Source organism: Ovis aries, chromosome 2 (assembly GCF_016772045.2).
Source record: "Ovis aries strain OAR_USU_Benz2616 breed Rambouillet chromosome 2, ARS-UI_Ramb_v3.0, whole genome shotgun sequence".
Taxonomy (NCBI): domain Eukaryota; kingdom Metazoa; phylum Chordata; class Mammalia; order Artiodactyla; family Bovidae; genus Ovis; species Ovis aries.
The window spans coordinates 89,818,835-89,963,013 of NC_056055.1; the positions used below are offsets into that span (position 1 = coordinate 89,818,835).

At 42.6% G+C, this 144,179-nt stretch overlaps 8 protein-coding genes, 1 long non-coding RNA gene and 2 pseudogenes across 11 annotated transcripts; 5 read left to right on the plus strand and 6 right to left on the minus strand.

Annotated features, from left to right (window-relative positions):
- Positions 1 to 6,818: 6,818 nt before the first annotated feature.
- Positions 6,819 to 7,406, minus strand: LOC101103216 (interferon omega-1-like; annotated as a pseudogene).
- Positions 7,407 to 19,402: 11,996 nt separating this feature from the next.
- On the minus strand, positions 19,403 to 19,972 carry LOC101105135 (interferon alpha-H). The gene has a single exon (XM_004004404.5). It carries the CDS (start codon positions 19,970 to 19,972, stop codon positions 19,403 to 19,405), a length of 570 nt encoding a protein of 189 aa, XP_004004453.3.
- A 6,326-nt stretch (positions 19,973 to 26,298) lies between these two features.
- On the minus strand, positions 26,299 to 27,092 carry LOC101104886 (interferon omega-1-like; annotated as a pseudogene).
- A 10,890-nt stretch (positions 27,093 to 37,982) lies between these two features.
- LOC101102963 (interferon alpha-H-like) lies at positions 37,983 to 38,447 on the minus strand. Its single transcript, XM_012126994.4, has one exon. It carries the CDS (start codon positions 38,445 to 38,447, stop codon positions 37,983 to 37,985), a length of 465 nt encoding a protein of 154 aa, XP_011982384.3.
- Positions 38,448 to 41,484: 3,037 nt separating this feature from the next.
- KLHL9 (kelch like family member 9) lies at positions 41,485 to 76,441 on the minus strand. Of its 3 annotated transcripts, XM_060410996.1 has the most exons (5): positions 73,957 to 76,441; positions 69,123 to 71,398; positions 45,458 to 46,097; positions 42,876 to 43,021; positions 41,485 to 41,715 (listed from the first exon to the last, which is right to left on the minus strand). In XM_060410996.1, the coding sequence occupies exon 1, from the start codon at positions 75,909 to 75,911 to the stop codon at positions 74,058 to 74,060; it is 1,854 nt and encodes a 617-aa protein (XP_060266979.1). In that variant the 5' UTR covers positions 75,912 to 76,441; the 3' UTR covers positions 41,485 to 41,715; positions 42,876 to 43,021; positions 45,458 to 46,097; positions 69,123 to 71,398; positions 73,957 to 74,057. The 3 variants fall into 3 exon arrangements, with proteins under 3 accessions (XP_060266979.1, XP_060266980.1, XP_060266978.1); XM_060410997.1 differs by having other exon boundaries at positions 42,876 to 46,097; positions 69,123 to 71,364; XM_060410995.1 differs by having other exon boundaries at positions 42,876 to 46,097.
- A 534-nt stretch (positions 76,442 to 76,975) lies between these two features.
- Positions 76,976 to 106,582, minus strand: LOC105608311 (uncharacterized). Its single transcript, XR_001434053.4, has 3 exons — positions 106,480 to 106,582; positions 100,669 to 100,786; positions 76,976 to 78,508 (listed from the first exon to the last, which is right to left on the minus strand). It is a non-coding gene; the product is annotated as an uncharacterized LOC105608311 (long non-coding RNA).
- Positions 106,583 to 112,059: 5,477 nt separating this feature from the next.
- On the plus strand, positions 112,060 to 112,533 carry LOC105601956 (interferon omega-1). The gene has a single exon (XM_012155325.4). The coding sequence runs from the start codon at positions 112,060 to 112,062 to the stop codon at positions 112,531 to 112,533; it is 474 nt and encodes a 157-aa protein (XP_012010715.4).
- Positions 112,534 to 118,077: 5,544 nt separating this feature from the next.
- LOC101105632 (interferon alpha-H-like) lies at positions 118,078 to 118,674 on the plus strand. The gene has a single exon (XM_027963937.2). The coding sequence runs from the start codon at positions 118,078 to 118,080 to the stop codon at positions 118,672 to 118,674; it is 597 nt and encodes a 198-aa protein (XP_027819738.2).
- A 5,568-nt stretch (positions 118,675 to 124,242) lies between these two features.
- On the plus strand, positions 124,243 to 124,830 carry LOC114112837 (interferon omega-1-like). Its single transcript, XM_027963938.2, has one exon. It carries the CDS (start codon positions 124,243 to 124,245, stop codon positions 124,828 to 124,830), a length of 588 nt encoding a protein of 195 aa, XP_027819739.2.
- An 8,739-nt stretch (positions 124,831 to 133,569) lies between these two features.
- LOC105608320 (interferon omega-1-like) lies at positions 133,570 to 134,115 on the plus strand. The gene has a single exon (XM_012127077.4). It carries the CDS (start codon positions 133,570 to 133,572, stop codon positions 134,113 to 134,115), a length of 546 nt encoding a protein of 181 aa, XP_011982467.4.
- A 6,714-nt stretch (positions 134,116 to 140,829) lies between these two features.
- Positions 140,830 to 141,441, plus strand: LOC105601948 (interferon alpha-H-like). Its single transcript, XM_015092790.4, has one exon. It carries the CDS (start codon positions 140,867 to 140,869, stop codon positions 141,434 to 141,436), a length of 570 nt encoding a protein of 189 aa, XP_014948276.3. The 5' UTR covers positions 140,830 to 140,866; the 3' UTR covers positions 141,437 to 141,441.
- Positions 141,442 to 144,179: the final 2,738 nt, after the last annotated feature.

The window sequence follows — 144,179 nt, forward strand, 5'->3', positions numbered from 1 at the left end:
ACTAATATCATGGCATCTGGTCCCATCACTTCATGGCAAATAGGTGGGGAAACAGTGGAAAGAGTGGCTGACTTTATTTTCCTGGGCTCCAAAATCACTGCAGATGGTGATTGCAGCCATGAAATTAAAAGACACTTACTCCTTGGAAGGAAAATTATGACCAACCTAGACAGCATATTAAAAAGCAGAGACATTACTTTACCAACAAACGTCTGTCTAGTCAGTTGAGTTCAGTTCAGTCACTCAGTCATGTCCGACTCTTTGTGACCTCATGAATTGCAGCATGTCAGGCCTCCCTGTCCATCACCAACTCCCAGAGTTCACTCAAACTCACATCCATCGAGTCGGTAATGCCATCCATCCATCTCATCCTCTGTCATCTCCTCCTGCCCCCAATCCCTCCCAGCATCAGAGTCTTTTCCAATGAGTCAACTCTTCACATGAGGTGGCCAAAGTACTGGAGTTTCAGCTTTAGCATCATTCCTTCCAAAGAACACCCAGGACTGATCTCCTTTAGAAGGGACTGGTTGGATCTCCTTGCACAGCTATGGTTTCTCCAGTGGTCATGTATGGATGTGAGAGTTGGACTATAAAGAAAGCTGAGCACAGAAGAATTGATGCTTTTGAACTGTGGTGTTGTAGAAGTCTCTTGAGAGTCCCTTGGAGAGGGAGGCAGTAGACAGAGGTGGCCAGGAGGATAAAAGAGGGAAATGAAAAGGAGAGAGACAGATCCAGCCAGTCTATCCTAAAGGAGATCAGTCCTGGGTGTTCATTGGAGGGACTGATGTTGAAGCTGAAACTCCAATACTTTGCCACCTGAAGTGGAGAGAGCTGACTCATTTGAAAAGACTCTGATGCTGGGAAAGATTGAGGGCAGGAGGAGAAAGGGATGACAGAGGATGAGATGGCTGGATGGCATCACCGACACAATGGACATGGGTTTGGGTGGACTCTGGGAGTTGGTGATGGACAGGGAGGCCTGGCATGCTGGGGCTCATGGGGTCACAAAGAGTCAAACATGACTGAGCTACTGAACTGAACTGAACTGAACTGAATTGGTTATATTGGTATGAAAGACTGTTATCATTCACTAAGTTTCATATTCTCAGCCTAATTTGCAAACTGTATTATTTGAAGTAACGAATGTCCTCTGTGGCTGCTACTAAAGTTTTCGTCATCTTTTAGAAGAGGAAGTGAAAGTCTGGAACGGCTACACTCAGGAGCTCCAGGTTGTGTGAGAATAGAACTTCCTGCTGCTCCCTCCCTCTTCTTCATCAGCTCTGAGTACTGGCCCTCAGCTTCTCTGAGCACGTGCTGCCTCCTTCCTCCCCATCCTGCCTTGATGTCCTCTTCCCTGCTCCCAGGAGGGCAGTCACCATTCGTACCTGACTGTTCTGGAATGCACATCATCAAGCACATTGTCACATGTGTGTGCGGTCAGCACACTTTGGTGACAGAATAAAGAAACTTTGAATTAACCCATGTTCAGTATTCAGTTCAGTTCAGTTCAGTTCAGTCACTCAGTTGTGTCTGACTCTTTGCGACCCCATGAATTGCAGCACGCCAGGCCTCCCTGTTCATCACCAACTCCCGGAGTTCACTCAGACTCACGTCCATCGAGTCAGTGATGCCATCCAGCCATCTCATCCTCTGTTGTCCCCTTCTCCTCCTGCCCCCAATCCCTCCCAGCATCATAGTCTTTTCCAATGAGTCAACTTTTCACATGAGATGGCCAAAATACTGGAGTTTCAGCTTTAGCATCATTCCTTTCAAAGAAATCCCAGGGCTGATCTCCTTCAGAATGGACTGGTTGGATCTCCTTGCAGTCCAAGGGACTCTCAAGAGTCTTCTCCAACACCACAGTTCAAAAGCATCCATTCTTCGGCGCTCAGCCTTCTTCACAGTCCAAATCTCACACCGTTACATGACTACTGGAAAAACCATAGCCTTGACTAGACGGACTTTAGTCGGCAAAGTAATGTGTCTGCTTTTGAATATGCTATCTAGGTTGGTCATAACTTTTCTTCCAAGGAGTAAGCGTCTTTTAATTTCATGGCTGCAATCACCATCTGCAGTGATTCTGGAGCCCCAAAAAATAAAGTCTGACACTGTTTCCCCATCTATTTCCCATGATGTGATGGGACCGGATGCCATGATCTTCCTTTTCTGAATGTCGAGCTTTAAGCCAACTTTTTCACTCTCCTATTTCATTTTCGTGAAGAGGCTTTTTAGTTCCTCTTCACTTTCTGCCATAACAGTGGTGTCATCTGCATATCTGAGGTTATTGATATTTCTCCCGGCAGTCATGATGTACTCTGCATAGAAGTTAAATAAGCAGGGTGACAATATACAGCCTTGACGTACTCCTTTTCCTATTTGGAACCAGTCTGTTGTTCCATGTCCAGTTCTAACTGTTGCGTCCTGACCTGCGTACAGATTTCTCAAGAGGCAGGTCAGGTGGTCTGTATTCCCATCTCTCTCAGAATTTTCCACAGTTTACTGTGATCCACACAGTCAAAGGCTTTCGCATAGTCAATAAAGCAGAAATAGATGTTTTTCTGGAACTCTCTTGCTTTTCCATGATCCAGCGGATGTTGGCAATTTGATCTCTGGTTCCTCTGACTTTTCTAAAACCAGCTTCAACATTAGGAAGTTCATGGTTCACGTATTGCTGAAGCCTGGCTTGGAGAATTTTGACCATTACTTTACTAGCATGTGAGATGAGTGCAATTGTGCAGTAGTTTGAGCATTCTTTGGCATTGCCTTTCTTTGGGATTGTAATGAAAACTGACCTTTTCCAGTCCTGTGGCCACTGCTGAGTTTTCCAAATTTGCTGGCATATTGAGTGCAGCACTTTGACAGCATCATCTTTCAGGATTTGAAATAGCTCAACTGGAATTCTCTCACCTCCACTAGCTTTGTTCGTAGTGATGATTTCTAAGGCCCACTTGACTTCACATTCCAGGATGTCTGGCTCTAGATGAGTGATCACACCATTGTGATTATCTGGGTCATGAAGATCTTTTTTGTACAGTTCTTCTGTGTATTCTTGCCACCTCTTCTTAATATCTTCTGCTTCTGTTAGGTCCATACCATTTCTGTCCTTTATCGAGCCCATCTTTGCACGAAATGTTCCCTTGGTATCTCTAATTTTCTTGAAGAGATCTCTAGTCTTTCCCATTCTGTTCTTTTCCTCTATTTCTTTGCATTGATCACTGAAGAAGGCTTTCTTGTCTCTTCTTGCTATTCTTTGGAACTCTGCATTCAGATGCTTATATCTTTCCTTTTCTCCTTTGTTTTTTGCTTCTATTCTTTTCACAGCTATTTGTAAGGCCTCCCCAGATAGCCATTTTGCTTTTTTGCATTTCTCTTCCATGGGGATGGTCTTGATCCTTGTCTCTTGTACAATGTCACGAACCTCATTCCATAGTTCATCAGGCACTCTATCTATCAGACCATCTATCTGTGGACCATCAGAAAATGAGGACTATGGTCCTGTAAATTACTGTGAAAGAATTCAAACCTTATGTATTAGACCTTAAAAAGGAAATGCAGAAAGTTGTGCCTAAATTTATTTTGTGCAATTTAAACTATCAAAATAGACTGTGTAGTCACACCTCTGAGTTTTCTTTTAGACTAAAAAGAGAGTTAGATTGAGCCTCGGGTTTTTATTTCAAGCTGAGTTGACTCATATAGATGAATATCTCCTTTTTGATTGAGATGTTTCCATGAATATATTTCATTTCCAGTGTAATAACACAAAAGAATCATCGAAGCTGTGACATTCTCTGATGCCCAGAATACAAGGGAAAAGTTTCTCCATGAAAATAATATTGACAAAAGTGCAGAAAATGACAATTCTGCCCTATTTAAAGATCTTATTTGCAGGCAGGTGTTGGGAACAGCTGGATAAAGGCTGGCACAGCCCAACATCTGCAGCATCGCCAAGCTCACCAGATGCCAACCCCTTCCCTGATGACACAGAGGGTGATGTTCTCCAGCCCTGGAGAATGGTGATCATCACCATTGCCATCCTCCTAGAGACCAGGAATCGCCAAACTCAGCGCTTCAGTGAAACTGAGTCCCAGGACTACAGCTCTACAAGGAGCACAAAACTGCCTTCCCCATGCCTCTGTGGCTGGGGGCACATCTCCTGCAAGAGCACTGAATTCTCAAGGAGCTGTTAAAAACCATCCACAGGAGGACTCTGGAGCCCACCCAAAAAAGGTACCCCATGTCCAAAGACAAGAAATTATGAGATGGTAGGAGGTGCCCCATGTCCAAAGACAAAAAAGAAATTATAATGAGATGGTAGGAGGTGCTCAAGCACAATAAAAATAAATCCCATACCTGCCCATTGGGAAACCAACAAACTGGAAAACAATACAACCAAAAAAGTTCTTTCACTGCTGTGAAGGATCTAAGACTCACATCAGGCTTCCAGGTCTGCAAAGGGCCTGGGAATCCCCAGGAAATCTGACTCTAAAGGCCAGCAACATTTGATTACAAGTTTTCCACAAGACTGTGTGGAAGAGAGATTCCATTCTAAAGGGGACAAACAAAATCTTGCGAGCACCAAGATGCAGGGGAACTGAGCAGCAGTGACCCCACAGGAGACTGAAGCAGATCTACCTCCTAAAGTGGAGTCTCCTGTGGAGGTGGGTCAGCAGGGGCTTGCCGTGGGGACAAGGGCACTAGCAGCAGCAATCCTGGAAGGTGCCCCTTGGTGTGAGTCCCCTGGGGATTTCAGAAAACCACACTTCATTCATTAATAATGTTTCTCACATCTTTAGTATGAGAAGGGTAACAATTGGTTTCTGAACTCTTTGTTGGGTTTTGCCTTTCAGTAGCAATGCGGAGAGGGCAGTGGCACCCCACTCCAGTACTCTTGCCTGGAAAATCCCATGGACGGAGGAGCCTGGTAGGCCGCAGTCCATGGGGTTGCTAAGAGTCAAGCACAACCGAGCGACTTCACTTTCACTTTTTACTTTCATGCATTGGAGAAGAAAATGACAACCCACTCCAGTGTTCTTGCCTGGAGAACCCCAGGGGCAGAGGAGCCTAATGGACTGCCATCTATGGGTTCGCACAGAATCGGACATGACTGAAGTGACTTAGCAGCAGCAGCAGCAATGCAAAGGCTCCAAGAGGTGACATTGCCAGCAAGTATGGACAAGGGACTTTATTGAAAAGATAACTAGGATCCAACCTTTACAGCGTAGGACTGGAGGGCAGAAATACATTTCAGACTGCCTGCTCTTTCCTTCCTGCCTCTGCATGTGTTTGATTTTCTGGATTGTTATGATATCTCTAAGCATTTTCTACTAATTCATCTTTCTCAAAGAGCTCTTTATGAACTCATAGGAGTGCTTTTAGAGATATGAAACCCAGAAATTGGAATGCTCTTCAGCATACAGCAAAGGAAAGTTCTCACACTGAAAACACTATGAAACTAGCACCCAAGGTGAAAAGAAAATAACTTTGTCAGGGGCCAGCACCTTTCCATGCTGCCCTCCAGTCGCTGTCTCAGAGCAGCTGTCCTGTTTCCTCGCTGAGGGCAGCCACTCCGTGATTCTCACGGTCCTGATGATTTCTGCCAGGAGCACGTGATGCCTCTTGTGTGATATGGACTCACTGAATCCAAACAGTAATCCTGTGAAAACTACTCTTGTTGTCCCCATATTAAAGATGAGGAAACTGATCTGTTGTGTTTGTGAGATTTTTCAGAGTCACATTGTTGGTAAATAGCAGAGCTGGGATTCAGAGGTTTTGGAATTTCTGCTGCTGCTGCTAAGTCGCTTCAGTCATGTCCGACTCTGTGTGACCCCAAGACAGCAGCCCACCAGGCTCCCCCATCCCTGGGATTCTCCAGGCAAGAACTCTCCTCTCACTTGGGCTCTCTTCCTGTGGCTTCCACTCTGACTACACCACGCAGCTAGAAACCAGCACAGAACAGAGCTCCTGTGTTGGAGGCAATGAAGTTACTGTGGAAGGGAGTGAATTGCTCAGTAAGGCAGGCAGTACTGAGGAGAAGGTGGGAGGCCAAGTAATAGGAGTCAGGAGCAGCCAGTCAACACCATATGGCATCAGCTTCCTAGCAGGAGGTGACTGCTTCCCTCAGATATGTACATCAACCATTCTTTAATGAGTGGGTACAAATTAGTTACACCTGTGACATCAAGACTAACCATTTTCTACAATTTCACAATCTCCTTTCTAACTTTTTTTTTTTTTTGACACCCTCCACAGCTTATAGGATATTAGTTCCTCAACTGAGGCTCCCTGGAGGAAAAACTCAGAGTCCTAACAACTGCACCCACAGAAGATTCTCAAAATTCCACCTTTTGACAAACATTTCCTAGAAAATTATAGAAATGTTCCACAGTATAAAGTGAACAAATACTATTTTATGATAGGTATATGTAGACAGAATAGGATTTAGGTTTTCAAAATAAAAACTCAAGAAATTTATCTTGATAACTATTTAATAAATAACAATTTTAATGAAATAGGGAAATATATTTTCTAAATTTTGATACAGTGTAAACATACACATCTTTTATATGAAAATATAAATATGAGATAAAATATTACATTAATGAAATAAAGAATAAATAAATAACATCAGGGAAGTCATCATTTATGGATTGATATCCCCATACTTGATTATTTTTGTATCTACTTGCTTGTTACTACTGACATGTATTGGCTGAGTTAATTCAATAAATTTGGTGGCTAAAGCAGAATTCAGAGTCTTCTGAAATGATCCCAGGTGAGTATACAAGGATGATGTAGCATCTTAGTCAGTGAGAGTCATCTCAAGGTGAGCTCAGGTCTCCATCCATCATTCTTAACCTTTCTTGCAAGCTGATTAATGAAGAGAAGGATCTCATGATTTCCACTCTGACGGTTTCCCAGGCGCAGTCGCTGTATCCCTTCTCTTTCAGGTAGACATGGATGCCCTGGAAGTACCTCTTCAGAGCCAGGGTGGGGCCCGTCCTTCCCAGGGCAGAGTCTTCCTCTCCCATCACCTGCCCCAGGCAGGCGTCCAGGTTGTCCAGCTGCTGATGGAGTCCAGTGCGGAGCTGCTCCAGGAGGGTGGTGTCCCAGGCAGCAGAGGCGCGCTCTGTGTGGAAGAGGTTGAAGCTCTGCTGGAGCATCTCATGGAGCACAGAGATGGCCTGGGCCTCCTGGAGCTGGCCGCCCTCCACCATTTCCTAGGGTAAAGCGAAGTCTTTTCTGTCCTGCAGACAAAAGCGAGGGGAGAGTCTCCTCATTTGCTCCAGGAGCCTGAGGTTCTTCCTGCCAACCAGCACGTGGTTCTGAGACAGGTCACAGCCCAGGGATCCTCCTGGGCCGTAGCTGACCAGCACCAGGGCCATGAGTAGAGAGAGCACGAAGGCCATGGGGAAGATGCGGCTGCTGCTGGGCTGGCTGAGACGGCGTCTGGTGGAACCTTGAGGTAGGTTCTCTGATGCCAGGCTTTCTAAGCGAGGCCATTAAATAGGGAACATGATAGTTTTCATTTTCTAGTCATTTCTCTACACTTTTACTTCCTTTTTTTGATTTTCATTTATGTATTCACAGTATGATCAAGGAAAACAATCTAAACTATTATCTATTTCCCAATAACTTCAAATGTTCCCAGCCAAATGGAAATTTTTCAATGAACTGAGAAAAGTCTTTGTCTTAAGTCAGATGTACTTTTGTAATTACACACATTATTGCTCACTGTCTCTCATGCATAAATGTTGCTCTCCTCTTATCCAAGAACACATTTGTAGCCCTGATCTTAGGCTCCATTTTCCCCTTTTACTTTACATGGGAATCTAGTCTGTCTCAGCTCTGTGGTTTCCATATTTATTAGGAATTTACCAGATCACTCTGGCAATTAAGCTCTTTAAAACAAATGATGGGTTTTCTTCAGTGTTTGATTTACAGAAGAGGCTGATTATTATGAGTCCAAGATCTTCTTCCATGTATCCGTTCTTTCTAGAACAATTTCCTGCAGGTCCCTGTGGTTGTGGTCAGGGACTGTTACAGACAGTCCCTTTTTCCTTGAGGTCAGGACTGTTACAGACATCACCCTTTCTTTCCACCATTTTCTTACTGGAGACCTCTTTTCCTCCACAGACTGAGCCAATAATTCCACCAGAATCCTGGTTCTTCTCAGGGAACATGGGTGAGGAGACTCTAAATGTAGGACAATGGTATTTTCCCAGCAGCACCTCGTAAGGGAGAGATGACATGGAGACTCACCCTGTCCTCTAGAGTGATAGGGTCTGCTTCCAAACCTGATGGATTCCCTCCCTGAGAGCAGGCTCAATCCTCAGAATCCTGAGGACTTGAAAATCTCCTTTCTATGGAGGGCCTGTTTACTTGTTGAGAAAAAATTCATTGCCCAGAACCCCTTTCCTCTCCCCCGTAGTGTTTGTGTGAAGGACCCTGTTACTCTGAGGTGACTTCCTCTTCTCCTGATCCGTGTCCTCAGGTGTCCATAGTGTCAGCAGCCCTCAGACACTAAGAGCAAATGTGTATTTGTGCAAGTAAGTGGAGGAACTAATCCAACTGCACTCCCTTAATCTTAATAAAAATAAAAAGGACCCAGGTATTGAACCTGGGTGTCCTGCATCACAGAACAAGTCTTGGCCATCTGAGCTCCCAGGGAAGCCCTAGCCTTAGCAGACAAATAATTTTTATTTGACCAAGTATAGATTTAATTATTCAACCCTATTACTGGTGAGCACTTGTTGTACTGAAATTTTCTGAGCTTGAGGTAGGAGATTCAATGATGATGTTGTTTTTGATTAGAGGCTATTTCACAGAGCCAAGGGTTGAGCTTCATTTGTTCATTCAATTCAGTTCAGTTCAGTCGCTCAGTTGCATCTGACTCTTTGCAACCCCATGGACTGCAGCACGCCAGGCTTCCCTGTCCATCACCAGCTCCCGGAGCTTACTCAAACTCATGTCCATTGAGTCAGTGATGCCATCCAACCATCTCATCCTCTGTCGTCCCCCTCTCCTCCCACCTTCAATCTTTCCCAGCATCAGGGTCTTTTCCAATAAGTCAGTTCTTCACAGCAGGTGGCCAAAGTATTGGAGTTTCAGCTTCAGCATCAGTCCTTCCAATGAATATTCAGAACTGATTTCCTTAAGGATGGACTGGTTGGATCTCCTTGCTGTCCAAGGGACTCTCAAGAGTCTTCTCCAACATCACATTTCAAAAGCATCAATTCTTTGGTGCTCAACTTTCTTTATAGTCCAACTTTCACATCCATACATGACTACTGGAAAAACCATAGCTTTGACTAGGTGGACTTTTGTTGATAAAGTAATGTCTCCGCTTTTTAATATGCTGTCTAGATTGGTCATAACTTTTCTTCCAAGGAGCAAGTGTCTTTTAATTTCTTGGCTGCACTCACCATCTGCCATGATTTTGGAGCCCCCCAAAATAAAGTCTGACACTGTTTCCATTATTTCCCCATCTATGTGCCATGAAGTGGTGGGACCAGATGCCATGATCTTCGTTTTCTGAATGTTGAGCTTTAAGCCAACTTTTTCACTGTCCTCTTTCACTTTCATCAAGAGGCTCTTTAGTTCTTCTTCACTTTCTGCCATAAGGGTTGTGTCACCTGTATATCTGAGGTTATTGATATTTCTCCCGGCAATCTTGATTCCAGCTTATGCTTCATCCTCCCAGCATTTCTCATGATGTACTCTGTATATAAGTTAAATAAGCAGAGTGACAATATACAGCCTAGATGTACTCCTTTTCCTATTTGGAACCAGTCTGTTGTTCCATGTCCAGTTCCAACTGTTGCTTAAGCCAGCTGAATTCCATGGGCATCTCTGTTCCTCTGAGAATTCATGGCAGTGAGGACCAGGCTAGTAGGTCAGGAGAAATACCCTTTTTTCCTTTACTTGAATGTAATATTTCATTTAGTTTTTAATACCCTATATTCACTTAGTGACTTACTGGGCAAGATTTATCTCAGTGGTCCTGATCTAGTTCTAATTCATGATGAGATAAAGGAAAGTAAAGAAAGCCATAGGGGCTGCATCTCTATCACTTTCAAGACTTTAGATTTTGTTTCTCTTTGCCAGTTTCCTAGAAAGTGCAATTGGAGATGTGTTTTGTGGACAAAAACAAAGCAAGTTTAAGTCTTCAATGTCATGAATGTGGAAGAAGGGAAGTGGTTTTCCTGTGACACAGTGACATATTCTGAGTTAGCAAACTTTAGTGCAGCGCAGCTAGGGACAGGGCTGTGGCAGAGGGGAAGGATGAGGCCAATATGAACAAGGAAGGGCTGGGGCACAGCTGCTTCTGACAGAAGCTCAATAAAGGCCAAGCCCTGGCTCTATTGACTGCTTTCAGCTTTGTATAATAGTCATCTGATGTTTCTTTCATATAATCCACATGGGATCAGTAATAAGGAAAGAAGGAATAAGACACACCCACCAGCTCACAAGAGACTGACAAGCAGAACCCAGTTGTTAGAACAATAACCCTCTCTGGCAGGATCGTGGAATCTAGCTTTGCTGAGCATTTGTGTAGGTGATAAATACCCCTGGGCACTGAGAAGATGATTGGGAAAGCTGGAATTAAAAGGAAAGGAATTAGATGATTTTAAAGATTCTAATCTTATTCTAGATAATAGTAATTGTGATATTAAAAAATAATAACTGAATTTTATTGCTTGCTACTAATGGACTAGCCACTTCTCTAAGTTCTTTCAAATTTTAACTCAGTCCTCTCACTAACATTATTAGGTTATAGTCAGTCATGCAACTAGAGAGAAACGTAAATCTTGACAACTGAACTATTCCTAAGGTACCAAATATATAAGGGAACACCTTAGTGGGTCTGCAATGATTTTTTCTTAAAGAGTCCATTAGAAAAGTCAAGAGTTCAGTTGAAGATGATATTTAGGAATGAACAAAATAAGTAGATCCAGGAGAGTGAGATGACAGAGGACCCTAATCCACTACAAACGCCAAAGGGTGCTGTCTATGGTTTTGTGGGGTGATTCGGGTGTGGTCTGAGTGAACAGAACTAAGTTCTAATCAAAAACAGAAAATCACTATTGTGTAGTTAGAATAGAATAGATATGTCTGCCAAATGAAGAAGGAAAAGAAAGCATTTCCTAGAGTTTCCTAGAGGTCTAGTCATCAGGATCCTATATTTTCACTGCTGCAGGCCGGGTTCAATCCCTGATTGGGGAACTGAGATCCCACAAGCCACACAGCAAGAACTCTTAAGATTTTATGAATTATTTCATCAATGAAATTTAGTAAAATAATGTTATTAAACCTACAGGAGCTGACTAACTCCTGAAATCTTTGTCATTTTAACTCTTGACTTTTCCAGTGAGTTTGAGAACAAAGAAAAAGCACCTACCCATTTTAGCTCTGATGTTTCTTCTTCAGGATGACAACTAAAATGTCATTTGCCATCTTGTTCTACACGAATAAAGTCATTATACCCACTGCAGTCCCTGACCTCCAATACACCCTGATAGGAATTAAGGGTGGAGATCAGGAATGAGGCTGGGAAAATTGACACAACAGGCCAGCAGAGAGTTAGAAAATTCCCAGAGAAAATTTTTGAACCCAATTTTTGCAACTTCTCATACTTAGAAAAGCTGTTATAGAGACATCTGTTCCTCCTGACTCTCAGCCACCTTTTACCAAGATGTGAGCTTGATGCCATGTAACCCCTTCACTACAAACACGTATACACCGACCTCCCACCAAGTCCTTGAGCAGGTCCTCAAGGAGAGGCTGTCTTCCAGCCTGTAGTCCTCAGGAAGTCTTCCCCAAAACTGAACTCCTGGCTCTCACACTGTTGGATGTTTTTCAGTCGACAAGGACCTCTCCCAGGAGACCGCCTCAGGTCAGCCTGTTGCTCTCACTCTCATTCTCTTCCATTTCCCACCTCCAGTCCAGACGGGTCATCCTGTGGTCCACTGAGTCCAGTGAAGACCCTCTGCTCTTTATTTTTCCAGCTACTAGTTATGATGTGGGCACTGAAGAGACCTCATGCGTGACCAAGATGGAAGAGCATACAGGCTTCCTGGACAGAAGCAGGTTTAGTGTATGTGCTGCCCAGGTGAGCACAGCAGCACCAGTTTGCATGGGCTCCTTAGCAGGGAGGGTCAGGAATGAACTCCAGAGTCAGCCTTATGATCTTGCATGGTTGTGTTTATTTAAACTTCTAACCTCAGTCTTTTAAACATCAAAAATAATACTGTAGGGTTGAAATAAAAATATTACTTAAGAAATCATTTGTTAACAAAATGATATTTTTGGCAGTAATATAGGAATGGTTAGTTTTTTAATTTTTATTTTTACTTTATTTTGCTTTACAATACTGCATTGGTTTTGCCATTCATTGACATGAATCCGCCACAGCTGTACATGAGTTCCCAATCCTGAACCCCACCTCCTACCTCCCTACCCATATCATCTCTCTGGATCATCCCCATGCACCAGCCCCAAGCATCCTGTATCCTGTATCGAACACAGACTGGTGATTCATTTCTTACATGATAGTATCCATGTTTCAATGCCATTCTCCCAAATCATCCCACCCTCTCCCTCTCCCTCAGAGTCCAAAAGTCTGTTCTATACATCTGTGTCTCTTTTGCTGTCTTGCATACAGGGTTATCATTACCATCTTTCTAAATTCCATATATATGTGTTAGTATACTGTATTGGTGTTTTTCTTTCTGCCTTACTTCACTCTGTATAATCAGCTCCAGTTTCATCCACCTCATTAGAACTGATTCAAATGTATTCTTTTTAATGGCTGAGTAATACTCCATTGTGTATATGTACCACAGCTTTCTTATCCATTCATCTGCTGATGGACATCTAGGTTGTTTCCATGTCCTGGCTATTATAAACAGTGCTGCGATGAACATTGGGGTACACATGTCTCCCTCAATTCTGGTTTCCTCGGTGTGTACGCCCAGCAGTGGGATTGCTGGGTCATAAGGCAGTTCTGTTTGCAATTTTTTAAGGAATATCCACACTGTTCTCCATAGTGGCTGTACTAGTTTGCATTCCCACCAACAGTGTAAGAGGGTTCCCTTTTCTCCACACCCTCTCCAGCATTTATTTCTTGCAGACTTTTGTATCACTGCCATTCTGACTGGTGTGAAGTGGTACCTCATTGTGGTTTTGATTTGCATTTCTCTGATAATGAGTGATGTTGAGCATTTTTTCATGTGTTTGTTAGCCATCCGTATGTCTTCTTTGGAGAAATGTGTATTTAGTTCTTTGGCCCATTTTTTGATTGGGTCGTTTATTTTTCTGGAATTGAGCCACATAAGTTGCTTGTATATTTTTGAGATTAGTTGTTTGTCAGTTGCTTCATTTGCTATTGTTTTCTCCCATTCCGAAGGCTGTCTTTTCACCTTGCTTATAGTTTCCTTTGTTGTGCAGAAGCTTTTAATTTTAATTAAGGAAACAATTCCATTCACCATTGCAATGAAAAGAGTAAAATACTTAGGAATATATCTACCTAAAGAAACTAAAGACATATATACAGAAAACTATAAAACACCGATGAAAGAAATCAAAGAGGACACTAATAGATGGAGAAATATACCATGTTCATAGATCAGAAGAATCAATATAGTGAAAATGAGTATACTACCCAAAGCAATCTACAGATTCAATGCAATCCCTATCAAGCTACTGCTGCTAAGTCACTTCAGTCATGTCCAACTCTGTGTGACCCCATAGACAGCAGCCCACCAGGCTTCCCCGTCCCTGGGATTCTCCAGGCAACAATGGAGTGGGTTGCCATTTCCTCCTCCAATGCATGAAAGTGAAATGTGAAAGTGAAGTCCCTCAGTCGTGTCCGACTCTTCGCGCTACCAGCGGTATTTTTTCACAGAGCTAGAACAAATAATTTCACAATTTGTATGAAAATACAAAAAACCTTGAATAGTCAAAGCAATCTTGAGAAAGAAGAATGGAACTGGAGGAATCAACCTGCCTGACTTCAGGCCCTACTACAAAGCCACAGTCATCAAGACAGTATGGTACTGGCACAAAGACAGAAATATAGATCAATGGAATAAAATAGAAAGACCAGAGATAAATCCACACACCTATGGACACCTTCTCTTTGACAAAGGAGGCAAGAATATACAATGGATTAAAGGAATGGTTTTTGCTAGTGTTAGGGCCCTAATCCTCTGGAAGGGTTCCAAACCTAAACTGTACTTTAAATGTCTTCTATCTTTAAAAGTATCTACTCAGTGCTATATGTACCAACTGGAGAGAAGAGAGAGAATCAATCCATCAATGTCTTCTTTCTCAATTGCCCACACTAAATAAATGAATTTCTACGAAAATCGTTGCTACCTTAGAAAACGTGATCTTCCAGTGTGCATGTTACTGTCATATGTCCTGCGAGGAAGGCTCTGTCCCACTGTTGCTAAATGTATTAAAAGCCCTGCCTGTGCCCCTTCTATTCAATCTTGTTTGATTGCATTTGTCTTTCAGAGATGCAAAGACACCAGGATGGAATTTAAGAACTTCCTTGGATTGCATTGTCCCCAGGCACCTCTTGCCCTGCTCTGTGATAACTTGCTGGGTCCTAAGGAAGACACAAGTCTGCAGCTGTGATGGGAGTGGCCGTCGCCCCTTCCAGGACTCTGCAGACTGCTGTGCTGTGAGCATCTCCCATGCTGGGGACACAGCTGGTGGCCAGGCCTTCGTGCTCTGTCTCTGCTCTCAGCATCCGCTTCAGTCTTCTCCGTCTCTGAAAAGGAATGTTGTGGAGAAACACTTGCCTCAGTGCAGCTCATCTGTGTTGTTCCGTGTTGACCCGCTGCTGCTCCAGGGAACACTTTAAACATCTCTGTTCTCCTTCCAAGTTCTCAAGCTGCTGCTGACTTTCAACTCCAAGTTTCCGGTGCTTTGGGCTTTTTGAGCAAATGAGACTCCTGACCCAGGCAAGCTCCTCCTAGTGTAATCAGCACATGGCAGAGCCCAGGTAGAGGCACAGAGGAGCCCCTGGAGTCTCCACCATTGTTCACTGTGGTGCAGTTCCCTCTATTTACTGTGTTTCTCTGGGAGGCTGGACAGTCTGGACCTGCAGTGCCTTTCAGGCAGAGTGGGTAAAGTCATCGGAGAGTGTCTGACAGACCTAGAACATTAACTCAGGTTCTGCTTTTTGGTTGTTGGCTTTGCTGTCTAAAGGGTAAATTGACAACCAGAAAGCGTAATGGAGAAGGACACAGCTGTATGAATGGAGAGGACACCTTCATGCAGGGTGAATGAGGAGAGCACACTGGGGATTTTGACACTGGAAGGAAGTGAATGATTGTGATATTTGAGTGTAACAATGAGACCCAGGGGAGCAGAGATGAAGCAGAATGGTGCCATGTATCCGAATAAGCAGATAGGTATATGGTATGTTATATATGTAGTATGCTTTATTACTTTGTTTCCACACATGTATATATTATTATTTTATCATGTATATAATTACATACAATTGATGAAACACCTTCCCCCAATACTTTTATTTAGGTTGTTATTGTTTTGCAGTCAGTGAAAGAGGGAGGGTAGGAGAATTCATTATTCCTATTTAGATTTGTATAAAAGAAAAGAAAACAGGCACTACCTGTTTAGCCCTCACTCAGCAGGTGATACTTGGCTAAGTGCTCTTAAATGTTCTGCTTTGTCTGACACTCCAAACACTATGAACATTTTCACTTACTTCATATTTGAGGAGACTGAGGCTCAGGGAAGTTCAGTGATTTCCTTGATTACCCGTATGTCCTGACAGAGTCTAGACTCTATGCAGGACCTCATATCACATAGAAATCATTTTTTATTTTTTATTATTATTATTTTTTAATCTGGCACAGATGTGCTTTTTTGTGTGTGTGAATTTTAGACCAATTTATTTATTTATTTATTTTTAAATTTTAATATCTTTAATTCTTACATGCGTTCCCAAACATGAACCATTTTTTAACTTTAACCCGTGTGATTCTCAACCCTTTGTGTTCTTCTCTGGTGCTTTGGGGAGATCGTTTCTCCAGGTTGGCTCCCAAGTGCACTGGATGCTCCACCTCTGGGCCCTTTGCAGACTCTCCTTTACTTTCTCAGTCTTCAGAGTGGCAGGTCCTCATGAGCTTTAGGTCATCTTCTCATTCTATACTCTAATCCTAAAGCACAACATCCACATAAGCTTCTACCAATGGGAAATGGGAAATCTGTTTTTAGGTGTTTCTTGGCACTTTATAGACTAATCAGCTTTCTCCCCTTCTCGAGAGGCCTCAACCAGATTCTGGTGGGAGAATCCCCTTTTGTCTAGCTCTCATTGTAACAGGAAACTTAAATGATTAAGCATGATTATTGCTTAATTATTAATTATAACCTTTCTTTTCCAAATGAAACCCTCCAAAAGAAGAGGTTTCTCATCTGGTTTTTCCACCTCTGTGTTTTCAGAACTTAAAATATATCTGATATAGAAATAAACAATTTTAAATCATATATCTGATATAGAAATATGCAGTTTTAAGTTATAACCTGCTGAAAGAAGTAATGAGTAGAATTTTTCATCTATGTTTCAGCATGCATTGTGAATTTAAGCTATTTCTTTTTATAAGAATAACAATTCCAAGCTATCTTCTGGAGAAGAGTTTCATAAATTAAAGGAGAAAATAATTTGAAAAACAATAAAGGTAAGTATCTTTTCTTATATTTGAATACATTATAAATTTGAACATGATATTATATGAACAAAACTATTCTAAACACCATACATAGTATGGCTGAGGAAAAGTACAGGGCTAAGTAGGTGAATACATTAGAGCCCTTTGCACTTTAATCGCTGTTATTTTGACTCTGGATCTGATAATTCCTAAACCTCTAGTGTATCTGAGACTAGTTGGGATACTTGCTGTGTGTCCTCAAAGTGCGTTCTTCAGCTATTAGTACAATAAATGTCTGTTAAAAGTTGATGATGATGGACTGGACAAAAGGAACGGAGGTAAATTGGCCTTGACAGTGATCATTAGCATTCATTTGGGGAGGAGTTGGGCTGTGTTTACTTCTAGTTCTGCCTTTGTTTCTGCCCTCTTGATTTTTTATATCAACTACACTGGCTTACTGTACTGGATTGGTCTTCTTGAAAACAGATTTATTAGATGTGTTTGACAAGTCACCACCATAGGAGAAAGGTGTATGTCTTGTTCACCATTCTGTCATGAGCCTAGAGTTCATAATAACTACACCAAATTCACAGAGTATTCCTAGAGTTTCCATCAGACCTCCCATCCGAATCTTCTATTGAATCACTTATTGACCTTCTTAAGAGAAGTAGTTAATAAGCATCATTAGCTGACTGAGTACATTTCTACTGAGCCTCTTGGATCATCATTTTCATCTCACAGTGGAGCTGTAGGGTCTGTGATGCTAGGTAATCAGCCCTCATGCTTTCCTGATTTCAGAGTCTTTGTAATTTTATATGTTCTATTTCATTTAGTACTTTTCTGGGCAGTGGTTGTCTTGCTACTTCTGAATTACTTTCTGTATCATTTTGAGGTTGTAGCTTAATAAGAAAGTAAAAATGGAAACATAAAGGGAGGGCCTGTACCATGATTTTCCATAATGTTCAATACATCATTGATTTTCTTCTCCATTCAGCTTTCTTGGAAAGCTGTCACTGTGTTGGAAGCACTCAGGTAAAAGGAAAACAAATGCTATTCTAACTATGGTGAGAGTGAAAGAACTAAAGAGAATCCCCAAAGGAAACAGTGACATTGGGACTTTGTTTCTTATTAAATGCCACCTAACCCAATATAGTTCCTGGTGGTTAATTCCACCCCATCATCAGGTCAGTTCCATCTGTTTCCGTGCAGTGAATGCTTTCAACCACAGAGCATCTTCCTGACATTCAACACTCTATAATGCAATCAAAAGAATGATACTTTATCACTATGTGTTACTAAATTTCATAATTTAAAGTAAATCAGATCTTAAACAGTGATATGTGTTTTCAATGCATCAAATCCATGAACTCTCTTCATAAGCAAAGTATTCCAAAAAGGGAAAACACTGCAGAGCAGGGGAAAAAAAAAAAAAAAAAAACACCTTCCACTCTAAGTGCCACCCTATTCTCTCCTCAAATGAGACAGCAAATATCTCAAAACCATTTTCTATACATATTACTATTACCTTCTCTTCTCCATCTTTCCACTTTGTCCACTATGGTGTCTGTTGATTAATTCTACCAAGCAAGCTCTCATTAAGGTGGCCCATGCCATCTCTTTTCCAAGTAGAAAGCACTTTCCATCTACATGTTCGTGAATGCATTGAGTCTTAAGTGGTTGCCGCCTTTGCATCTCTGTCTTCTCACCATTCTCTCTTGTGTAGTTAACATAGGGCCATTCCATCTCTGCTTCCTTTGTGGCATTCCCTCCCTTTTAAGACTGAGGTCATGGCACTCAATTTTAACTCCTTTTCTCATTCTATACTATTTCTATACTTTTTCTCATTCTATACTCCTCCTATTTGATCAGTACTTCTGTTACACCTTATGCTTTATGAAATTGCTTGTAAATTGCCATCTCCAATATCCATTGAACATTTGCACTGAAATGAAAAGTAGTTAACTTTTATTTTTACATCCTCTCACAGCTTGATCCACCTTCTACTAGGGGAATTCCACTTTTCTCCCTCTCATTGTAGCATTCAAGCTAACTGATAGTCATTTCTACTATTAATTATACTATTTTCAAAATAGTTAACATTTTATTATAAATTAACTCATTATTGTTTTTAGGTTACTTTCCATTTAAAAAATCAAAGTTACAAAAATGATTGGATTAATGATGCTCATGTCTAGGTCCTGAGGGCAACACACCACCTGGCTAGAGAAAGTATGTTTTTACTTGTAATGCGCAAATCATAAAGATGGGTGAAGGAATTGTAAAATACATTCTTTAATCAAGTTGCATACTCAGTCTTGGTGTTTCTTTTTTAAAGAAAAACAAAGTTTTTTATAGTAAGGTTTAATGAATGAAGAAAACTCATACATTGACTAAATACAAAATATATTTTTCCCTTAAGTATACATACATAATTATGTGAACAAAATAATTTAATTCTTTATATATAGGTAAATAAATATTAAATTAGATAAATAAAAGTCCAAATAGATAAATAAGTAGATGGATCAGCTTGAGTATCTGCAATGGAGTAGTGCCTGTAGAGTAGATCATGATGTCACTTAATATACCTGAAATCATTTGACAAATTGATTCAATTCAGTGCATGATGACAGCAGAAATGAGTCTTCCACATGGCAGCGCAGGAGGAAGTGTGGTCTGTTGGTCCATGAGAATCATTTCCGTTTTGAACCAGGTGTGTATCAGTCCTTGCTCCTGAATCTCTCCTGCAAGTTTGTTGAGGAAGAGAAGGCTCTCATGACTTCTGCTCTGACAACCTCCCAGGCACAAGGGCTGTGTCCCTTCTCTTGCAGATAGAGAGTGACTCTGTGGAAGTATTTCCTCACAGCCAGGCTGGAGTCCTCCTTGAGCAGGGGAGCCCCTCGCAGCCCCTCCTCCTGCCTGAGACATGCTTGCAGGTCAGTGAGCTGCTGATCCAGTGCAGCGCGGAGCTTGTCCAGGAGGATCTCGTCCCACGCGGCGGCCGAGCCCTCTGTGCTGAAGAGCTGGAAGGTGTGCTGGGTCACTTCGTGGAGCACAGAGATGGCTTGAGCCTTCTGCAACTGACTGCCACCCAGCACCTCCTGGGGGAATGCGAAGTCTTTTCTGTCCTGCAGGCAGGAGGAAGGGGAGACCCTCCTCAGTTGCCGCAGGAGCGTCAGGACCCTCCTGTTGGCCAGGCTGTGGGTGTGAGGCAGGTGGCAGCCCCGAGAGCAGATGGCGTTGCAGCTGAGCAGCAGCAGGGCCAGGAGCAAGGACCAGGCTGCGGCCATCGGGACCTTGCAGATGCTTCAGGCCTGGGGCGGTGGGTGACTCTGTGAACCTGCTCTCTAGGTTCTCTGAAGACCTTCCTTCAGGCCTGGGGCTTAAATAGGAGCCAATGATTTCCATTTTCTGAAAGTTCCCTCTTACTTTCTACTTTTGTTTTTCCTTTTCAATTTGCACTCTCCAGTGGGTTAGGGCAGCATTTCGCAAACGTTGTTTTCACTCTTGCCCCCCCTTCCCCTATTGACAGAGTCTTCTGAGATTTTTTTTTCCTAATTACCCCCACCATGAAATTTTGACAACACAGTTATGCTGTGGATCCATCTTCACACTCCATGCATATCTTTATACATAGGAAAAGAAAGTGCAAAACTCCTTGTTGTATTCACCCTAGGGTTAACAATGCCATAAAATGAAAGTTGTACAATAAATGCAAAGCTGTTGAGTTTTATTTAACTTTATGAATGAGTTTGAAGAATGACTTTTAATGGAGGATATATACTTATATAAATAGTAATGTACCACATTGAATACTCATATGAAATTCATATAAAAATTATAATAATACAACAGTATAGATAGACTTAAAAATCTTTTAAAACTCAAAATCATTGAAAATCTTAGATTATTTTCCTCTTATTTATTTTGAGGCACTTTTAACTTTGTTTCATATCAGAAACCAATTTTTAATTTCCTGTCTGCTGAATATTCATCTCAATTTTATCAGCATTTTTTCTTGTTTAGCTCTTCACATACTTACGGATGTTCTTAACAACTTTGATAGGAATAAATAATAAAATACCATGATACCAATCCAATGGAGGAGAGTGAAGGGGAACTAAAGAGCCTCTTGATGAGGGTGAAAGAGGAGACTGAAAAAGCTGGCATAACACTCAACATTAAAACACCTAAGCTTCTGACATCTATGGCAAATAAATGGGGGAAAGAGAGAAAACAGTGACAGATTTTCTTTTCTTGGTCTCCAAAAACACTGTGGACATTGACTGCAGCTACAAAATTAAAAGACACTTGCTCCTTGGAAGAAAAGCTGTGACAGAAATAGACAGCGTGTGAAAAAGAGTAAACATCACTTTGACAACAAACGTCAGTATCGTCAAAGCTGTGGTATTTCCAATAGTCTTGTATGTATGTGAGGCTGAGTGCAGTAGAATCAATGCTTTCAAATTATGGTGCTGGAGAAGACTCTTGAGAGCCCCTTGGATAGCAAGGAGATCAAACCAGTCAAGAAATCAACCCTGAAAATCATTGGAAGGATTGATAATGAAGCTGAAGCTCCAATAAGTAAGTAAACATTAGTTGCTCAGTCATGTCTCATCTTTGTGACCCCATGGACCGTAGCCAGCCAGTTGCTCTTCTGTCCATGGAATTCTCTAGGCAAGAATACTGGAGTAGGTTGCCATTCCCTTTTCCGGCGATCTTCCTGACCCAGGGATCAAACCCAAGTCTCCCGCACTTGCAGGTACATTCTTTACCATCTGAGCTACCAGGGAAGCCCTGTACTTTGGCTATCTGATGTACAGGGCCAACTTACTGGAAAAGACCCTGATGCTGGGGAAGATTGAGGGCAGGAGGAGGAAATGGTTGGATGGCATTATCAACTCAATGGATATGAATTTGATCAAACTCCAGGAGATAGTGAAGGACAGGGAACCCTGGTATGCTACAATCCATCAGATCACAGAGTCAGACAGGATTGAGCACAGGATTTAGCAACTCAAAAATAGCAATAAATACCCTTCCCTTGAGGCCTGGACAGCGCACTTCTCCAGGCAGCTGTAGGAGGGCCAAAGAGCTCTTTTTCTCGGGTTCCTTTGGGATGCCCACTTTGGAGAGTTTGCAGGGCTCTACAAAACTCTTTGCAGAGTTTTGGGCTCTACAGACGGTCAGGGCACAGCATCCTAAGTGAGTTTTTTCATACTGATTTACTACTGGGGGAAAAACCTTTTGTTTTCACAGTGCTGAGAGCTGAAGAGAGAGCCTTGTAGCCCTGCCAGTGACAATGTTCTCTGGGAGCTCAGAACCTTGCATTTTCTGAGCCTTCCCTAGAGTTTTGTGCTTTATTTTCCAGGAACGATCCCATTTACTGAGGGACTTCAGGTGGGGAGTCAACGAGTTGGGGTCGATTTTACAGATTCAGGTCACTTCTGGCACCATCCAGCAACAGTTCAGAGACAGGGGAAGCTGGTGGTGATGGGACCTCTGGAAGGTGTCCAGGATGTCCTGGGGGTGTCAGAGCACAGCCACCACCAGCACCAAGGACCAAGGAGGTGTTATTTCCTGTCTTAAGAATATTTATCCCTGTACAGATTAAATTTAAAAAAATTTCCTATATTCATGGATAATAAGGAAATAAAATAAATTAATCTAGAACATGGAACCAGCAGATTGCTTCTTGATCAAGTTGGCAGGAAAACTCAGGAATTAAGGGGAAATATTTTAATTCTCAAGATACTGAATTTACTGACTTTCACAGAAACATGAAGTCAAGCAAATTGGTTAATTTCACTGCTCCCTCTCTGACTGGTTACTGATGAAAGGAATGGTTCATGCAAAGATTTGGATCAAGCAATGGATAGGGAACACTATTGGCTAAACAGTTAAATGATTTTTAAAATATCCAATTTTTTTCAAAATACATTAAAATAAAAATTCTTTTAGGTATATTTCTCCCATTATCCCTTGCGAAGAACCAGAAGGCAGAGCATTCTTCCCTGTTGCCTCATTTCTCTTGCTGTTTCCTTGCTTTCATTAGTACTCTTAATGTCCTTTAGATGTTCTTCAGGTGGGCCATCATCTCTCTCTCTGATTCAGACTCTATGGTTTTTGCTTGTGAGTGCAGATTATCAGTTTTCTTTCTGAAGAAGGGGATTGAGAATAATTGCACATGACAGTTTCTTCTCTGTCATGTATGCTTTGAACATGAAGTATTTACACACAACCTCAACTAGAGGACTGCAGGAGCTCAATGTGCCATGCCCTGTGTCTTGGTTCTGGCTGCTCTAACAGGTCCCAGAGACTGGTGGCTCATCAGTGGCAGAACTTCATTTATCACAATCCTGGGGGCTGCAAGTGTGAGATCAGGGTGCTAGCAGGATGGAGTTCTGGTGAGAACCCTCTTCTGGGTTTCAGACTGCCAGCGTCTCTCTATGTCCTCACATGGTGGAGAGCAGACACAAAGCAAAGAGTCTTGTGAGCCTCATGAAGACAGTAATCCTGTGCATGAGGAAATCCCCCTCATAACGTCCTCTAACCCTAATGATTTCTCTAATATCCCACCTCCTGATATGATCACATGGTGGGGGAAACACACACACATTCAACCTGTAACATGGTAACAAGAAGATAGCCAGGCATTGTGTTTATTGAAGATTCATTAGACTATGTTTCATTCTTGATATTTGTTTGAGGAGAACACATTCCTTGATGCTGTCATCCCTCATTATGGCTCATTCATCCTGAATTGATTACTAATTAAATGTTACAATGCTACTGTGCACATGATTACCAAGAACTTGCCAAACAAATTCCACAGACTTTCAGTCTTTATAAAAAATAACGTTGACAGCAACTACAAATTCCTTAGCCCTTCAAAGGGAAACTTAATCCTTCCAACATAGTTGAACCTGAGTTGTAAATATTCTCATTTCTAGGATCCAGCTGCTAAGACTTTATTTGAATAAAGCAATCTAATGAGAAAATGGCAAGTCCAGGTTTCAAAACCTATTATGTCAAATTCCAAACTCCACCTCCCTATCCATTCCATAAACACCTGTGCAAATTGTCTTTATTGAACCATCGCTTATTTTCCTATTTCACTAACACATGTTGTGCCTTTGTTTTCCATATGTTGCTGTTACAGTACTCTATATTTTCATTAGTTTATCATCTACCTCCAAATTTCTAGATGAATTGAGCAATTGACAAAGAATCCTGATTATTTTATGTAATAAGCAAAATGAAATTATCAACTGGTAATTCTTTCTGAGAGTCTAAATGTGATTGACAAAATTAATGATTCTAATAATTATAAAATAATCATATTTAACTGTCCAAGATTATTTATATACACTGCTCAATTAACCATCACCATAAACTTGAGATGCATGATAAATAAGACCCTTGAGAATTATAGCCATTGCAAGAGACTGGATTACAAACATTTCAGTGAGCCTCTGTAGAAAACAAGCTTCCCTTGTGGGAAAGAATTTTTCAGTGGCTTAAAAAATCTACGTGTCCATGCAGGAGAGGGGTGTTAGATCCCTGGATTGGGAAGGTCCTCTGGAGAAGGAAATGGCAAGGCACTCCAGTATTGTCTGGGAAATCCCATACAGAGAAGCCTGGCAGGCTACAGTCCACTGGGTCACAAAGAGTCGAATAAGACTTGGCAACTAAACAATGAGAACTGTAGAAAACACTAAGCTGACAGGGCTCTTGTGGATTTAGGTTAAAAACACTTAATGCTACCAAATACATGAATATGGGAAATGACTGGAAGAACAGAAGACGACATATGCTAAGGGGTGAAACGTTAGGGATGGAGCAGAGCATCCCGGTTGCCATCAGCAGGGAGACCAGAGTTTCAGAAATTCAGCACTTCATCTGGGTCTCAGTGAAACAGCTCAGGTCCTGCACTAAGCTAAGTCCTCCAAGCGCCCTTCGCTGCGCCCCAGCGGCCGGGATGTGCACCTGAACTCTCAGTAATGGACCGGACTCGCCTCCAGGTCCAGCGCCACGAACTCCTGCGCAGGATCCAGGGGAGAACCAAGGAGTCCCCGTCAAGAGCCTTGACCCCGGCGAGGCGCCTCTATAGCCCGGGGAGCCCGTGGTGCCGCGGAAACAGTAAGGAAGTTTCCTTTTCGGTCCCACTGCCCAGGGGAGCTTTAATGCTACTTTTCTCAGATTCTTAGATTTCTGCACCTGCCCTCATGTCCACCCTCCCCTTCCTAGGAGGAAATTTTGGCCAGAGCGGTTTACACCGGTGCCCGTTTATGCTGCGATTGATGGCTGGAACTCAGAGCATGTTGTGAAGTATTTTGAAATTCAGGATTGTTTCCGTGGAGAAAGACTAATTCTTTCAGGGATTCAGGGAATGGGAAAGGCACGTGAAGTCTGGACAGGAATCTAGGAGATATTCGGCCCCTCCAGTGGGAAGACTTGGGGACAAGACTGAAACTTAACGGGAAAAGTATTTCATTTAATATTAATATAAATGGCTAACTTCTCTTGCAATGTTAATTGGTTAAAAAATATTTCAGAATTTATAGTGAAAGTCGTTAAGTTATGTCTGACTCTTTGAGATCCCATGGATTATACACTGTTCATGGAATTCTCCAGGCCAGAATACTAGAGCCGGTAGGCATTCCCTTCTCCAGGGGATCTCCCCAACTCAGGGATCGAACCCAGGTCTCTCACATTGCAGGCAGATTCTTTGCCAGATGAGCCATTAGGGAAGCCCAAGAATACTGGAGTAGTTAGCCTGTCCCTTCTGCAAGGGATCTTCCTGACCCAGTAATCTAACTGGGGTCTCCTACATTACAGGCGGATTCTTATAATTTAAAAAAGTAATTATAAATAACTTAAAATGTATAAGTAAGTCTAAAATATCAATTTAAGATATTTTATGACCAAACAAAACTTTAGTTTAAGTTCTTGGCTTCAGTGGAAGCAAAATCATCAGTAATGTTTTGAAAATTGCTTCCTAGTTTATCTCACTTCATTGCACAAATGCCATATTTGACTAACCTATGAGCCAGTAACTATTCAGTTTACAAAATCCCTTTTTCTCTCATGTCTTTCAACCAAGGGCCTTCCCTAGTGGCTCAGACAGTAAAAAATCTGCCTGAAATGAAGATTCCAGATTCCATCCTTGGTTGGGGAAGATCCCCCGGAGAAGGAAATTGCAACATACTAGAGTAATCTTTTTCACTTTCATGCATTGGAGAAGGAAATGGCAGCCCACTCCAGTATTCTTGCCTGGAGAATCCCAGGGACAGGGAAGCCTGGTGGGCTGCCGTCTATGGGGTCGCACAGTGTCGGACACGACTGAAGCGATTTAGCAGCAGTAGCAGCAGAGTAATCTTGCCTGGAGAATCCTATGGCCAGAGGAGCCTGGGCTATAGTTTATGGGGTCACAAAAGAGTCGCACTTTACTTAGCAACTAAACAAAAAGCAACAAAAAACTCAAGAAGTTCACCTTGATAATATTTAATAAATAAAATGAATTACAAATTTAATGAAATAAATGTGAATGTGTTTGCTAAATTTTAATACAATGTAAACAAAAATATTTTATATGGAAAAATAAATGAGAAGATAAAAGAATAAATATAACAAAATAAATAAGCAAACAAACAATAACATCAGGACAATCTTCACTTCGGAACTGATGCACCGGCAGCCAAATTCAGTAAATTTGGTGGCTAAAGCAGAAATCAGAGCCTCTGAAATGACCAGTGTGAGGTGAGTGTGCAAAGATGATGCGGCATCTTAGTCAGTGAGAGTCATGTCAAGGTGAGTTCAGGTCTCCATCCATCATCTTAACCTTTCTTGCAAGTTGGTTAATGAAGAGAAGGATCTCAGGATTTCCAGTCTGGCGATTTCCCAGGCACAGTCGCTGTATCCCTTCTCTTGCAGGTAGATATGGATGCCCTGGAAGTAGCTCTTCACGGCCAGGGTGGGGCCCGTCCTTCCCAGGGCAGAGTCTTCCTCTCCCGTCACCTGCCCCAGGCAGGCGTCCAGGTCATCCAGCTGCTGATGGAGTCCAGTGCGGAGCTGCTCAGGAGGGTGGTGTCCCAGGCAGCAGAGGAGCGCTCTGTGTGGAAGAGGTTGAAGCTCTGCTGGAGCATCTCGTGGAGCACAGAGATGGCCTGGGCCTCCTGGAGCTGGCCCCCCTCCACCATCTCCTGGGGGAAAGGGAAGTCTTTTCTGTCCTGCAGACAGAAGCGAGGAGAGAGTCTCCTCATTTGGCCCAGGAGCCTGAGGTTCTTCCTGCCAACCAGCACGTGGTTCTGAGACAGGTCACAGCCCAGGGATCCTCCCGGGCCGTAGCTGACCAGCACCAGGGCCATGAGTAGAGAGAGCACAAAGGCCATGGGGAAGATGCGGCTGCTGCTGGGCTGGCTGAGACGGCGTCTGGTGGAATCTTGAGGTAGGTTCTCTGATGCCATGCTTTCTAAGCGAGGCCATTAAATAGGGAACATGATAGTTCTCATTTTCTAATCATTTCTATGCACTTTTACCTCCTTTTTTGGTTTTTGTTTATGTATTCTGAATATGGTCAAAGAAAATGTCATCAATCTAAACTATTATTTTATCTATCTCCCAACAGCTTCAAATGTACCCATCCAAGTGGATATTTATCAATCAAATGAGAAAGATCTTTGTCTTACGTCAGAATTGATGTGGGTTTCTAAGTTTCACTGGGCATCTCTGTCCCTCTGTCTCATCTCTGAGAATGCAGGGTCTGAGGATCAGGCGACTAGATTAGGAGAAACAGCCTTCTTTCTTTTACTTGAGTGTAATTTTTCGTTTAAACTTTATATATGCATTTTCATTTACTGACTCACTGCGCTAGATTTGTCCTGCTGCTCCTGCTCTAGTTCTAATTCATGATGAGACAAGAACAATAAAGGGAAGTAAAGACAGGCAGAGGGGCTGTATCTCTATCACCTTCAAGACTTTAGATTTCTTGTTTTCCCTTGCAGCTTTTCCTAGAAACTAAAATTTGAGATTTTTTTGGTGGGCAAAAAGTAAACAAGTGTAAGTCTCAATGTCATGGATATTATAGAAAGGAAGTAGTCTGACACAATGACATATCCTGAGTTAGCAAACTTCAGTGCAGCAAAGCTGGGGACAAGGCTGTGGCAGAGGGGAAGGATGAGGTTGGTATGATGAACAGAGAGACTGGGACATGGCTGCTTCTGACAGAAGTTCAGCTAAGGTCAAGTCCTGGGTCAGTTGACTGCTCTTTGCTTTTCAAGATCAGCTACATCATTTTTCTCTTTTAATCCATGTAGGATCAATTTCAGGAGAGAAGGAAGAAGTCACACCCACATGCTCACAAGAGGTGGGCAACTAGAACCCCAGTTGCTGCAACATTAACCCTCTCTGGCAGGATCATGGACACCAGCCTTGCTGAGCATCTGTCTCAGATGATAAATCCACTTAGACAATGAGAAGATGCTTTGCAAAAACTAGAGTTAAAAAGAAGGGAATCAAATGATTCCAAATATACTTATGTTAATCCCCAGGTAGTAGTAATCGTGATGTTAAAAAGTAACTGAATTTTATTGCTTGCTACTAGCACACTAGGCACTTTCTAAGGTCTTTAAAATATTAAATCAATCCTGTCATTAATCCTGCTGGGATCATACCCACTTATCCAGCTGGAAAGAAATATAAATCTGAACCACTGAACTATTCCTAGTATACCAAAGGTACAAAGGCACATTTTAGGAGCTTTGCAATGATTTGTCTGAACAAGCCCATTTGAAAAAGTAAAGAGTGCAGATGAACATGATATTTAGGAACCAATGAAACAGGTACATGGAGGAGTGAGGTGACGAAGGACCTGTAATCGATTTCAGATGCCAAAGGGTTACATTCTATGGTTTTGTAAGGCAATTCGGAATGGGATCTGAGTCAACAGAATTGACATTAAGTTTTAATCAAAAATAGACTAATAAATACTTAGAAGAGTATAGATTTTTCTGCCAAATGAAAGAAAAAAAAAAGCATTAGTTTTCTAATCTAGTGGTCTAGTGGTCAGGATCCAGCACTTTCACTTCTGAGGTCTGAGTTCAACTCCTGGTAGGAAACCAAGATCCCACAAACCTTGAGGCACAAAGTCTGAAATTTTATGAGTGATTTCTTCAGCAAAATATAGTAAATTAACTTTATTAACTGTATGAGAGGTGAACCCTATAATCTATGTATTTTACACCCTTTTCTCATGAGTTTATGAACAGAGAAAAAGTACCTAACAATTTCTTGCCACATGAGCTCCAACATTTCTCCTTCAGGATGATGTCTAAAATATCATTCACCATCTTGTTCTACGTGAATGAAGTCACTAGCCACTGCAGTCCCTGATCTCCAATTCGCCCTGATAGAGGTTCAGGTTGGAAATCAGGAATGAGACACTCTGTGCTCTGGGAAAATTAGCAGAATAGGCCTTAAGATACGTAGATCATTTCTGGAGAAAGTTTTACGAAGCTAACTTTTTTGCAACGTATACATAGAAAAGCACTAAACTCATTCATAGAGACATTTGTTATCCTGACTTAAATCCACCTTCTACCAAGAAGTGAGGTGTCTTCATGTAACCCCTTCACCGCAATGACATATATGGACTTCCCCTGACCTCCTTGGAGCAGTTCCTGAGAGCTGATGAGATGCTGTCCTCCTAGCTATAACCCGAAGCAAGTCCTCCCAAAAACTGAACTCGCAGCTCTCACAATGTTTTGTTTTGTTTTGTTTTCAGTTGAGGATGACTTCACTGATTTCCCAGGAGACCCCCTCAGGTCTGAAAGTAAAAGTGACTCAGTTGTGTCTGACTCTTTGTGACCCCATGGACTTTACAGTCCATGGAATTCTCCAGGCCAGAATACTGGAGTGGGTAGCCATTCCCTCCTCTAGGGGATGTTCCCAACCCAGGTCTCCTGCATTGAAGGCAGATTCTTTACCAACTGAGCTATCTGGAAGCCCCTTGGTCAGCCTGCTGCTCTCATTCTCATTCTCTTCCATTTCCCACGTCTAGTCCAGATGGCTCATCCTGTGGTCCACTGAGTCCAGTGAAGACCCTCTGCTCTTTATTTTTCCAGCTACTAGTTATGACGTGGGCACTGAAGAGGCCTTACGTGTGACCAAGATGGAAGAGCATACACAATTCCTGAACAGAGGCAGGGAAGGTTTTGATGGGCTCCCTAGCAGGGAGGGTCTGAAATGAACTCCAAAGTCAGCCTCATGGCCTTGCATGGTTGTGTTTATTTAAATTTCTAGCCTCAATCTATTAAACATCATAAAATAATACTGTAGGATTGAAATAAAAAATCTTATTTAAGAAGTCACTTGTAAGTGATATTTTTAGCTATGATATAGGAATGGTTTTTGCTTATTTTAAGGCCTTATTCCTCAGGGAGGTTTCCAAACCTCTAAATGTACTTTAAATGTCCTTCTGACTTTAAACATTCCTACTCAGTGCTGTTTGTACCAACTGGAAAGAAAGGAAGATGATTGATCCATCAATGTCCTCTTTCTAAACTGCCTACATTAAAAATAAATTTCCACAGAGATCTTTATTGCGTTTAGAAATTGAGGTCTTCCAGTGTGCATGATGGGTTTCCCCACTGGCTTAGTGGTAAATAATCTGCTTGCAATGCAGGAGACACAGGTTCGATCTCTTGTGTTGGGAGGATCCCCTGGAGGAGGGCATGGCAACCCACTCTAGCATTCTTGTTAGAGAACCCCATGGACAGAGGAGCCCGGCAGGCTACAGTCCACAGCGTCACAAGGAGTCGGACACGACTAAGTGAAAGAGCACGCACACAATGTGCACTTTACTGATATATGTCCTGCTTGGAAGGCTCTGTCCCAGTGGTTCATTTCACTTCAGTTCAGCCGCTCAGTCGTGTCTGACTTTGCGACCCCACAGACTGCAGCACGCCAGGCTTCCCTGTCCATCACCACCTCCCGGAGCCTACTCAAACTCATGTCCATCGAGTTGGTGATGCCATCCAAGAATCTCATCCTCTGTCGTCCCCTTCTCCTCCTGCCCTCAATCTTTCCCAGCATCAGAGTCTTTTCCAATAAGTCAGTTCTTTGCATCAGGTGGCCAAAGTATCGGAGTTTCAGCTTCAACATCAATCCTTTCAATGAATATTCAGGACTGATTTCCTTAAGGATGGACTGGTTGGATCTCCTTGCAGTCCAAGGGACTCTCAAGAGTCTTCTCCAACACCACATTTCAAAAGCATCAATTCTTTGGTGCTCAGCTTTCTTTATAGTCCAACTCTCACATCCATAAATAACTACTGGAAAAACCACAGCTTTGACCATACGGACCTTTGTTGGCAAAGAAATGTCTCTGCTTTTTAATATGCTGTCTAGGTTGGTCATAGCTTTTCTTCCAAGAAGCAAACATTTTTTAATTTCATGGTTACAATCACCATCTGCACTAAATGTATTAAAAGCCCAGTCCTTGTCTCTTCTATCGAACTTGCTTTATTTTTATTTTTGTCTTTCAAAGAGGCAAAGACATCATGATGGAATTTTAAGAACTTCCTTGGATTGCATTATCCCCAGGAACGCCTTGCTCTGCTCTGTGATAACTTGCTGGGTCCCGAGAGAGTCAATTCTTAGGCAGGTTGATAAGAAGTCTGGGGTCCCCAAGGAGGAGAAAGGTGTCTGGGGCTGTCAAGGAGGAGGTAGGGGTCTGGAATTCTCAAGGAGAAAAGGACAAGTTTTTTTCTATGTTCCTTAGTAAGGATTATATAACCATAATATATCCTACTTGAGGACATGTTTCTCCTTCCTGAAAACCTTCTGACTAATCCTGTTATCTTAAAATGTATATCGTTGGAGTGGGTCTAGTAAGATCTTTGCAACCTTGAGACATTCTTTTGATTTATTGTAATAACCAATTAAAAAACTATATAACTCCCTTGCTAACACTAGCAAGGGGGGCACTCTCCGTCCCCCTTCTGATGTCTATGTCAGAAGCTTTCCCTGTCTCTTTTTCATACTTTAGTAAAACTTTGCTATACAAAAGCTCGTGAGTGATCAAGCCTGGTCCCTGGTCCTGAAGCTAAATCTTCTTTTTTTGGAGATGATGAATCCAACATCATTCACTGTAAGCTATCATTCCTAAGGAAGACACAAGTCTGCAGCTGTGACGGGAGTGGCCGTCGCCCCTTCCAGGACTCTGCAGACTGCTGTGGTATGAGCGTCTCCCGTGCTGGGGACACAGCTGGTGGCCAGGCCTTCATGCTCTGTCTCTGCTCTCAGCATCCGCTTCAGTCTTCTCAGTCTCTGAAAAGGAATGTTCTGGAGAAATGCTTGCCTCAGTGCAGCTCATCTGTGTCATTCCATGTCCTGAGCACCCACTGCTGCTCCATGAAAACTTTAAACATCTCTGTTCTCCTTCCAAGTTCTCAAGCTGCTGCTGAGTTTCAGCTCATGTTTCCTGGGCTTTGGGCTTTTTGAGCAAATGAGACTCCTGACCCAGGTGAGCTCCTCCTAGTGCAGTCAGCACACAGAAGAGCTCAGGTAGATGCTCAGAGGAGCCCCTGGTGTCTCCACCATTGTTCACTGTGGGGTGGGGTTCCCTCTGTTTTCTGTGTTTCTCTGAGAGGCTGGACAGTCTGGACCCGTAGTGCTTGGCAGGCAGAGCGGGTGAAGTCATAGGAGAGTATCTGACAAACCTAGAACTTTCACTCAGCTTCTGCTTTGAGTTGGTGGTTTGCAGTCGTAAGGGGAAATTGACAACCAGAAAGCGTAATGGAGAAGGACACAGCTGTATGAATGGAGAGGACACCTTCATGCAGAGTGAGTGAGGAGAGCACGCTGGGGATTCTACACTGGGAGGAAGTGAATGATTGCGATATTTGATTGAAACAATGAGATTGAGGGTAATGCAAAGAGGAAGGCAAAACTATACCATGTATCAGAATCGGCAGGTGTGTAGTGTATTCTGTACGTAGTATACTTTAATCAATAACCTCAGATACTCAGGTGGCGCTACCCTTATGGGTAGTGAAGTGAAGAAGAACTAAAGAGACTCTTGATGAAACTGAAAGAGGAGAGTGAAAAAGTTGGCTTAAAACTCAGCATTCAGAAAACTAAGATTATGACATACCGTCCCATTGCTTCATGGCAAAGAGATGGGGAAACAATGGAAACAGTGAGAGACTTTATTTTGGGGGGCTCCAAAATCACTGCAGATGTTGAGTGCAGCCATTAAATTAAAAGACACTTGCTCCTTGGAAGAAAAGCTATGACCAACCTAGACAGCTTATTAAAAAGCAGAGACATTACTTTGCCAACAAAGATCTGTCTAGTCAAAGCTATGGTTTTTCCAGTAGTCATGTATGGATGTGAGAGTTGGACTATAGAGAAAGCTGAGCACTGAAGAACTGATGCTCTTGAACTGGTGTTGAAAACTCTTGAGAGTCCCTTGGACTGCAAGGAGATCCAACCAGTCCATCCTAAAGGAGATCAGTCCTGGGTGTTCATTGGAAGGACTGATGTTGAAGCTGAAACTCCAATACGTTGGCCACCTGATGTGAAGAACTGACTTACTGGAAAAGACCCTGATGCTGGGAAAGATTGAAAGCAGGAGAAGGGGACGGAGGATGAAATGGTTGGATGGCATCACCAACTTGATGGACATGAGTGTGAGCAAGCTCTGGGAGTTGGTGATGGACAGGGAAGCCTGGCGTGCTGCCATCCATGGGGCCGCAAAGAGTTGGACACGACTGAGAGACTGAACTGAACGGAGTATACTTTATAATATGTTTTCATATGGTGTATATGTATATTATTATGTATATAATTACATAATAATTGATGGGACACTTTCCTCCGATTCTTTTCTTAGATTTGTTTGCAGCCAGTTACAGAGAGATGGTAGGAGAGTTCATTATCGCCATTTAGATTTATATGTAAAAACACAATAAAATATGCACTACCTGTTTAGCCGTCACTCAGTGGGGCATACTCTGTTAAGTGTTCTTGAATGTTCTGGTTTATCTGGTACTCAGAACAACTCTAGAAACATTTTCACTTATCCTATATTTGAAGAGACTGATGCTCAGGGAAGTTCAATGATTTCCTGTGATTACCTGTATGTTCTGACAGAGTCTAGACTCGATGCAGGATCTTATATAACATAGAAATCATTCTTTAACTTTCAGCCTGTGTGATTCTCAATCCTTTGCTTTCTTCTTTGATGCTTTGGGAAGATCATTTCTCCTGGGTAGCTCCCAATTGCCCTGGTCGTTCCACCTCTGGGCCCTTTGCAGACTCTCCTTAACTTTCTCAGTCTTCTAAATGAAAGGTCCTTATAAGCTTTAGGTCATCTTCTCCTTCTATACTCTTCTCCTAAGGCACAACATCCGCATAAGCATCTACCAATGAGAAATCTGTTTTAAGGTGTTTCTTGGCCACTTTATAGACTACATCTGCTTTCTCCCCTTCTCGAGAGTTCTCAGCCAGATTCCCATGAGAGAATCTCCTTTTGTCTAGCTCTCATTGTAACAGGACGTTTAAATGAAATAATTAAGCATGATCACAGTTTTAAAATCTTTATTTTGCAAACAGAAGCTTCAGAAGAAGAGGTTTTACGTTTGCTTTTTTCACCTCTGTATTCTCAGAGCTATCATATATCTGATATAGAAATGTAGTCACTAAGTCGTGTCCGACTCTGACCCCATGGACTGTAGCCCACCAGGCTCCTCTGTCCATAGGGTTTTCCAGGCAAGAATACTGGAGTGGGTCACCATTTCACTCTCCAGGGGATCTTCCTGACCTAGGGATTCAACTCACATCTTCTGCATCTCTTGCATTAGCAGGAGGATTCTTTACCACTGAGCCACCAGAGAAGTAATATAGAAATATAAGGTTTTAAAACATAACCTACTAAAGAAGTGAATAATGAGTAGAAACTATCATCCATTTTTCATTTTGCTTTGCAAATTTAGGCTATTTCTTTTTGTAAGAGTAACAGTTCCAAGGTCTCTCCTGAGGAAGAATTTCATAAATTAAACCAGAAAATAATTGGAGAGATGATAAAGGTAAGCATCCTTTATTATATTTGAATACATTATAAAGTTGAACATGATATTATATGAACAAAAATGTTAAATACCATACACAATATGACTGAGATAAAGTGCAGGGATAAGTAGGTGAATACATTAGAGCCTTAGCACTTTAGTCACTGTTAATTGGCTGCTGGTCTGATAATTTCTAAATATCGACTGTATCTGAGTCTAGTTATGATATATTCTCTGTCTCTTCAAATTGTGTTTCTCCCCTTTTAGTATAGCGAGTTTCTGTCGTACATTGAATATGATGGACGGGATAAAGGAAAAGAAGTAAATTTAGGGTAAGGAGTTACATTTATCTTGCAAGGAGTTTGGCTGTGTTTACTTTGAGTCCTGTTTCTGTTTCTGCCTTGTTTATTATTTTATACTAGTCCCTCTGACTTATCCTTCAAATTGGTCTTCTTGAAAATAGATTATTTAGACACATTTAACAAGTAAACCAAAGGAGAAAGGTATATCTCTTGTTCACCATTCTATTGTTAGCACAGAGTTCATAATTAATCCAAAAGTTATTCACAATGAGTATTCTTAAATTTTTCCATCATACCTCCCATCATAAGCATCTATTCACCTTACATCAGAGCTGTAATAGAAGTAGTTATTAAGCATCATTAGCTGATTGAGTACATTTCTGTTGAGCCTCTTGGATCATCATTTTCATCTCACAGTGGAGCTGTAGTGTCTGTGATGCTAGGTAAAATCAGCCTCATGCTTTCCTGATTTCAGAGTCTATGTGATTTTATGTTCTTTTTCATTTCATATTTTCTGGGCAGGGGTTTTCTTGCTACTTCTGAATTACTTTCTGTATCACCTTGAGGATAGTAGCCTAGTAGGAAAGTAAAAATGGGAACATAAAGGGTCTGTACCATAACTTTCCATAATGTTCAACACATCGTTGATTTTCTTCTCCATTCAGCTTTCTTGGAAAGCCATCGTTGTATCAGATACACTGAAGCAAAAGAAAAACTAATGCAAATCTGACCTGGATGAGAGTAAAAGAGGTGAAGTGAATCCCCAGGTGAGTAACTGTCCAGGCGACTTCGTTTGTTATTGATCTTCCGCCTACTCCCGTATGGTTCCTGCTGATTGATTCCACCGCAGCTCTCACTAAGGTCAGTTCCGTCTATTTCCCAGGTAGTGAGTGCTTTCAACCACGGAGCAGCTTCCTAAATTCAGTTCAGTTCAGTTCAGTTGCTCAGTCATGTCCAACTCTTCGTGACCCCATGGTCTACAGGACACCAGGCTTCCCTGTGCATCACCAACTCCCGGAGCCTACTCAAACTCATATCCGTTGATTCGGTGATGCCATCCAACCATCTCATCCTCTGTCATCCCCTCCTCCTCCCGCCTTCAATCTTTCCCAGCATCAGGGACTTTCAACATCCAATTAATCAAAATAATGATACGTTACCATTGTATGTGACTGAATCTCATGATTTAAAGTAAATCCGATCTTGAACACTGATATGAGTTGTCTATATATCAAATCCATGAAATCCCTTCATAAGCAAATAATTTCAAAAAGGGATAACACTGCAAAGCAAAAAAAAAAAAAAAAAAGAAAAGAAGAAAAGCCACCTTCTACTTTAGGTCCCACCCTATTGTCTCCTCCAATTCAGACAGCAAATATCTGAAAGCCATGTTCTATATATCATCATTACCTTCTCTTCTTCATCCTTTCATCTTGTCCACTATGGTTTCTGCTGATTAATTCTACTAAGCAAGCTCTCACTGAAAGGTCAATGTCATCTCTTTTCCCAGGTAGGAGGCACTTTCCATCTACATGTTCATGAATGCATTGCCTCTTAAGTGGTTGCAGCCTTTGCATCTGTCTTCTCACCATTCTCTCTTGTCCTGTTAACTTACAGCTACTCTATCTCTGCTTCCTTTGTGACATTCCCTTCTTTTTAAGGTTAAGGTCATGGAACTCAATTTAAGTCCTTTTCTCATTCTGTACTCTCCTCCCATTTGATCATTCTTCTGTTCCATGCTTTACACTTCATAAATTTGCTTGTCAATTGCCATCTCCAAATCCAATGGACATTTGCACTGAAATGTCTCTTTGTCTAGTGCTATGCTGTGCTAACTCGCTTCAGTTGTGTCTGACTCTTTGAGACCCTGTGGACTATAGCCTACCAGGCTCCTCTGTCCATGGAATTCCCCAGGCAAGAATACTGGCATGGGTTGCCATTTCCTTCTCCAGGGATCTTCCGGACCAAGGGACTGAACCCATGCCTCCTGTGACTCCTGCATTGCAGGCAGAGTTTTACTGCTGAGCTGTGGGGGAAGCCCACTAGTCTAGTAGTTAACTTTTATTTTTATGTCCTCATATAGCTTGATCCATCTTCTACTGAAGGAATTCCATTTTTCTCCCTTTTGTTTTTGCATTCAACCTAACTGATATTTTCTACAACTAATTAATACTATTTTAAAAATAATTAACACATTATTATGAATTAACTGATTATTGTTTCTAGGTTATTTTCCTTTAAAAAAATCAGAATTACAAAAAAGACTGGATTAGTTATGTTCACCTCTATGTCCTGAAGGCAACAAACACCCTGGCTAAAGGAAGTGTATTTTTACTTTTAACGTGCAAGTTGTAAAAAAGGGTCAAGGAATTGTAAAATGTATTCTTTAATCAAATTACACATTCAGGCTTGGTGTTTCTTTTATAAAGCAACTGCAAATAAAGGAATTTTTTATAGGAAGAATTTAATGAGTGAAGAAAAATAATAAACTGCATACAGAGTATACATATTATTCTTTTAATGACAACATATATATACACATAATATTATATGGACAAAAATAATTTAAATCTTTATAAATAAGTAAATAAATAAATGTCCAAGTAGATAAATAAATGGATACGTCAGCTAGGGCATCTGTGAGGGACTAGTGCCTATAGAGTAGAACATGATATCCTTTAATATTCCTGAAATCATGTGACAAATTGATTCAATTCAGGGCGCAATGACAGCAGAAATGAGTCTTCCACATGGCAGCGCAGGAGGAAGTGTGGTCTGTTGGTCCATGAGAATCATTTCCGTGTTGAACCAGCTGTGTGTAAGTCCTTGCTCCTGAATCTCTCCTGCAAGTTTGTTGAGGAAGAGAAGGCTCTCATGACTTCTGCTCTGACAACCTCCCAGGCACAAGGGCTGTGTCCCTTCTCTTACAGATAGAGAGTGATTCTGTGGAAGTATTTCCTCACAGTCAGGCTGGAGTCCTCCTTGAGCAGGGGAGCCCCTCGCAGCTCCTCCTCCTGCCTGAGACATGCTTGCAGGTCAGTGAGCTGCTGATCCAGTGCAGCGCGGAGCTTGTCCAGGAGGCTCTGGTCCCACGCAGCGGCCGAGCTCTCGGTGCTAAAGAGCTGGAAGGTGTGCTGGGTCACCTCGTGGAGCACAGAGATGGCTTGAGCCTTCTGCAACTGGCTGCCACCCGGCGCCTCCTGGGGGAATGCGAAGTCTTTTCTGTCCTGCAGGCAGGAGGAAGGGGAGGCCCTCCTCAGTTGTTGCAGGAGCGTCAGGACCCTCCTGTTGGCCAGGCTGTGGGTGTGAGGCAGGTGGCAGCCCCGAGAGCAGATGGCGTTGCAGCTGAGCAGCAGCAGGGCCAGGAGTAAGGACCAGACTGCGGCCATAGGGACCTTGCAGATGCTACTGGCCTGGGGTGGTGGGTGACTCTGTGAACCTGCTCTCTAGGTTCTCTGAAGACCTTCCTTCAGGCCTGGGGCTTAAGTAGGAGCCCATGGTTTCCATTTTCTGAAAGTTCCCCCTTACTTTCTACTTTTGTTTTTGCTTTTCATTTTGCACTCTCCAAATGTGTTCTGACAGCATTTGTCAACCGTTAATTTTTTTTCTTCATTATTGCCTCCCTTTCCCCCCATCCAGAGTCTTTTGAGATATTTTTTCTAATTTGCCCGCACTATGAAGTTTTGATATCACAGACATACTGTGGATCCATTTTTATACTCCATGTGTGTCCTTATACATAGAGAATGGACGTGCTCTCCTTTCTCTTTGTGTTGAATACAAGGTTAGGTATGACATCGGCACTTCCCTGGTGGTCTAGTAGGACTCCAGGCTCCCAGTGCAAGGGGCCCAGGTTTGATCCCTAGTCAGGAAACTAGATCCCGCATGCTGCAGCTAACACCTGGCACAGCCTAATAAATTAATATTTTTCTTTTAAAAAAAAGAATGACATTGGCACTTCCCTGTTGGTCTAGTGGCTAAGAATCCACCTGCCAATGCAAGGGACCACAGGTTCGACCCATCATGCAGGAAGATCCCACATGCTGCAGGGCAACTAACCCCTACACACTCCTGAGCCCATAACTCCTGAGTCCTAGGGCCCATACTCTGCAACAGGAGAAGCCACTGCAATGAGAAGCCTGTGCACCACCCCTAGAGAGTAGCCCTGCCTTCTGCAGCTACAGAAAGCCTGAGTGCAGCAAAGGAGACCAAGCACAGCCAAAAATAAATAAACAACAACAATAATAATAAAAGATAGGAGTCCTGCGGCTTTATTTTGAGGCCACAGCTCTGCCATTTCCCTTTCTAACTGCAGGGAGAGGAAAGGAAGCAATTTGCCCTGGTACTCCAAGTGAAATTGCTGAAGGAATTTTTATAATCTGTTTGTGCTCCCTGTATTAGTTGACTCTGAGCATAGAGCACGTTATGGTAAATGTTGCTGCATTGCAAAAGTTTAGTAGCTTAAAACATTTTCTGCACACAATACAAACAATGTCCCTGTCACTATAGCTTTGAAATAACTTACTCTAAGATCAATCACACTAGATAATAATTGTCTCAGCTCACAGATTCTGTAAGTCAGGGATTTATTTCCACAGGGCACAGAAGGAATGGCTTGTCCCTGTTTCACAATTTTTTAGGACCTCAGATGCACAGATCACTGGGTAACTGGGGTGACCTGGCAGTTGGTGGGTACTTTCACTTATAGATCTGATGCTAATAAGCCTCAGCTGGGACCTCAACTGGCCCTGGGCAGCGACGCACCTCTCCATGACCTCTCCTGTGGCCTGGTTTTCCTGTGAGCATGGTGCACTCAGTGTAGTTGTACTTTTTACATGGGGAGCTTGAGCTCAAAAGTGAGTGGTCCAGTGAACAAGCTATTATGACATAATCCACTGATTCTTAGTGATGGGAATTTTGTCCCTGAGGGGATGTTGGCGATGTCTGGAGACATTTCCAGTCACTAAAACTGGTGATGAGGGCTGACACTGGCATCTAATGGATAGAGGTGAGGGATGCTCTTCAATACCCTACAGTCCACACAGGATAGACAGCACAACAAAGAGTGATCTGCCTTCAATGTCTGCAGTGCCAAGGTTGATAAACCCTAACCTACCATTGGAAGTCATAGAATATGTTTCCAACAAATTACTCTGTAAACAGTGCACACGCTGTATGCTTAGGCAATCCAACCTGGATGTTGTCTTCTTTCTACATCCCCTGCTAGACTGGTCCCTGCAGACTTAGACCCCACTCACAGGAACATGAGTGCCCCACCCAGTTTTGTGGGGGGCATTCTACTGCTTGGGCTAAAGCAGCTACACTTGCTACTTCACTAAAGGGTAATATCAGCCCTGGTGTTGGTCATTAACCCGAGGGGTTGTGACGGATGGCCAGGCTCCTGGTTTCCTTGGTAACTGATGAGCCAACCTGAGGTCAGTTCCCCCTGGAAAGGCAACCTCAGTCCTCCCCAGGTACTGAGTAGCAAGGATGACTGGTGCATCCTGCCTGCTCTTTGCTGTTCACAGTGCAGTGTTCTTTGAGGACCTTCTGCTAAGACCAGTAAGATCCCCAGTCCAATAAACCACTCATGTCTCTGCCACCAACTCCGGGCTCTTTCCTCAGTCTCCAGAGTGGGCAGCTCTTAGGCCTGAAGATGTGAGGGAATGCCGCTCAAACACTGGTGAGCCAGCCAAGAGGCCACGGAAACTCTGGTGAGTGCTGAGATGTAGGGAAATAAAAATGGGAAACAGACTGGAAGGGTGTTGCGGAGGGGTGCTAATCCCAAGGTGGCCAACCACTAGCAAGGGGGACCCTGAGGCCACTGTCCACTGTAAGGTTTGTCTTTCTAGATCCTTCTACTGCTGATATCCTCTTAACCTCAGGGCCTGTTTCCAGGTAACAAGCAGCAGCCCTGAGCTCATGGTCTATCTGACTGGACAGGGAAGGCTGGTGAATGCAGGCAAAATGCAAGGACCTGGGATTTTCCTATCAGATACTTTGGGAGTTAACCTGGTTGGGTAATCAAGCAGACCCCCAACCCAACACTGCTAAACAGTTAACAGTCACAAGATTTAGGGATATGTAACTGAGGACAGGGCGTAAATTGGGCATGGCCAGTTCCCCAGAAAGGTTTTATCCAGGCCTCTGGCGAAGGTAGTGTACTAAGGATACCCTGGAGCTTTGGGGCATTGGAAGGGGGCAGAGCAATGGTTAAGTGTGATGGAACAACAGCTCTCTTCCATCTGCAATGTCTTAGAAGCAATGGAAGCCATAACCACAGGCTTCAATGAGGCATAGAGCAACGTGAAAAGCCACTGATGGGGAATCTAGAACAGCTGTGTGGGATAAATGGGATTCCCAAAGTTCCCGGGCACGTTCCTTGGGCTGCAATAGCATAGGAATGATATCATTTCCACAAGACTCTTGGGGAAGCAAAGCTTTTTATTCAAAGAGCATGTGCACAAAGAAGGGGCAAGAAAAAGCCAGCTCCCTGAGTAGAGGGGGGCGAGTTGCATTTCCAACAAATGGGAGGTTTGTCTCTGGGGACTGATAATGTCCAGAAATCATCACACTTCTTGGTTCAGCAGCAGGAGGCCCATGGTGGCTATCAGGAATGGTGAGCTTCAGTGTGGGGAAAGGAGTGTGTGAGATTTTCTGAAAGAAAGCACAAAACCAGGCACGGTTAAAGGTTACAATGGATGGACCTTCTTGCCTTGCGAACTAGGTATATGCTTTAGTGTAGCAGAGAGAAAGTTCTTTTATTTCTGGGAGACCGCTGCCACCCAGGTACCCAGACTCAGGACCCCAAAACATTGTCTGGTCTTTTTTCAAAATGGATGTACTCTTGTCTTCCTATCTCACCATGGACATTGATAGCGACAAGGAATCCCATTTTACTGACCATGGATTTCAGGAATGGCTGATGAGGCTGGTAAGCACTAGTGTTTCCACTTTTCCTTACAACCGTGCTGCTACAGGGCTCATTGGAAGGGTTATCACATGGCACCTGCTGTGGGGACTGGGGGTGGACAGACTGTGCGGTACTGCAGCCAGGACAGGAAACACAGGCCTGGGTGGCATTATCTGAGAGTGCTCTTAAGGCTTGTCTTTTGCTTACTGGTCAGGATCTCCCTGTATTGTCCTGCTGGATTTCCTCCCTGGCCTAAGGGCAGGGGATCAGCTGGAGCTCCGGCGCCAGGGGTGGCCTCTCTGCAAAGTGAGTCTGCTGGCTGGTGTGCAGCAGGACGCTGTGGGAAATCAGCCTGGCTAATGCAGCCATGTGGGGCCAACAAAGAGTCTTATCTTCCTGTCCTGGGTGCCCAGAGCCTAGCTTACTGTGACACTTCTTAGCTGCTTTCCCTGTATTTGTGGTATTTGGTTGCTGGGCTGACCCAGCAACGTACTGACTGACCCTAAGGATGTCTAGGGTGGGGCAGCATTGTAAGGGTTGTGCAAGGTTATGTAGGGGGTCGGGGTGTATGTTCATGCCCTCAAGATGGCTGTTCTGCCCTTTCTATGCTCCCTGCTAGAGCATCTCTGCTGCACTTACACCCCACTCACAAGAACCTGCTTGCCCCAGCCCCACCTAGTGGTTGATCCAATGCTTAGGGAGAGAAGTAGCTCCACCTGCTAGTTCCTGAAAGGGAAATACCAATCCTGGTGATGGTCATGAGCCTGAGGTGTTCTGAGGGAGTGGAACCTGCTGTTGGTTTCCTTGATAAATGATGACCCAACCTGAAGTCTGTTTCCCATAGAAATGCTAATCTCCACCTACCCCTGGGCACCAAGTATCAAGGATGCCTGGCCTTTCTTACCTGCTGTTTGCTGTTGACAGTTGGGTGTTCTTTGAGAACCTTTGGCTATGTAGCATCCTCAGTCCAATAAACCACTGATGTCTCTGCCACCAACCTTGGGCTCAACCACAGGTGAACCAGCCAAGAAGCCAAAGAAGTTTTGAGTGCTGAGATGTAGGGAAATAAAAATGGGAAACAGACTGGGGTCAGGGGTAGGGAAAGTGGGGGGAATGGGCAGGGGCACTAATCTCAAGGTGGCCTTCCACTAGCATGAGGGACCCTGTGGCTGCTGTCCACCATGAGGCATGTCTTTCTTAATCCTTTTACTGGTGATACCCTGTTAACCTCAGTTTCGTTTAAAAGTAGCAGCCCTGTGCTCGAGGCCAATCTGTGCTGGGATGGCTGGTGAATGCAGGCAAAATGCAAGGGCTGGGGTGTCCTGTCAAATACTTTGGGAGTAACCTGATCAGGTAATCGATTGTACCAGCAACCTACCACCCCTATCCCCAGAGCCACAGGCTTTGGGGATAATAACTGAGGACAGGCTTGTGAATTGGGTGTGACCAGTTCCCTTAAAGGGTTTCACTGGAACCTGTTGTGAACCCAACATATTAAGATACCATGGAGCTCCTGGGCCCAGCTCTCGAAGAGGATGGAGCAAGGACGCAGTGTGATGAAACCATAGCTCTCTGCTGTCCGCAGTGTCTTAGAAGCAGTGGAAACCATAACCACAGGCTTCTATGAGTCATCAAGCAATGGCAAAAATCACTTCTGGGGAATCTAGAACAGCTGTGAGCAATAAATAGGACTGCCATTGTTCCCAAGCCCTTTCTAGATCCTTGGGCAGCAAAATCATAGGAATGATACCACTTCCAGAAGACTCTTAGGCAAGCAAAGCTTTTTATTACAACAGAGGACTTGTGCCCAAGGGAGAAGGGGCAAAAAAAGAAAAAGGAAAACCAAAGCAGCCTCCACGAGTAGAACAGCGAGTTGCCTGTTTAAGAAAAGAGACTTTGTCTCATGAGCTGATAAGGATGGTAAGCGCTGGTATTTCTACCTGACTGACAACCTTGCTGCTGGCAGGCTAACTGGAAGTCTTACTATGTGGCATCTGTTATGAGGACTGAGGGTGAACAGACTGCGTGGTACTGCAGGCCAAGGCAGGAAACACAGGCAGGGGTGACATTATCTGAGATGGTGTCAAGGCTTGTCTTTTTCTTACTGGTCAGAACCTCCCTGTATCATCCTTCTGGATTTTCTCCCTGACGAGGGTGGGGAATCAGCTGGAGGACTGGGTGACCATGGTGGCCTCACTGCAAATGAGTGTGCTGGCGGGGTGTGCAGCAGGACTGGGTGGGAAATCAGTCTGGCTAGTGCAGCCACGTTGGGCCAGCGAAGACCCTTGCCTTCTTCCTGTCCTGGGCCTAGTTTACTATGACACTTCTTAGCTGCTCTCCTTTGTTTCTTTGTTATTTGGTTACAGGGTACCTCTACACACTAGACTGACCCCACGGATGTCTCTGAAGAGGGACACCAGGATAATAAGTTGTGCCGGGTATGTTCAGGGCAGAATGTATGGTCAGGTCGCTGAAGATGGCTCTTCTCCATCCCCTGCTAGACCCGTCCCTGATACAGGTATACCCCACTCAAGGACCATGCTTGCCCCTGTCCTACCTAATGGCCAAAAGGGCTCCACTGCTAGTTCATTAAGGAGAAATATCAGCCCTGGTGATGGACATTAACCTGAGGGGTTGTGAGGGACTGGCCCCAGCTGCTGGTTTCTTTAGTAACCGATGAACCAACCTCAGGTCAGTTTTGCCTAGAAATACTAGTCTGTATCCGCCCCCCCCGGCCCCGCCCCCCAACTAGAGTAGCAAAGATGACGTGTCTGTCGTTTGCTGTTCCCAGCTGGATGTTCTTGGAAGACCTCTGGCTTCAGACATGTAAGATCCCTAGTTCAATAAACCACTAACGTCTCTGCCACTTACTCTGGGCTCTTTCCTCAACCTCTAGGCTGGGCAACTCTAAAACTTGCAGGCCTGCCGGATGCAGCTCAACCACTGGTGAGCCAGCAAAGAAGCTCTGGTGAGTGCTGAGATGTAGGGAAATAAAACTGGGAAACAGACTAGGGTGGGGTTTGGGGAGAAAGGGTGGGGTTGCTAAAGTGGCCCTCCACTAGAGGAGACCCTATGGCTGCTGTCTACTGTGAGGCATGTCTTTCCAGACCCTTACACTGATGATATCCTGTTAACCTCAGGGTCTCTTTCCAGTTAGTTATAAAGTAGACATCCTTGCCCCTGGTCGATCTGACTGCACGGGGATGGCTGGTGCATGCAGGCAAAATGCAAGGACCTGGTTTCTTTCTTTATCAAATGCTTTGGGAGTTACTTGGTTGGGTAATTGATCGTACTCACCACCCCTAAACTGTTAAAAGCTACCGGTTTTAGGAATATTAACTGAGGACAGGCTTGTGAATTGGACCCCAGACTACTGTCTGATCTTTTTTCACAATGGTTGTACTCTTATCAAACTATCTCACCATAGACATTGATAGTGACCAAGGAATCCCAGTTTACTGGCCAAGTTCTGGTGTTTCCACTTACCTTATAACCTTGCTGCTGCAGGCTAGTTGTGGCACCAGCTGTGGGGTCTAGGGGTGGACAGACCATGTGGTACTGCAGCCAGGACAGGAAACACAGGCCTGGGTGGCATTATCTGAGAATGCTCTTAAGGCTTATCTTTTTCTTACTGGTCAGGACCTCTCTGTATTGTCCTGCTAGATTTCCTCCTTAGCTTGAGGGCAGGGAATCAGCTGGAGGACTGGGTGACAGTGATGGTCTCTCTGCAAAGTGAATCTGCTGGCTGGTGTGCAGCAGGATGCCAAGGGAAATCAGCCTGGCTAATGCAGCCACGTGGGGCCAATAAAGACTCTTGCCTTCTTCCTGTCCCGATTGCCAAGGGCCTTGCTTACTCTTGACACTTCTTAGCTGCTGTCCTTTGTATTTAATGCATTGATATTTGGTTGTAGACGCTGCTACATACTCTTGAGACTGAAAAAAGCTGGCTTAAAACTCAACATTCAGAAAACTTAGATCATGGCATCTGGTCCTATCACTTCATGGCAAATAGATGGGGAAACAGTGGAAACTTTTATTTTGGGGGGGCTCCAAAATCACTGCAGATGGTGATTGCAGCCGTGAAGTTAAAAGATGCTTGATCCTTGGAAGAAAAGTGATGACCAACCTAGACAGCATATTAAAAAGCAGAGACATTACTTTGTCAACAAAGATCTGTCTAGTCAAGGCTATGATTTTTCCAGTAGTCATGTATGGATGTGAGAGTTGGACTATAAAGAAAGCTGAGTGCCAAAGAATTGATGCTTTTGAACTGTGGTGTTGGAAAAGACTCTTGAGAGTCCCTTGGACTGCAAGGAGATCCAACCAGTCCATCCTAAATGAAACCAGTTCTGAATAGTCATTGAAAGGACTGATGCTGAGGCTGAAACTCCAATACTTTGGCCACCTGATGAGAAGAGCTGACTCACTGGAAAAGACCCTGATGCTGGGAAAGATTGAAGGTGGGAGGAAAAGGGGATGAGAGAGGATGAAATGGTTGGATGGCATCACTAACTCAGTGGACATGAGTTTGAGGAAGCTCCAGGAGTTAGTGATGGACAGGGAAGCCTGGCGTGCTGCAGTCCATGGGGTTGCAAAGAATCGCACATGACTGAGCAACTGAACTGAACCGCTACATACTGGACTGACCCAGAGGATGTCTTAGAATATGGGCAGACCATGATTGTAAGGGCTGTGCAGGGTATGTAGGGAGGTGAGGTGTATGGTCAGGCCCTTCAAGATGACTTCTCTTGCTCTTTCTACATCTCCTACTAGACAGGTCCCTGCAGACCTACACTCCACTCACAGGAATGTGCTTGCCCTTGCCCCACCTAGTGGCTGTTCTAATACTTAGGCCCAAAGGGCTCATATGCTAGTTCCTAAAAGGTAAATTTCTCTGGAAGGAATGATGCTGAAGCTGACACTCCAGTACTCTGGCCACCTCATGCGAAGAGTTGACTCATTGGAAAAGACTGATGCTGGGAGGGATTGGGGGCAGGAGGTGAAGGGGATGACAGAGGATGAGATGGCTGGATGGCATCATCGACTTGATGGACGTTGAGTCTGAGTGAACTCCGGGAGTTGGTGATGGACAGGGAGGCCTGGCGTGCTGCAATTCATGGGGTCGCAAAGAGTTGGACACGACTGAGCAAATGAACTGAACAGAAAAGGTAAATATTAGCCCTTGTGATGGCGGGTAACTTGAGTAGTTTAAAGGAAGAGCCCCATGCTGCTGGTTTCCTTAGTAACTGATGAGCCAAATCTGATGGAAATTCTCAGAATAATAGTATCTTCCTCCCTCAAATAGGTGAGATTGCCTGCATTCCACTGGGTGTTGCTGCAGTATTTTGCTTAAGATTTCCTTTCCATTTAGCCATTGATTATTCTGTGTGCACATACAAGAATTGGTGGCCAGTAAGAGTTGAACACGATAGAAGCAACTGAACATGAAGGAGGTACAATGGAACAGAAGCATTCTCACATTTAAAGAGTGAAGTAGATTCAATTTGGTGAGAAATGGCAAGGTTTCCAAGGCACCTGTGGGATGGCAATTAGCATTGTTGGTATCCTTGGAAGATTAAATCTGTCAGTCTTTTGCCCTGTGGTTTTGCAACTTTTGCTCTTTGAAGTGGAGACTATGAAATCTTTTATCTTCTGAAAGTTTCAAAACTAGTGCTTTTGATATTATTTCAAGGGACTTGGGTAAGGATGTGTTCACAATGCTGAATGTTTAATATACAATCTAACTACACTATGGCTATGAGAATGTTAAGGACACATCTAAACCTTTTTTCTTAACCTATTAGTCGAAGGATAGAGCTTTTCTCAAATTCTTCAGATATTTTCTTGCATAGTTAAAAATGTTACTTATATGCATAAAATAGAAGAGGCCATGTTCCACCCTCCCCATCCACCCCGCGCCGCCAGAAAATATTAGCACCAAATTTCTTCTCTCTGACCACTCAGGGAACAGATGGGGCTGGAAGACTGCTAGTTCTGAACGCTCTCCTTTCCTGATGTTGTAATGAAGCCCAGCAGCTACAGACCCCCAGAAATAGCTCTATAGTTAAACCAAGTCAGGGTTTCTTTTTTCTTTTTTTTTTTGCAGTGAGAGACATCTCCGTGAAGAAACATGAGGCGGCTCAGGAGGAAGAAGTGGGAAGGGGATCTGTCCAGGGTTTGAGCTTGGATGACATGATTCTAAGGAAGTCAGGGAGGAGGGTGACAGTTCAGGGTTAAAATGTTTGAGCTCACATGAGCTATTTTCCCGGAGGTCCGAGGAACACAGTGGAGCTTGGGTAGTCCTTGCTGCTTTTTACGGTCACTCTAACGCTGAGAGGGTTGTGTTGTTTGCCACATTTCTTTAGAAATGTTAGGAAGATCACCTTTTGTCCCCCGATGGAAGGGGATTAAAGAGAATCCTGTTTCTGTTTTTCCCTGGAAAATATAATGGATAGATAAGGAAGAGAGTGTATGAAAACCCACTCACTATATGAAGCTTTGCATCTGGTTTGGGAATCAGGATGTTTCTCTGTTGTATCAAAGTGGCTAAGATCCTTCAAGATGATTAGAGATGTATGGGACAAACAGAATAAATCTATATGTGAGAGAACAGTGTTTCTCAGCATTATATTCTTCGTATTAATAAAAGCAGTTTTTATCAGTCAGCTTGAGTAGAAGAGAACTGTGGACAGTGTAGTAGAGATAAGGTCTAGAGTGTAGTCATTCCTCAGGGATGGACGAAGGCTAATACTAAGAGTTAAATGGGCGTAGTGTGGAGATTTTTCTTTTGACCCTGCTCTTCTGAAAGACAGAAGTCGGATGGTGAAACAGTAAGATTGCTGTTGTTTAGTCGCTAAGTCATGTCCAACTCTTTTGTGACCCTGGGGACTACAGCTGGCCAGACTCCTCTGTCTGTGGGGTTTCCTAGGCAAAGAATACCAGAGTGGGTTGCCATTTCTTTCTCCAGGGGTCTTCCCAACCCAGGAATCGAACCTGCGTCTCTTACTTCACAGGCAGATTCTTTCTTGCTGAGCCACCAGGGAAGCCGACAGTAAAGGATGCTAGAGGGAAGCTAATCACTTTTGGCAGGGATGGTGCACAGGAGTAGCAGGTTGTGCATTTTTCTTGCGCCTGATACCACCACCTTCTGCAGTCATCTGTACATCTCTCTAAACAGAATGGTTTTGGTCCAGCAATATCTGTGAAGTATTAACTACCCCAAGGAAGTGAGATTATGGACAGAAGAATGGTCAGTTTTACTGACTTTTAAAAAGAAAACATCCAGCCAGTGACTTGTTTGTAGTTCAAGACTGGTTAGTGCAGTAATGCCCTGGAGAAGGAAATAGCAAGCCACTCCAGTATTGTTGCTTGGGAAAACCCATGGACAGAGAAGCGTGCTGGGCTACAGTCCATGGGGGTCACAAAAGAGTCAGACATGACTTAGCAACTAAACAACAGTAAGATGATTCTAGCTCTGTCACTGTCCTGAACAAAGTCCCCTTGCTGCTAACACCCCTGCACAGGACCAAGGCATCAGCAGACTTAGGTCAAAGTTACAGTCCTGGTTGCTGCTTAGGTCTTGATAGGGATTCTCTATGGTGTCCCAGTGGACACTCCACATAGGCAGGTTGTCTACTGGGAGCTCTGACCAGATGCAAGTGCCCAGGAGGATATGTAAAAACACATTTCTGGAACTCAGTTTGGGGGCCAAGAGAACACCTCTCAGCTCAGTCTAAAAGAAGCTGTTGCACGTGGCTGGTAAGTGGTTGTACTACGAGGTTAAGTGGTGAGGGTGAATGAGAAGTGCAGATACCAATACTGGAGAAGTAAACCAAGTGGACACTTTAAGTGGAGTCCATAACCCACTCCCCTTACAGGTACAGGAGGAAAAGTTGAGGGCACAGGTTAGTTCACTAATGGAAAGTCAGCCTGGAAGGTCAGAAAGCCCTTTTCTTTCCCATTCTCTAAGTGTAAGTGATGCCTTTGAGTGTGTCTGGGTACACAGCATACATGGAAGGTTTGTGAACAGTGTTATCAGGAGAAGGATGGAGAGCTCAATAACCACTCTGCCTACTATGAAGAAATGAGTTTTATTGATCACTAATCCCTGTCTGGAATGTGTTGGCTTCTAAGTGATAAACTATCCTTCTCAAATAACATAAAAGTTCAGTCAGTAGAAATTAGACCTGTCCCTCACTCACACATATAGAGTCTGCTGATAGGCTGTTGGGTGAAATAACACAAAGAATGAGAAACCTCTACCACTATAGTCAGAGCCTTCTGGAAGACGGACTAGTAAAGAGCTAGAAATACTACATGAACTTAAAACTGAGAAGGGCCTATATATACAGTGAAACAACTGAGCTCAGGTAACAGACATTAACTGCCATCAGCAGCTTCATATTCATCTTGTTCTAATACTGTATTAAATAGAACAGGAGGACAAGCTTATATCTAGAAAAGGTCTATGGGCGTAAGTACATTCTTGACAGCCTTCAGGAGGCACAATTAAGAGGTCACCTGAGGGAGAGAATGCTCAGTACACAAACATTTCGCTCTGAGACAATGTTCTGGAGACAGATGAAATGGGTAGTTCCCTGTGTGTGTGCTAAGTCACTTCAGTCATTCAGTCATGTCTGACTCTGCAACCCCATGGACAGCAGCACGCCAGGATTCCTTGTCCATCACCAATTCCCGGAGCCTCCTCAAACTCATGTCCATTGAGTCAGTGATACCATGCCAACCATCCTCTGTCATCCCCCTTTTCCTCCCACCTTCAATCTTTCCCTGCATCAGGGTCTTTTCCAATGAGTCAGTTCTTTACATCAGGTGGCCAAAGTATTGGAGTTTCAGCTTCAGCATCAGTCCCTCCAATGACTATTCAGAACTGATTTCCTTTAGGATGGACTAGTTGGATCTCCTTGCAGTCCAAGGGACTCTCAAGAGTCTTCTCCAGCACCATAGTTCAAAAACATCAATTCTTTGGTGCTCAGCTTTCTTTATAGTCCAATTCTCACATCCATAAATGACTACTGGAAAAACCACCGCTTTGACCATACGGACCTTTGTTGGCAAAGTAATGTGTCTACTTTTTAATATGCTGTCTAGGTTGGTCATAGCTTTTCTTCCAAGGAGCAAGTGTCTTTTAATTTAATGGCTGCAGTCACCATCTGCAGTGATTTTGGAGCCCCCAAAATAAAGTCTGCCACTGTTTCCCCACCTATGTGCTATGAAGTGATGGGACCAGATGCCATGAGCTTAGTTTCTGAATGTTGAGTTTTAAGTCAACTTTTCACCCTCTTCTTTCACTTTCATCAAGAGGCTCTTTAGTTCCTCTTCACTTTCTGCCGTAAGGGTAGTGTCATCCGCCTATCTGAGGTTATTGACATTTCTTCTGGCAATCTGTGCTTCATGCAGCCCAGCATTTCACATGATGTACTCTGCATAGTTTAAATAAGCAGGGTGACAATATACAGCCTTGATGTACTGCTTTCCCGATTTGGAACCAGTCTGTTGTTCCATGTCCAACTCTTTGGGACCCTATGGACTGTAGACCGCCAGACTCCCTCTGTCCATGGGATTCCCCAGGCAAGAGTTCTGGAGTGGACTGGCACACCCTCCTCCAGGGGATCTTCCTGACCCAGGAAGATCAAACACTGATCAAACACTCCTCTCCTGCATTGGCAGGTTGAGTTCTTTACCACTAGCGCCACCTGGGAAATGGGTAGTTCCCTAGCCCCAAAATAGGCTTTCTTGGAGCCCAGGGATGGTAGTAAAAAGAATTTGGATCAGCTGGTCCAGAAGCCACTGTCTATGACACATGAGTGCTTACGTACATGTTGCTCTCTGGGCTGGATGAAAGCTTTGTGGCTAGAGCAGTGACCTGATCCTAGCATCTGCATGGGCAAAGCAATATAAAAAGCCCTTATGATAGTATGTTTACCAAGTTTACTTATACCTGCGTATTTGCACATTAAATCCTTTCTGCAATGAAAAGATTTACTCTTAGTGTGATACTTTGTAAGCTGAAGCTTTCAGTTTACAATCCATTTTTTAAAAAAGCCACATAGTAATGGGTGTGAATACTCAAAATCCAGATGATATGTTTCAGATTTGTAGCAAACTCAGATTATATGAATTTATCAATAAGATAAAAGCCAAAGCAATTTAAATCTGTATTTTTGTGCTACACCAAATAAAGTGGAGTAGACAGACCATGTCTTAGGAGCATGCCAAAACCTGCAGAACAACATCAATGAAGCAGACCAGAACCAACCAGAAGAGATCTTCTACAACTAAAGACATGAAAAAGGAAACTACAGTGAGACTGGGAAGGAGGGGCAGACTTGGATATAGTCATGTTCCATACCGCCCCTCCTGGGATGGGAGACCCACCAACTGGCATAGTTCTATTGCAGAAGTTCTCTCACAGAATTAAGTTTTGAGCCCCACATTGGGCTCCTCAGCCTGAGGGTCCTGCACCAAGAAGCTGAGTCCCCAGAGCATTTGGCTTTGAAGGTCAGTGGGGCTTATTTCTCCCAGTCCTTTGGGACTCACAAAATTGACTCCCCTTTTAAAGGGCACACAATTTCTCTGCAATGAGACCCAGGGTTAAAGCAGAAAATTGACAGGACCTCGGGCCAGACCTACCTGCTGGTCTTGGGGAGTCTCTCGGAGAGGTAGCAGGATGGGTGGCTGCAGCTGACCCCAGGGACACAGCCATCAGCAGCAGACCCTTCAGCCACATGGACACTGGATGGGCAGGCACTGTTGTGGGATCCTCTCTAGCTCATCAGTGCCAAGACCTGGCCCCACCCAACAGCTGTAAGGAGCCAGTGCTGCAACACCTCAGGCCACACAACTTACTGGGTAGGATAACAGTGGACAGGTTGTATAAGGGGAGGTGGGGGAGAGGGGTACCAGACCTCAGACTCAAAACCACAATCTTGCAGCCAGTGGACCCAGCCTACCCACAGCTAGCCACACCATGCACTGGGACAAGCTGGCCCTGGCCCTGCCCACTAGCATGCCAAAACAAGCTTAAGGACACCCCATACCCAGCCGTGTCCGGAACCCCACCCCCACCCCCCACTGATACCAGCTCTGGGATCTCTGGGCCCTGCAGCCTGACTCTAGGATCTAGCTTTGCCTGCCAGTAGTCTGGAACTAATTTGAGGAGCTACCCTGGGACCTGGCATGAAGCCCATCACCAGTGGGCAGGCAACAGCCCCAGTCTTCTGGACCTTGGCTCTGCTTACCAGTGAGCCAGCACTAGCCCTGCAGCCCCTGGGGTCCTGAAAAGAGACAAGGCCCCACCAACCAGCAGGTGGCAGCCTGTGAACCAGGCAAGGCATGGCAACCAACCATAATAGGAGCTAACTAAGCTTACCAGACTCCCCACATAGCCCACCTGCCACAATCAAGGACCCACACCACCCTTGTTGGGGGGGAGAGGAATGCCTAGAGCATATAGCATGGGAAATGAGAGGGGACTGCACTGCTAGAATGCATAAGATGTTTCCTAGAGAAGGCCACTTCTGCAAGAGCACACAAAATGAGAAACATGTTCCAGATGAAGGAAGAATGAAGTAGATTTACAGCTTAACCAAGAAGAGTTCAGGGTAATGAAAGAACTTGGGAAAAGAACGAATGCACAGAGAAGTTAGAAAATTTTTAACGGTAAGAATAAATATAAAGAACACAATAACTGAAATGGAAAATATACATGAAGGAATCAAAAACAGACTAAGAGACACAGAGAAATGAACCAGTGAGCTCGACACCTCTGGGATTACAATAAGCACACTAATTATTTGCATCATAGGGGTCCCAGAATGAGGAGAGGGGAAAAAGGAGCTGAGAACATATTTGAAGATATACTAATTGAAAACTTCCATAACCTGGGAATGGAAACAGTCGTGTAAGTCCAGGAAGCAGAGTCCCAGAAAGGATTAACCCCAAGAGGAAAACACCAAGACACTGTAATTTAAATGAGAAAAATTAAAGAGAATATTAAAAGCAGCAAGAGAAAAACAATAAACATACAAGGGAATCCCCATAAGACTATCAGGTAATTTTTCAGCAGAAATTCTGCAGGCCAGAAGGGAGTGGCACAATATATTTAAAGTGATGAAAGCAAACAACCTCCAAACAAGAATACACAGCAAGGCTCTCCTTCAGATTGGGTGAAGCATCATGGATGAGCAAAAGCTGAAAGAATACAGCACTACCAAACCAGCTTTACAAATGATAAAGGAACTGTTCTATGCCAAAAAAGAGAAAAAAAACCATAACAAAAGCCACAACTAGAAACAAAATTATGCAATGAAAAAGCTCACTAGTAAAGGCAGGTATGCAGTAAAGGTAGAAAATCATCCAAGCACAAAGCTAGTAGGAATGTTAAAAGACAAAAGTAGTCAAATCATCTATATCCACAATAAGCAGTTAAGGGATACACAAAATAACTATATAAAACATACCAAAAACAGTAACCGAAGGGAGGAAAGTACAATGCATTTGAAATAAAGAGACCAGCAACTTAAAAACAATCGTGTATGTATACAGATTGTATGTGTATGTGTATAGATTGCTATATAAAAGAGTCATGTCTGACTCTTTGGGATCCCATGAACTGTAGCCCACCAGGCTCCTCTGTCCATGGGATTCTCCAGGCAAGAATACTGGAGGGGGTTGCCATTTCCTCCTCCAGGGGGTCTTTCTGACCCAGGGATCAAACCTGGGTCTCTTGTGTCTCTGGCCTTGGCAGGCGGGCTCTTTACTGCTGAGTCACCTGGTGACTGCTATAATATATAGATTGCTATATAAAAACCTCATGGGAACCACAAAATTAAACATCTATAATGCACCCACAAAAAAGAAACCCAAACAACATTTAAGATCATCATCAAATCATGAAAACAAAAGGGAAAAAAAGACCTACAAAACTCCCGAACAATTAACAAAATGGCAATAAGGATATCATGTTGATAATAATTTTAAATGCAAATGGACTAAACACTTCAATCAAAAGACATACAGTGGCTGAATGGACACAATAAGACCTATACATATATGCTGCCTATAAGAGACTTCATTCAGATCTAGAGACACACAGTGAAAGTGGGGGGATGGATAAAGTTATTCTATGCAAATGGAAGTCAGAAGAAAGCTAGAGTAACAATACTTATTAGACAAAATGAGACTAGAAGTCAACTGCAAAAAAGCACAAACACACAAACATGTGGAAGCTAAACAATACACTGCTGAACAACCAGTGGATCATTGAAGAAATCAGAGGAAATTAAAAAAAAAAAAATACTTAAAGGTAAATGAAAATGAAACCATAATAATCCAAAATCTATGAGATGGAGTAAGAGCAGTTTTAACAGGGTAGTTTACAGCAATACAAACTTACCTCAGGAAACTAGAAAAATCTTAACAACCTAACTTTACACCTAAGGAACTAGAGAAAGAACAAACCCAATGTTAGTAGAAGCAAAAGATCAGAGTAGAAATAAAGACTAAAAAACAAAGGAAAGACCAATGAAACTGAGTTGGTTCTTTGAATAGATAAACAAGGTTGAAAAACTTTAGCCACCCTCATTAAGAAAAGGGTGGGGGAGCAGTTAAATCAATAAACTGAGAAATGAAAAAGGAGATGTTACAACCCAGATCACAGAAATACAAAGTATCCTAAGAGACAGCTACAAACTATATGCCAGTAAAATGAACAACCGAGAAGGAATGGACAAATTCTTATAAGAGTACCATATTCCAAGACCAAATTAGGAAGAAAGAAAGAGAAAATATGAATGGGCCAATCACCAGTAGTGAAATTAAGCTAATAATTTTAAGAATTCACAACAAACAAAAGTCCAGGACCAGGTGGCTTCACAGGTGAATTCTACCAAACATTTGAAGAGTTAACACCTATCCTTCTCAAACTATTCTCAAAAATTTCAGAGGAACACTTCCATATTCATTCTATGGGGCCAGCATTACCCTGATACCAAAACCAAACAGACACCACAAAAAAAATAAAATTACAGGCCAGTATTACTGATGAACATAGTTGCAAAACTATTCAAAAAATATTAGCAAACTGAATCCAATACAGTAAAAGGATCATTCACCATGATCAAGTAGGATTTTATCTCAGAGGTGCAAGGACTTTCTGATACCCACAAATCAATCAATGTGATATACCACATTAAAAAAACTGAAAAATTAAAACCATATGATCATCTTAGTAGAGGCAGTAAAAGCTTCTGACAAAATTCACATCCATTTATGGAAAAAAAAAAAAACCAACTCTCCAGAAAATGGGCATAGAGGGAACATAAGATAATAGAAGCCATATATGCCAAACTGACGCCTAACATCATACTCAATGGTGAGAAGCTAAAAGAATTTCCTCTAAGGTCAGAAGAAACAAAACAAGGATGCTCACTCTTACCGTTTTTATTTAACAGTCTTGGAAGTCCCAGCCACAGCAAAAGAAAAAGAAATAAAAGGAACCTGAATTGGAAAAGAACTGAAATTGTCACTGTTGGCAGATGACACAATACTATCATAGATCCTAAAGATGCCATCGAAAACTATTAGAGCTAATCAATTAATTTGGTAAAGCTCTAGGATACAAAATTAATATCCAGAAACCTCTTGCATTTCTGTATACTAACAATGAAATATCAGAACAAGAAACTTAGGGAACAATCCCATTTACCATATCAAAACAAATAAAATACCTAGGAATAAACCTATCTAAGGAGGTAAAAGATCTGTACTCAGAAACTTATTAATAAGACACTGGTGAAAGAAACTGAAGACACCACAGATGGAAAGATGGTACCATGTTCTTGGACAGGATGATTTAATACTGTTGGAATGACCAAACTATCCAAGGGAATCTACAATTCAGTGTGATTGCTATCAAAATACCAAGGGCATTTTTCAGAACTACAACAAATAATTTTAAAACTTGTATGGTAAAAAAAGACCTCAAACAGCCAAAACAATCTTGAGAAAGAAGAATGGAGTTAGAGGAATTATGTTTCCTGACTTCACAGTGTATTAGAAACCTACAGGAATCAAAACAGAATGGTACTGGCACAAAAACAAGACACACAGATCAATGGAAAAGTAGAGAGAGCCCAGAAACAAACTGAAGTACTTACAGTCAATTAATCTGACAAAAGAGGCAAGAATATACATTAGCAAAACGACAGTCTTTTCAATAAGTGGAGTGGGGAAAACTGGACAGTTATGTGTAAAAAAACAAAATTAGAACATTCTCTAACACCATTTACAAAAATAAACTCAAAGTGGATTAAAGACCAAAATGTATAAAGTTCCTAGAGGAAAACACTGGCAGAATACCCTTTGACATAAATTGTAGCAGTATTTTATCTGTCTCCTAAAACAAAGTAAATAAAAGGAAAAATAAACAAATGTGATCTAATTAAACTTAAAAGATTTAGCAAAGCAAAGGAAACCATCAACAAAATGAAAAGATAACCTACTGATTGGGGCTTCCCTGGTGGCTCAAGAGGTTAGAGGTCTGCCTGGAATGCGGGAGACCCCGTTCCATCCCTGGGTCAGGAAGATCCCCTGGAGAAGGAAATGGCAACCCACTCCAGTACTCTTGCCTGGAAAATCCCATGGATGGAGGAGCCTGGTAGGCTACAGTCCATGGGGTTGCAAAGAGTCGGACACTACTGAGCGCTTTCACTTTCACTGACTGGCAGAAGATATTTACAAATGATATGGGGTTAATTCCTTAACCCCTTAAGGCCTATAAGGGGTTAATATCCAACATACATAAACAGTTCATAAAACTTGGCATCAAAAAACAGCCTGATTAAAAAATGGGCAGAACTGAATAGATATTTTTCCTAAGTAGGAAATGCAGATGGCTAACAGGCACAAGAAAAGATATTCAACATTGCTAATCATCAGGGAAAAGGAAATCAATGCCAAAATGAAATGTCACCTCACCCCTGTCAGAATGGCTATCATTAAAAAGAATACAAACAAATGTTGGCGAGGATGTGTAAAAAAATGGAATCCTTGTACACTGTTTGTGGGAATGTAAATGGGTGCAGCCACAGGAAAAAATAGTATGGAGGTTTCTCAAAATACAACAAAGTGCAAGAAACTACGAATAAAATTATCATATGACCCAGCATTACATGTCCAGAAAAAACAAAAATATCAATTCAAAAAGATAATATATGCATCCCAATGTACATAGCAGCACTATGACTGACAAGATATGGAAACAACCTAAGTCCATCAAGGGTGAATGGATGAAGATGTGATATCTATATATAATGGAATACTGCTCAGCCAATAAAAAGAATGAAAATGTTGCCACTTACAGCAACATGGATGGACTTGGATGGTATTATGCTAAGTGAAGTAAGTCAGACAAATAGTGTACGATATCACTTATATATGGAATCTAACAAACACAACAAACTAGAGAATATAACACAAAAAAAGCAGCCTCACAGATACTGAAAACAAACTAGTGGTTACCAGTGGGGAGAGGGGAGAGGGAAGGGGTAATACAAGGGATAGGGGATTAAGGGATAGGTACAAACTACTATGTATAAAGAAGCCACAAGGATATACAATACAGGGAATATAGGCAATGATGATTGCAGCCATGAAATTAAAAGACGCTTACTCCTTGGAAGGAAAGTTATGAGCAACCTAGACAGCATATTCAAAAGCAGAGCCATTACTTTGCCAACAATCGTCTGTCTAATCAAGGCTATGGTTTTTCCAGTAGTCATGTATGGATGTGAGAGTTGGACTGTGAAGAAAGCTGAGTTCCAAAGAATTGATGCTTTTGAACTGTGGTGTTGGAGAAGACTCTTGAGTCCCTTGGACTGCAAGGAGATCCAACCAGTCCATTCTGAAGGAGATCAGGAGCATTTTGAAAGACGGTGGAGGAATAGGATGGGGAGACCACGTTCTCCCCCACAAATTCATCAAAAGAACATTTCAACCCTGAGTAAATTCTACAAAACAACTTCTGAATGCTGGCAGAGGACATCAGGCACCCAGAAAAGCAGATCATTGTCTTCAAAAACAGGTAGGAAAAAATATAAAAGATGAAAAAAGAGACAAAGGAGGTAGGGAGGGAGCTCTTTCCCAGGAAGGGAGTCCCATCCGGGGAAGGGAGACTTAAAAAGAGAGAAGTTTCCAAACACCAGGAAACACTCTCACTGCCAAGTCTGTGGCGAGCCTTGGAAGCACAGAGGGCAACATAACAGGGAAGAAAAATAAATAAATAACTAAAACCAACAGATTACGAGCCAAATGGTAACTCCCCGAGCAGAGAAGCAGTGCAGGGGCCTGCATGCGCCACGAGCAAGCGGGGGCTGGGCAGGGAGGTGCAGGCTGCAGTGCTTTTTAAGAATTGGGCCGGAATGCCCCGAGTGTAACCAGAGCGAACTAACTTGGACTAGCATACCAAACTGTGGGATAGCTACCACGGGAAAAGCTCTAACATAAGACACCGCCAGGACCGCGCACAGAACAAAGGACAGAACAGAAATAGCCGGCTACAGGCCATCCCCCTCCGGAGACAGGCAGCCAGAGCCAGAAGGGCTGGAAGGGGGCAATCGCAGCCCCAGAGAGACTTTACCTACCAAACTGCAAGCAGGCTTCTTTGCTAAGACTTCTTGCGGTCCTGACAGTCACCATCCGCCTGACAAGGGGAGCCAGCAGTACACCCAGAAAACTGAGGAGCAGGGACAGGAAAAGCGATAAGTTGCAGCGACAGCGCTCGCCAAACACCTGAGCTACTTGGTCCTGGGAAGGGCACAAAACGCAGGCCCAACCAAATCTGCGCCTCTGAGGGCTACCTGAGAGCCAAGCCTGAGCAGCTTAGACCAGGGAGGTGCATGCAGCCTAGGGTCGGCCTCAGACAGTCCCCGGCGGAGCAACCTAGAGCCTGAGCAGTTTGTGCGCCGCGAGCAGGGGCAGGCCCAGAGGAGCTGAGACACTGCATGCACACACCAGTGTTATTTGCAGCATCCCTCCCTCCCCACAGCGCGACTGAACAAGTGAGCCTAAAAAAAATAAAAAAGTGTCCACCACTGCCCCCACTGTGTCAGGGCGGAAATCAGACACTGAAGAGACCAGCAAACAGAAGAAGCTAAACAGAGGGAACCACCTTGGAAGTGACCCCACACTGCCCACACCAGAGGAAGTCCCAGATATATCTTTACTATTTTTATGACCATTCTCTTTTTTTGTTGTTGTTGTTGATGTTGTTGTTTGTTTTTTCTTCTCCTTTTTTTTAACTTAAAAAAATTTTAAGTCCTCTATTTCTCTTTTAATTTTAATAACCTACTATTACTTTAAAAAAAAAAAAAGACCCTATTTTTAAAGCAAATGCCATATATATCTTTTGTTGTTGTTGTTTTTTAATAATTCTCGTGACTTTTTTTTTTCTTCTTTTAATATTGAAATTTTGAAAATCCAAACTGTACTCTAGATTTTGAATCTTTGCTTTTTGGTATTTGTTGTCAATTTTGTACATTTATAAACCCAATCTTCAGTACCCAATTGTACCTGAGAGCGAGATTACTGGCTTGACCACTCTCTCCTCCTTTGGACTCTCCTTTTTCTCCACCAGGTTGTCTCTGTCTCAGCCCTCCCCCTTCTCTTCTCTACCCAACTCTGTGAATCTCTGTGTGTTCCAGACGGTGGAGAACACTTAGGGAACTGGTTATTGGCTGGATCTGTCTCTCTCCTTTTCATTTCCCTCTTTTATCCTCCTGGCCACCTCTGTCTACTTCCTCCCTCTCCTCTTCCCTGTATGACTCCTGTGAAGATCTCTGAGCAGTCCAGACTGTGCAGCGCACATAAGGAAGTGATTACTGGCTAGCTTGCTCTCTCCTCTTTTGATCCCACCTCATCTCATTCCAGTCACCTCTAACTCCCCCCTCCCTCTTCTCTTCTCCATGTAACTCAGTGAACCTCTCTGGGTGTCCCTCAATGTGGAGAAACCTTTCATCTTTAACCTAGATGTTTTATCACTGGTGCTGTATAGATGGAGAAGTCTTGAGGCTACTGTAAAACTAAAACTGAAAACCAGAAGCAGGAGGCTCAAGTCCAAATCCTGAGAACATCAGAGAACTCCTGAATCCAGGGAACATTAATCGATAGGAGCTCATCAAACACCTCCAAACCTACACTGAAGCCAAGCACCAGCCAAGGGCCAACAAGTTTCAGAGCAAGACATACCACGCAAATTCTCCAGCAACACAGGAACACACCCCTGAGCTTCAACATACAGGCAGCTGAAAGTTACTCCAAAACCATAGACATCTCATAACTCATTAGTGGACACTTCATTGCACTCCAGGGAGAAGAAATCCAGCTCCACCCACCAGAACTCCAACACAAGCTACCCTAACCAAGAAACCTTGACAAGCCACTGATACAACTCCACCCACAGTGAGGAAACTCCATAATAAACAGAACTCCACAAATTTCCAGAACAGAAAGGCCACCCCAAACTCAGCAATATAACCAAGATGAAGAGACAGAGGAATACCCAGCAGGTAAAGGAACAGGAGAAATGCCCACCAAACCAAACAAAAGAGGAAGAGATAGGGAATCTACCTGAGAAAGAATTCTGAATAATGATAGTGAAAATGATCCAAAATTTTGAAATCAAAATGGAATCACAGATAAATAGCTTGGAGACAAGGATTGAGAAGATGCAAGAAAGGTTTAACAAGGACCTAGAAGAAATAAAAAAGAATCAATATATAATGAATAATGCAATAAAGGAGATCAAAAACACTCTGGAGGCAACAAATAGTAGAATAATGGAGACAGAAGATAGGATTAGTGAAATAGAAGATAGAATGGTAGAAATAAATGAATCAGAGAGGAAACAAGAAAAACGAACTAAAAGAAATGAGGACAATCTCAGAGACCTCCAGGACAATATGGAACGCTCCAACATTCAAATTAAAGGAGTCCCAGAAGAAGAAGACAAAAAGAAAGACCATGAGAAAATACTTGAGGAGATAATAGCTGAAAACTTCCCTAAAATGGGGAAGGAAATAATCACCCAAGTCCAAGAAACCCAGAGAGTTCCAAACAGGATGAACCCAAGGCGAAACACCCCAAGAGACATATTATTCAAATTAACAAAGACCAAACGCAAAGAACAAATATTAAAAGCAGCAAGGGAAAAATAACAAATAACACACAAGGCGATTCCCATAACGATAACTCCAGATCTTTCAGTAGAAACGCTTCAGGCCAGGAGGGAATGGCAAGACATACTTAAAATGATGAAAGAAAATAACCTACAGCCCAGATTACTGTACCCAGCAAGGATCTCATTCAAATATGAAGGAGAAATCAAAAGCTTTACAGACAAGCAAAAGCTGAGAGAATTCAGCACCACCAAACCAGCTCTCCAACAAATGCTAAAGGATATTCTCTAGACAGGAAACACAAAAAGGGTGTATAAACCCAAACCCAAAACAGTAAAGTAAATGGCAACGGGATCATACTTACCAATAATTACCTTAAACGTAAATGGGTTGAATGCCCCAACCAAAAGGCAAAGACTGGCTGAATGGATACAAAAACAAGACCTCTATATATGCTGCCTACAAGAGACCCACATCAAAACAAGGGACACATACAGACTGAAAGTGAAGGGCTGGAAAAGATATTCCATGCAAATAGAGACCAAAAGCAGGAGTAGCAATACTCATATCTGATAAAATAGACTTTAAAACAAAGGCTGTGAAAAGAGACAAAGAAGGCCACTACATAATGATTAAAGGATCAATCCAAGAAGAAGATACAACAATTATAAATATATAGGCACCCAACATAGGAGTACCGCAATATGTAAGACAAATGCTAACAAGTATGAAAGGGGAAATAAACAATAACACAATAATAGCGGGAGACTTTAATATCCCACTCACATCTATGGACATATCAACTAAACAGAAAATTAACTAAGAAACGCAAACTTTAAATGATACAATAGACCAGTTAGACCTAATTGATATCTACAGGACATTTCACCCCAAAACAATGAATTTCACCTTTTTCTCAAGTGCTCATGGAACCTTCTCCAGTTAGATCACATCCTGGGCCATAAATATAACCTTGATAAATTCAAAAAATCGAAATCATTCCAAGCATCTTTTCTGACCATAATGCATTAAGATTAGATCTCCATTACAGGAGAAAAACTATTAAAAATTCCAACATATGGAGGCTGAACAACATGCTTCTGAATAACCAACAAATCACAGAAGAAATAAAAAAATAAATCAAAATATGCATAGAAACAAATGAAAATGAAAACACAACAACCTAAAACCTGTGGGACACTATAAAAGCAGTGCTAAGACGAAAGTTCATAACAATACAGGCATACCTCAAGAAACAAGAAAAAAGTCAAATAAATAACCTAACTCTACACCTAAAGCAATAGAAAAGGAAGACTTGGAGAACCCCAGAGTTAGTAGAAGGAAAGAAATCTTAAAAAATTAGGGCAGAAATAAATGCAAAAGAAACAAAAGAGATCATAGCAAAAATCAAGAAAGGCAAAGCTGGTTCTTTGAAAGGATAAATAAAACTGACAAACCATTAGCAAGACTCACCAAGAAACAAAGGGAGAAAAATCAAATCAATAAAATTAGAAATGAAAATGGAGAGATCACAACAGACAACACAGAAATACAAAGGATCATAAGAGACTACTATCAGCAATTATATGCCAAGAAAATGGACAACGTGGAAGAAACGGACAAATTCTTAGAAAAGTACAATTTTCCAAAACTGAACCAGGAAGAAATAGAAAATCTTAAGAGACCCATCACAAGCACGGAAATTGAAACTGTAATCAGATCTCTTCCAGCAAACAAAAGCCCAGGTCCAGATGGCTTCACAGCTGAATTCTACCAAAAATTTTGAGAAGAGCTGACACCTATCCTACTCAAACTCTTCCAGAAAATTGCAGAGGAAGGTAAACTTCCAAACTCATTCTATGAGGCCACCATCACCCTAATACCAAAACCTGACAAAGACGTCACAAAAAAAGAAAACTACAGGCCAACATCACAGATGAACATAGATGCAAAAATCCTCAACAAAATTCTAGCAATCAGAATCCAACAACACATTAAAAAGATCATACACCATGACCAAGTGGGCTTTATCCCAGGGATGCAAGGATTCTCAATATCCACAAATAAATCAATGTAATTCACCACATTAGCAAACTGAAAAATAAAAGCCATATGATTATCTCAATAGATGCAGAGAAAGCCTTTGACAAAATTCAACATCCATTTATGATAAAAACTCTCCAGAAAGCAGGAATAGGAGGAACATACCTCAACATAATAAAGGCTATATATGACAAACCCACAGCAAACATTATCCTCAATGGTGAAAAATTGAAAGCATTTCCTCTAAAGTGAGGAACAAGACAAGGGTGCCCACTTTCACCGCTACTATTCAACATAGTTCTGGAAGTTTTGGCCACAGCAGTCAGAGCAGAAAAAGAAATAAAAGGAATCCAAATTGGAAAAGAAGAAGTAAAACTCTCACTGTTTGCAGATGACATGATCCTCTACATAGAAAACCCTAAAGACTCCACCAGAAAATTACTAGAGCTAATCAATGAATATAGTAAAGTTGCAGGATATAAAATCAACACGCAGAAATCCCTTGCATTCCTATACACGAATAATGAGAAAGTAGAAAAGAAATTAAGGAAACAATTCCATTCACCATTGCAACGAACAGAATAAAATATTTAGGAATATATCTACCTAAAGAAACTAAAGACCTATATATAGAAAACTATAAAACACTGATGAAAGAAATCAAAGAGGACACTAATAGATGGAGAAATATACCATGTTCCTGGATCGGAAGAATCAATATAGTGAAAATGAGTATACTACCCAAAGCAATCTACAGATTCAATGCAATCCAAGCTACCAGCGGTATTTTCACAGAGCTAGAACAAATAATTTCACAATTTGTATGGAAATACAAAAAACCTCGAATAGCCAAAGCAATCTTCAGAAAGAAGAATGGAACTGGAGGAATCAACCTGCCTGATTTCAGGCTCTACTACAAAGCCACAGTCATCAAGACAGTATGGTACTGGCACAGAGACAGACATATAGATCAATGGAACAAAACAGAAAGCCCAGAGATAAATCCACACACCGATGGACACCTTATCTTCGACAAAGGAGGCAAGAATATACAATGGATTAAAGACAATCTCTTTAACAAGTGGTGCTGGGAAAACTGGTCAACCACTTGTAAAAGAATGAAACTAGATCACTTTCTAACACCACACACAAAAATAAACTCAAAATGGATTAAAGATATAAATGTAAGACCAGAAACTATAAAACTCCTAGAGGAGAACACAGGCAAAACACTCTCCGACTTAAATCACAGCAGGATCCTCTATGATCCTCCTCCCAGAATACTGGAAATAAAAGCAAAAATAAACAAATGGCATCTAATTAAAATTAAAAGCTTCTGCACAACAAAGGAAACTATAAGCAAGGTGAAAAGACAGCCTTCGGAATGGGAGAAAACAATAGCAAATGAAGCAACTGACAAACAACTAATCTCAAAAATATACAAGCAACTTATGCAGCTCAATTCCAGAAAAATAAACAACCCAATCAAAAAATGGGCCAAAGAACTAAATAGATATTTCCCCAAAGAAGACATACGGATGGCCTACAAACACATGAAAAGATGTTCAACATCATTCATTATCAGAGAAATGCAAATCAAAACCCCAATGAGGTACCACTTCACACCAGTCAGAATGGCAGCGATCCAAAAGTCTACAAGCAATAAATGCTGGAGAGGGTGTGGAGAAAAGGAACCCTCTTACACTGTTGGTGGGAATGCAAACTAGTACAGCCACTATGGAGAACAGTGTGGAGATTCCTTAAAAACTGCAAACAGAACTGCCTTATGACCCAGCAATCCCACTGCTGGGCGTACTCACCGAGGAAACCAGAATTGAAAGAGACACGTGTACCCCAATGTTCATCGCAGCACTGTTTATAATAGCCAGGACATGGAAACAACCTAGATGTCCATCAGCAGATGAATGGATAAGAAAGCTGTGGTACATATACACAATGGAGTATTACTCAGCCATTAAAGAGAATACATTTGAATCAGTTCTGAGATGGATGAAACTGGAGCCGATTATACAGAGTGAAGTAAGGCAGAAAGAAAAACACCAATACAGTATACTAACACATATATATGGAATTTAGAAAGATGGTAATGATAACCCTGTATGCGAGACAGCAAAAGAGGCACAGATGTATAGAACGGACTTTTGGACTCTGAGGGAGAGGGAGAGGGTGGGATGATCTGGGACAATGGCATTGAAACATGGATACTATCATGTAAGAAATGAATTGCCAGTCTATGTTCGATACAGGATACAGGATGCTTGCGGCTGGTGCACCGGTATGATCCAGAGAGATGATATGGGGTGGGAGGTGGGAGGGGGTTCAGGATTGGGAACTCATGTACACTCGTGGCTGATTCATGTCAATGTATGGCAAAACCAATACAGTATTGTAAAGGAAAATAAAGTAAAAATAAAAAATAAAAAAAATTTTTTAAAAAGATCAGTCCTGGGTGTTCGTTGGAAGGAATGATGCTAAAGCTGAAACTCCAATACTTTGGCCACCTCATGTGAAGAGTTGATTCATTGGAAAAGACTCTGATGCTGAGAGGGATTGTGGGCAGGAAGAGAAGGGGATGACAGAGGATGAGATGGCTGGATGGCATCACCGACTTGATGGACATGAGTTTGAGTGAACTCTGGGAGTTGGTGATGGACAGGGATGCCTGGCATGCTACAATTATGGGGTTGCAAAGAGTCAGACACGACTGAGCGACTGAACTGAACTGAACCTTTAAAATTGTGAGTCACTATGTAATTGTGTACCCCTTATATAACAGCATCAACTATATTTCAATCAAAAAAATTTTTAATGAAACCACATTGGGCAGGAAAATATGTATTTCTGATTATCTGACCCTCTCTGTACACCAAGAGTAACCATAGGGATTTCGTATTCATTTATTTAAGTATGACCTGAAGACTCTAAACTTTCATATACATTATAAAAACATCTGCTGAGTTTTGTCATTGCTGCTGCTGCTGCTAAGTCGCTTCAGTCGTGTCCGACTGTTTGCGACCCCATAGACGGCAGCCCACCAGGCTCCCCTGTCCCTGGGATTCTCCAGGCAAGAACACTGGAGTGCGTTGCCATTTCCTTCTCCAATTCATGAAAGTGAAAAGTGAAAGGGAAGTCGCTCAGTGGTGTCCAACTCTTTGTGACCCCATGGACTGCAGCCTAGCAGGCTCCTCCGTCCATGGTATTTTCCAGGCAAGAGTACTGGAGTGGGGTGCCATGAGTTCTGTCATTACTGTTCTTTAAAAAAGCCTACATTTTCTGTCATCTATCTACACAAGGATTTAAAATTTCAACCAGTAGATGGCAGAATAACATCAAAACCCCTGGAAAATGGTTGTTCAAAACAGTTACCAAGAAAATAGAGGAACTATCTATTATTAGCACATTTGTTTAAGGACCACAACATCAACAGTTCTGCAATATGCAATCATCTTTAGTGAATATCTAAGTCTTTTGTAAGCATCACGCCACCATTCAAATATATGCTTAACAGCGAATACTAGCAACAGATATAATGTAACAAAATCAGGGAATATAAACTCCCAAAAATTCATCTTTAAAAGTATTTATGGAAGGTCTGAGGGGGGTCACATTAGAAAGGAAATATCAGTGATAATAGTATCATGCTGAGATTATCATTTGGGGGCTTATTATTACTACTTTGTAAATACATTTAATGTTCAAAAGGTATGAGAAAGCTGGAAGACAATCTTTTACTACTCGTGCCAAATTGCTTTCTAAACTATGCCATTTGATAATCTACTCAGTGATAGAGGAGAGGAATTTCTAATCCAACAGTGGAAAACAAAAAACAGTCTTTTTCAGTATCTGATATGAAAACAATTAAGTTGCCCCCTTCAATAAATTTTGGTATTTGTGATGCAAATATTATTCCCTCATTTTAAAGACTCCCAATTAATGCAGAATAGATAGATATTTCAAGAACAAGACCAAGAATATCTCTTTAACAAAAGAATTCTAAATTCTAATTCGAGTTATCCCTATTAAAATTACCTACAAGGCACAATGCCTTGTATTACATCTAAAATCTGCTGAAAGTATTAACCAATGCTTTAAATTATGAAACAAATAAAATAAAAACAAAATTCCATTCAAAAGAGCAATCTACATACCAAAGACAACTTGAATAAAAGATCACTATAACTGAAGAAAAAGACCCCAGTGTGCCCATATTATAAATAAGATTCTACTACATGATTTTAAAAAGCATAAAAATTCAGTGAGAAAGTAAAGATTATTCAAAAAGTTGTTGTGAAACAACTGCATAACAACTTGGAAACAGAAAACTAGTGAAAAGCTGAAAAGCCATATCCATAACAACAACATCAAATACCAGGGTAATTATATCATCACATGATGAGGAAAATTATGCAAAGAAGGCATTAAAAAATGACTGAGGAAAAACTAATTTCACTACAGTATAAGAAATACCTTGTGTAAGACATATACTCAGAGAAAAAAGATGGGAATAAGATAATATTCTTAATATAAAAGGAATTTTTGAAATTCATCTTCATTTCAACCAGAAAAAAGAAAAGCTATTTCAACAAGAGACAAGCAGTAAATGCTACCTGAGCACATTAAAAATAAGCACTGACAAAGCATTAAAATAAAGGACAAGGAATGTGACATGAGAACTATGGACAAAAACTACAATTTTATCACTAAAAGGTCAAAATGCAAAAAAGACAGACATATTTGACTATTAAATTGAAGATGGCAATCAAAAGGTACAAATAAGTCCCAGGGGTATAATGTTCAGCATGGTGGCTATTAGTAATAGTGTACTGAATATTTCAAAGTTGCTAAGAGCACAGATGTTAAAAGTTCTCATTACAAGAAAAAAGTGTGTAACTTACTCTTGCCTGGCAAATCCCACAGATGGAGGAGCCTGGTAGGCTGCAGTCCATGGGGTCGCTAAGAGTTGGACACAGCTGAGCGACTTCACTTGACTTTTCACTTTCATGCATTGGAGAAGGAAATGGCAACCCACTCCAGTGTTCTTGCCTGGAGAATCCCAGGGATGGGGGAGCCTGGTGGGCTGCCGTCTATGGGGTCGCACAGAGTCGGACACGACTGAAGCGACTTAGCAGCAGCAGCAGCATGTGTGGTAATGGAAGTTAATTAGGCTTGTGATCATTTCATAATATATACTATATAAAACCATCCTCTGCTAGCTGCAGTGTTTCGGGCTTCCCTCATGGCTCAGATGGTAAAGAATCTGCCTGCAATGCAGGAGACCTGGGTTCAATCCCTGGGTCCAGAAGATCCCCTAGAGAAGGAAATGGCTCCAGTGTTCTTGCCTGGAGAATTCCATGGATAGGGCCAAAGTCCAAGGGGTTGTAAAGAGTAGGAAACGGCTAAGAGACTAACACTTTCACTTTCATTGAATCATTATGTTGTATTCCTGAAACTAATATAATAAAATGCCAGTTATAACTGAATTTTAAAAAATTGAACAGCCCTGTCCCCATAAAAATGACACTGAGGAAAAAAGTATTTGTAGCTAATAGAACATTTAAAACAATACAAAGGAATAAATAATTCACATATGAAAAAAATGCACAGGCTCAAAAAACAAAAAATTCACAGTTTTCAATAATTAAATACAAGTACAAACAGTAAATAATCAGAACTGCAAAAATTTCCTTTGAAATAGTCACTAAACACATTCTGGCGAAAACACATATTCACATACTCCTGGAAATATTTTTCAAAAGCATAAAAGAACTTACACTATTTCACTCAGATTTTACTTAGAATTTATCACAGGGCAATAGAGATGGAAAAAGTTTTATGAAAGAGCTTTAAATCTTGCTTAATTTATGATAAAAAATTAGGGTTAGATATTTAAATATAACCCATAAGGAAATGGAAAAAATATGAAGGCATATTCATGGATAAAATATGGTATATTTAACACTTTCAAAGAAAAGAATCTGAAAATCATTAAGACAAAATTAAACTAAAACATGATGTAGTACAAGGCCAATTAGTAACAACTATCCTAACGCTTCTCTGTATATGTTTTATGCTGATCACTTTATATTATCTCCTTATAATTCTAATATAGATACATTTATTAACACCCACCATCCACCCCATGGACAAACTGGAAAATGAACCTTGGAGAGGTTAACTTACCCTAAGTTCTTTCAGTTGAGCTGCGAACAGAATGTTGCTTTGAATTCTCAATAGTATGTTTTGGTAGTTTTGAGTGAAATTTTCTGAAGGTGTATATTTTGTCTTTATAATCAGAACAAGATAATTTTAATTAGAAACCAGAAAAATTGCAACATGATTAAATATGTTTACTTTGCAGGTAAAATACAGAAATACTACTCTAGGCAAATGGGAAAAAATTAAGTATGGATATTAATCTGGTTTATAAATGTAATGTTTTTCTTAATGTACATGCATTTGATAATTAAGGAAGAAACATCCCATATACTACTTTCTAATACATATAGATTTTAGAAAACTTGGAGAAAGCCATAATAATAGCAGTGTGTGTCTCTGGAAGTTGAACTTACTTCATAATCCAGATTTTAGCTTAAGGTTTGGTGTATTTGCAATATATCTGACAAGTGTCTGTAGAGTCTCTGCAATGCAGGCAGGAGACCCTGATTCGATTCCTGGATCGGGGAAATCTGCTGGAGAAGGGATAGGCTACTCACTCCGGTATTCCTGGGCTTACCTGGTGGCTCAGCTGGTAAGGAATCTACCCACAATGCGGGAGACCTGGGTTTGACCCTTGGGTTGGAAAGATTACCTGGAAAAGGGAATGGCTACACATTCCAGTATTCTGGCCTGGAGAAGTCCATGGACTCTACAGTCCATGGGGTTGCAAAGAGTCAGACACAACTGAGAGACTTTCACTTTGTACGCAGGTAAATTCACAATTAACATTTTACCTTTGAATGTGTAATCATTGATAATTTATACCTTCTGTTCATTTTTATTTTCCTGTACTTACCACAGGGCTTCCCTGGTGGCTCAGTGGTAAAGAATCCACCTACCAGTGCAGTACATGCGGATTTGATCCCTGGATTAGGAAGATCCTCTGGAGAAGGAAACGGCCATCCATCCCAGTATTCTTGCCTGGGAAATCCCATGGGTAGAGGAGCCTGGTGGGCTACAGTCCATAGGGTCGCAAAGAATCGAACACAACTCAGCGACTAAACAATAACTTACGTAACAGACAAATTATTTTTATAATCAGAAGACTTAACAAAAGTCAACTTTTGACCCTATCAGAAAAACTAAAACAAGAAATTAAAATTTAACAAAATGTTTTATATTGTTACAGTTTTTATCCTCTTTTAAATATTTTTCTACAGTCTAAATTTTCTGTAAAAAAAAAAAACAAAAAACCCAAAACTATCAGCTTGTTAAAACAGGTATCATCCCAATCATTTCAGTCATCTAAAATTTCCATATCTGTAAGGAAGGAATGCCAGATTTAATATATTTAATTAGCAAAGCACCAGTGAGTTGTTTTATGATTATCAAGAGACTTGTAAACTGCAGAAAATTATAAAGTAAAAGGATGAGAGGTGGGATGTGTGAGGCTGGAGGTAGGGGGTATAGGTGGAGCAGTTAACTTACCTGGATAAATAATATTTAATTACAAAACAACAGGGTCAAATGTAATAGAAGGCAGAAACCTTTTCTCAACAAGGAAAAGAAAAAAGCTTATGCAGAACAGTACCATTTCAGCATGTCAGAATTAGCGTCAAAAATGACATAAAAAATAAAGGAAACTTGGCAAATTTATACCCAAAAGGTCAAAATGCAAAAGATGGACAAATTTGATCTCAAAAATTAACTGAATGTCCTGTCTTGTAAACTTCTAACAGACTGAGAAAAAAGTCAATGCAAGCAAATGCCAGTTAAATTATATTTATTATATAAAGATGCTATAACTTGATATGAAAAAGAAAGCAACTCCAATAGGTATTACAAGAGCAAAGGATATTAACATTTGGTTAAAGAGGAACACAGCTACTGAAAAAATGCAAATATTTAACCTAGTTAATAATTAAGGAAATAACTGAGATGTTCTTTCTTGCTTATTTGATGCATGAAGTTATTACAATTTCTACTTTTTCTATTTTCTAAATGTACTCACGTGTGCTATATTTAGTAATAAAAAATTGAGTCATTTAAAAAAATAGGAAGTATGAAATTTTCTGCCAATGCAGAAATCATTAAAATGAAAAGGGCAGTGAGGCTCAGATCCCTTGAAGCCAATTCCTTTCGTTTTGGTTCCTGAGATTGTCAATAACAAGGTTGTTTCTGATTTACACTATGACAATCTCCCAAGTACAGGGATATAAATATTAATATACATGTAAATGTATGTATATAAATTTTTTCTTCAGGCAGGCAATTATTCCAGGGAAGTACCTCTTCAGATTCTTCAGAATCACTCACTTCAGAGGACACATATGATTCCATTTGCTGATAAGGTCCCATTAAGGTCTCCCCTTGTGGTTCTCAACCGGTAGGGACACCTCTGGTATTGAAGAGGCTGAAGATATATTTTAGTACTGCCTGCAAGACAACAGTGTCCTAGGCTTTCTATAGCTGGCTTCTTAGGGAATCTGAAGTTGGTCCTGTCCTTCAGACATAGCCAAAAGGACATTTTCTGATGTGATGCCGAAAGTACATCTTCCACTTGCTCAGATCACAGCCTCAAGACGGATCACACAAAGCTGGAGCAGCACCACAGCAACCACCTCAAATCAAATAGTTATGTCAGAATGACTAAGTTGAGAGACCGAACTTAAAAACCTACAGCTTTGTTGAGCATGCTTTTGTCTTTTTCTTAAGTTTTACTGAACACAAATGTGGAAAGTAGCAGAGCCTAAATTTACTGAGCAAAAACAATTCTCTGAGACTTGAACTCTGTTAAATAATCTGTATAAAGGCAACTCTACAGAAAACAATATACAAGCAGGAAAAGTTAAGTTTCATCTATAGTAATGATTCAGTCAAATGACCTATTTGGTTATTAATAATTTAATGTTCAAGTCCTTATCTACATCACTGCAGTAAGACTACATAGACATTTATTCTCTAGTAGTGAATTCCCATTTGAATAGAAATAGCTGCTATGTAGAAGAGTTTAAATTTACAATTTACTATAGCTGAAGTGCCAATCAATTTAAAAATTATATATGTATATGCATGTATATACATATGTATGTGTGTGGTAATGTATTTTCTCTCTTCCTCTCCCCAGAAAGAGATATGAAACGCTGACTTGGGGTTATACTAGTTTTTGAGTTAATATTCCTCCAGTCTGCTGAAGAATTGTCACATATTCTGAATGTACCCACACAATTTGGTGAGTCAGCAGCTATGTCACAAACCATGAAAAAAGGGAAGCAGCTAATAAGGCTTGACGACCTTTTTTGTTTATTATTTTAGGTTATAGTAGGCATCCTCCCTTTGATGTCTTGTAGTCAAAGATGAAAACTTTCAACTTTGAAGCATAATGAACATAATTATACATTTACTTCAATCACCTACACTCTGCCTTACACAACACCACAAAAAGATATCTAACAATTTTTCTGCTTTTTACATTTGTTAAAATAGCTATGTTGAACACATACATTTGCAGAATACAGTTGTTAACCATTTGATAAACATACTAAGCCAAACAATACAAATAACATCAATTACCTTTTTAATCTAATAACTGTACCAATCATTGTAAGAAGATACAACTGAAGGGGAATTACGGGATCATCCTTGATGCACTGCAAAGGTTTTACACCTTGGTCCTAAGAATGATCTGAAGGTGCTGAAAGAGGTGATTCTCTGGAAGGTGACCCAGGATTTTCTTCAGGTGGAAAAACTGTGAGAGTACAAGCTCGAATGCCACCAAGTGACTCTGGAAGGTCAAAAACTTTATGCCACTCATCCTTTTCTGGGTCATATTTCTGGACAATTTCTACCATACAACGATTATTCCAAGAATATCCACCTACGACATAGATTTTATTTTCAAAGACAGCAACTCCAACATCACTTTGACCTCTTAACATGGCAGCAATTGGTGTCCACTGGTCAAGAGTTGGCGAATAGTATTCACAGCTTAGAACATCATCATAATCACTTGTTCCTCTGAAGTGATTGCCACCAATGACATAGAGCTTGTCTCCAACTGTACACATGCAATGCAGACCTCTGACTGTTGTCATTGGAGCCTTCTGTGTCCATTTGTCTGTATCAGGGTCAAAACACATGAGCTCATTTTGGAAAGTGTCATGAGTAATTCCTCCTGAAATATACATTAAGCCTCCATACACTGTTCCAGCATGGCCATAGTGGGGTTCACTCATTTTCGCAACATAGCTCCACTCATTCATTCTTGGATTGTAACATTCTACAGTGGCCAGCTCACCAGCTGCACTTCGCCCACCAACAGCATACAAATGTCCTTTGAGGGCGCTCAAGTGGAAAAATGTGCGCTTTTCATTTAATGATGCAACCTGCATCCATTTATTATATCGAGGATCAAATCTGAAAACTGTATCAACAGCAGTTTTTCCTTTTGTATCATAATTACTTTGACCACCAACTACATAAAGAAAGTTTCCAATGACAGCAATGCCATGCTGGTAACGAGGAGCATCCATGGGGGCTAAAGATCTCCACTCTTGAGCCCTCTCATCATACATCCGTAATTCTTTACTGACAACCAGCTGCTGCCTCAAAACTCCTCCTAATGTAACCAAGTGTGTCGAATCAGATCGAATGGCGGTTCTATCTGACTGCATCACTGGCTGCATATATGGCATCATTTGGTAATTGCTAGCTTCCAAAAGCAAATTCACACACGTATTGTCTGTTCTCATAAAATCTACTGTCTGCACATAATTGATGAGATCCTGTGGTGTCATCAGTGGAAATCGAATATTCTTCATTAATTTTGCAGCATAATCCATCCGAGGATCTTCCAACCTTAGCCAGCGACAGGCAGCCTTAAAGAGCTCAAGTTCAGTACAGTGCTTAAGGCTATTGCTAGAAAGCACAAAGGCAAGCCGTTCAAAAGGGAGTTTTAGAAACTCTCCAGTACTCAGTAAGGCAGGAAAATTCTTCAGAATGAAATTATTGACATATTTATCTACTTCTATAAGATTGTAGGTGTTAGCAATTCGTCCAACTTCAACACAGTTATCTAAAGAGACTCCTGAAATAAGAAACACTTTACAGAAGTCTAAAACAGGCAAGATTTGCAAAAAGCTGGCAGCTTCAAGAGTGTCCTGAAGATTGTCCATATTAAGAGAAAGCTTTGCAGTATAAATAAAATCAATAATTTTCTTCAGACCAACTTTGTTCACTCCGTGAAGCTTAATGCACATTAAATCCTGTTCTTTCATTCCACCTGTGAACATAGCCTTGAAGTAATCACTAGCGGACGCCATCATAGCTCTATGAACAGGGAAGATTTCATCTCCATCACCTGGCACCAGAGTCACATCACAAAGCAATCCTTCTATTCTAAGTTGATCAAAACCTTGCAGTACCACCGAACTGTGAGTATTGCTGGTAAAAAAACGTGTGGTTCCTGCCTTGCAAGGCTGTAAATGGGCGGAGACGCCCATTTCACCGTTACCAAGAGACACTTTCATGTGAACGCCTTCCTCTTGCACAAAGATGTATGCCGGACAAAGAGGTTACGACCGGAAAGCTTTAAAGGAAACGAGGATGTCCCAAGAGCAAGAGAGCTCGCTTTCCTTATCAAGGGCAAACTGTCACTGCAGCACGCCTCAGAACACAATAGTCCCACATTGAAAATTGTTCTGCAGCTGGCCCACAGAGGGCTGTGGACCTCAAATCTGACTACTATGTAGATGATTCATCACCTGAGGCAGTTAAGTGACCCGGTTCACCTGGTCCGGCCTGCGCTGCTCTTCCCGCAGTTCTGCTCCGGGCTAAGGGGGAGGTGCCGCCACGTCCTGCGGCCCGGCGTCTCGCTCGACGGCGAGGGCCGGCACCTCAGAGAGCGGCCCGCCGCGCCCTCCGCCGCCCTTTGAGCGTCGCCGCGGCTACCGGCCCGTCCTGGAGCAAGGACCTGGAACACGAGCCTGGGCCTGGAACACGGGCCGAGCTCCCAACGCCGAGCCGGTCCTTCCGGAAAGGCCTCGTCCCAGGATCCCCCGGGCTAGGAGCGGCCGTGGCAGCTACTGCGGCTGCGCAGCCGCCCGACCTAGCCAGTAGGCGGGCTTGTGTGGGGGATGGGAGGATGTGGGCCGTGCCTCGAGCAGGCGGGGTTTGGGTCGCGCAGAGCTGTGCTGGGTGGGCCAGCGGGGTGTCTTCGGGATACTTTGTATGTGGTATTATTAAATAGGAATGGGTGCCCGGATATTATTTTTAATATAACTCTTTCACTGCAGCTGAGCTGTTCCTCTAAATGAATACTTCGAGATTTACATTTCTTGGCTTCTGCCTTTTGGATAACAATGAAATGCAGCTTTTCTGGAAGCTGAAACCTGGCAGAAGGCTTCCTTAGGGGAAAGATGCTTTTAGTTTTCCTCTATAAAAAACAAACTTTATTAATTCTTATCCCACACTGGGAATGTTCTGGCAGGTCAGTGGTTAGGACTCGGCACTTTCACTGCTGTGGCCAGGGTTCAAACCCTGGCTGCAGACCAAGATCCCTCAAACTCCTCAACCAAAAAAAAAACCAACAAAAAACCTATCCCACACAATTTAATAGACAGTTCAAGTATAACTCTGGGTACATATTTTCAGATTTTAATCATTTAAAACAGGTTATTTGCCTCTCTTAAAATACCAAATTATGACCATGCTATGTAAATAATATAGGCTGAATTTTTGCCATGCAGCAGAATTCCATCAGTAAATTTTTCGTGCTTTTGTTTTCCACTCACAAGTTTTTAAATGGATAGACAATTGTCATTTGTTCCTGAATATATACTTCGTTGTTCTCCAATGTTACAGACTCCGAGCACAAAACTTCCCATTTTGGGATAAATCCTAATGTTAGAATGCTGCTTGAAGACATACAAAGTTTTTTGCAAAATATTGTCACCAGAGATGTTTTGAAAAACTACATATTGGCACTTTTCATTGGCACTTGCCATCTACCTCTACAAGGATTGAATAAATCTCTCCTGCTGTTGTAGCTGCTGACCTTCAACACCACCTGATGGGTGTTCAGAGTGGAGATCAGAAAGGAGGCACTCTTGTGCTCTGGAAAAACTGGCAGAACAGGTCTTCAGATAGATATTTTCAGGAGCTGATTTTAGGAGCACAATTTTTGCATCTCCTCATATCTAGAAAAGCACTAAATTCCTTCATGGTGATATCTGCTCCCTCGTGACTAGCAAAACCTTCTGCAAAAAAACATGCTTGATTGCATATACCCCTCTCTTCACTAAAATCACATATATACCAACCACCCCTCTACCTCTTTGGAGCAGCTTCCCAGAGTATGTGAAATGCTATCTCCAGGGCAATAGTCTCATTTTGCCCCCAATAAAACTTAACTCACAACTCTTTTTAAGTACTTTTTTAAAGTCAACACTTTGAGTGTATATTTATCCCACTACTGATCTTTCCCTTAATGGTTATTTTAAAACTTACATTTTAAAAAATTCAAATATAGTTGATTAACTTATATTTTAAAAATTACTAGTCAATTTAAATTTGGATATATGAATAAATGTATACTTTGACAACTGCTTCCAACACTTTCCACATTTTGAAGTTACTACTGTCTTATACATCCTTCCAGTTTCTTTATGTATCAGCTAACTGATGAAAATATGAAGATAACATACTATACTCACTGTTCTGCACCTATCTTTTTTAACCTGGAGATCTTAGTCATTTATAGAGAACTTCTTTATCTTTTTAAATAGCTGTATTGTTTCCTACTGAATGGATGGGTCCTACATTATTTGATTAGTCCCTAAAGATGGACATTCAGCTGGTTCCAATGGTCTTCTGTTGTTTCCTGCAGATGGCAGCAAGGTCCAAAAGGGTCACTGCTATGTTCCATCAGAAGCTTCAGCAAGTCTTCAAACTGTTCAGCAGAAGAGGTTGGTTGGAATGAGACCAGCATGGAGGAATTCTTCACTGGGTTTCATCAGCATGGACAAGTCCTGGAGGCCTGCTTGAAGCTGGAGACAGAAGAATTCCCCTGAACTGTGAAAATTCCAGAATGGTTGTGAAAAAGCACTTCCAAGCAAACAGTTTCTCTCTGGAAAAGAAAGAACAGAGCTGCAATACCTGGGAAGTTGTCAGAGCAAGAAATCATGAAATCCTTCTCTTTATTATCAAGCTTGCAAGAGAGTCTAAGAGCTGAGGAATTAGAGGTATGCTCTTAAACAATTACTGTGGATGGATACAATTCATCATACTCCCACATATTAGTAATTTCAAAAGCCTCTTTCTTTCTGCCTTCATCATAAAATAAATGGGTTAAATTTGTCAAAATATTTATTGGTAGTATTAAACAACTATAAGTAAAAGCATTTAGTTCATAGCAGGCACCAGACAATTGCAGATAATCTTACTAATGTACTTATATACTTAAATATTTTACTATATCTCTTATATTTCAGTATTTTTGTTTTGTGCTAATTACACAAGTGTTCATCTTTTTATTTTAAAATTATTATTTAAAGTTTTACTTTCAAATCTTTTTGCATTTGTTTCTCTTAAAGAAATTAATGTCAAGACTGATTTCACAAACTCAAAGGGTGGAACTGCAGTTCATTCATTCATTTTATTAAAGTTATGTATCTAAATCTCAGGTTTTATGCCTTCGAAGGATTAAAAGGTGAGGATGAAGGAAAAAATGAAATGCCAGCCCTCTTGGAACTTCCTTTTTTGCTAGAAGGAAACATAAAAATATTAATCAATTTGTTAATTCATTTCAACTACATTATATACAACTCCATAAGCAAAAGAAAAAGCTCTTGTCACCAGAAACTGGAGGATGCAGTTTCAAGAATCTAAGACTTGACACTGGATGTACAGTTGTAGAACTTAGCAGAGTGCTATGGCTAGAGTGCAGATGGTAACTATATTCCTATGGTGTAAATATTTGTCAACTTTATCTTTACAAACACCAGCTCATTTTCTTTATATTTTCTTCTAATGCCAGAATACTGAATATGTAGAACCAATTCTCACCCATTTTCATTCTTCTGTTGATCTTATGGATTATCAATTCCCTTTATGTTTTAAATCTTTCACATTTATTTTTATAGTACATGAGAATTTTTTTCATCTATGAGATGAGAATATAAACTTTGTGTCTAGATTACCAGGCATTTATATTGTAACCATGTATTGAAACTTTTTTCTTCCATATTAACATCTAAGATGTTACTTTCAAACTTAATTACTATAGATTATATAACAATTTCTGAGATTTTGTTTGTTTTTCTGTACCATGCAGCATGTGGAATCTTAGTTCCTGGACCAGGGATTGAACCCCAGGCCACAGCAGTGAAAGCACAGAGTTGTAACCACTGGAGTGCCAGGGAACTCCCCAGAGATTTATTTTCTCTATTACTCTGATCACCTAACTTTCCTTACTGTTACTGTGTTTACACCATTGCTGTTTATAATACAGTTCATTTTCTGGTAAAGCTATATATATGAAAAGAATTTTTTCTCGTATCTATACTTTGATATTTTTGTTTGGTGATCTTTCTTAATTAACTTTGGAATTGTTCTACAGAGGTCAGCATTGGCTTTATAAAATCAGGAAATTTTGTGGACTCAAAAATAATCATACTGTAGTAGATATAAAATTCTGAGGATTTTCCTTCATTAGATGGAAAAATGAAACTGGATCAGAGAATTTCTCTTCCCCAAAAATCTAAGGTAAAGAAAAAATAGATTAAAATCATATTACAAAAAATAGACTAAAATCATCAGAAAGTAAAGATGTAGCCACCAAAAAGAGAAGCCCAGGGAAAAAGAAAAAGAATATTTCTGCAAGTTAAAAAAAAAAACAAAAAAACCCACAGAAATCCAACATGTTGCTTAAAGACTCTAACTCACTGTCTGAGGTTCTGCATGAAACCTTATTCTGCTTGAAGGCAACTCAATTTCTTTGAGTCTCAGTTTCCTCAAGCGGAATGAACAATATTTGCAAAGCTGATGTAAGTACATTTTAAAGCTCTTAGAAAGCCCCTTCCTTGGAGTTAACAACAAGTAACTCTTTTCCTCATTTTCCCCATATAAACCTATATGAGAATATTTTATGTCTTTTTTTGATAAACTGGTTTGACACTGTTCCATTTCACTTTTGATGGCTGACTGACAAAGTCAACTGAATTGGTAAGAACCTTGAAGAGTGAAAAATAGATATGGTCATGTACACACTACTATATTTAAAATGGATAACCAACAAGGACCTACTGTATAGCAAATGGAACTCTGTTCAATGTTATGTGGCAGCCTGGATGGGAGGGCAGTTTTAGGGGCGAATGGATACACATTTATGTATGGCTGAGTCCTTTCGCTGCTCTTCTGAAACTCACAACACTGTTTGTTAATCGGCTATACTCCAATATAATATAAAAAGTTTTTTTTTTAAATAGATATGATCATATCAAAGACATATTTGATTTATATTGACTCAGCACAATGGCTTAAATCAATATCCAAAATTGAGAAGGGAATCTCCTAGGCTGGAATGGGAAAAACATCCCGTATTCTTTTGCTGATTCTGGAGCCTGGTCCACTTCTCTTGGCACATCTGCCTGGTTTCCTGGATCTATTCCTTTGCTTCCATATCGCAGTACTTTCCTTCTCCTTCAGGGCTGAAATCCCCAGGGGGCCCTCAGCTTTCACTCCCTTTACTTTCACTGCCCTTTCCTATTTGCACAGTCACTTCCTGTTCTGTTGTGGTTTCTGGCTTTAAGTTTTCTCAGGTGGACACAAATAGAAAGTTAAAGTTGCATGATATTTTCAGATTTTGTGGAAACACATGTAAGAGAAATCTTCCTTATGTTGAATACTTTTGAAAACATGAGGGCCCGCAGAGTTCAAAGGAAGCAGAAAGCGGAGTCCAATAACCAAGAGGTCTACAAAGCCCTCCCAGGAAAAGAAGCCCCATACGGTTCTTTCCTCCAACCTGCTGGGCAGACCCAGGGCTTCTGATTAATGATCTGATCCACATACTGTCTGGTCTTCCCTGGAGCCTCAGATGGTAAAGAATCTACCTGCAATGCAGGAAACCTGAGTTTGATCCCTGGGTTGGGAAGATTCCCTGGAGAAGGGAATGGCTAACCACTCCAGTATTCTCGTCTGGAGAATTCCATGGACAGAGGAGCCTGGCAGGCTACAGTCCACAGGGTCTAAAAGAGTCAGACACGACTGACTGACTTTCACTTTCCACATACTGTCTGACAGTGGGAGGTGAGTAGGCCCTGAAAATCTCAGGGTAAAAACCATAACAGGGGCTTCCCTGGTGGTCCAGTAGTAAAGACTCTGCCTGCCAATGCTGGGGACATGGGTTTGACCCTGGTCCGGGAAGATTTCACATGCCATCAGGCAACTAAGCCTGTGCACCCCAACTACTGAGCCTTCACTCCAAGACCACAGAAAGCCTGCATGCAGCAACAAAGACCCAGCACAGCCAAACATTATAAATAATAAATGAAAAAAACAAATATTTTAAAACTACAACAGTATTTTGAGTATAACTTCATGTTTGAGGGTGCATTCAATTTCTCTATTAATGGTAATTCCCAGTTTCACAAACTCATTTTTTATAATAGATCTTTTATCTTTATAATTAGAAAAATGTGCTCATCATAACTTTGCATAAGGATTGCAATAGTCCTTTGTACCCCTGACACAATAGTAAAAGGTTGCAGTCTGCTCCATCCCAGCCTCCAAATCCCCTTTTATCACTGGATGCCACAATACTCAAGGATCATTTTTACCTCACCACTTGCCTTTTACTTTCAACCCACAGAGTATGAAAAGACACTGGAACCTATGCCTCACTTTGTCTTTCAACACCACCTCCTCACTTGACCTACACTCCCCAAGTCCATCTTTTCCTATTACCCATGTTTCAAAGACTAACTCCATGGACAAGGTTGCAAAGCTCCTTGGAAGAAATCATCAGCAGACGGTTGCTGCTGTTTAGTCTCTCACTCACGTCTGACTCTTCTGTGATGCCATGGACAACGGCCCACCAGGCTCCTCTGTCCACGGGATTTTCCAGGCAAGAATACTGGAGTGTGTTGCCATTTGCTTCTGGAGAAGAAATTCAGTCCCCAGTGTGGATAGCTTTTTCCTTGGGCCCTCCACTGGGACAAAGGGAAGCCAGAGGACCATGAGAGGGGCCCACTCTAATTCTTCTGGGCTTTCATGATTAGTCATTTGGACTGGGAAGAATAGCAAACAGGACAAGAATCTATGATCAACTCAGAAGTGAGAAGACCCAGGAGACTCTTAGAAGGAGAGTATTAAAGAGGGGGTGTGGGGAAATGGATCCTTCTACATTACAGATTAGATCATTTTGCCCAGGACAGGGAATTAGCAGAGATCCCTGCAAGCAAGTTGCCCCAGTTCCTGTTACAGACTCCATGAAAGAGTAACTTTAAAAGCCAGATGAAGTGTGTGTGTCAGATGCTTCATCCACAAGAAACTGGGAAGGTACAGGAAATTCCGCGGCACAAATCCATAGTGACATCAGCCTCTGTTGACAGCCTATACCTAGTAGAAATCAGAGCAGTCTTTATGGATAAAGGGGGTTGTGACATTCAGAAGGACAAGTCAGATATTGGCTAGATCCTAGAGAGGAAACTGAGGCTTATGCATGAATTAAGGAAAGAAAAGACAACCCATCCATGGAAGAACTCAAGGACCAACAGAGTCCAAAGAAAGAAATTCCTGGACTTCCCTGATGGTCTAGTGGTTAAAAGTCTGCTTGTTAATGCAGGGGACACAGGTTCGATATCTGGTCCAGGAAGACCCCACATGCCTCAGAGCAACTAAGCCCATTAGCCACAACTACTGAAGTCCATGTACCCTAGACCCCGTGCTCCACAATAAAAGAAGCCACTGCAATGAGAAGCTTGTGGACTGCAATTAAAGAACGGCCCCCACTTGCCACAGCTAGAGAAAGGCCACACGCAGCAACAAAGACCCAGCAGCCAAAAACAAAAATAAAATAAAATAATTAACTAATTTAAAAAAGAAATTCGTATAATGGCAGGACCCCTCCTCCCCCAAGGAAAGGTAAGGGCTGAGTGTCACACCGTGCAGCCTTCCTGTGAGGGCCCGAGTGCACCGGGCATCCATGTCCTTTGTTCTATCCAAACTTCACGACATATTTTCCAAGAGGTACATACCTCTACCTTTGCTGCCTAAAACTTCTATATCTCTAAGAAGCTGGATTTCTCTTATACTGAAGGTAAACTTATGAACTGTTTTTGCCTTTTGGCCAATTCCCTGAATACTGGTTATATTTAACCTTAAATACACTTGCTACATGCTGGCTGTCTTCTGCCAACCTGGAATGTTTCAAGCATAATCCAAGAAAAAGGAGGAAAACTGCCACAAAAATTTAATAGTGTTCTCATAGAAAGACTATGCTAGCCAGAAAGCTTCCATGCTAGCCAAGGAAAAGACAAATGATCTTAGATTAGACTGGTGGAGAGAGAGTTAAACTTTGTAAGACCATAAATTGAATCATTTACACCTTTTACATGTATTTCTGTTATATACTTTTCAAAAAATTCTGTGTTTAATAAGTTACAATGTGTCCCATTGTAGCCACTTAAGGTAGTACCAGTAGTTTCTATATTATCTGTCAGGTGAAGAAGTGAGCAGCTTCCACCAACTTGACTGGCTTTAATTCCATAGTGAAGAGAAAGTCACTCAGTTGTGTCTGACTCTATGACCCCATGGACTATAGGCTACCAGGCTCCTCTTTCCATGAGATTCTCTAGGCAAGAATACTGGAGTGGGTAGCCATTCCCTGCACTGGGGATCTTCCCAAACCAGGGGTCAAACCCTGGTCCTGCACCACAGGAGAATTCTCTACTCCTGAGTCAGAGGTTGGGGCTTCCCTGGTAGTTCAGAGGGTAAAGCATCTGCCTGCAATGCGGGAGACCTGGCTTCTATCCCTGAGTCAGCAAGATCCGCTGGAGAAGGAAATGGCAACCCACTCCAGTATTCTTGCCTGTAGAATCCCATGGACAGAGGAGCCTGGTAGGCTACAGTCCATGGGGTCGCAAAGAGTTGGACGCAACTGAGCAACTTTACTTTCTTTCTTTCTTTCTTTCTTCAGAGCTTAACTTGAATGGGACACAAGGCAAAAAAAAAAAAAGTGTATTCAGAAATGACTGTCCAAGTAGACCAGAACAATCAGAAGAGATACTCCACCTGGCTTCTGCCCTATACCTCTGGTCATTATGTTATTGTGCCCTTAGTATCGAATGATAAACTAAATTTTCATCAGAATGTTAACTACAAATGGGTGCTTGCCAAGGGCATTTGCCATTTGCCTCTGCAGGGAATGGGCTTCCCAGGTAGCTCAGCTGGTAAAGAATTCACCTGCATGCAATGCACAAGACCCCGCTTTGACCCCTGGGTCGGGAAGATCCCCTGGAGAAGGGACAGGCTACCCACTCCAGTATTCTGGCCTGGAGAATTTCATGGACTGTATAGTCCATGGGGTCGCAAAGAGTTGGATACGACTGAGTGACTTTCACTTTTTTCCGTGGGGACTGAATCCTTTGCTGCTGCAGCTGCTGACACACCTGACGGGAGTCCAGGGTGGAGAACAGGAATGGGGCACTCTGTGATCCAGGAAAACTGGTGGAACAGGTCTTTAGATAGCTATTTCAGGAACTGATTTCATGATCCCAACCCTTGCATCTCCTCACATCTAAGAGAAAGTGAAAGTGTAGATTCTCTACCATCTGAGCCACCAGGGAACCCTCACATCTAGAAAAGCACTGAATCTTTTCATGGTGACATCAGCTCCTTGTGACTAGCAGAAAACCTTTCCTAAGATATGTGCTAGGTTGTATGAACTCTCCTTTCACCAAAACCACATGTATTTAGCTCCCCCTACCTACCTTTCTGAAGCAGCTTCTCAGAGTTATTTGAGGTGCCATCTCCCAGGCTGCAGTCCTCATTTTGCTCCCAATAAAACTTAACTCACAACTCTCCCATTGTGCATCTTTTTAAGTCAACAAGAGAAAGAGAAGTACCTTATTTTTAACTCCAAGAAGTAGCTGATCCAAATGGTCCATCTGGGAAGAGTGATGTTTTAAAAAGTAACTTAATCTCTCAGAGAAAGCACTGGCACCCCACTCCAGTACTCTTGCCTGGAAAATCCCATGGACGGAGGAGCCTGGTGGGCTGCAGTCCACGGGGTCACTAAGAGTCAGACACAACTGAAGCGACTTAGCAGCAGCAGCAACTTAATCTCTTAACAGAGCCATATGAGCAGGGCTCATTCATTATTTTTTATGTCTGGGGGTTAAAAATAGATATCATATGTTATGCTACTATAGGTCATATACCTGGGAAAACAGACTGAAAATTGGATGAAGGCTGCCCCAGGAGGGGGAAATAACTTTGGGCTAAATGACTCACCTTAGCCAAGAGCAGTTTCCAGAGAAGATCTGCAAGCATGAAGCATGACACTCTATCAGTAGCTATAAGGAACTAGTTCTTAGGTCTTTAAGAGAGATTTGAATGGTGCATCAAAAGTCTATTATAAATGCCAAAGTGCTAGGTTGTATTCACAGGATTATAGGAAACAACTGAACTGTAGAAATAATATTACTAGGCTTGATTTGTAAACTAATATTGTTGGCTCCACTTTGGACCAGGTACTGCTTTGAACAAAAGCAGTGTTCTTATTCAAGAACAAGATCACTTGTTCTTATTCAAGAATTGAATAAGAATTGAATAAGAATTGTATTCTTGTTCAATTCTTCCCATTAGTTTCCTTAAGAAGGTACCATAGAGGTTGGATAGGATGGCTCAACAAAATAATTCATAGTATTTCTCTGTAGTCTTCTTCCTGTCTCCAAATTTCCTAGTCATCTGCAAAAGGAATACCATCTTTTCAAGTCTTGTTACCCAAGTAAGAGATTTCAGGTCCCTTTGGAAGGCATAGAAAGATCTTCAAGAGACATGACTGCAAAAAACTGGTTAACTGAGGAGGCGAATAACCCTGGAAGGGAATGTAATGGGAGGAAAAGAATATTATGCTATTCAATTATTGCCTCATTATCAGTGGCGGAAATCAGTTTGGCAGTCTCTATAGGTATTGTTCTTTGTTTTCCCAAAATACAAAAATTGAGTAACTGTACCTTTACTTTGGGTTTCCCAGATGGTGCTAATGGTAAAGAACCTGCCTGCCAATGCAGGAGACAAAAGAGACACAGGTTCGATCCCTGGGTCAGGAAGACCCCCTGGAGGAGGGCATGGTAACACATTGCAGTATTCTTGCCTGGAGAATCTCATGGACAGAGGAGCTTGATGGGCTACAGTCCATAGCGTTGCAAAGAGTCAGACACAATTGCAACTTAGCATGCACCGTTTTACTTTATTATTCTTTTTTTAAGATATTTTTGTTTTTTTGTGTGTTTGTTTTTTCTCTCTCTTCCTTTTTCTTCTCTTGTGTGGATCTGGTCACACTCAAATTTTCAACTGGGTTCATAATCTGCAGAAAAGTCTAACAAGATTGTGATGGACAGGACTTTCCTAGTGGTCCAGTGGTTACAATTTGCCTGCCAAAGCAGGGGACGTGGGTTTGATCTCTGGTCCAGGAAGATTCCACATGTCACAGAACAACAACTGAAGTCCGTGTGCCTAGAGACGGTGTTCCACAACTAGAAAGTCTACCATAAGGAGAAGCTCACGCACCCCAGTGAAGAGTAGATCCCGCTCTCCACAATGAGAGAAAGCCTACATGCAGCAATGAAGATCCAGCACAGCCAAAAAAAAAAAAAAAGACTGTGATAGACAAAGGACACTCTGAGAACAGCGGCCTTCTAATGTTTATTATAAGCAGTTTATGCATGTGATACTTGCTGTCTCCACCAGAAGGCGGTACAGTGGCAGATGGAATGGGACAACTGGATTGGGTACCTCCAAAACCATGTGCATAAGGATGCAGAGACTGGGAAACCAAGGATGGAATCCAGGTGGAGGAGGGCACCTTATCTGTCTTCACAGAACTTCCCTAAGAACTGCCTTCCAGCTGTGATTTCAGGACCTGGAAGCTATGAATGATAAAACCAGTGTGAAAAAAATCAGGAAGCTAATCTTAAGAATTTGACTCAGGAAAGCCAGAAGCTAAGACTTAGGAGCTGAGTCACATGAATGAGAATGTTCTAAGGTTGCTGGAAAGTGAAGTTGCTCAGTCGTGTCCGACTCTTTGCGACCCCATTGACTGTAGCCTACCAAGCTCCTCTGTCCATGGGATTTTCCAGGCAATAATACTGGAGTGGATTGCCATTTCCTTCTCCAGGGGATCTTCCCAAACCAGGGATTGAACCCTGGTCTCCCGCACTTTACCGTCTGAGCCACCAGTTTACATAATTCTTACCTCTTCTCAGGCTTTATTGTTTAACTCTCACATGGATTCTGTGAGATATCACAGTATTCCTAAAATAATGGCCTGGCAGCTCATATCAATGCAGACTGTCATATCCTTTTAGAAGTGCATGTATTTTTTGAGGACAAGTCATGATGCCCTTTTAATTATAAAAAGACACAATTTTAAAATGTCTTATCACAGATTATCCACCTAAAAATTTCTATTACAATATATATGTTATAATAGGCATAATATTTTGTAACTGTAGCAAACATGTATATTATCAATAAAAATAAATATATTGGAGGTGTGAGCTCAACATTTTATCCAGTCATGGTGGAAGGTGAAATACAGAGCACCTGTATCTCCATACTCCTGGGGACTCCACTTAAAAACATGGGTGGACATTCTCTGCAATTCCACACATTTATTAAAATTAGAATTTTGTTTGGGTCACAAGGAACAGCACAAGATTTATATACATACAATTTTTTGGACACGCTAAGTGTACCATAGGTTTGAATTCTTTCACAGTAATTTACAGGACCATAGTCCTCATTTTCTGATGGTCCACAGATAGATGGTCTGATAGATAGAGTGCCTGATGAACTATGGATGAGGTTTGTGACATTGTATAGGAGATAGGAATCAAGGCTATCCCCAAGAAAAAGAAATGCAAAAAAGCAAAATGGCTGTCTGAGGAGGCTTTACAAATAGCTGTGAAAAGAAGAGAAGCAAAAAGCAAAGGAGAAAAGAAAGATATACCCATTTGAATGCAGAGTTCCAAAGAATAGCAAGGAGAGATAAGAAAGCCTTCCTCAGCGATCAAAGAAATAGAGGAAAACAATAGAACAGGAAAGACTAGAGAGCTCTTCAAGAAAATTAGAGATACCAAGGGGACATTTCATGCAAAGATGGGCTCAATAAAGGACAGAAATATATCGACCTAACAGAAGCAGAAGATATTAAGAAGAGGTGGCAAGAATACACAGAAGAACTGTACGAAAAAGATCTTCATGACCCGGATAATCACAATGGTGTGATCACTCATCTAGAGCCAAACATCCTGGAATGTGAAGTCAAGTGGGCCTTAGGAAGCATCACTACGAACAAAGCTAGTGGAGGTGATGGAATTCCAGTTGAGCTGTTTCAAATCCTGAAAGATGATGCTGTGAAAGTGCTGCACTCAATATGCCAGCAAATTTGGAAAACTCAGCAGTGGCCACAGGACTGGAAAAGGTCAGTTTTCATTCCAATCCCAAAGAAAGGCAATGCCAAAGAATGCTCAAACTACCGCACAGTTGCACTCATCTCACACGCTAGTAAAGTCATGCTCAAAATTCTCCAAGCCAGGCTTCAGCAATACGTGAACCATGCACTCCCTGATGTTCAAGCTGGTTTTAGAAAAGGCAGAGGAATCAGAGATCAAATTGCCAACATCCACTGGATCATGGAAAAAGCAAGAGAGTTCCAGAAAAACATCTATTTCTGCTTTCTTGACTATGTCAAAGCCTTTGACTTTGTGGATCACAATAAACTATGGAAAATTCTGAAAGAGATGGGAATACCAGACCACTTAACCTGCCTCTTGAGAAATCTGTATGCAGGTCAGGAAGCAACAGCTAGAACTGGACATGGACCAACAGACTGGTTCCAAATAGGAAAAGGAGTACGTCAAGGCTGTATATTGTCACCCTGCTCATTTAACTTATATGCAGAGTACATCATGAGAAACGCTGGACTGGAAGAGACACAAGCTGGAATCAAGATTGCCAGGAGAAATATCAATAACCTCAGATATGCAGATGACACCACCCTTATGGCAAAAAGTGAAGAGGAGCTAAAAAGCCTCTTGATGAAAGTGAAAGAGGAGAGTGAAAATATTGGCTTAAAGCTCAACATTCAGAAAATGAAGATCATGGCATCTGGTCCCATCACTTCATGGGAAATAGATGGGGAAACAGTGGAAACAGTGTAAGACTTTATTTTTGGGGACTCCAAAATCACTGCAGGTGGTGAGTGCAGCCATGAAATTAAAAGACGCTTACTCTTTGGAAGAAAAGTCATGACCAACCTAGGTAGCATATTGAAAAGCAGAGACATTACTTTGCCAACAAAGGTCCATCCAGTCAAGGCTATGGTTTTTCCAGTAGTCATGTATGGATGTGAGAGTTGGACTGTGAAGAAAGCTGAGTGCCAAAGAATTGATGCTTTTGAACTGTGGTGTTGGAGAAGACTCTTGAGAGTCCCTTGGACTGCAAGGAGATCCAACCAGTCTATCGTAAAGGAGATCAGTCCTGGGTGTTCATTAGAAGGACTGATGTTGAAGCTGAAACTCCAATACTTTGGCCACCTGATGAGAAGAGCTGACTCACTGGAAAAGACCCTGATGCTGGGAAAGATTGAGGGCAGGAGGAGAAGGGGACAACAGAGGATGAGATGGTTGGATGGCATCACCGACTCAATAGACATGGGTTTGCGTGGACCCTGGGAGTTGGTGAGGAACAGAGAGGCCTGGCGTGGTTTGGTTCATGGGGTCGCAAAGAGTCAGACATGACTGAGCAACTTAACTGAACTGAAGGTGGCAGTGCGCTGTTAGGAAAACTCAAGTGCCCCTGTTGGGGGAGTTTGTAATTTCCTTAGTTCTGTCTCGCTGCAGCAAAAATTTGAAGTGACAGAGAGACCAGTGTTACAGCTCTGTGTTACAGCTCAGTTTTATTTAGAAAGCAAAGGAAAATACATCCTCGAGGCATGAGGGCGGGTCGACCCAAAGAATAGGAAGAGAAGAGAAGCTCTCTCTACCCCGCCCTCAATTTTGGCTCCTCTTTTTGTTTGATTTTTTTCCTCCCCCTGAGCCTGCCCTATGTAAACTGGGCTAGCCAGGAGGGCTATTTGTTTTATCTGAGGTTCTCACTCTGGTCCTTGGACCTTCCTTTGTTCTATTTTTTCCAGGCTTTTCTCTTCTTTGCCTTTTAGCCCCACCAATTTGGACTCCTTTTTCCTATTCTAACTGCCTAACAACCCCAAGTCACCCCTTCTAGAACCTGGGTTCACAGGGAGCCCCTCCCCTGCTCACCCTGTGCCTCACTCCTAATATTTCTCTCATCCTCCTACATTATCTGCCTTGGTAACTAGCTAATCTATCACCAGTGCAAGTGCAGTAAGATCTCAGGTTCCCTTGAGTCTCAAGGTTCAAGTAGCATATAAATATTCAGTGCTGAGTCAAGGCCTTGATAGTGAAACAGGAGGGAAGGGGACAGGGCACAGCTCTTGAAAGAATGACATAGCCCAAGGATACAACATAAACTCATTAGAATCAAATAGGTCCAAGAGGGCAGAGAAGTAAACTTTGACTAGACCTTGATCCTCAATCAGAAAGGAAAATGATACACCCACAGGCGCCATGACAGCTCCAGTTCAGTTCAGTTGCTCAGTCGTGTCCAACTCTTTGCAACCTCATGAACTACAGCATGCCAGGCCTCCCAATCCATCACCAACTTCTGGGGTCCACCCACACCCGTGTGCATTGGGACGGTGACGCAACCATCTCATCCTCTGTTGTCCCCTTCTCCTCCTGCCCTCAATCCCTCCCAACATCAGGGTCTTTTACAATGAGTCAGCTCTTGGCAACAGGTGGCCAAAATATTGGCATTTCAGTTTCAACATCAGTCCTTCCAATGAACACCCAGGTCTGATCTCCTTTATGATAGACTGGTTGGATCTCCTTGCAGTCCAAGGGACTCTCAAGAGTCTTCTCCAACACCACAGTTCAAAAGCATCAATTCTTTGGCACTCAGCTTTCTTTATAGTCCAACTCTCACATTCATACATGACCACTGGAAAAACCATAGCCTTGACTAGAAGGACTTTTGTTGACAAAGTAATATCTCTGCTTTTTAATATGCTGTCTAGGTTGGTCAAAACTTTCTTTCCAAGGAGTAAGCGTCTTTTAATTTCATGGCTGCAATCACCATCTGTGGTGATTTTGGAGCCAAAAAAAAAAAAGACTGACACTGTTTTCACTGTTTCCCGTCTATTTCCCATGAAGTGATTGGACCGGATGCCATGATCTTCGTTTTCTGAATGTTGAGCTTTAAGCCAACTTTTCCACTCTTCTCTTTCACTTTCATCAGGAGGCTCTTTACTTCTTTACTTTCTGCCATAAGGGTGGTGTCATCTGCATATTTGAGGTTATTGATATTTCTCCCAGCAATCTTGATTCCAGCTTGCGCTTCTTCCAGCCCAGCGTTTCTCGTGATGTACTCTGCATAGACGTTAAATAAGCAGGGTGACAATATACAGCCTTGGCAGACTCCTTTTCCTATTTGGAACCAGTCTGTTGTTCCATGTCCAGTTCTAACTGTTGCTTTCTGACATGTATACAGGTTGCTCAAGAGGCAGGTTAGGTGGTCTGGTATTCCCATCTCTTCCAGAATTTTCCACAGTGTATTGCGATCCACACAGTCAAAGGCTTTGGCATAGTCAATAAAGCAGAAATAGATGTTTTCTGGAACTCTCTTGCTTTTCGATGATCCAATGGATGTTGGCGGTTTGATCTGTGGTTCCTCTGCCTTTTCTGAAACCAGTCTGAACATCTGGAAGTTCATGGTTCACGTATTGCTGAAGCCTGGCTTGGAGAATTTTGAGCATTACTTTACCAGCGTGTGATGCTGCTGCTGCTGTCGCTTCAGTCGTGTCTGACTCTTTGCAACCCCATACACTGCAGCACAACAGGCTCCCCCGTCCCTGGGATTCTCCAGGCAAGAACACTGGAGTGGGTTGCCATTTCCTTCTCCAATGCATGAAAGTGAAAAGTGAAAGTGAAGCCACTCAGTCCTGTCTGACTCTTCACGACCCCATGGACTGCAGCCTACCAGGCTCCTCCATCCATGGGATTTTCCAGGCAAGAGTACTGGAGTGGAGTGCCATTGCCCTCGAGTGCAATTGTGTGGTAGTTTGAGCATTCCTTGGCATTGCCTTTCTTTGGGCTTGGGATGAAAACTGACCTTTTCCAGTCCTGTGGCCACTGCTGAGTTTTCCAAATTTGCTGGCATATTGAGTCCAGCACTTTGACAGCATCATCTTTCAGGATTTGAAATAGGTCAACTGGAATTCTATCATCTCCATTAGCTTTGTTTGTAGTGATGCTTCCTAAGGCCCACTTGACTTCACATTCCAGGATGTTTGGCTCTAGGTGAGTGTCACACCATCATGATTATCTGGGTTGTGAAGATCTTTTTTGTACACTTCTTGTGTTATTCTTGCCACCTCTTCTTAATATCTTCTGCTTCTGTTAGGTCGATACTGTTTCTGTCCTTTATTGAGCCCATCTTCACATGAAATGTTCCCTTGGTATCTCTAATTTTCTTGAAGAGATCTCTAGTCTTTCCCATTCTGTTCTTTTCCTGTATTTCTTTGCATTGATCACTGAGGAAGGCTGTCTTATCGCTCCTTGTTATTCTTTGGAACTGTGCATTCAAATGGGTATATCTTTCCTTTTCTCCTTTCCTTTTCACTTCCCTTCTTTTCACAGCTATTTATAAGGCCTCCTCAGACAGCCATTTTGCTTTTTTGCATTTCTTTTTCTTGGGGATAGTCTTGATTCCTGTCTCCTGTACAATGTCATGAACCTCTGTCCATAGTTCATCAGGCACTCTGTCTCTCAGATCTAGTCCCTTAAATCTATTTCTCACTTCCACTGTATAGTCATAAGGGATTTGATTTAGGTCATACCTGAATGGTCTAATGGTTTTCCCCACTTTCTTCAATTTAAGTCTGAATGACAGCTCCAAGGCACCATCAAAAGACCAAAGCTGGGCGGTGGCCCAGCTCCTGGGAATCTCCACCCTTTTCCCCAAATAGTTGGAATAATCCTCCCACTCATTAGCCTATGAAATTACCCAACCCATAAAAGCTAACCACATCACATTTTGAGGCCTCTAGACTCTCCCTCTGTGATGCCCACACCCTGTCTGTGGGGTGTGTTTCCTCTCTAAATAAATCCACTTCTTATCTGTCACTTCAGCTCTCACTGGATTCTTTCTGTGATGAGACATCAAGAACCTGAGCTTCATTAGGTCCTTAAACCAGGTACCATGCGTTTTGGCTGGGTTTGAGTCCTGTTCATGTGGGTTAGAGTCCCAAACTGGGTTTTGGCTGGGTTTGAGTCCCAGCCATGTTGGTTCAAGTTATAATCTAAGGTGGACACTTTCAGTAGGACTTCATACAGGTTTAGCACCAACCACTTGCAAAAGGGCAGTATCCACTGGAAAAGAGTCTTACAAACCACCTGGCCTCAGTTACCGCCTGTCATCTGTGAAATAGAGAAGAAAATAATTGTCCCCAAGCTGACTGCTCAAAGCTGACTCTGCCTCTTGCGAGCTGTGGCCCCAGAGCAATCCTCTCTCTTCTTTTTTTAAATTGTATAGCTTGACATTTATTTGAAAACCACTGTTATATAAATAAAATATACAATAATCTCTCCCCAAAAGATGCTTTAGCTGCTGAAGAAGGGCACATTTTTGAACGGACCTTCAATTAATCACGTGTGAACAGTGCGGCCCACTGTGTATTTTCTCCACTTCTTTCCGTTTGCAATGGCATGTGTGGTGTGTGTGGATATGGAGCATTCCAGCACACATATGTCTGCCCTGAGGCCAAGTTCATGTATACAACACCAGAACTGAAGCACAGGTGACTCTTCAAGTGGAAGAGAGAAGATCTAATTTCAGGCAAGCAAAGTGAAGAGGAACTAAAAAGCCTCTTGATGAAAGTGAAAGAGGAGAGTGAAAAAGTTGGCTTAAAGCTCAACATTCAGAAAACTAATATCATGGCATCCAGTCCCATCACTTCATGCGAAGTAGATGGGGAAACAGTGGAAACAGTGTCAGACTTTATTTTTGGGGGCTCCAAAATCACTGCAGATGGTGATTGCAGCCATGAAATTAAAAGACACTTACTCCTTGGAAGGAAAGTTATGACCAACCTAGATAGCATATTCAAAAGCAGAGACATTACTTCGCCAGCAAAGGTCTGTCTAGTCAAGGCTATTGTTTTTCCAGTGGTCATGTATGGAAATGAGAGTTGGACTGTTGAAAGAGCTGAGCACCAAAGAATTGATGCTTTTGAACTGTGGTGTTGGAGAAGACTCTTGAAAGTCCCTTGGACTGCAATGAGATCCAACCAGTCCATTCTAAAGGAGATCACCCCTGGGTGTTCATTGGAAGGAATGATGCTAAAGCTGAAACTTCAATACTCTGTCCACCTCATGCAAAGAGTTGACTCACTGGAAAAAAGTCTGATGCTGGGAGGGATTGGGGGCAGGAGGAGAAGAGGACGACAGAGGATGAGATGGCTGGTTGGCATCACTGACTCGATGGACATGAGTCTGGGTGAACTCCAGGAGTTGGTGATGGACAGGGAGGCCTGGCATGCTGCAATTCATGAGGTCGCAAAGAGTCGGACATGACTGAGCAACTGAACTGAACTGAAAGTGAATGGGGATTTTGCTGATGATAAGAATACCCCCTCTCCAACCTCTCAATATGTAGTTCTACATTCAAAAAATACTAGAAATGGCTATGTTGTTGTCGTTCTTGTTTAATCGCTAATTCGTGTCTGACTCTTTTGTGACCCTAGTCTGTAGCCCACCAGGCTCCCTTGTCCCTGAGATTTCCCAGGCAAGGATACAGTAGTGGGTTGTCATTTCCTTCTCCATCCCCTCCCTTCTTGAGCTTCATGCCTCTCCACACCTTTCTAAGCTACAAGAAAGAGAAAAAACAATACTGTGAAACCATCTGCAAAGTGCCATGCTTCACCCCTTCTAACTGATCTGCATTTGAACGCTCCCCATGGAGTTTATGTCCAGGCCAGTTCCCACCCGCCTGGGCCAGGTCCCTGGAGGTCCTTAACTCTGCCCTAGGCTTTGCATATGGAGGGAGGGAGTGACACTTCTAATCAGGCAGAAAGTGCTCTTCAATAACCTCCTGAGAGGAACTCTTCCCTGTTTTTATTACATTAAGAGAATATCAGTTAGCTCTTATATCACATTCTTTGGAAAAGGATGGTCTCTCTTGAGACCTTTCCTCTGGAAAGAATATTTATTGTTCCCCGTATATACTTGTTTTTTCCTAAAGGAGAATGGTGTCACCCATCTCTGCTATGTTCAGGGGGAAACAGCATATCCTATGAGCTCAGATTTAGGGAAAGGAAGGGATCCCTCCAGCCTTTATTGGAGAGCTGGCTTTGGCTTATAAAATGAGACAACTGTTAGGCAGGGAAATTCACAGTGGTGTTGCTGATACACCACCATCCTGGTTTCCTTCATCTGTATTTGTGAAGATAGCCCACTTTAAAAATTCATTAATTTTTCCATTATACTGCTGTTAGAAAAACAAGTAACCACTAAACAATCATTCAATGCTTGCAAAAGTGAGAAACTGTAACAAAGACCACAGCAAATTAGACGGACCAGCCAGCCCTTTCCTCTGCCCTCTCAGCACCCTGCACATTATGGCATCGTGGCATGGAGTGGATCAGGTTATACCTGCCTCATGGGGCAAAGATTCCCCACTGAGCATCTAGGAAATAGTTAGAGAAAATGAACTTTACACATCCCCAAAGAGGAACTCAAGATTTGGGAGTAGTAAGGCCGTGAGTTCAGAAGTGTGAGGGGGGAAAAAAAAGCAAACAACCCTGTGATGGTGGGGAGGAGCTTCCATCTGCACCAAAGACAATACACCCTCCCTGATGAAAACTGCAGGGCTGGACATTCTTTCTACTCTACTCTCAGCCTTGAGGAAAACATACAGCTGATCAAGTGACGCTAAAGAACCCGCCTGCCAGTGCAGGAGACATAAGAGGTATGGGTTCGATCCCTCGGTCAGGAAGATCCCCTGAAGAAGGAAAGGGCAACCCACTCTGGTATTGCCTGGAAAATCTCATGGACAGTGAAGCCTGGCAGGCTATGGTCTGTAGGGTTGAAAAGAGTCGGACACGACTGGCAACTTAAAACACACAGCTGATCACACTACATCGTCTCCTCTCTCCATGTGACCTGCTCTGAGCCAGTAGAAAACACAGAACCCTGCTCTGTGGTTTAGTAAGCGGTGGTGACAGTGAAGGCAGGGATTGGAGCCCTCAGCAAGGCTGCTGTGGGTAACAGTTCACTCCTTGCTCCATGCGGAAAGCGTTCACAGCCTACCGCTTTCCCAGCTTTAGCTTTACCATAGCTACTTTTCTTTCCTACCTCTACCCCAGAGGGGTCGTAGAAAGCCCTGAGTGGGTGGTACAAGGGCACGAATGTGCGTAGACACCTCTCTCTGACTGCTGGGCAGACCCTGGGTCTAGTGGGGCTGCGGAAACAGGGGTCCTCTGCTCTTTCTCCTGTAGACAAGAGGTACCTAAAGGGAAGGGAGAGGGACTTATGAGGTGGCCCAGCGGTTAAGACTCCACCTGCCAATTCAGGGCCCTTCGGTTCAATCCCTGATCCAGAAACTAGGATCCCACCTGCCTTGGGGCAACTAAGGCCGTGCACCATAACTACTGAAGCCCATGTGCCCTAGAGCCTGTGTTCTGCAACGAGAAGCCACCGCAATGAGAAACCCATGCACTGCAACAAGATGAAAGACTGCACACAGCAATGAAGAGCAAAGATAATAAACACTTTAAAAAGCAAGCAGTTAAAAAAAAAAGAAATAAAGGGAAAAGAGAGCCCTAAAAGACCTCAGCAAAACTGGAGGGGAAGGGGAATATAGCATGTACACACTCAGGGAAGAAATCTCCACGTATCTTCACATTAACACTCACGTCACTCTCCAGCCATGAGAAGGGGACTGGATTCAAAGCTAGGGACCTGAAGATGGACCCATGAGTTGGGTCATCCCCCATCCTGACCTCCAGGCAGCCAAGCTCTGAAGGGGTTCAGAAGCAGGAGAATTTCTCTCTTAAAAGTGGCTGGAAAAGGTCAGTTTTCATTCCAATCCCAAAGAAAGGCAACGCCAAAGAATGCTCAAACTACTGCACAATTGCACTCATCTCACACGCTAGTAAACTAATGCTCAAAATTCTTCAAGCCAGGCTTCAGCAATACGTGAACCGTGAACTTCCAGATGTTCAAGCTGGTTTTAGAAAAGGCAAAGGAACCAGAGATCAAATTGCCAACATCCACTGGATCATGGGAAAAGCAAGAGAGTTCCAGAAAAACATCTATTTCTGCTTTATTGACTATGCCAAAGCCTCTGACTTTGTGGGTCACAATAAACTGGGAAATTCTGAAAGAGATGGGAATACCAGACCACCTGACCTGCCTCTTGAGAAACCTATATGCAGGTCAGGAAGCAACAGTTAGAACTGGACATGGAACAACAGACTGGTTCCAAATAGGAAAAGGAGTCTGTCAAGGCTGTATATCATCACCCTGCTTATTTAACGTCTATGCTGAGGACATCACAAGAAACGCTGGGCTGGAAGAAGCCCAAGCTGGAATAAGATTGCCAGGAGAAATATCAATAACCTCAGACATGCGGATGACACCACCCTTATGGCAGAAAGTGAAGAGGAACTAAAAAGCCTCTTGATGAAAGTGAAAGAGGAGAGTGAAAAAGTTGGCTTAAAGCTCAATATTCAGAAAACGAAGATCATGGCATCCAGTCCCATCACTTCATGGGAAATAGATGGGAAAACAGTGTCAGACTTTATTTTGGGGGGCTCCAAAATCACTGCAGATGGTGACTGCAGCCATGAAATTAAAAGACACTTACTCCTTGGAAGGAAAGTTATAACCAACCTAGATAGCATATTGAAAAGCAGAGATATTACTTTGCCAAAAAAGGTCTGTCTGGTCAAGGCTATGGTTTTTCCAGTGGTCATGTATGGATATGAGAGTTGGACTGTAAAGAAAGCTGAGTGCCAAAGAATTGATGCTTTTGAACTGTGGTGTTGGAGAAGACTCTTGAGAGTCCCTTGGACTGCAAGGAGATCCAACCAGTCCATTCTGAAGGAGATCAGTCCTGGGTGTTCATTGGAAGGACTGATGCTAAAGCTGAAACTCCAATACTTTGGCCACCTCATGCGAAGAGTCAACTCATTGGAAAAGACCCTGATGCTGGGAGGGATTGGGGGCAGGAGGAGAAGGGGACGACAGAGGATGAGATGGCTGGATGGCATCACCCACTCGATGGACATGAGTTTGAGTGAACTCCAGGAGTTGGTGATGGACAGGGAGGCCTGGCATGCTGCATGGGGTCGCAGAGAGTTGGACACGACTGAGTGACTGAACTGAACTGAACTGAACTGAAGATGTCAGAATGTTAGAAAAGTATCCACTGTGTAGTTGATGCAGAACTGAGTGAAAACTGGGTGGAGGATGCGAATGTTGCCATGCTTGGAGACTGAGATGGATGTGCTAAGGCCGAATAAAATGGTACGTGCTACTTAAGGATCTACTATAGCTGTGATATTCATCTGTATTGACACAAACTTTGAACTCAAATAAACTCTCCCACTGGCTGGTGACCTTGCACAAGGATTTAACACCTCACTGAGACTGCACGTGGCCTGACTTGACAACATCAATGCAAGGCATAGGGTCAAACAGCCATCAATGATGGAAATGTTCACAGTGAAGCCACACAGGGCCTGCCAGAAAATGAAGAGACAATGAGGAAAGGGTTAGGGATTGGGTGGGTGGAAAGAAGGGACACTAACAAAGCAGGGAAAGAAGCCCCCCTGGGTGGGAAGGAACAGGGGTATCCCTATCAGTTCAGTCGCTCAGTCGTGTCTGACTCTTTGCAACCCCATGAATCACAGCACGCCAGGCCTCCCTGTCCATCACCAACTCCCGGAGTTCACTCAAACTCATGTCCATCGAGTCAGTGATGTCATCCAGCCATCTCATCCTCTGTCGTCCCCTTCTCCTCTTGCCTCCAATCCCTCAGAGTCTTTTCCAGTAAGTCAACTCTTTGCATGAGGTGGCCAAAGTATCGGAGTTTCAGCTTTAGCATCAGTCCTTCTAAAGAACACCCAGGACTGATCTCCTTTAGAATGGACTGGTTGGATCTCCTTGCAGTCCAAGGGACCCTCGAGAGTCTTCTCCAACACCATAGTGCAAAAGCATCAATTCTTTGGCGCTCAGCTTTCTCCACAGTCCTTATCACTAATCAAGACTGGCGTCCTGCAGTCCATGGGGTCGCAAAGAGTTGGACACGACTGAGCAATGAATTGAATCAAGCCTGTCCCACTCCCTGACTCCCTTTCCAACTATCTGATGCTGGCGCCACCTGCTGGTGACTGACTAGAACACTGACACAGTGCAATGGACTTGCGCCATCCTGACAAGTGTTTGGGTGTAGCCTGGGGACTGATAGTGGAAGAGGGAAAGCCAGCCTTTGAACACAATCAGGGCTGTTCTGAGGCCTCCCAAACTCCTTTTTGGCCTTCCTTACAGCCATTCTTTCTGATATCATGCAGGATCTTGTACTTAACACCAACACCTGGCCCATCAGGGTTGAGGTGTCCTCTGTGGGCTTCCCAGGTGGCATTAGCGGTAAAGAACCCGCCTGCCAGTGCAGGAGACATAAGAGACCTGGGTTCGCTCCACTATTCTTGCCTTGAGAATCCCATGGACAGAGGAGCCTGACAGGCTACAGTCCATAGGGTTGCAGAGTCAGACATGACTGAAGGGACTTGGCACGCACCAGCTGGGATCGTTAGTTATATGCTTGATACAGTCATGGGATATCTTCTTCAGGACACAGAAAGCACATGCACCGCAGGTGGTTCTGCAATTCATGACAAGAGTGCGATTTTTCTGGCCTTACCTTGGACCACTACTCACTCACTGAAACCAAGGTGACCAGAGAGTCCAAAGACTTTCCACATCCCTCTCCATCCACATGACCTGGGTTAGCACCACTGAAGGGCAGAGTGGCGTGATGGCTGAAAAAGAAGAGCCACAAAGAAGTGGAGTCACCTAAAAGGCGTCCCCATGAAACAGAAAACGGAGCCACTGAGCTCCCTGTGGTGCCATTTCCACCTGCAGGAGAGAGGGGGTCGGGGTCAGTGTGGCCACACCAGTCTTCAGCTGCCTTGGCTCCCATATCCAGGCCGTGAGAATGAGCCTTTATCGCCTACAGATAAGTTCACACAGAGCAAGTAAAGCCCGGGGAGAATTACTACCTGCTTTTTTATTATACAATTAATAATACCTGTCACTCATTCAAAGACAATCTGATTCTTCTAACTTGAAGTTCGGACAGGATGAGTAACCATGCACGCAGAAGACCCAGGTCTAGGGGAATTGGAGGAGGAGTGTCTCAGGACAGTGACCTTCATTTTGCTCCCACTGATGAAGACTACTCACCAAGAGAGGCGGTGGCTTAGAGTGCCCGTGACTGGCCATGGGTCACATGACAAGTTACACCTGACTCACAGATCTTTGCTTTTCCTTAGGAGCTGGTCTGCAATCTGAAGTCATACACTAATACAGCCTAGCATCCCACCCTCTGACCTCCATCTTCAGTTTCTCCAAATTGTCTAAATTGCCCTCCAGTGGCCAATTAGTCAAGGAATTACAGTCTGTGGGTCTTTAGTTTCTTATTCTCCATCACCAGCCTCTGATCTGTTCTCTCTCTCCATGTAGATGTTATGGGCTGAAATGTGTATTCCATACACATTTGTTTATTAAAATCTCAACATCCAGTACCTACGAATGCATTGGGATTTGGAGGTAAGGCCTTTAAAGAGGTGATTAAGTTAAAATGAGACCCTTAGGGTGGGGTCCTAACCCAATATGACTAGTGTCTCCCCACCTCCCTCCCACCCCTGCTGGATCTTAGTTCCCCTACCAGGGACTGAACCCATGCCCCTCGAAGTAGAAGTGCAGAGTCCTAACCCACTGGACCACCTGGTGTCTGCCTGGTGTCCTCACAAAAGGAAGAGAGACCAGGATGGGCACACACAGAGAAAAGCCATGTGAGGACACAGCAAGAAGGCAGCCATCTGCGAGCCAGGAAGAGAGGCTCCGGAGAAACCAAATCTGCCTATGCCTCAATCTCAGATTTCTAGCCTCCAGAACAGTGAGAAAATAATTCCCTGTTGTCTAAGCCACCCAGTCTGCGGCATTTTGTTATGGCAGCTTCTGGAAACTAACAGAGCGGACTTCCTGGTCCATCAGTTAAGCAACATTTTTCAGGCCCTCATGTCACCCTTGTGTCTTCACTCCTGTCTGGCAGAAGTCAAACCCCCTGCCTCTTCCACACCTGACCTCAGGTACGCGCTGGAGACCTATTAGATAAAATCATGCCAACGAGTATATTGTGCTACCATAGTTCTATGGTCTACGACTAATGGGCCTCTCCAGTACTGCATGGAATTCATAATTTCATTCACCCTATATCTTTGGTAAGTTCCTTCTGCATGCACTGAAGGCTTCCCAGATGGTGTAGTGGTGAAGAATCCGCCTGCCAATGCAGAAGATGCGGGTGCCATCCCTGGGTCAGGAAGACCCCCTGGAGAAGCACCCCACTCCAGTATTCTTGCCTGCAAAATCCCATGGACAGAGGAGCCTGATGGGCTACAGTCTATGGGGTCACAGAGAGTGAGGCATGATGTAGCTAGCACACACAGGTACACCTAGGATACATAAGTGAACACAGTGATAAGGCTCCCTGGTGTCTTGGAGCTTATATCTTTGGTTCCACCATCAACTCTCTTATTCTTCATAAACGATTTCAAACATTCTCCTTGACAAACTTCCATTCCCTCAATCTCAGATGTGCTGGATGCCACTTCATAAAGGCAGTAAAAGCTACCAGAAGAGAACATTTTTGTCCCCAAAGTCAAAAACAATTACCACCTTTCTTCTCCTTCCTCCTTCCTGTTAGAGTGATAAAAGTTTCCCAGACGGTAGTCTTTGAGTTTCCCAGATGGGAAAGGTGCTTTTATTGCCCCAGGCATGTATATTTCGGTCTATTTTGTGCCTTCTAGCTGAATTAGCTATTTTCTTCCAGAACATGCATCACTGTTCTATTTCCAGTCTCAGGTGCTTAGGCTTTACTTGGTACTCAAGAGCCATTTGGGAAACTAATGAGGAATGAGGCGGCTGGCTGGAGAGGGGCCCCCCCACAGCATGTCCTGGGACAGAGCCCCCAGAAAGGACCAGACTCTGAGGCATGCTCCCTCAGGCTGTCTACCAGAGGCCACCACAGCTTCCTCCTCAGGAACCGTGTTCTGCCTCTGTGGCTTCTGGAAGACAAGTGCTGGAGACTCGGCCTTATAGATTAGGTTTGGGCACAGCTCTCTGGACACGTGGGGAAACCTGCGGTGCACCCTGTCAGGGGGGTGCTGCTCTCAGTTCCTCTATCACGGCTCTGCAGCCAGGGCTCAGCTCCGTGGCCTCTGAAGCCACTCAACCCAGGGGAAGCCTTGGAACCTCAGCACACCTGTGCTCAGCCTCAGCCTCAGAACAGAAGCAGCGTTCTTCAAAGGGCTGCTTGTAGTCTGGGCCTGCTGGAGCAGGCACCTCCTTTCTCTGCTGCAGGTCCACGGAGATAACCATGGTAATGATATTTAACACAGAAAAATGCATATAATCCCCAAATCTCATCTACTAACTGGAGAATATTCATATATCCCAATAATGTAGTCGTGAAGAACAGAATAAATAGGCAAGCACTTTACACAAATTTAAGGCCTGGCCTGTTAGAGTTGCCACATAGACTTGGCAAATAACACTGTCCAGAGCCGCCCCCGCCCATCCACCCCATGCCCCTCAGTCCCAGTGCCAGGAAATATCAAGACTGGCCCAGGGAGACCTCAACAAGGCCCCTATCCACTAAAGTTGAGGGGCTGGCATCTCAAACTGTCTCTGTAGGATCAATATTCTTTTTGGATATGCTTTTATATAATTATACCAAAGGTATCACTGTACCTTCTATATATTTATCATGGAAATCTTTTCAAGGAAGTTCACATAGATTGTCCTAATTTTGTATCTGGGGTGTGATATAGTTTGTACTGATTACTTGATGCTTTTTTCAGATGTTTTTAAACTTAAGGATCAGAGAAGTTAGCATCTCCCAAATGGGGCCTCCTGGACAAAGGGATGTCTGCAGGCATATGAAGGAGCAGTGCCCAGGCTCCGATGCTAAGGCTGTGTCTAGCACAGAGGAGAAAACGCACAGCATGCTAGAAGCTCTTTCTGGAGCCCCTAAATCTTAGCAAGTTGTTTGGCAGATCAAAACTACTCTGTGAAATGTATAAGTAAATAATACAAATAATTCCAATGTTCATTTTACTTAACTTCAGACTACTCTGGTAACAGTATAGGTAAAATAATATTATAAAGACAAAGAGAACTTGTAAGGAAAAAATACAGTAAGGGATGGGAGAAGGGGATGTTTCCAGATTTTCAGACATAATTTTCAAAACACTTCACATCAAAAATTCCTCCCAGTGTTGGGATTAGGTTCAGGCAAGTTAGAAAGTTGCCTCAAATAGAGAGGGGGTGACAAACGACTTAGTAATGTGGAAAAAATATACATTAGTGCAACATTTTAAAAAATTAAAATTAATAATAAAAGTCTTGATAACAATATATAAAAATTATAAATAAAGACAAGATCTGGCCCCACAACTTAAAAAGTCTAAGAGGTGTACAAGGGCGGGGGGGGGGGGGTGCTGGGAGGGGCTTGTGGCACAAAGTTAAATTGTGACAAATTTCATGCATTCTATAAATTACTCACCAAAGAAATCTAAATGTCCCTGTTAAATATCTGGACACTTCTCACATAACATTGGTAAAAAGTGGTGTGATGTGTTTACCTGAGATACTGAAGCTTTTATAATGAAAAATTTTGGTCACTTTTCAGTCTCAATACACACAGAAGAATTTGATGAAAATTTTGATCCTGTCAACAGAGAGACACAGCCCCATAAAAATGTGCCAACAAGATGGCTATCACTGTTGTCAAAGAAAGATGGCAAAACATTGGACTGCCATAGAATTGTAATTTCAACTAGGGGACAGGAAAAATATGTCCTATAATTTGGAAATGCATTATGGATGAGATGGAGAAAAGAATTAATACGAATCAGAAATTCATATGCTGTCTCTCCAAAACTTTCAGCAAGCTAAAATTAAATTACAACAATTCTCTTGACTGAAAGTGAGATAAGCAAAGAAGTAATTCAAAAGTGAAGAAGAACTAAAAAGCCTCTTGAAAGTGAAAGAGGAGAGTGAAAAAGTTGGCTTAAAGCTCAACATTCAGAAAATGAAGATCATGGCATCTGGTCTCATCACTTCATGAGAAATAGATAGGGAAACAGTGGAAACAGTGTCAGACTTTATTTTGGGGGGCTCCAAAATCACTGCAGATGGTGATTGCAGCCATGAAATTAAAAGACACTTACTCCTTGGAAGAAAAGTTATGACCAACCTAGATAGCATGTTGAAGAGCAGAGATGTTACTTTGCCATCAAAGGTCCATCTAGTCAAAGCTATGGTTTTTCCAGTAGTCATGTATGGATGTGAGAGTTGGACTGTGAAGAAAGCTGAGCGCGGAAGAATTGATGCTTTTGAACTGTGGTGTTGGAGACGACCCTTGAGAGTCCCTTGGACTGCAAGGAGATCCAACCAGTCCATCCTAAAGGAGATCAGTCCTGGGTGTTCATTGGAAGGACTGATGCTAAAACTGAAACTCCAGTACTTTGGCCACCTCATGCGAAGAGTTGACTTATTGGAAAAGACTCTGATGCTGGGAGGGATTGAGGGCAGGAGGAGAAGGGGATACAGAGGATGAGATGGCTGGATGGCATCACCAACTCGATGGACGTAAGTTTGAGTAAACTCTGGGAGTTGGTGATGGACAAGGAGGCCTGGCGGGCTACGATTCATGGGGTTGCAAAGAGTCGGAGATGACTGAGCGACTGAACTGAACTGAATTCTGACAAAATTATTGTTCAATTTATCTTCAAAAGGTCAGTAAATTATAACAAATTCTGGTTTGTATATGAATAAAATGTTTAAAGTTAAAATAATCTGAATTTTAATACACACATGTTTCATACTTTTTAACTACTGTAACGCTGTAGGATTCTTTATGAGTTACCTGGGAAGCCCAAAAGTGAAAGTGTTAGTCTCTCAGTCCTGTCCAGCTGTTTGCGACCCCATGGACTGCAGCCCACCAGGCTCCTCTATCCATGGGGCTGTCCAGTCAAGAATAATGGAGGCGGTTGCCATTCCCTTCTCCAGGGGAACTTCCCAACCCAGAGATAGAACCCGGGTCTCCTGTATTGCAGGCAGATTCTTTACCGCTGAGCCACCAGGGAGGCCAAATTAATCATTAAAATTTAATAAAATCATTGTAATAATATTCATCTCCAGATTGGAGATGTCTTTCCCCTTTCCCCCAGAAATAACCCTTAATCTGAAAACACATCACAACATGCTCTGATTTCCAGCCGTCAATCATAGCACGAACGGGCACCGGTGTAAACCGCTCTGGCCAAAATCTCCTCCCAGGAAGGGGAGGGTGGACGCAGAGGCAGAAAATGCAGGAAATGCAAGGCTCTGAGCGAAGCCGCGGCAAAGTTCCCCTGGGCAGTCGGGTGGGAAAAGGAAGTTTACTCACGGCTCCCACGGCCCCAAGCGCTCCCTGAGCCCTGGCGGCGCCTCGCCGGGATCTCCGGGTGGATCAGGCGCTCGAGTTCGCGGCGCTGGAGGCGGGTCTCGCTGGGTGGGCGTTGTCTTCAGTGCGTCATGGCGAGTTCGGGCGCCCCCTCCCGGCCGCTGCGGCGTAGCGAGGGCAGCTTTGAGAGCTTTGTGGGTTGAGTTGGATGCCTGCGACTCAATTTCACTAAACCGCTGAGTTTGGGGATTCCTGGTTTCTCAGAGGATGGCAATGGTGATGATCACCATTCTCCAGGCCTGGAGAACATCATTCTTGTTGTCATCAGTGAAGGGGTTGGCAGCCACCTATGCTGCATATTTATCCAGCTGCTCTGAGGACCTTCCTGCAAAGAGATGCTTAATTAGGCCAGAATTGTCATTTTCGGCACTTTCCTCATTTTTGTTTCCACGCAAAAACTTTCCCTGTATATTTCTGGCATCAGAGAATGTCACAGCTTCGATGCTTCTTTTGTGTTATTACACTGGAAATGAAATACACTCATGGAAAAGTCTCAGTCCAACAGGATGTATTCATCTAAATGAGTCAACTCAGGTTGAAATAAAGTCCAAAGCTCAATCTAACTCTCTTCTTTAAGTCTAATAAGAAAACTTAAGAGCTGTGACCCCGTACTCTACTTTGACAGTTTTTAAACTGCACCAAAATATATCTAGCCACAACTCTCTGTATTTCTTTTTAAGATCTAATACATAAGGTTTGAATTCTTCCACAATTATTAACAGGACCATAGCTCTCATTTTCTGATGGTCTACAGATAATAGTAGTATAATATTGAACATGGGTTAATTCATACAGTTTTCTTCATTCTGTCACCCAAATATGCTGACTGCATAAATATCTGACGATGTGGATTCCAGGACAGTCAGGCAGGGATGATGGCTGCCCTCCTGGGAGCAGGGGCGAGGACATCGGAGGCAGGATGAGAGGAATGAGGCAGCAGGAGGTCAGAGCATCTGAGGGCCAGTACTCAGCGCTGATGAAGAGGAGGGACTGCGAGCAGCAGGAAGCTCTACTTTCAGACAATCTGGGGCTCCTGAGCGTAACTGAGATCAGACTTTCATTTCCTCTTCTAAAAAATCAAGACAACTTCAGTAGTGGTCACAGAGGATATCATGTTCATCAAATATAAAGTTTGCAAATTACAGGCTGAGAATCTGAACGTAATGAATGATAGTAGCCTTTCATATCAATATAACCAATAGTAATGTCTTTAGTCCATTCTCAGTTCAACCAGGAGAAGCTCTGACTGTAAGGCCTTTAACACTGTCAGGGGTCTGCATGTTGAGGCCCCCAGTGCAAACTCTAGGAGAGGGGGCTGCCCATAGGACTGTGAAGAAACAGAGCCCAAGAGTCCAGTCTTAGAGAAGTGCCTGGAACATTCTGGAAAATAATCTTACAGCACTTGAATCCTTTTGCAGAGAACCAGCACCTCAGAAAATTGTCAAAATAAAAAAAACCTCACAAAAAAAACAAAACAAACAACAACAAAAAAAAAACATGGCTGCTCTGTGAAGAATACAAATGAGATAAACTGTCCCTTACCTCATCCTAAGTTGGTCTCAGACCACCTCTGGTAATATTATTTTCAGACGAAGATTTTTTTTAAGGGTTAAAGAGACCAGGAAATAGTTATACAACAAGACAGGGGAGAGGATGACAAGAAACAGGACATTTCTATACTTTTATCCAGGGAAGATGGCAACAGTACTTCTTAAGCTATTTCTTGGGTTAGTATTGGGGTAAACTAAGAAAGGACTTTTCTTAAGTATGAAATGTCAGTCAGTTCAATTCAGTTCAGTCGTGTCCAACTTTTTGTGACCCCATGAACTGCAGCACGCCAGGCCTCCCTGTCCATCACCAACTCCCAGAGTTCACCCAAACATACATCCATCAAGACGGTGATGCCATCCAGCCATCTCATCCTCTGTCGTCCCCTTCTCCTCCTGCCCTCAATCCCTCCCAGCATCAAGGTCCTTTCCAATGAGTCAGCTCTTCACATCAGGTGGCCAAAGTATCGGAGTTTCAGTCTCAGCATCAGTCCTTCCAATGAACACCCAGGGCTGATCTCATTTAGGATGGACTGGTTGGATCTCCTTGCAGTCCAAGGGACTCTCAAGAGTCTTCTCCAACACCACAGTTCAAAAGCATCAATTCTTCGGCACTCAGCTTTCTTCACAGTCCAACTCTCATATCCATACATGACCACTGGAAAAACCATAGCCTTGACTAGACGGACCTTTTTTGGCAAAGTAATATCTCTGCTTTTCAATATGCCGTCTAGGTTGGTCATAACTTTCCTTCCAAGGAGTAAGTGTCTTTTAATTTCATGGCTGCAATCACCATCTGCAGTGATTTTGGAACCCCCAAAATAAAGTCTGACACTGTTTCCCCATCTATTTCCCATGAAGTGATGGGACCGGATGCCATGATCTTTGTTTTCTGAATGTTGAGCTTTAAGCCAACTTTTTCACTCTCCTCTTTCATTTTCATCAAGAGGCTCTTTAGTTCCTCTTCACTTTCTGCCATAAGGGTGAAACATAAGTATGAAATTTAAAAGGCACCAAATCGAAGATGTCAAGATAGATAATATTGTAATTCAATGTTAAAAAATGAAAATGCCAAAACACACACTGAATGAAACATCAAAATTTTAAATAAAGACAAGAAATGACCCTGTATTTGCAGGGCCATGTCTTGCAAAGGAAGGTTTCACGTCAATGAACTCTGGAAATTTGTGTTTGGTCTATAAAATTCTTCCCAGAGAAAATGAAAATATCAGACCTGGTAAACTTCCTCAATGCTTTGTACAAGACATTGCCTCTTCTTCCTTCTCTGCTTCCTCCCTCCCTCTCTCCTTTCCATTCTTCCTTCCTTTCTTTTTGGCTGTACAGCACTGTATTTGGGATTAGCCCCCTAACCAGGGATCAAACTGGCACCTTCTGCATTGAAAGCTCAGTCTTAATCCTTGGACCACCAGGGACATTTCCACTAACTCTTCTTTCCACATGGCACTCTAGGTAGGGTCCTGGCAGCAGTGTTTCAGAAACCCAGGTTAAATAAAAATTAAGACTGTCACAGAGTTACAAAAATTTGTCAAGCAAGGACAGAAATAATTAATGAGTTTGCTTCCAATAAAGCAAAGAAAGCAAAATTAAATTCTCAGTGTAATATAAAGAACTGTAGTTTAAACAGAATTCAATAAAATGCTGTTTAATACTCATATACATTTAATACCATAGCAGTTCAGTTCAGTCGCTCAATCATGTCTGACTCTTCGTGATCCCATGATCGCAGCACGCCAGGCCTCCCTGTCCATCACCAACTCCCAGAGTTCACCCAAACACATGTCCATAGAGACAGTGATGCCATCCAACCATCGCATTCTCTGTCATCCCCTTCTCTTCCTGCCTCTAATCCCTCCCAGCATCAAGGTCCTTTCCAATGAGTCAGCTCTTCACATCAGGTGGCCAAAGTATTGGAGTTTCAGTCTCAGCATCAGTCCTTCCAAAGAACACCCAGGGCTGATCTCCTTTAGGATGGACTGGTTGGATCTCCTTGCAGGGTCTTCTCCAGCACCACAGTTCAAAAGCATCAATTCTTTGGCACTCAGCTTTCTTCACAGTCCAGCTCTCACATCCATACATGACTACTGGAAAAACCATAGCCTTGACTAGACGGACCTTTGTTGGCAAAGTAATGTCTCTGCTTTTCAATATGCTATCTAGGTTAGTCATAACTTTCCTTCCAAGGCGTAAGCGTCTTTTAATTTCATGGCTGCAATCACCATCTGCAGTGATTCGGGAGCCTCAAAAACTAAAGTCAGCCACTGTTTCCACTGTTTCCCCATCTATTTCTCATGAAGTGATGGGACAAGATGCCATAATCTTTGTTTTCTGAATGTTGAGCTTTAAGCCAACTTTTTCCACTCTCCTCTTTCACTTTCATCAAGAGGCTCTTTAGTTCCTCTTCCCTTTCTGCCATAAGGGTGGTTGTCATCTGCATATCTGAGGTTATTGATATTTCTCCCAGCAGTCTTGATTTCAGCTTGTGCTTCTTCCAGCCCAGCATTTCTCATGATATATTCTGCATAGGAGTTAAATAAGCAGGGTGACAATATACAGCCTTGACAGACTCCTTTTCCTATTTGGAACCAGTCTGTTGTTCCATGTCCAGTTCGAACTGTTGCTTCCTGACCTGCATATAGGTTTCTCAAGAGGCAGGTCAGGTGGTCTGTATTCCCATCTCTTTCAGAATTTTCCACAGTTTATTTTGACCCACACAGTCAGAGGCTTTGGCATAGTCAATAAAGCAGAAATAGATGTTTTTCTGGAACTCTCTTGCTTTTCCCATGATCCAGTGGATGCTGGCAATGTCATCTCTGGTTCCTCTGCCTTTTCTAAAACCAGCTTGAACATCTAGAAGTTCACGGTTCATGTACTGCTTAATACCATAGAGCAAATATTTAAATACAGTCATTAAAATATTTCAAAATATAAACATTTTAAACAAGTTAAATACGATTAGTATTAATTGTATTTAACTATTAATAAATTCATACATATAAAAATACAGTGCTATGAGTGTTTTAATATTCTTACTTTTCAGTTAATTAATACTTACTCCCCCACTTCAAGGCCGATACCTTAAAAGACACCCTGAAAGTCCCAAAGCATCTCCAGGGGCGCACAGCTCCCACGTCCTCGGCCCGGGTGGGGACCGCGCTCCGACTCACCTCCAGGGCGTCCCCAACACCGTCCTTTCGTCCGGTCGTCCGGTCGTCGCGGCCAAGTTCCCCATTCCCTGAACTGCCCCTTCATCGCGCCAGAAACGAGCCGGGATCTGTGAAATCGGCCCTAACTCGCTCTAATTCTCTGCCTCAAACCCCTTCGTAAACGTATTTTCTTTGTAACGACATGCAGTGTCGCTCAGTTCTGTCCGACTCTTTGAAACCTCCATGGACTGTAGCCCACCAGACTTCTCTGTCCATGGGGATTCTCCAGGCAAGAATGCTGGAGTGGGAGCTGTTTCTTGCTCCAGGGGACCTTCCCAACCCAGGGATCGAACCCAGGTCTCCCACATTGCCGCCAATTCTTTACGGTCTGAGTCACCATAAAAGAACTTTGTAAAAATGGCCTCGCTCAAATTTCTGGCCGAAAAGAAAGCACACACACACACACACACACAAAACAAACTCAGGGGAAAGCAGAAGACGCAAGGTTCCGGGCTTGCCACCACACAAAAATGTCTCCGACGAGGGCTCGGAAGCGAAAGCTTCTTAGTGCACTATTAAAGCCGCACCAGCTTGGTCTCTGAGCAGCGACGCTTTTCCTCTCTGGCTGCCAAACCCGCTGAAACGAAGTCTCAGGACTCGCAAACACTCTAAGAAAACCGGTAAGACCTCCTCCGCCTTGCGGCTTCCTAGAGAAGCGCTCTCCCAGGACCCGGCGAAGAAACCTTTCGCTCACTGATTGGTGGTGTCCGCGCGCCCCCTGTTGGCCCTCCAGTGAATCACAGAAACTCTCTATGGCCAAGATCTATTTGCTAGTGGCAGGAGTGATGCTCTGCTCCATCCCTGCTTGTCCTCTTGACAACAAAGAAATCTTCACACTTTTGAGACAGATGAAAACGATCCCCTCCCAGTCATGCCTAGAGCACAGACACGACTTCAAGTTTCCTTGGAGAAGAGAGAATATCACCTCAATCCAGATGACTCAAGGCACCTGTTATCACCACCTGATGCTCCAGCAGATCTTCAACCTCTTCACCATGGAGAGCAGCTATGCTGCTTGGAACAGCACCCTCCTCGACAAACTACTCTCCAGCCTGGGTCAGAGCCTGGAACAGCTGGAAGAAGTGACTCTGGATTGTCCCGATTTGGGAACTGATGTCTGGAAGTATTTCCAAAGAATCCATCTCTACCTGAAGGGAAAGGAATACAGCCTCTGTGCCTGGGAGGTTGTCAGAGTAGAAATTGAAAAGTACCTTTCCTTCATGTAAGAATCCTCAAGAAACGTCAACAGATACAATGAAAATTATACTTGCGACAACTCTTTACTCAATCAGATTGTTGTTTCCTTAGCTCTCCAAGGTGATCTGGACTTCTGTTTGCTTACAAGCTGAAAAATATCTGAAATAAAAATCCTAGTTTTACAAAAACATTTAGACAGAAAAACAAAGTCTCTTTTCTTAAATAAACGATTTTTATAACATAATGTAAAAGATCTTTATGTATTTGGGGGTATTTCTATTTTCAACATCTGAAGTATACTTTTTATGGAAGTTTTTAGGAGAGTATGTTGTTTAAGGCATTTGTCAGTTAACCTATTGTTCAGCCTCTGTAACAGGTGACCAGAAAAGTGTCAGGAATTTGATTCTAATGGACACTTTCCTTTCCTTCTTTAAAGAGCACAATGCAGGCCTTCTTGATCAAGTGACTCTTCTAGTTTGCTCTTCTCCAAAAAGTGAGTCAGGGAAATGGGTCCCCTTGTTTTGTAATTTTTCCGTCATTAACACATGACTTCAATTTTGTCTGTAGTACTTGAGTCTATTCTCCTTGAAGGCAAAGGGAAAAGATTAGTGGATCGCATGGGATGTTTCTAAGGGCCAGGGCTACACGGTGGTAAGAGCACTTCTGCTCATATTACCCAGCCCGGACTTACCCTCATGGGAGTCTCATTGCAAGGAAGTCAGGAAACAATGGATGATTAAGACAGAAGGAGACAAGTTCAGTGCACAAGACCATTTTTTTCATTTTTGCTGTGTTTGTCCTAATGGAGCTCTGGGTGGGTGTGCAAGGGGAAAACCAATGTTTTTGCTTGCACACACTCTGATTTAAACTCTTATTTCATAGTTTCAGCTTGGGGAAGATGATAGAGCTGTCACTCAGAGTTCACAGGATCATAGACTATTTGTGAGAAGCATTCAGGTTGACTCCCAAAGGCATAGGCCAGTGAGGAAAACATGTACAGCTGTAGCCAATGTGTTTCCTTACTACCTGAGGGAGGCAAGGAAAGAGTGATCAGGCAACTCCTTGCAAGTACTTGAGAATCACTGAACGAAAAGTGGACACTGAGTGTTCCACTCTCCATACCGCCCAAATTCTGAAAATGCAAACTTGAATAAAATATTTCTGCAGATGATCTTTAAAAAGTACCTCACACAAGATTTCATCATATCTTCCCTTGTAGAAACATGAAAAATCTCTAAATTATTGTGTTCTCACATCCTATATATCTAATAGATACTGGGTTTATTGTTTCTCCTATCGTTACCATCCTTGTGAAATGATGTTACTCAAATATTGATTGAGCTCAAGAAATGTTAGGGCCCAGACTAGATGTCTAGGAAATGGTGTTCAGTAAGATAATTTCTCTCCCTTCAGAAATTTTACAGACTCCGGAGGTATTCTGAGGATAAAACAGTGCATGTAGTATCTTACTATACAAGCTTCTTCAACAAAATAGCATTGACTGGGTAGTTTGCAAAGACCAGAAATGTATTGCTCAAAGTTAGTTCTCGAGTCTGGATATCCGAGAACTGTGTGTCAGCTTGGTCCAGTTGTGGTGAGAGCCTGCTTCAGGTCTCACACTGCAGAGTTCTCTCGTATCATCACAGGGCAGGAGAGGGACTAGTGTATATCCACCTCTTTTATAAGGGCATTATTTCCTTATGTGAGGCCTCCATTGCCACACCCTAATCACGTCCCAAAAGGTCTGCCACCTGATATCATTACTTTGGGGTTTACAACCTCATGATATGACTTTGCTGGGATCCTAACCATTCAGAACATAAAGGTCTTTAAAGTCTGCATGCTTGGCATGTAGAAGTAAGAAAATAGTCACACTGAGCATAAAAAGAATGAGCAGGTTAGTAGACAAAATAAAGAGACGAGGGATTCAGATCCAAACTCTAGATTTTCAACCTGTTGTAAGGCTTTAATTATTTCATGTCAAAACCTGGAAGCCAAACTAAAATGAAGCTCACCAGCCATGCAATGGAATAAAACAGAGCGTGGAAATGATCATTCATCATTCCTTGTGAGGAGTCTCTGAAGTATCTCAGGTCAATGTAGCAGTAATTGCCAGGTCGGTAAAGACCCACCAAAGAGTACTGTGGTAAACTGCCTGCTCATTGCTGTGAGCTACGAGCATCAGGGGAGTTTGAGTTCAGATACATGGCTCTGTGTACGACACCCGGCATGTTCTTTTCTGTCATGACCTCAGTTCAGGTCAGTCGTTCAGTCATTGGTGACTCTAATGACCCCTGAACTGCAGCACGCCAGGCTTCCCTGTCCATCACCAACTCCCAGAGCTTGCTTAGAGTCAGTGATGCCATCCAACCATCTCATCCTCTGTCGTCCCCTTCTCCTCCTGCCTTCAATCATTCCCAGCATCAGGGTCTTTTCCAATGAGTCAGGTCTTCGCGTCAGGTGGCCAAAAAATTGGCATTTCAGCATCAGTCCTTCCAGTGCATATTCAGGACTAATTTCCTTCAGGATGGACTGGCTTGTTCTCCTTGCAGTCCAAGGGACTCTCAAGAGTCATCTCCAACACCATAGTTCAAATGCATCAATTCTCTGGCACTCAGCTTTCTGGTCCAGCTCTCACATCCATACATGACTACTAGAAAAACCATAGCATTGACCATACAGACCTTTAGGCTGAAGTAACGTCTCTGCTTGTTAATATGCTGTCTAGATTGGTCATAGCTTTTCCTCCAAAGAGCAAGTGTCTTTCAATTTCCTGTCTGCAGTCGCCATCTGCGGTGATGTTGGAGCCCAAGGAAATAGAGTCTGTCACTCTTTCCTTTGCTTCCCCATCTGTTTGCCATGAAGCTATGGTACTGGAAGCCATGTTCTTGATGTTTTGAATGTTTTAAGTTTTCAGCCAGCTTTTTCACTCTCCTCTTTCCCTTTCATCAAGAGGCTCTTTAGTTCCGCTTCCCTTTCTGCCTTAAGAGTGATGTCATCTGCATGTGTGAGGTTATTGCTATTTCTCCAGCAATCTTGATTCCAGCTTCTGCTTTATCCAACCCAGCATCTCACATGATGTACTCTGGATATAAGTTAAATAAGCAGGCTGACAGTATACAGTCTTGATGTACTCTTTCCCCAGTTTGGAACCAGTCCATTGTTCCATGTCTGGTTCTAACTGTTGCTTCTTGACCTGCATACAGGTTTCTCAGGAGACAGGTAAGATGGTCTGGTATTCCCATCTCTTGAAGCGTTTTCCAGTTTGTTGTGATTCACAAGGTCAAAGGCTTTAGCCCTGTCGATGCAGTAGAAGCAGATGTTTTCTGGAATCATGACCTAGTTGAGGACAATTAGGGGTGAGGCATCCTCCTGAGTTTAATACAGTGCTGGGCACAGGCTGAAAAGTGTGTTGCACTTGCTACGTGAAGCCCCAGACCCCATTTACCTTCAAGGAAGGAGACTCCTAGTGGTTTTAGCAACAAACTCAGTATGACAGGTACCAGCAGGAACAGAGCGGAAATACCAGACTATTGGTATTTCATTATCTATTGAAATGTCTATTATCATTCCCGGAAATAGGCCCCGATGAGGCAAAATAGCTTGGTCATTTGTAAATGCCTTCCAGTAGTAGGAGGAAATCTGAGAAACTGCTTTAGCTACAATTACTTGTTGAGGACTTCCCTGATGGTGCAGTGAGGAAGAATCTTCCTCAGGAGAGACAGAGTCGATCCCTGGTCCAGGAAGTGTCCACCTGCCACGGAACAACTAAGACAGTGCTCCCCTGTTGCTGAGACCCTGCTCCAGAGCCCACGTGCTGCAGCTCCTGAAGCCTGCACGCTGGAGCCTGAGGAGGCCCGCACAGCAAGGAAACCAGGCTCTGCGAGGAAGAGCGGCCCCCACCTGCCACGACTGACGGAAGTCCGGGCAAGTGGTGAGGACCCAGGGCACCCAGAAGTGAATAAATAAACACCACAAAACAGCTTGTTGAGCGATTACACTGGGCCTGGTACAGAGGATACCACAGAGAAGAAGACAGAGTTCAGTCACTACAGAGCTGATTTGCCAAACACGGTCACATGTCTCTTATTTGAAGTTTGGAACATAAGGGGACAAGACAACATAAAATCCACTGTAAAATGAATTCAGGAGCAGAGCCAAAAGCTAAATCTCCCATGAAATAATATTTATCCCGTTCTGAATTAATTACAAAGATTGTTTCCTTTTATTTGAAAACGATAGACTTGGATTGGAACTTGAAAGTCATTTGGGAAATCTGAAATTTAATGCAAAGGAACAGAGAGAAAGATTCATATGGATGGTGATTCCTAAATCATGGTTTCTTACTGGGGATAATGCTACTTCCACACATGCAGGCATTAGTTTTCTGGAATATGAACAAATCTTGTCATTACAATGATTAGTGATTACACATCAAAGCTCAACCTGATACAACAAAATCCAACCCCTTAGTATTTATTTCTGTCTTTGGCCTTGTGTATCATACATTGAGCACTGAGACTGAGTTTATTGAATATAAACAAATTGCATACAAGATCAGTGGTGCATCCTAAGGTGACTAGATGGTTCACTGGAGGACTTTCCATCATTTTCTTGATCTCAAAGTCATATTGTGAGAGCTGCCCTTTCTGTACTTCTGAGAAACCATTGTCTGTCTCATGCATGTTGCTTATGTTTGAACCTCAGTGTGATTTGGGCTCCAGAAATTAAATAAAAATGGAAAACTTATTTGTAAATAAAATACAAAAAATATTATATTTTCTTACATAATTCTACAAAGGTGGTTCAACATGTCAAAGTCTTAAAGAGAAAAAATGTTGATAATATCCAGATGAATATCTATCAGGCAGTAAAACTAAAAATTATTTTCTGACATGAAGAAAATTCAATGATAAATAATTAAAGGAAATATTAAAGAACTATTTTAAAGTCATTTAATGATTCGAGCAGCTTTGAATGACTTTTAAGTATGTCTATATCTTGGTATATTAAAAGTATTTATTTCAATTTTATTTTAATATGTAATTGGATACATACCTACTTATATAAGTAAACACGTGACATTAAAAGTCACTCTGAAAACTGAGTTTATAAAGAAAAAATAAAATTCAGTACCTTTTACATTTAAATTATCGCTTAAAATTTTACGTAATTCTTAACTACACTGAATACAAAGAGTAAGATTTACACATACTTTTTCTATGTACAGGAAAAGATATTCATAGAGTATATAAATACATACACAGTAAATCTGTGTTATCAAAATTTCACAGTGCAGGGCAATTAAGAAAATATATCTAGAAAGGCTCTGTGGGCAGAAGAAAGAAGGGCAACATGAAAAAAGAAACGATTGAGAAGTGCTGCCCTAACCCACTGGAGAATGCAAACAGAAAAGCAAAACCAAAAGTAGAAAGTAAGAGGGAACTTTCAGAAAATGGAAACCATGGGCTCCTATTTAACACACAGGCCTGAAGGAAGGGCTTCAGGGAAGCTAGAGAGCAGGTTCACACAGTCACCCACCGCCCCAGGCCTGAAGCATCTGCAAGGTCCCGATGGCCGCAGCCTGGTCCTTACTCCTGGCCCTGCTGCTGCTCAGCTGCAACGCCATCTGCTCTCGGGGCTGCCACCTGCCTCACACCCACAGCCTGGCCAACAGGAGGGTCCTGACGCTCCTGCGACAACTGAGGAGGGTCTCCCCTTCCTCCTGCCTGCAGGACAGAAAAGACTTCGCATTCCCCCAGGAGGCGCTGGGTGGCAGCCAGTTGCAGAAGGCTCAAGCCATCTCTGTGCTCCACGAGGTGACCCAGCACACCTTCCAGCTCTTCAGCACAGAGGGCTTGGCCGCCGCGTGGGACCAGAGCCTCCTGGACAAGCTCCGTGCTGCACTGGATCAGCAGCTCACTGACCTGCAAGCCTGTCTCAGGCAGGAGGAGGGGCTGCGAGGGGCTCCCCTGCTCAAGGAGGTCTCCAGCCTGGCTGTGAGGAAATACTTCCACAGAATCACTCTCTATCTGCAAGAGAAGGGACACAGCCCTTGTGCCTGGGAGGTTGTCAGAGCAGAAGTCATGAGAGCCTTCTCTTCCTCAACAAACTTGCAGGAGAGATTCAGGAGCAAGGACTTACACACAGCTGGTTCAACACGGAAATGATTCTCATGGACCAACAGACCACACTTCCTCCTGCGCTGCCATGTCAAGGACTCTCATTTCTGCTGTCATTGCTCCCTGAATTGAATCAGCATGTCAAATGTTTTCTGGAATATTAAGCAACATCATATTCTACTCTATAGGCGCTGGTTCCTCACCGATGCCTAAGCTGATGTATTTACGTATTTAACTACCTGGACAAAGCTGATCTATCTACGTATTTAACTACCAATATTAAAATAAATAAAGTATTTTATTTATATAATAATTAATAATAATAATAAATAATTTATTTATTTTAATTGGGGGTAGGAGAAGAAGGGGACAACCAAGGATGAGATGGCTGGATGGCATCACTGACTCAATGGACACGAGTCTAAGTGACTCTGGGAGTTGGTGATGGACAGGGAGGCCTGGCGTGCTGCGATCCATGGGGTCACAAAGAGTCAGACATGACTGAGCGACTGAACTGAACTGAATATTTATTTAACTATTTATAAATATTTAAATTATTTTGTTGATAAAATATTATGTATGTATACTTATAGGAAAATGTATATTTTGTAGTCAGTTAATAATTTTTCTTCCTTTATTAAATTCTTACTGTAAAAGACTTACTTTGTTCTTTCGTTAAAACAGAAACACCAATCCTGAATGGCAACTTGATTAAAAAATGCATTTTACAATTCCTTGAGCCCTCTTTAGGATTTGCACGTTAGAAGTAAAAATACTCTAGCTCTAGCTATGTTGTTTATTGCTCTGAGGACATTGAAGTGAACATAACCACTCCAGTGCTTTTTGTAACTCTGAATTTTTTCAAAAAAAGTAACCTGAAAAACAACAATCAAAAAAAAAAAAATACATGCTTCAGGATTTGATGAATTCTTGGGGAGGATTTTCTGCCTCTTGTTGGTTGTGGAATTTTTTTCCCTGGAAAAAATTGTAGAGAAGCTGAATACGTGGTATTCAGTTGGCAAGAGGTCAGGTGAGTATCTTATCCTTACACTCAAATATCACAATCGTTCACTTCCTCCCAGTGCAGAATCCCCAGCGTGCTCTCCTCACTCACTCTGCATGAAGGCGTCCTCTCCACTCATACAGCTGTGTCCTTCTCCATTACAGTTTCTGGTTGTCAGTTTCCCCTTACAACTGCAAACCACCAACTCAAAGCGGAACCTGAGTGAAAGTTCTAGCTCTGTCAGACACTCTCCTGTGACTTCGCCTGCTCTGTCGGCCAAGCACTGCGGGTCCAGACTGTCCAGCCTCCCAGAGAAACACAGTAAATAGAGGGAACCCCGCCCCACAGTGAACAATGGTGGAGACACCAGGGGCTCCTCTGAGCGTGCACCTAGGCTATTCCATGTGCTGGTTGCACTAGGAGGAACTCACCTGGTTCAGGAATCTCATTTGAGAAAAGTCCAAAGCACTCGAAACTTGGAGTTGAAAGTCAGCAGCAGCTTGAGAACTTGGAAGGAGAACAGAGATGTTTAAAGTATTCCCTGGAGCAGCAGCGGGTCCTCAGGACACAGAACAACACAGACGAGCTGCACTGAGGCAAGTGCTTCTCCACAACATTCCTTTTCAGAGACTGAGAAGACTGAAGCGGATGCTGAGAGCAGAGACAGAGCACGAAGGCCTGGCCACCAGCTGTGTCCCCAGCATGGGAGACGCTCACCCCACAGCAGCCTGCAGAGTCCTGGAAGGGACGAGGTCACTCCCGTCACAGCTGCAGACTTGTGTCTTCCTTAGGACCCAGCAAGATATCAGAGAGCAGGGCAAGAGGTGCCTGGGGACAATGCAATCCAAGGAAGTTCCTAAATTCCATTATGGTGTCTTTGCATCTCTGAGAGACAAACACAATTAAACAAGATTGAATGGAAGGGGCACAGGCAGGGCTTTTAATACATTTAGCAACAGGGGGACAGAGCCTTCCTCGCAGGACATATGTTAGTAAAGTGAACACTGCTGCTGCTGCTGCTAAGAATACAATTTCTCAAAGTAACAAAGATCTTTCTGGGAATTCATGTATTTAATGTAGGCAATCTTCAGGACATTGATGGATCAATCATCTTTCTCTTCTTTCCAGTTGGGACATACCGCACTCAGCAGCTATATGTAAAGTCAGAGGGACTTTTGAGATAATTTTATTCATTTATTCATTTCTCACTGTGCTGTGTCTTCACTGCCGCATGGACTTCTCTCTAGTTGTGGCAGAGGTGGGTCCTCTCTAGTTGTGGGGCGCAGGCTTCTCACTGTGGGAGCCGCTCTTGTTGGGGAGCTCAGGCTCCAGTGCACTTGGCTTCGGTGGTGAGGGCCCGGGGTCTGGAGCACAGGGCGGGAGCTGTGCCCCCGGGGTCACTGTCCTGCAGCATGCGCATCCTCTAGGACCACATGGGGTCCTGTTGGCAGGTGGACTCCTCACCACTGAGCCTCCAGGGAAGCCCCTCAGGGAACGTTTAAAGTACATTGAGAGGTTTGGAAACCTTCTTGAGGATTAGGGTCCTAAACAAGTAAAAAACATTCCGATATTACTGCTAAAAATACCATTTCAGTAACAAATTATTTTCTAAATAAACTTTCATTCAATACTATAGTATTACTTAATGATGTTTAATAGGTTGAGCTAGAAATTTTTAAAAGATAACTATACAAGGCCTTGAGGCTTACTTCACAATTCAAGCCAGTTTCTCCCTGCCAAGGAGAAAAATGTTCACTGCTCTGTCTGGGAAGCACACGTGCGCTTCCATCTGGGTCTCGCATAGGCCTCCTCGACACTCACATCTTGACCAGAGGTTGGACATAGAGTAGAGCTTCTTCCCTGGACTCCGTCAGTAGACACCGGGGTGACCTGGCGGGACTGGAGGTGAGAAACGCAGGTGTCTTCCTTTCGAATGAGAACAGCAGGTTACCTGAGGAGGTCTCCTGGAAGGGGTCCTTGTCAACAAAAACAAACACACCCAAAAACATGACTCCTGAGAGTTCATTTTATTGGCAGACTTGCTGAGGACTGCAGGCCAGAGCGCAGCCCCCCTCAGCTCTGAGGACCTGCCCCACGCACGCAGAGGAGGTCAGCATGCAGGCGACTGTGGCGAGGGGTGACGTGCAGATAAACTCACGTCTCGGGAGAAAGTGGCTGAGAATCAGGAGGAACAGATGTCTCTCTGAAAGATTTTAGAGCTTTCTACCCATGAGAAGCTGTAAACTTGGGTTCATCAATTTTCTCCGGAAAGTATCTAACTATCAGAAGGCCTCTTGTGTCACTTTTCCCAGAGCACAGAGTGCCTCGTTCCTGATCTCAACCCTGAACTCCCATCAGGGCGTGTTGGAGGGCAGGGACTGCAGTGGGTGGAGACTTCATTCTGCAGAACCTGATGCTGAAAGATGTTTTCATTCTCATCCTGAAGGAGAAACGTCAGAACTCATGTGTCGAGAGACTGTTACCTGCTTTATGTTTGTTCGCATTGGAGGAAGAAATGGCAACCCACTCCAGTGTTCTTGCCTGGAGAATCTCAGAGACGGGGGAGCCTGGTGAGTTGCCCTCTATGGGGTCGCACAGAGTCGGACATGACTGAAGCGACTTAGCAGCAGCAACAGCAGCAGCAGCAAGCTCACAAAAAAGGTCAAAAGGTTTAAATACATAGAAAGTAGCACTTTCCTCTCATAGGGTCAATAAAATTATTTTACTATATTTCACTGAAGAAACCACTCATAAAAGCTTAGAATTCAGCGAGGCTTGTGTGATCAGACTTCCCCAACCAGGGACTGAAATCAGGTCACAGCAGTGAAAGTGCTGGATCCTAACCACTAGACAATGAGCAAACTCCTGCTTCTCTTTTAGCTGGCAGAACAATCTACTCCCTTCCAACTACTTAATAGTGATGTTGTCCATTTATGATTAGATCTTAATTTTGCGGACTTCAGACCACACACTGTGGCCCTACAAAACAATAGATCATGACCCTTTGGTATTTGAAATGGATTAAGGGGTCTTCGGCAACTCATTCTCCTCTATCATTTATTTCATTGTTTCCTTAATGTCGTGTTCATTTGCACCCCTCCTTTTTTTTTAATTGGATCATTCAGACAAATCAAAGCCCCCAAGGTTTGCTCTTGAATCTTTGCTATGATTGGAATAGTTCATTTGTCTAGATTTATATTTTTCTCCAGGAGTATAAGTAAGTGTGACCCTAAGAGCTAATGAGAGGATTCAGTTAAAATTCTAAAGAGCTTGAAAAGTGACTAGTCCATTAGCAGCAGGTAATCAAATTCAGCTATAATTTTTAATATCATAATTACTAGTATCCAGATTAAGTTCAGGATGGTTTGCAATCATTTAATTCTATTTCATTCTAGTTTTTTTCAAAGCATCTTCTCCTTGCCTGAGTGGATTTATAACCTAGACAGATGCTCAGCAAGGCTGGTCTCCAAGACACTGCCAGAGAGGGTTAGTATTCCAGCAATTGGCATTCTAGTTGTCCCTCTCTTGATAGGTGATGGGCTTGACTTCTTCCTTCTCTCCTGAAATGAATCCTACGTGCATTAATTGAAAGAAAAATGAGGTAGCTGATCTAGAAAATAAAGGACAGTCGCTTGACCTTGGACTTAACCTTTGTTGAGCTTCTGTCTGCAGCAGCCACGGCCCAGCCTTTCTGTTGTTCATACTGGCCTCATGCTTGCCCTCTGCCACAGCCTCATCCCCAGCTGTGCTGCACTGAAGTTTGCTAACTCAGAAGACATCACTATGTCAGGGAAAACCACTTCCCTTTGTTCATATTCAGACATTCAGACTTAGATTAGTTTCTTTTTGCCCACAAAACAACTGTGGAACTTTACTTTCTAGGAAAGTGGCAAAGGGAAAAAACAACAACAAAAATTATGTCTTAAATATGATAGAGCTCAGCCCCTCTGCCTTTCTTCACTTCACTTTATCTTTCTAACCTCAACGTGAATTAGAACTAGAGCAGGAGCAGCAAGACAAAGCCTGGCCAGCAAGTCACTAAAAGAATGTAGACTAAGTGAAAAATTATACTCGAGTAAAGGAAAGAAGGCTATTTCTCCCAGAACGAGTAGCCTGGTTCTCACCGTCCTTTGTTCTCAGAGGAAGAAAGAGACAGAGGAACAGAGATGCCCAGTGGAATCAACTGCCTGAATGAATGACTGAAACTCACTAGATTCTGTGACATAAGCTTCCAGTGAGAGACACCATCACTGAATGTCCTTCCTCCAGCTCTGAAACTCTGAGCAGAAAAGTGCTGAACAGTGTAAATAAAAGCGATGAATAATAAAAACACTCTCATTTAATTGACATATACAATCGGATGGGTACATTTGAAGTCATTGGGAAATGGGTAAAATTAATACTTTATATTGATGACATTTTCTTTGGTCATATTGTGAATACATAAATGAAAATCAAAAAAGGAAGTGAAAGTGTATTAAAACAATGAGAAAATGAAAACTACCATGTTCCCTATTTAAAGGCCTCGCTTAGAAAGCATGGCATCAGAGAACCTACCTCAAGGTTTCACCAGACACTGCTTCAGTCAGCCCAGAAGCAGTCCCATCTTCCCCATGGCCTTCGTGCTCTCTCTACTCATGGCCCTGGTGCTGGTCAGCTACGGCCCAGGAGGATCCCTGGGCTGTGACCTGTCTCAGAACCATGTTCTCATTGGCAGGAAGAACCTCAGGCTCCTGGGCCAAATGGGGAAACTCTCCCCTCGCTTCTGTCTGCAGGACAGAAAAGACTTCCCTTTCCCCCAGGAGATGGTGGAGGGCGGCCAGCTCCAGGAGGCCCAGGCCATCTCTGTGCTCCACGAGATGCTCCAGCAGAGCTTCAACCTCTTCCACACAGAGCGCGCCTCTGCTGCCTGGGACACCACCCTCCTGGAGCAGCTCCGCAATGGACTCCATCAGCAGCTGGACCACCTGGACTCCTGTCTGGTGCAGGTGACTGGAGAGAAAGACTCTGGCCTGCAAAGGACGGGCCCCACCGTGGCCGTGAAGAGGTACTTCCAGGGCATCCATGTCTACCTGAAAGAGAAGGGATACAGCGACTGCGCCTGGGAAATTGTCAGAATGGAAATCATGAGATCCTTGTCTTCATCAGTCAGCTTGCAAGAAAGGTTAAGAATGATGGATGGAGACCTGAGCTCACCTTGACATGACTCTCACTGACTAAGACGCCACATCACCCTTGTACGCTCCCCTGAGGTCATTTCAGAAGACTCTGATTTCTGCTTTAACCACAATGTTTCCTGAATTCAATCAATAGTAATTTCTCAGTTGCAAAAAGCAAGTAGATATAAAAAGTATTCAACTGCACGGGGCTCAGTCCATAAGGGACGACTGCCCTGATGTTATTTATATTTATTTATGCATTTATTTTCTTTTATCTCATCATACTTATATTTTCATGTAAAAATGTTTTTCTGCATTGTAATAAAATTTAGAAAATATGTTCATTTCCTTATTCTTCTGTTTTATTTATTAATTTCTTATGAAAGTAATTACTTTTTTCATTATGAAGAACTAAATACTTATTTGGTCTACATAAACCTATCGTGGAATAGCATTTGTCCATTTATACTACAGAATAGTCGTATCACTTTTCAGGAAATGATTGTCAAAAGGTAGAATTTCTGGATCCCTGGCAGTCCAGTGGAATGGACTCCATGCTTCCAGTGTGAGACGCTCAGGTGCCATGGATACCTGGTCAGGGAACTAAGATCCTGCAAGCTGTGGAGTGCAGCCCCCTCCACCCAAAAGAAACAGGTAGAAAGGAGTCTCTGAAATGGTGGTAGATGAGTAGTCCTGAAGTCACAAGTATAACTAGTTTATACCCAATCAACAGAGAATGGTTGGTGTCAGGATGTGGGGGAAGGACTCCCATCCTCCAGGGAAGCTGCGAACATGTGGTCCTGAGTGGCTGAGCCTGACACCTGTTACTCTTCCTCCCACCTTCTCCTCGGTCCTGCTTTACTGAACAATCCACTCCCTTACACTGTATCTTCACTGCCTCCAACACAGGAGCTCTGTTCTGTGATGGTTTCTGGCTTCAAAGTTTCACTGAGTGGAAATCACTGGAAGAGAGCACAAGTGAAAGGAGAGTTCTAGAAGTTTCAAAACCTTTGAATGCAGCTCTGCCATTTAACAGCAGTGTGACCCTGAAAAATATCACAAACACTAAGGAGATGGATATGGCAACCCCCTCCAGTATTCTTTCTTGAAAATCCCATGGACAGAGGAGCCTGGTGGGCCACAGTCCATGGGTCATAGGAGTTGGACAGGACTGAACCAACTTAGCATGCATGCAGGCATGCATTCTATCTTGATCTTGTCAAATATGGGGAAAATAACAGTAGTTTTTCATAGGACTACTGTTTGAATCAATGAGTCCGTATTACAAGAAGCACAAAAGTGTGCTTGGTGCAAATAATCAGGACAGTGAGTTCCAAAGTAGCTGCCCACAGGGAGCAGACAGGACAGCTGGCCTGAGGCAGTGACTGAAAGGCAACACTGGAAAGATGCTAGGTCTTTGGTAAAAATATTTAACTTGGGTGCTAGTTTCACAGGATATTCAGTGTGTGAAAGCTCCTGTGCTCAATGCTGAAGACAATTCCAATTTCTGTGTTTCAGACTTCTAGAAGTATTCTTAAGAAGTCACAGAAATTCTTTGAGAAAGAAGGATTAGTAGAAAATGCTTTGATCTATCATGAAAATAAATAATAGGGAAATCATAGAGATTTCTGCATTCATATGAATGCAGAAAATCACACACATTACTCCTTAATAATGTTTCCTGTTCTTTAGTGTGAGTACTACTCTACTACTTCTTGAAGACATTTCTAAAATCACCTTCTCAACTCTCTGTTGGGTTTCCATCTTTCAGCAGCAAGGCACAGGCAGGAAGAAAAGAGCAAGGGCCATGCAGTGTGAGGTTCTGCTCTACAGTCCTGGGCTGTCCTGGGTTTGATCCTAGTCGTTTTCCATAAAGACTTCAGTCCCTAAGTGTTGGCAGTGTCACCTCCTAGAGTCGGTCCTTCTCAGAAATCAGTGCCTTTAGAGGAGAGACTGCTACAAGTGTATGCAGGTGTCTTATAACGGAAGCGAGAGTCTTTCTCTGAATAAGGGGCCATGAAGTCAATTTTATTTGTCAAAATATATAAACCTTGCACATGCATACTGCCAGCTGTCCATGATAACAATGGGTACATTAATCCATATTCAAGACCATAGAAGCTGTTATATGTTCTCACACATTGACCAAAACAGGGTCTTATCATCCTTTTTAGTTTTTGCCCATCTGACTGGTGACACATAGCATCTAGCAGCAAGCATTCGTTTTCCTTTTCCTAATTGATGGCAGTTGTTACCAGTCATACTCCAGGAAAACAGAAAATTCCTTCCAGCCTACTAGTCCACCCTTGGAACTGGCATGGGAAAGAAAAACATCTGCAGGCCAAGGAGAAATGTCCTGGAAGGAACTAGAGCCCCAGCATCACAGAGTAGCGTTGAGGAGAAGAGCTGTGGAGCTGAGACGTTAGTTTTAAGACCACTGCACTAGAAAAGACAGCAGCCTTTCCCCATCATATCCACTGGAAGTGCAGGCCGCCTCTGTGAATTTCTGATCCATAGAGAATGCACCCACTGCTCTTGCACTGTCTCTTTACCCAGGTAAAGGAGCTCATGATTCATTTTCATTCAAACTCTGTGATCTCCAGCTAGAAGACACACAGATTGCAAGGTCCTCAACCAGATCCCAGGCTGCACACTCACACTGCACTCCTGCCATCTGGCTGGTACCCAGTCTGAATTTCGTTGGTGGCCAAGAAGTTTGAGGTTTTCCTGTGTTCAAAGCCCAGAACTGTCTTCTGTTCAAACTGATGAACTAGGTCATGACTTGCTCTAGTTTTCAGGCCTTTAAAAATCTATCTTGATGATGATGTCTTCCAAAGATGCATGCTGGAATCATATACCCAACTGCCTATTTCACAGTTGGTGTCTACTGAGCACACATTATGCTGAAATCAAAATTATTTTAATTGCAATTTTTTAAACAACTTATCCATATGAGAAGACATTTTGAAAAAGTTCATGAAACTCTCCAATGAAAAACAGACTAAAAAAATGCTTAATAGATGAACTTTGGTTAAAAGAAATGAGAGGAAAAAAGGATTTTGTAAATTGAGATGAGTTATTCAAAGTAGTTACTGGGTCATAAGTCTGTCAAATATGGCTTTCGCTCAGATGAAGAGATATACAAAGAAGTAATACTGAAAACATTACTGATGATTTTGCTTCCATTAAAGCCAGGAACTTAAAGTACTGGGGTGGCACAAGGAAAATATTTGAATTTGATGTGAGTTGAAGACTTATACATCTTAAAACATTTTCCAACCAATGAACATGACAGGAGAAATTAACCATTTATATTAATGTTCAATGAAATAATTTTCCCTTTACCTAGGAGCTTCTTTTGAAGTCTGTTTTGTCCCCAAGTCTTCCCACTGGAGGGTCCCAATATCTAGTAGATTTCCATCCAGATTGTAGATACCTTTCCCCTTTCCCTGAATTACTCCTTTGCCCCATAAACAAAGGGCTTCCCTTGTGGCTCAGCTGGTCAAGATCTGCCCGCAATGAGGGAGACCCTGGTTCAATCCCTGAGTTGGGAAGATCTCCTGGAGAAGGGAAAGGCTACCCACTTCAGTATTCTGGCCTGGAGAATTTCATGGACTGTATAGTCCACAGGGTCGCAAAGAGTCAGACACGACTGAACGACTTCCACTCACTCCAAAACAACCCTGAATCTGAAAACATACCACAGCATGCTGTGATTTCCAGCCGTCAATCGCGGCATTCAAGGGCACCGGTGTGAACCGCTCTGGCTAAAATCTTCTCCCACGAAGGGGAGGATGGACGCAATGGTAGCTTATCTAGAATTTGGAGGTGCAGAAATCAAAGGCTCTGAGCGACGCGGCGCAAAGCTCGCCTGGGCAGTGGGGCCCGAAAAGGAAGTTTCCTCTCTGTTCCCGCGGCCCCAAGCTCTCCCTGGGCCCCGGCGGCGCCTCGCTCCGGTCGCGGCTCCTGCCCACGGCCACCCGCGAGTTCCCCCCGTGGATCTGATGCCCCAGGGGGCAGCCCTGCAGGCGGGTCCCGCTGGGTGGGCGGTGCGGGTCTGTCAGTTACTGAGAGATCGGGCGCCCCCTCCCGGCCGCTGGGGCGCAGCAAAAGGAGTTTGGAGGGCTCCTGAGTTTAGAGCAGGACCTGAACTGCTTCAGAGAAGCCCAGGTGAAGTGCTGAATTTCTGCACTCCTGGTCTCCCTGCTGATGGCAATGGGGAGGCTCTGCTCCATCCCTCACATTTCACCCGTTAGCATAGGTCGTCTTCTATTCTGTCATTTGCCAAATTAATATAATTTGGAAGCAAAAATTCGTTGCTGAACCACGAAAGACACCAGGATTCTTGGCCTCTGGAGAATTCAATCCAGGGCCAGTAACGAGCCTGGATGGCTCAGAACTTTTGTGTAATAAAGTTTTATAAAGTATAAAAGAGATAGAGAAAGCTTCTGACATAGACATCAGAAGGGGGCAGTAAGAGTGCCCCGTGCTAGGCTTTAGCCAGATGTCACATAGCTACTGCTGCTGCTGCTGCTGCTGCTGCTAAGTTGCTTCAGTCATGTCCGACTCTGTGTGACCCCACAGACGGCAGCCCACCAGGCTCCCCCGTCTCTGGGATTCTCCAGGCAAATACACAGGAGTGGGTTGCCATTTCCTTCTCCAATGCATTCTGCTAATTAGAGAAAGGAAATGTCTCAAAACTCAGAGAAGGGCACCGGGCCCCTCACCCACAACATGCATTTAGATAACATTGGCACCAGGTGAGTCATCCCCGGCCATAACATAATTGACATGAATCTTGAAGAAAGGCAGATTTCCAAACAAATATACAGTTTCATTAACACAGATTAGGAGAACAATGTATAACAGACTGGTTTGTCAAGTCGGTTCTGAGCCTTTAGGTGGAACTGACTTGAACACAGAGTCTAGGGCAAATACACAGTACATTAACAGCTTAAGACAAACATTTCCATAAGAAAAATGCATTGGTTAGCTCAAGGTTTGGGAAAAGTTAAGTTCAGGTGGAACCAGGTGTCATTAAGGCAACACAGAATTTTAAGAGAAACCTCTATTTAAATTTGTATAGAGAAGGGGAACAAACATAACACTAGTTTGTTTCCTCCTGCCGCTTAAGAGAGAGAGAAAAAATGTCTGACACTTGGAGCCTGTTTCCTCTGTTTGGAGACCCCTGGTCTTCCTGCCTGTTACCCTCTCAAAAGCATTAAGTATTTTTTTTACTTACAGTCACGAGAGCCATCAGCTTGGTGTTTTCTACAGAGGATTCACTGAAATGTTTCTAACCCAATCTCCTGCTGGAGTCAAAACTCATAAGGATCTTGTCCATCATGTATCTCCAATTTATGGTGAGGATTCATTGCACAATCTATATGAATCATCTTGGACAGTTAAATATGATTATTTTATAATTATTAGAATTATTATTTTGTCGATCACATTTAGACTTTCAGTAATAACTACCAGTTGATAATTTCATTTTGCTTATTATACAAAATAATCAGATAGTTGTAAATTGCTCAGCTTATCTAGAATTTGGAGGTAGATGTGAACTAATGGAAATAAGAGGTTTGTCACATCGAGGTATGAAACAACAAGGGTACATCTTGTGTTAGAAATAAACTAGGAAATTAAGTGAGCGCTCAGTGCACGCAGGGGGCACAGGCGTCACAGTCTAGATAAGCAGTTTGGAATCTGACATGTTAGGTTTTGAAAACTGGATTTTATTTTATTCAAATAAATTCTTGGCAGGAGGCTCTTCGAAACAAAACTGTTAACTCAGTTTCAACTATGCTGGAAGTATTGCGTGAGTCCCTCACAAAGGCTAAGGAGTTTGTAGTTGTTGTCACTGTCGTTTTTGATAAATACTGATAGTCTGTGAAATTTTTCTGGCAGGTCCTTGGTAATCATGTCCACGGTAGTCTTGTAACATTTAATTAGCAATCAGTTCAGGATGGAGGTGCCATAAAAAGTGAGGGCAGCATCAGAGAATGTGTTCTTACTCCTCACTAATATCAAGAATGAAATATATCCTAATGAATCCTTGCCATAAACACAATACCTTGGTCTCTCCTTGCTACCGTGTTACAGACTGAATGTGTGTGCGTTCCCCAAATTCATGTATTGAAACCCTCCCCCTTGACTTCCTTGATGGTCCAGGGGCCAGGACTCCATGCTCCCAAAGCAGGGAGCCTGAGCTGGATCTCTCGCCAGGAAACTAGATTCTGATTGGCAAGCAGGACTTCCCATGGCTTAAGTAAAGATCCTGCATGAAGCAACCAAGATCCAAGAACCAGCATACATCGACTAAGACATGCCACAGCCAAATAAACACATAAAATAAATATTTTAAAAATTCTTAAAAACCCACAGAAACCTAACCCATCAATGTGATAGTACCGAGAGCTGGAATATTAGGGAGATCATGAGGGTCAGTAATCAATAAAATTCAGTTATTATTTTTAATGTCATAGTTACTATTAGCTAGACTAAGATCAGGCTCTTTTGGAATCATTTAATTCCCTTTCATTCTAGTTACTTCAAAGCATATTGTCTTTGCCCAACTGGATTTATCACCTACACAGATGCTCAGCAAGGCTGGTCTCGTCAACCCTGCCAGAGAGCATTAGTGTTCGAGCAACTGGGGCTCTGATTGCCTGTCTCTTGTGAGCTGGTGAGTGTGACTTCTTCCTTCTCCCCTTATGCTGACCACATGCTGATTCAAGAAAAGAAAAATTAGGTGGCTGGTCTTACAAAGCTGGCGACAGTCAACAGATCAAGGGCTTGTCCTTCTTTGAGCTTCTGTAAGCAGCAGCCCTGTCCCAGCCTTTCTGTTGTTCATATTGGCCTCATCGTTTTCCTCTGCCTCAGACTTGTCCCCAGCTGTGCTGCACTGAAGTTTGCTAACTCAGAACACGTCACTGGATCAGGGGAAAACCACTTCCCTTCTTTCATATTCATGACATTGAGACTTACTCTTGTTTTCTTGTTGCCCACAAAAAAACTGTGCAATTTCACTTTCTAGAAAATTTGCAAAGAGAAACAAAAAAAACCTAACGTCTTGAAAGGGATAGAGATGCAGCCCCTCTGGCTTCTTTACTTCCCTTTGTTGTTCTCACATCATCATCAATTACAACCGCAACAGGAGCAATGAGACAAATCTTGTCCAATAAGTCAGTCAGTTCAGTTCAGTTCAGTCGCTCAGTCGTGTCCGACTCTTTGCAACTCCATGAACTGCAGCGTGCCAGGCCTCCCTGTCCATCACCAACTCCCAGAGCCTACCCAAAATAAGTCGCAAAGTGAATATAAAAAGTTTACAGGAAAAATTACAGTCAAGGAAAGAAGACTATTTCTCCTGATCAAGTAGGCCGGGTCTCACTGCCCTGCATTCTCAGAGGAACAGAGATGCCTGGTGGAATCAACTGCCTGTATGAACAGCTGTAACTCACTAGATTCTGTGACATAAGCTTCCAATAAGAGACAACAGCAATACTGAATCTCCATCCTCCAGCTCAGGAAGTTTGAGCAGAACAAGTGTCGAACAGTTTAAGTAAAAGGGTTGAATAATAAAAACTATACTTAGCCGGGGAGATATTATTCATCTACTAAAAGCAAAATAATTGCAGTTGGAAATCCCTCCACCAACTTGCACAAATATACTTTTGCTCTCAAGGACTGAGCTTTGCTGAATCTTTGGACACCTGGGGAAACGGGTCAGAGAAGAAGAGGTCACCACTGACAACTAGGGTCCTTCACACAAACACTGCAGGTGAAAGTTGATGGTTCACGAAGACGATTTATTTTCCTAACAAGTAAACAAGCCCTCCACAGAAAGGAGATTTTTGAGTCCTCAGGATGTGGTGAGCCTGCCCTAAGGGAGGGAGTCCAGCAGGTGAGCAAGGGGACTCTGTCACTCCAGAGGACAGGGGGTGGCTCCATGTGATCTCTCCTGTGTGAGTGAGCTGCTGCTGGGGAAATACAATCAATTATCCTGGAATTAGAGTCTCCCCACCCATATTATCTGAGAAGAACCAGAATTCTTCGTAGGGGTATTGGCCGGGCCAGCAAAGGACAATAGGTCTTCAGTATGAAAACGGTGGAACGCAAGCGTGATGTCTGTAATAGTCCTGACTTCGTGGTTCCCTGAAGCACAACCACATGGACCTGCAGGGACGTGTTCTAGAAGGAAGAGAAACATGGGGGAGCTCATGGACTCATAATAATCAGCCTCTTCTCTAAATCAGACACTAAAGAAAACCCATCCTTTGTTTCAAACAGTTTAGTTGCTAGAGTGACCTGGTAAATCCCTGATAAATACAGAGCCTGCCTTCCTAAGTAAAGGAAGAAACAGAAATTGAGCCTAGGATCAGGGCCAAAAATGTGTTCATGGAACAGAGAAGAGCTACATTTACACATGAAGGAGAAAGAGTGGTAATGTTTGTGCTGAGAAAGCTACATCATTTCTGATGTCTGACAAAGACCTTTCTCATTTGATTGATAAATATCCATTTGGGTGGGTACATTTGAGGTTACTGGGAAATAGATAAACTTACTAGTTTAGACTGATGACAGTTTCTTTAACCATATTCAGAATAAACAAATAAAAATCAAAAAAAGGAAGTAAAAGTGTATAGAAATGATTAGAAAATGAAAATTACCATGTTTCCTATTTAATGGCCTCGCTTAGAAAGCCTGGCATCAGAGAACCTACCTCAAGGTTCCACCAGACGCCGTCTCAGCCAGCCCAGCAGCAGCTGCATCTTCCCCATGGCCTTCGTGCTCTCTCTACTCATGGCCCTGGTGCTGGTCAGCTACGGCCCAGGAGGATCCCTGGGCTGTCACCTGTCTCAGAAACACGTGCTGGTTGGCAGGAAGAACCTCAGGCTCCTGGGCCAAATGAGGAGAATCTCCCCTCGCTTCTGTCTGCACGACAGAAAAGACTTTGCTTTCCCCCAAGAGATGGTGGAGGGCGGCCAGCTCCAGGAGGCCCAGGCCATCTCTGTGCTCCATGAGATGCTCCAGCAGAGCTTCAACCTCTTCCACACAGAGCGCTCGTCTGCTGCCTGGGACACCACCCTCCTGGAGAAGCTCCGCACTGGACTCCATCAGCAGCTGGACGACCTGGAGGCCTGCCTGGGGCAGATGATGGGAGAGGAAGACTCTGCCCTGGGAAGGACGGGCCCCACCCTGGCCGTGAAGAGGTACTTCCAGGGCATCCGTGTCTACCTGAAAGAGAAGGGATATAGCGACTGCGCCTGGGAAATCATCAGACTGGAAATCCTGAGATCCTTGTCTTCATCAGCCAGCTTGTAAGAAAGGTTAAGAATGATGGATGGAGGCCTGAACTCACCTTGACGTGACTCTCACTGACTAAGATGCCACATCATCTCTGGACACTCATCTGCGGCCATTTCAGAAGACTCTGATTTCAGCTTTAGTCACAAAATTTATTGAATTACTTCAGCCAATACTTTGTCGGTAGTAAATGAATACATATAAATTTTTTTGGCTGCAGATGCATCAGTCCTGAAGTGAAGACTGCCCTGATTTTATTGTTTGTTTGCTTATTTATTTTGTTATATTTATTCTTTTATCTCTTCATATTTATTTTTCCATATAAAATATTTTTGTTTACATTGTATTAAAATTTAACAAATACAGTCACATTTTTATTTCATTACATTTGTAATTTGTTTTATTTATTAAATATCATCAAGGTGAACTTCTTGAATTTTTTACCAATTTATGTTTAATTGCTAGGTAAATTTGAACTCTTTCGTGACCCCATCAATTATAGCCCACCAAGCTCCTCTGTCCATGGGATTCTCCAGGCAAGACTACTGGAGTCTGTTGCCATTTCCAGGGGATCTTCCCAACCAAGGATGGAATCTGGAATCTGCATTTCAGGCAGATTCTTTACTGTCTGATCCACAAGGGAAGACCCTTGGTTGAAAGAAATGAGAGAAAAAGGGATTTTGTAAACTGAAATTAATTATTTACAATAGTTACTGGGTCATCAGTTCAGTTCAGTTCAGTCACTCAGTCGTGTCCAACTCTTTGCGACCCCATGAACTGCAGAATGCCAGGCCTCCCTGTCCATCACCAACTCCCAGAGTCCACCCAAACTAACGCCCATTGAGTCAGTGATGCCATCCAACCATCTCATCCTCTGTTGTCCCCTTCTCCTCCTGCCCTCAATCTTTCCCAGGATCAGGGTCTTTTCAAATGAGTCAGCTTTTCCCATCAGGTAGCCAAAATATTGGAGTTCCAGCTTCAACATCAGTCCCTTCAATGAACACCCAGGACTGATCTTTAGGATGGACTGGTTGGATCTCCCTGTAGTCCAAGGGACTCTCAAGAGTCTGTTCCAACACTACAGTTCAAAAGCATCAATAGAGAAAATATCTTAACTTGATATTTAAGACTTATAAAGTTTAAGTTATTCATAATTACTTATAAATTATAAGAATCCGCCTGCAATGCAGGGGTCCCCGGTTTGATGACTGGGTCAGGAACATTCCCTTGGAAAAGAACTAGGTACCCACTCCAGTGTTCTTGGGCTTCCCTAATGGCTCATCTGGTAAAGAAGCTGCCTGCAATGTGGGAGACCTGGGTTCGATCCCAAGATCTCTTGGAGAAGGGAATGCCTACCCACTCTAGTATTCCAGCCTGGAGAATTCCATGGACTGTATAATCCATGGGGTCACAAAGAATGACTGAATGACTTTCACTATAAATTTTGAATATTTTTTAACCAATTAACATTGCAAGAGAAATTAACCATTTATATTAATATTAAATGAAATACTTTTCAGTCTCAGTCTTGTCCCCCAAGTCTTCCCACTGGAGGGTCTGAATATCTCCTAGATTCCTGTGCAGACTTCAGGTGCCTTTCCCTTTCCCTGAAACCCTGAAAGAATTAGTCTTTCTCCACAGAAACAATCCTGAATTTGAAAATACTTCACAACATGCTCTGATTTCCAGCCATCAACCGCAGCATAAACGGCGGTGTAAACCGCCCTGGCCAAAATCTCCTCCTAGGAAGGGGAGGGTGGACATGGGGGCAGGTGCAGAAATCTAAGAATCTGAGAAAAGTAGCATTAAAGCTCCCCTGAGCAGTGGGACCGAAAAGGAAGCTTCCTCACTGCTCCCGCGGCCCCACGGACTCCCCGGGCTATGGCGGCGCCTCGCCGGGGTCAAGGCTCTTGATGGGGACTCCTCGGGTCTCCCTTGGATCCTGCGCGGGAGTTCGTGGCGCCGGACCTAGAGGCGAGTCCGGTCCATTACTGAGAGTTCAGGTGCACATCCCGGCCGCTGGGGCGCAGCGAAGGGAGCTTGGAGGACTTAGCTTAGTGCACGACCTGAGCTGTTTCACTGAGACCTAGATGAAGTGCTGAATTTCTGAAACTCTGGTCTCCTTGCTGATGGCAACCGGGATGCTCTGCTCCATCCCTAACGTTTCACCCCTTAGTAAATGTTGTCTTCTATTCTTCCAGTCATTTCCCATATTCATGTATTTGGTAGCATTAAGTATTTTTAACCTAAATCCACAAGAGCCCTGTCAGCTTAGTGTTTTCTACAGTTCTCAATGTTTAGTTGCTAAGTCTTATTTGACTCTTTGTGACCCAGTGGACTGTAGCCTGCCAGGCTTCTCTGTATGGGATTTCCCAGACAATACTGGAGTGCCTTGCCATTTCCTCCTCCAGAGGACCTTCCCAACCCAGGGATCTAACACTCCTCTCCTGCATGGACACGTGGATTCTTTAATCCACTGAAAGATTCTTTCCCACCAGGGAAGCCTGTTTCCTACAGACTCATTGAAATGTTTGTAATCCAATCTCTTGCAATAGCTATAATTCTCAAGGGTCTTATCTATCATGCATCTCAAATTTATGGTGATGGTTAATTGAGCAATCTATATGAATCATCTTGGATGGTTAAATATGATTATTTTATAATTATTAGAAATATTAATTTTGTCAGTCACATTTAGACTCTCAGAAAGAATTACCAGTTGATAATTTCATTTTGCTTATTACATAAAATAATCACGATACTTTGTAAATTGCTCAATTCATCTAGAAATCTGGAGGTAGATGATAAACTAATGAAAATATAGAGTACTGTAACAGCAAGGTAAGGAAAACAAAGGCACAATGTGTGTTAGTGAAATAGGAAAATAAGCGATGGTTCAATACAGACAGTTTGCACAGGTGTTTATGGTATGGATGGGGAGGTGGAGTTTCGAATTTGATATAATAGATTTTGAAACCTGGACTTGCCTTTTTTTTTTTTTTTTGCCATTTTCTTATTAGGTTGTTTTATTCAAATCAAGTCTTAGCAGGTGGCTCCTGGAAATGAGAATATTTACAACTCAGGCTCAACTATGTTGGAAGGATTAAGTGTCCCTTTGAAGGGCTAAGGAATTTGTAGTTGGTATCAACATCATTTTTTATAAAGACTGAAAGTCTATGCAATTTGGCAAGTTCTTGGTAATCATGTTCACAGTAGCACTGTACATTTATTTAGTAATCAATTCAGGATGAATGAGCCATAATGAGGGATGACAGCATCAAGGAATGTGTTATCCTCAAATAAATATCAAGAATGAAATATATTCTAATGAATCTGCAATAAACACAATGTCTCGGTATCTTCTTGTTACCATGTTACAGGTTGAATGTGTGTGTGTTCCCAAAATTCATATATTGAAATCTACCCCCACCATGCGATCATATCAGGAGGTGGGATATTAGAGAAATCATCAGGGTTAGAGGAGGTTATGAGGGGGGATTCCTCATGCACAGGATTACTGTCTTCATGAGGCTCACAGGACACTTTGCTTCCTCTCTGCTCTCCACCATGTGAGGACATAGAGAGATGTTGACAATCTGCAACCCAGAAGAGGGTTCTCAACAGACCTCCACCCTGCTGGCACCCTGATCTCACACTTGCAGCCCCCAGGATTGTGACACATAAAGTTCTGCCACTGATGAGCCACCAGAGGCTGGGACCTGTTAGAGCAGCCAGAACCAAGACACAGGGCATGGCACATTGAGCTCCTGCAGTCCTCTAGTTGAGGTTGTGTGTAAATACTTCATGTTCAAAGCATACATGACAGAGAAGAAATTGTCATGTGTAATTATTCTCAATCCCCTTCTTCAGAAAGAAAACTGATAATCTACACTCACAAGTAAAAACCATAGAGTCTGAATCAGAGAGAGAAGAATGATGGCACATCTGAAGGACATCTAAAGGACATTAAGAGCACTGATGAAAGAAAGGAAACAGCAAGAGAAATTAGGCAACAGGAACGAATGCTCTGCCTTCTAGTTCTTCCCAGGGGATAATGGGAAAAATATACCTAAAATAATTTTTATTTTAATATATTTTGAAAAACACTTGGATATTTAAAAAATCATTTAACTGTTTAACCAATTGTTCCCTATCCATGCCTGGATCCAAATATTTGCATGAACCATTCCTTTAATCAGTAACCAGTCAGAGAGGGGGCAGTGAAATTAACCAATTTGCTTAACTTCATGTTTTGGTGAAAGTCAGTAAATTTCAGTACCTTGAGAATTAAAATATTTCTCCTTAATTCCTGAGTTTTCCTGCTAACTTGTTCAAGAAGAAATCTGTTGGTTTCATGTTTTAACTTTTTTTTTCTTATTATCCATAATAGGCCAGGAAATATTTTTTTTTAGTTTAATCTGTACAGGGATAAATATTCTGAAGGCAGGAAGTAACAGCTCCCTGGTCCTTGGCGCTGGTAGTGGCCATGCTCTGACTCACCCCCAGGACATCCTGGACACCTTCCAGGGGTCCCATCACCACCACCAGGTTCCCTGTCTCTGAGCTGTGGCTGGATGGCGCCAGAAGGGACCCGAATCTGTAAAATTGACCCCAACTCGCTGACTCCTCACCTGAAGCCCTTCAGTAAATGGAATCCTTCCTGGAAAATAAACCACAAAGCTCTAGGGAAGGCTTGGAAAATGCAAGGTTCTGAGCTTCCAACCAGAGAATACTGTCAGTGGCAGGGCTACAGGGCTCTCTCTTCAGCTCTCAGCACGGTGAAAACAAAAAGTTTCTCCCCGCAATAGTAAATCAGGATCAAAAGACTCACTGAGGATGCTGTGCCCTGATGGTCTGCAAAGCCCAGAACTGCAAACTCTCCAAAGTGGGCATTCAAAAGGAACCCGAGAAAAAGAGCTCTTTGGCCCTCCTACAGCAGTCTGGAGAAGCGCACTGTCCAGGGCTCAAGGGAAGGATATTTTACTGCTATTTTTGAGTTGCTAAATACAGTGCTCAATCCTGTCTGACTTTGCAACGCCATGGACAGCAGCACGCCAGGATTCCCTATCCTTCACTATCTCCTAGAGTTTGCTTAAATCCATAACCACTGAGTTGGTAATGCCATCCAACCATTTCCTCCTCTATCGCCCTCTTCTCCTCCTGCCCTCAATCTTTCCCAGCATCAGGGTCTTTTCCAATGAGCTGGCTCTGTACAACAGATAGCCAAAGTACAGGGCTTCCCTGGTAGCTCAGATGGTAAAGAATGTACCTGCAAGTGGGGGAGACTCGGGTTTGATCCCCGGGTCAGGAAGATCACCGGAAAAGGGAATGGCAACCTACTCCAGTATTCTTGCCTAGAGAATTCCATGGACAGAAGAGCAACTGGCTGGCTACGGTCCATGGGGTCACAAAGATGAGACACGACTGAGCAACTAATGTTTACTTACTTATTGGAGCTTCAGCTTCATTATCAATCCTTCCAATGATTTTCAGGGTTGATTTCTTGACTGGTTTGATCTCCTTGCTATCCAAGGGACTCTCAAGAGTCTTCTCCAGCACCATAATTTGAAAGCATTGATTCTACTGCACTCAGCCTTCTTTATCCACCTCTCACATCCATACAAGACTATTGGAAATACCATAGCTTTGACTATACAGATGTTTGTTGTCAAAGTGATGTTTACTCTTTTTCACACGCTGCCTAGCTCTGTCATAGCTTTTCTTCCAAGGAGCAAGTATCTTGTAATTTTGTAGCTGCAGTCAATGTCCACAGTGATTTTGGAGACCAAGAAAAGAAAATCTGTCACGGTTTCCACTCTTTCCCCATCTATTTGGCATAGATGTCAGAAGTTTAGGTGTTTTGATGTTGAGTGTTATGCCAGCTTTTTCAGTCTCCTCTTTCACCCTCATCAACAGGCTCTTTAGTTCCTCTTCACTCTCCTCCATTGGATTGGTATCATGGTATTTTATTGTTTATTCCTCTCAAAGTTTTTAAGAACATCCATAAGTATGTCAACAGCTAAACAGAAAGAAATGTTATAAAATTGAGATGAATATTCAGTAGACAGGGAATTAAAAATTGATTTCTGAAAGGAAACAAAGTTAAAAGTACTTCAAAATAAATATGAAGAAAATAACCTAAGATTTTCAATGATTTTGAGTGTTGAAAGATTTTTAAGTCTATCTATACTGTGGTATTATTATATATTTTTATATGAATTTCATATGAATATGTAATTTGGTACATTACTATTTATATAAATACATATTCTCCATTAAAAGTCATTCTGCAAACTCATTCATAAAGTTAAATAAAATTCAACAGCTTTTACATTTAATGTACACCGTTCATTTTATGGCATTGTTAACCCTAGGGTGAATACAACAAGGAGTTTTATACTTTGTTTTTCCATGTATAAAGATATGCATGGAGTATAAAGATATGCATGGAGTACAAAGATGGATCTACAGCATAACTGCGTTGTCAAAATTTCATGGTGGGGTGATTAGGAAAAAAAAAATCTCAGAAGATTTTGTCAGGAAGGAAAGGCAATAATGAGAAGAATGTTTGCGAAACACTGTCCTAACCCATTTGGAGAGTGCAAATTGAAAAGCAAAAACAAAAGTAGCAAGTAAGAGGGAACTTTCAGAAAATGGAAACCATGGGCTCCTATTTAACACACAGGCTTGAAGGAAGGGCTTCAGAGAACCTAGAAAGCAGGTTCAGAGTCACCCACCGCCCCAGGCCAGAAGCATCTGCAAGGTCCCGATGGCCGCAGCCTGGTCCTTACTCCTGGCCCTGCTGCTGCTCAGCTGTAACGCCATCTGCTCTCGGGGCTGCCACCTGCCTCACACCCACAGCCTGGCCAACAGGAGGGTCCTGACGCTCCTGCAACAACTGAGGAGGGTCTCCCCTTCCTCCTGCCTGCAGGACAGAAATGACTTCGCATTCCCCCAGGAGGCGCTGGGTGGCAGCCAGTTGCAGAAGGCTCAAGCCATCTCTGTGCTCCACGAGGTGACCCAGCACACCTTCCAGCTCTTCAGCACAGAGGGCTCGGCCGCCGCGTGGGACCGGAGCCTCCTGGACAAGCTCCGCACCACACTGGATCAGCAGCTCACTGACCTGCAAGCCTGTCTCAGGCAGGAGGAGGGGCTGCGAGGGGCTCCCCTGCTCAAGGAGGACTCCAGCCTGGCTGTGAGGAAATACTTCCACAGAATCACTCTCTATCTGCAAGAGAAGGGACACAGCCCTTGTGCCTGGGAGGTTGTCAGAGCAGAAGTCATGAGAGCCTTCTCTTCCTCAACAAACTTGCAGGAGAGATTCAGGAGCAAGGACTGACACACAGCTGGTTCAACACGGAAATGATTCTCATGGACCAACAGACCACACTTCCTCCTGCGCTGCCACGTGGAAGACTCTCATTTCTGCTGTCATCATGGCCTGAATTGATTCAGTTTGTCAAAGGTTTTCAGGAAGATTAAAGGATAACATGTTCTACTCTACAGGAACTACTCCCTCACAGATACTCAAGCTGATCTATCTACTTATTTATCTACATGGACATTTATCTACTTTAATATTTATTTATCTATTTATATTTACTTAAATTATTTTGTTCATATAATATTATGTATGTATGCTTAAGGGAAAGTACATATTTTATATTTAGTCAGCTTATAATTTTTCTCGTTCATTAAGTTTTTACTATTAAAACACATCCTTTGCTTTTTTCTTTAAAAAAGAAACACCAAGCTGAATTGCACAACTTGATTAAAGAATTTATTTTACAAGTCCTTGACCCATTTTTTTTTATATGCAGGTTAGAATGAAAAATACACTTCCTTTAGCCAGGTTGCGTGTTGCCCTCAAGACCTAGATATAAACATAACTAATTCAATCATTTTTATAACTTTGATTTTTTAAAAGGAAATTATATCAAATCAGTAATCAGTTAATTCATATTAAAATGTTAACTATTTTAAAAATAGTACTAATTAGTAGCAGAAATGAATATCAGTTAGGTTGAGTTCTACAATAAAAGGGAGAAAATTGGAATACTGCCAGTAGAATATGGACCAAGCTGTGGAGGATATAAAAAGTTAACCACTATAGGTAATAAGTAAACATATCAGTGCAAATGTCCATTGGATATTGGAGATGGCAATTTACAAGCAATTTCATTAAATATAAAGCATGAAACAGAAAAACTGATCAAATGGGAAAAGAGTATAAAATGAGAAAAGGACTTAAAATTGAGTCCTATGACCTCAACCTTAAAAGGGAGGGAACACCACACAGGATTCTTGTCAACTGAAAGAATACTGGCAACATGACTGCCGGGAGTTCAGTTTTTTGGGTGGACTTACTGAGGATTCTAGCCAAGAGGACAGAGTCTACTCAGCTCTGAGGAGCTGCTTCAAGGTTTTAGAGGGGCCAGTATACAAATGTGAGTGTGGTAAAGGGGTTGCATGCCATCACTTGGTAGAAGGTGGCTGAGAGTCAGCAGGAACAGGCATCTCCATGAATGATTGTAGTGCTCTTCTACCTATGAGAAGTTGCAAAAACGGTTCATAACTTTTTCTCAGGAAAATTATCTAACTCTCTGCTGGTCTGTTGCGTTAGTTTCCCAGAGCACAGAGTGCCTCTTTCCTGATCTCCACCCTGAACTTCTATCAGAGCCTGCTAGAGGCCAGGGAACACAATGGGTATAGAAGAAGATGCCAAGTGACAGTTTAGCTGTCATCTTAAAGGAGAAAAGTCAGGGTTCATGTGGCTGGAAATTGATGCTCTTCCTTTGTTCTTAAACTCACAGAAAAGTCAAGAATTTAAAATACAAAGATCCCAGGGGTCAGCTCTTATAGGGTTAATAGAGTTATTTTACTATATCTCATTAAAGAAATCACTCATAAAATCTTAGATTTACCGCCTCATGGCTTGTGGGACGTCCTTTTTCATACCAGGGACTGAATCCAGGTCACAGTGTGAAAGGGCCAGATCCTCACCTGTAGCAAAGTCCCCTCATTTATTTATTTTTTTCAATTAACAGAAAAACCTATACCCCTCTAACTACTCAAGAGCAATTTTGTTTGTTTTGATTATCCTCACCTGTAGCAAAGTCCCACTCATTTATTTATTTTTTTCAATTAACAGAAAAATCTATACCCCTCTAACTACTCAAGAGCAATTTTGTTTGTTTTGATTAGACCTTAAAGAGATTTCTCTAGACCAAAGACCACCTCCCTTATTGCCCTACAAAGCCATTCAGCATTTGCAGGGGATTTAAGGGCTTTTGTCCTCTCATTCTCCTCCTTTAACTTATTTTGTTGGTTTCCCAGTATCATGTTCATGTGAACCCTTCACTCTTTTAATGGGCTTGTTCAGACAAATCATTGTAAAGCTCCTTAGGTGTACCTTTGTATTTGGTACATTGGGAATAGTTCAATGCTCCAGATTGATATTTCTCTCCAGTTGTATAAATGGTGTGATCCAAATAGGGTTAATGAGAGATCTGAGTTAATATTTTAAAGAGCTTAAAATGGCAAGTCCATTAGTAGCAAACAAAATTCAGTTATTACTTGTTAATATTATGATTACTATTACCCAAATTAACACAAGGATCTTTATAATTATCTGATTCCCTTTTATTTAATTCTAGCTTTCACAAAGCATCTTCTCATTGTTGAGTGGATTTATCACCAGGACAGATGCTCAGCAAGGCTGGTCCCCACGATTCTGCCAGAGAAGGTTAGTGTTATACCAGCTGAGGTTCTGCTTATCAGTTTCTTATGAGCTGATGGGTGTGACTTCTTCCTTCTCTCCTGAAACTGATCTTACATGGATTAAATGAAAGAAAAATGAGGTAACTGATCTTGCAAAGCAAAAGGCAGTCAACGGACCCAGAACATTTCCTTCATTGAGTTTCTGGCAGACCCAGCTCTGTCCCAGCCAAACTTCTGCTGCACTGAAGTTTGCTAACTCAGAATACGTCATTGTGTCAGGGGAAAGCCACTTCCCTTTTTTCATATTCCTGACATTCAGATTTACATTTCTTTTTATTTTTTATTTTTTGGTCTACATTTTT

Bases quoted from the DNA above. Each gene is read 5' to 3' on its own strand.
- LOC101105135 (XM_004004404.5), bottom strand. From the start codon at position 19,972: ATGGCCGCAGCCTGGTCCTTGCTCCTGGCCCTGCTGCTGCTCAGCTGC.
- LOC101102963 (XM_012126994.4), bottom strand. From the start codon at position 38,447: ATGGCCGCAGTCTGGTCCTTACTCCTGGCCCTGCTGCTGCTCAGCTGC.
- LOC101105632 (XM_027963937.2), top strand. From the start codon at position 118,078: ATGGCCGCAGCCTGGTCCTTACTCCTGGCCCTGCTGCTGCTCAGCTGC.
- LOC105608320 (XM_012127077.4), top strand. From the start codon at position 133,570: ATGGCCTTCGTGCTCTCTCTACTCATGGCCCTGGTGCTGGTCAGCTAC.
- LOC105601956 (XM_012155325.4), top strand. From the start codon at position 112,060: ATGGCCAAGATCTATTTGCTAGTGGCAGGAGTGATGCTCTGCTCCATC.
- KLHL9 (XM_060410997.1), bottom strand. From the start codon at position 75,911: ATGAAAGTGTCTCTTGGTAACGGTGAAATGGGCGTCTCCGCCCATTTA.
- LOC114112837 (XM_027963938.2), top strand. From the start codon at position 124,243: ATGGCCTTCGTGCTCTCTCTACTCATGGCCCTGGTGCTGGTCAGCTAC.
- LOC105601948 (XM_015092790.4), top strand. From the start codon at position 140,867: ATGGCCGCAGCCTGGTCCTTACTCCTGGCCCTGCTGCTGCTCAGCTGT.